General features: G+C 45.9%; 6 protein-coding genes across 6 annotated transcripts in view; 3 read left to right on the plus strand and 3 right to left on the minus strand.

The window, feature by feature from the left end:
* The window catches only part of LOC126544604 (prestin-like), a 62,549-nt gene extending 53,640 nt beyond the window's left edge, over positions 1 to 8,909 (minus strand). The window contains exon 1 of the mRNA XM_055077766.2: positions 8,496 to 8,909. Coding sequence (XP_054933741.1) covers positions 8,496 to 8,526 — 31 coding nt within the window. The 5' untranslated portion in view covers positions 8,527 to 8,909. The remainder of the gene's footprint in view (positions 1 to 8,495) is intronic.
* A 6,110-nt stretch (positions 8,910 to 15,019) lies between these two features.
* Positions 15,020 to 28,284, minus strand: LOC126544605 (uncharacterized). Its single transcript, XM_050192030.3, has 9 exons — positions 28,135 to 28,284; positions 26,337 to 26,423; positions 25,514 to 25,623; positions 21,985 to 22,017; positions 21,153 to 21,191; positions 20,089 to 20,397; positions 19,106 to 19,281; positions 17,988 to 18,184; positions 15,020 to 16,214 (listed from the first exon to the last, which is right to left on the minus strand). The coding sequence occupies exons 2-9, from the start codon at positions 26,404 to 26,406 to the stop codon at positions 15,862 to 15,864; spliced, it is 1,287 nt and encodes a 428-aa protein (XP_050047987.1). The 5' UTR covers positions 26,407 to 26,423; positions 28,135 to 28,284; the 3' UTR covers positions 15,020 to 15,861.
* Positions 28,285 to 42,212: 13,928 nt separating this feature from the next.
* Positions 42,213 to 73,262, plus strand: LOC126544606 (uncharacterized). Its single transcript, XM_050192031.3, has 9 exons — positions 42,213 to 42,567; positions 46,015 to 46,218; positions 47,629 to 47,817; positions 48,882 to 49,020; positions 56,175 to 56,484; positions 57,904 to 58,219; positions 61,287 to 61,713; positions 66,313 to 66,571; positions 72,679 to 73,262. The coding sequence occupies exons 1-9, from the start codon at positions 42,213 to 42,215 to the stop codon at positions 72,961 to 72,963; spliced, it is 2,484 nt and encodes an 827-aa protein (XP_050047988.2). The 3' UTR covers positions 72,964 to 73,262.
* Positions 73,263 to 77,923: 4,661 nt separating this feature from the next.
* Positions 77,924 to 89,683, plus strand: LOC126543596 (dehydrogenase/reductase SDR family member 9-like). Its single transcript, XM_050190704.3, has 6 exons — positions 77,924 to 78,909; positions 80,662 to 80,865; positions 82,990 to 83,172; positions 84,471 to 84,603; positions 87,256 to 87,438; positions 89,097 to 89,683. The coding sequence occupies exons 1-6, from the start codon at positions 78,690 to 78,692 to the stop codon at positions 89,290 to 89,292; spliced, it is 1,119 nt and encodes a 372-aa protein (XP_050046661.1). The 5' UTR covers positions 77,924 to 78,689; the 3' UTR covers positions 89,293 to 89,683.
* Positions 89,684 to 90,642: 959 nt separating this feature from the next.
* On the plus strand, positions 90,643 to 104,768 carry LOC126543597 (retinol dehydrogenase 5-like). Its single transcript, XM_050190706.3, has 6 exons — positions 90,643 to 90,835; positions 93,183 to 93,449; positions 96,898 to 97,101; positions 100,110 to 100,292; positions 101,579 to 101,711; positions 103,235 to 104,768. The coding sequence occupies exons 1-6, from the start codon at positions 90,814 to 90,816 to the stop codon at positions 103,713 to 103,715; spliced, it is 1,290 nt and encodes a 429-aa protein (XP_050046663.2). The 5' UTR covers positions 90,643 to 90,813; the 3' UTR covers positions 103,716 to 104,768.
* On the minus strand, positions 103,894 to 119,931 carry LOC126543598 (pancreatic triacylglycerol lipase-like). The gene is made up of 12 exons (XM_072284982.1): positions 119,437 to 119,931; positions 118,506 to 118,713; positions 115,096 to 115,388; positions 113,785 to 113,931; positions 112,464 to 112,572; positions 110,929 to 111,057; positions 110,322 to 110,538; positions 108,456 to 108,634; positions 107,498 to 107,618; positions 106,375 to 106,569; positions 104,792 to 104,947; positions 103,894 to 103,983 (listed from the first exon to the last, which is right to left on the minus strand). Exons 2-11 carry the CDS (start codon positions 118,603 to 118,605, stop codon positions 104,821 to 104,823), a joined length of 1,617 nt encoding a protein of 538 aa, XP_072141083.1. The 5' UTR covers positions 118,606 to 118,713; positions 119,437 to 119,931; the 3' UTR covers positions 103,894 to 103,983; positions 104,792 to 104,820.
* Positions 119,932 to 122,952: the final 3,021 nt, after the last annotated feature.

Below are 122,952 nucleotides of genomic sequence, written 5' to 3' on the forward strand. Positions count from 1 at the left end.
ACGAGTAAGGCTCGGTGTGACGGTACCTTGGCTGTTTTCGCCACTGACACTGGTGGCTTCGATTCCCTCGCAAGGAAGGGCCGCTCTCGTAGTTGGTGGAACTAAAGCGTCAGAAGGAAAGCTAGTGCCACGCAATGCGGGCTGTGCGGCGACCATGGCTACTATATGGCGCCTGAGTAGCGCTTGTCGTCTGTATGGAAACAAAGCGCGCTACTCACAGCGTTTTCTTCCTAATATAAACCGTGTACCATTATAATCACAATACAAATTATGGACACGCGAAATGAATACGCGTTAGAGCTGCGCTTAAATTTCGTGTTAGGGAGTATCGTAATCGTCAGTCAATTTTTTATCAGCAATAAAACGATATCTATCAGAGCTTCCTGAAATTACTAGAGGAAACTCTGGCGCTGCGATCGTAGACCATTACCATAGACATGATGGTCGATTTTGATCTTCGTGCTTGTGGGCTGAAACGTTCTCGTAGCTTTTTTTTACTACGCTGTATCTGCCTTGATAAGCCAAGCTTTAAAAAATCCAACTGTCTTCTTCAAACAAGGTAGGCAATAAGACTCCGCCTACATGCATACCCACTGCTAGTTGTTGCGCTTGTAACGCAATATTTTGTATGAAATGAACAATTTTGGTCGGGTCCCCACGGGCAGGGTCCGCTTGTCTGGCCGAGATTTGTCTGTTTTGCTCTTGTAAACACTACCCGGCCAGGCTGAATCCGACTGCACGGTTTGGCTGACCCGTGTGAAGCGCACATACAGACCTGGATGGGTCGGGTCGGGTCGGGTCGGTGATTCATGGCCATAAGTGACCAACTGGAAACGTCTTATATCTGGCCTCGCTGCATACTTTAGCAGCAGTCTCAACCCGCCAGGTGCCAATTTATGTAAACGCTGTCGAATCGAGCTCGCTGAGTCCGACTCGACATCGATGTGCTCTTGTTGGGTTCGTATAAACGTACACCCTCTGGCACGCTTTCCTTGTTTGATAAGACAATCAACTTCCGCTTATCAGGATTACGTGCCGATCCACTAGACTCTTTTGCAGCAGCACGCGCAGCACTAAATGTTACACGATGGGAAACCATTTGATTGCGCACGACTGGAAAGCAAGACGACGAGAAAGAGCGGGTATGGCCAAGCCAATGCTAGCGGACAAGTTTAGCTGACGTCCCTCGTATATACAGGTGGACCAATCGATAACTTTTACCCTGGTGACGTCATGTGCGTGACACTGTTGGTGTCACGACGTGCAAGGGAAAATTATCTTGTGTGGTTTAGCATCCTTTCAAACAAATAATGCCCTGACGCGTGGTATAGTGCAAACGCTGTAAACGGGAGTACGGGATGTGCAAAGACAAGTCGAAAGTTGTAACACTAGAAAAGTCGCAAGCGCTACATATAAACATTTCCAATGTAGTTGCATAACCTTAAATATTCAGGCACACCAGTTATCATTATCGACTTTATAAAAAAAATAGCGTCAATACTTAAACATTGAAGAATGCGTTTCTACATGGCCTTCGCTTAGAAGTTTTCCTGTCCGAAGCTTGGGAAGGATGAGAGGAGACAATAATTCTCGTTTAAATTCTGGATTGTGCTTACTGTTTTCGGCCACGTGCATTGGAAAAGAGGCAAGTACAAGCATCAACAGGTCAAGCCATACGTAAAGTAAATACAAAAGCATGACGTCTCGAGGCCACGTGCTTGCCTAAACACCAACCTCTGCGAAGCTGTTGTCGCAGCGTCACACACACATTTCAGTTGTGCTAAGTCGAAACGTGTAGACTGCACACCGCGTTTTGACGTTCTACGAGGGCAAATCAGGTCACTGGTTACGAACACAACTCTGACACCAGAACGCAACGGAAGGAAGCCTTGCGTGCTACACATTCGCCAACATCTGTAACAATAACAATTTAGCATTGGCCGGCATGTATGTAAGACAGCGCCACATCTCGAGCCGAAACGGTGAGCTGGGGAGCTTGACGACAACGCGTGCGCGCATAACTGTATCATGGGTGAGCTCAAACACAGCCTGTTAGAAGGAGTTGCATCTGAGCTTGTTAAAAAACATTCAGATACAAGCATTCATATACAAAAAGTAAAAATACAGCCTCCTCCTCCCTCCCTGTCTTCTCTTTCTTTTAACACTTGTGCGAAAAGAAGCCGCGCAATTCTTGCTTGTTTCTGTTTGTGTGAGTGCGGGCTTGTATGTGAGTGCTTTCTTGCTCTTAAGCTGTTACCAAGTCTGCTGGGTTGCTTTGGAAAGTAGGGTTTGAGCATACTTTAAGGACGTGCGAACATTAAAAGCTTGGAATGCGAACAAAATAACAGCGATCCGAATCGAAGCATCCCAGAACAGTTTCATATACGATTTTAACTGAACCTACGGTGTTGGTGCGCGTGTCAGAGCGTGCCTGCCGTGGAAGAGGCACGGGACAACGACGAACCAGCCACTTAAAATGTATCTCGCAAGCGAAACTGCGGTGAAATTTACGTGGTGTTCCTTAAAACAGCGGAAACTAATCACGGTGCGTTGTTCGTCTCTGTGGGCAAGTTGGACACCTTGTTATTTATTGCAAGCTTACCAAAACCGAGTCGATGCAGCTCATTAAATCTTCCCTAGGGTAGCCACTAGAGAGGTGCATGCATCAAACCGAAATCGCTGTTCAGGCAGTGTAGCGGGCACAATTAATGTCATCGTGGAAATCAGCGCAAGAAAATGTCGTTTCCACGATGCAACTGCTCTAACATTCCCACCCGACCACTGTTGCAAACATGTATTTTAGGATACGGGAGCGCGAATCATTCGATGCCTTAAAACCATCATGACCATGCATGGATATTCAAGCACAACGCAAGAAACCATGCACCGCCGCTTTCTCTTCTAGTCTGATCAAACGATTCCTACGCGTTCTTGCGTTGTGAAGTCTGCACCAGCTAGGACATCCGCAAGTCCTACGTGCACAAAGCAATACACTTGTCTAGAACAAGCAAGCTTCATGATCGGGGACTGGGCGGGTGACATCAAACAATAACTGCTGATTAGAGGCCGGGTCGATGAATGAGCTGGCGTGGCTACAATTCCTAAATACCTCGGCTCCTTTACCTTTGCCGGTCTGCCGCACGCTTTGTCGGCGGCTTTCGCAGTCGGAAACGCTGTCAGTGACGCCGCGCCGCGAAACAAAAGCATCGATTACATCATTCGGCACACGTTATGAATGTTTCATGTACGTTAGGCTTGCAACTAGAGCTATGGCAGCTTGCTCGTTCTGTCAACGACTATGTACATACTTTGTACCCTGAGCCTAGGATTCCTGTGCAAGGCGAGGCAGTTAGTCTCTGGCGGCAACGGGGCCGTTCAGCATCACTTGTGTTGTCAAGAAATTATGAACTCAAATTGAATTATGGAGTTTTACGTGTCAAAACCACGATCTGATTATGAGGCGTGGGGGATTCCGGGAATTTGGACCACCTGGAGTTCTTTAACGTGCACGTAAATCTAAGTACACGGGTGCTTTCGCGTTTCACCCCCGTCGACGAACTCAAGTTAGTAAACATACAATGAATATGACCGATCGGTGTAGTTATATTTTTGTTAGTTTCCAAGCCCATGAAAGATTACTAGGACATGTCGAGTCAAGAGAGGGAGAGATAGAGAAACAGCTGAAACGCACCTAGACCAACGAAAAAAAGTACGACTTGGTACCCTGCGCGAGGAGAAACAAAATAAATTATAAGGTCTAGGAAGCGAATGACATGTGTGGCGAAACGAAATTATTAAATTTTGAGGTTTTATGTACCGGAACCAAGGTAACATTATGAGCTATACTCTACATAGTGGGGGACTCCGGACTAATTTGGACCACCTGACGTTCCTGAACGTGCACCCAATGCACGGTACACTGGCGTTTTGCATTTCACCCCCCATGGAAATGCGGCCGCCAGAGCCGGGATTTCGGCCCGTGCCTTCGGGCTTAGCCTTGCAGCGCCAAAGCCACTAAGACAGCACGGTGGAGTGCGGTGAAACGGAAATGAGCGCAAAGAAATTTGAGCCTGCACGTGTCGCTATCACAGCCTGTCTCGCAGATCCGCAGACAAGTGGGAAAAAAATTTCACTTTATCTGCATTCAGCCATATGTTTGCTGTGACCATTACTCCACCTTCTTTCTCAAAGTGACCAAATGCCCAGTGTGTCTAACATGGTGCACAACAACTGCCTCCCGGCACTGTAACCTGAACAAAAACACAGAAGGTACCAGACTGTTTCACCACGGCCCGAGGTGTGATGGGTATGCTTGAGTTCAAGTTCATTTCAAATTACCCCATGTGCACGAAACATTCAGTGCACGTGCCTTACATCATACAATCGCGTTTTTGTTTCGTAGCGCGGCTTCATAGACAACGTCGCTTACGGTTAAAGTAGCCAACAATGTATGTGGTGACCTCGAGTGGCGGCAGAAGACCAGGCATTTCGGAGCTGTAGCACGCACGCTCGCATCAGGCCTCGGCATTGCTGAATTCGTAATCTCGTCAGTTTTGATTGGCTCATAGAGCGGCTACGGCTTCTCCGATCGGCTAAAAACGACGTTACGGCGTAATCTGCTAACGTGGCCGAATTTGACAGTGCCTGAAATAGGACCCGCGGTTTCTAACTAGCTGGATTTGCTCGATTTTGCCAGCGCTGTCCCGAAAACGCAGGTTGCGTGTTCTAGAAAACATCGTCTCCTCTGTATACTCATTTCAGCTAATAAACGGAACATACTGAAGTCTGGCACACAGCATGGTACGTTGTCCATAATGATGCGCTGTGGCAGATATTAAAAGCAATTGAGGACAAACATGCAAAAACATACTACGAACAGCAATATAAACAAGGAAGTAAGTATAACGAATTTGCACTTGTTTCGTCGTCGCTCTCGTGTTCGTAAGTAACGCTGTTAAATAGGCTGGTTTGGTTGCAGGAGTCTTGACTGGCATAGCCAACAAAATAGAAACCGGGCACAGAGAGAAGACGCCGACATCAAGAACGCCGGTTGCGCCTGCACCTTCCAGCGTATCTGCGTCTTCTCTCGGACTTCCGTTTCTATCAAGCTGGCGATACGAGTCAAGAATGAATGTATAATCAACGTTATGAAAGGAAAACTGAGATCATGAGAATCAGCCTCGTCGTGAACACGTCGCGCTGCGCGCCGGGGAGATACGAACAAAAATATTCACCGATGATAACGATAAGAATTTGAAATAGACCTGTAATAGCGTGTGCGAGCGTCGAAAATCTGCCTGCGGGTCAAGCGCGTCGGCTTTTACACATTACTCGTCGACGCTTCCAGTGAAATCGCCGGCGCCACGTGGCTTCCGGAAAGTACTACACAATTTGCGTGGTACATGCAATCAGATTACAAAACAATCGCAAACCATCACAATCGAAACAAACGCGAACGAGACCATATCAAGCTAACCAAACAAGCGAGAGCGGACGCGAGCAGACGATAGCACGAAACGAGCGATCCGGCTCAGACCAGTTACGAGTACGCATCGAGCGCTTGGGCAGGTCCGCATGAAACCAGTTTCCCGTGCGCAAGTCACTGAAGGGACCGCGCTCATTGATCTACGCCGTTGGAGTCTCGCGTCTTTCATATCCCGCTCCGTGTTCACTTCTTTCATCTTTCCCTGTGCTCGTTCACTCGCTTACGCCCAAGAGCTGCGCTCTAAAAGAGAGCTGTGCTGTTCTTTCTCCTACCTGTCCTTTTTGCCCGCTTCTTTCTTTCTGTGCCTATAATGCACGCGACCGGAGAATAAAGGAAGAATCTGATGGGGCAATCACCTTAGCTGTCGAGCTCAGTTTCCGAAGCTGCGATAGACACAGTGAGTCAACGTCAAATTCAAATGAAATAGCTCTTGGCCTTGGGTGTGCCAGTAGGAATAAGATAAAAAGCATTCGGGAGGAAGGTGCAAGCAGAATACGGAACAGTATCTTTCTCTGCTTTTGTATTCACATCTGTTTCCGCTCGACATATAGCCGACTAGGCTCTTTGTCCCGTGCTGGCGTGTTCATTTTCATAAAGATGGGTGTACGATTCGTAGCACTCTCCCATAAGTTTAATGTGAATTACCAACGCACTCAAGTTCCCATCCAGTAAAGGGAGAGAATGATCGAGTTGTCTGGTCTGCGGCCAACTTATCGACAGCCCTTTCTCTCGATCAGCCTTTCTTTTTCTGCTATATTTTTTTCGCACAGAGCTGGCACACTTATATCTAAACCGCTGCACTTTTCATCACTGCACTTAAATCCTGCCGCAAACACCGGGAGGTAAGCTTTTGATCTGAACGATTGGTTCGTGCCTCTGGAATTGCACGCACACCACGAACAGGCGGACATGCCGTGGCATAACAGCGTGGTGGTCTTCATTCTTGATGGCAAGTTAGAGTCGCCCACAGTGGGAATCGGCAGCCGTCAGGAGGGCGACGTTTTATGTATACCTTTCGAATGTGGTCATCTGTAAGGAACGAGAGTATCTGTCATGCAAAGGGTTTTTACATTACGGTACCAACGGAATGCGGTCACGACGATTGGTAACAGAGCACGCAACGTTTAGTGCTTGACGGCACATTGATGCAGCCACTAAACTGCCACTGAAGGGGCCGCGCTCATTGGTCTACGCCGTTCGAGGCTCGCGTCTTTCATATCCCGCTCCGTGTTCGCTTCTTTCATCTTTCGCTGTGCTCGTTCGATCAGTCTTCGCAGACTTCGGACGGCCGACTTCGACGACAGACTTCGGAACAGGAAGAGAGTCGCAAAGTTCGACACTGTAATGTCAGTTGGCTTTAACCCCCGACAAAACAAGGAAAATAAGATCAACTCGTGTGTAACATCACCGGTCGAACAAACAAGGGTCTACCACCTGTCCGACGAATACTTTTTTTTTATGATGGCACTGCTGAAAGCGATAAAATTCGCGTTTGGTTTAGCGTCGGCAAAGTGCACACTGTAGGACTATTGCGGGTGCGCTGACGGAGTGTTCCAAATTATTTTCGACCACCTGGATTTTTTTTAACTCGCACCCAAAGCACGGCATGGGAATGTTTTTAGATTCCACCCCCCTCGTAACGCAGCCGCCGTGGTCGGAGATTGAACCCGCCACCTCGCGCTTCGCAGCACAACGCCACATCCAATCAGTCACCCCGGCGAGACTGTTAGAACCAAACCTCGTCATATTACGCAGCAAACCGATATAATGATGCAGCATTCAAAGCAATGTCATTTCGCTATTCCCATTTTCCTTTTCCGTGCTTACTAGTATATATCGCTTACAATTAAATATGAGCACTAAATTTAGCAGCAATTAAATACAATTGTTTTATACTGTGAGAAGCGATCCACAAGAAGCAGCGTAAAGAGGCAACGTCCGTGCAAACTTTTTGAAGCATCTTCATCGTCACCAAACCAATATTTCCAGAACATGAACGTCTGCTTTATGGCAGTGCACAGTTGAGATTAGATGCACCGTTCTGGAAGTGCACAAGGCAGTATCTGGTGTATGTTGCTGTCCGTCAACAAATGGTCATTTCCGCAGGACCAACCACAGGGAAACGACTTTCCCGGACGGAGAAGCTGATGTCTACGCTCAGTTTTGGGGTGCGCAAAGCGCAAGCAAACGTGTAAGCTGAACGTGTCTCACTGTTAACTACACGCTCTTTGAAAAATGCTTATCTATATTCTTTTTCTAAGGAATGTGTGCGCTTTCGATAAGAAATTTATTCTCAACTAAGCGCCTGTCGCTTGTGTGGCAAGCCTGATGACTGTCAAGTCCAGGCTTCCTTTTTTTGTTGTTTCACCATCCTTCTGCGCCAACAAAATCTGTTATCTTTTTAATTTTGTTTTGAGTGTCTGTTTGCCACACAAGGAAATCTTTGCTTTTTCTTTTAGTCCTTGCATACCTAGCAGGCTGTAAGTTCATTGCAAACACTGACCCCTAACTACTGGTAATTGAAGGAGTAAAACTAATTTTACCAGCGTGTCTCGGGAACACACTGAAACTTGTTCAAATCATAGGTAAATACATGTTGTGCTAGCGAACCATAAATTTTTGTCATTTCGGCCTTTATCACAAATATTTCACCTAGACTTGCCAGGTACACATCGTGGTGGCGCAATGACGATGTCGTTCTACAGCCGAGCTTGTGGCTGCGGGTTTGGTTACTGACCGCCGTCACCACATTTCCTAAGGGCGAAACCTCCAGGTAGTCTCCAGGTGGTCTCCAAATGGTCAAAATTAAATGAAGGCTCAACGCTTAGGCGTCCCATGAGACCACTGTTTAATTTTTAACTTTGCCAATAATTCGCCGCTCAGAGTTAACGAGTTCCCTTTGTTTCACTGGCACTGCGACGTTCCTTAACGATGTAAACAATGCATGTAATGCGAGAACGCTTGAAGACTGCAGGAAGGCCAGCACGCCAGTCTGGTAAACGCGACTCACGTTCGGGTTGCCCGTCATCAAAAGGCTTCATGGTGGGACAGCAGTGGCGTAACCCCTTGGCAGCTCGAGGCTCAGATGCACGGTCCGAACGAAAAGTTGTAGCACTCAAAGGGAGCCGCAAGTAAGGTGGCTGCCAACGGGTCGGCAGTGGGTCCTGCTTTAGTTCACACCCACGAGAGGGGTCAGAAGAGCGTGTCGTTACACGCGGTGGCGTCCGCTTTAGCACATCGGCGGGGACGTGAAGTCAGTCAGTCTGTCATCGAGTCAGTCACAGCGAACTGGGGCGCCGACTTCCGGCGAGCGCGCGTGTGGGCAGCGGGCGAGTGTTCGCGGCGGAGCATGCTCTGCTTGATCCGGTATTCTAAGCGGAGCTTTTGGACAGATGGCAGAGCGCCTACCGCGGCACATGCATCAGTCCCGGGAAAAGAAATACGCATGCGCGCTTATCGTGGCGGCTGTCCTGCTGTCTTTTTTTCTCCTTCTTTTTTTCTTTGTTTTCGTGTGCTGGGCATCGCTTGACACTGTAAGCATGCTTCGATGTGGAAAAGTGAGCTACGAACGTAATTGGGGGAGGGGGTCGGTAGATGCGCAGCAAAAGGAAATGCCGATGCATGTATACTGCGCGCAGTAGCTCTTTGTCTTGATTTAGAGCTAAATGTTTTGGCATTACCTCCCCCTTATCGTTCAGTCGTCATTGGACGGAACATGTGACGGGATATTTCCGCGAAGAAACTGCCGTAAAAGGGGCAATCAGTGAGGATTCTCAAGAAGACTAAACTTCTAGTCGAAAGCGATATTACAGACAGTAAAAAGTACAAAAATCAAGCAGGAACTCCTCTGATAGTTGCCTAAGCATGCGTGAGCCTTTTCCCACTTGCTCGTCTCCATGCAGCCCGGTGTGATTATCAATGTTATGGACAGACAGAGTTCATTACAGCCCTCGAACCCACGACTTTCGTTGTTAATTAACGTGAATTAGGGTTAATTTAGCGATGCCGTTGCAAAACCACCAATCCATTTGCTGAGGGGTGCCTGCAATGCTTTATTAATGGTTCGCATGCTTGTTTGAGCTTGTTCTTTATTGAAACGTATGCTGTTCTATGTGTTGTATGGGTGATTTCGATGAATGTATACATTGTTCGCTTCACTTTGCTTAGCGCTTGCAGCCTCTGCGTTAGATGGGTATGAGCCATTGCATTTTTCGCTTGCTTATTGGAGCACGCTTAAGGAGGTATCAGCCGTCCATTGTCTTACGTGATGGACAAACTTCTCGTTTGGTATGCGTAGAAATGCTTACGCATTTAAAAGAAGGAAACGGTGGCACTCTCTGAAGACTGTGGAATGGCGCTCCTTGTGACATTGGGTCTGATGTGTGCTGTACTACGGTCTTCCTATATGACAAAATGGGATCTTACGTGACAGTCGGTTTCGACACAGCTCTCACAGTCGCAGGTTACGAAGTTGTTTGGGACGTTCACTTTTTACAGCAGAGCTGTATATGGCGTACACAAAAACTATCATCATCAGTGATTCGTATCCACGTAAGCATTAATACCCCGTAAACAAGCAAAATAGAAATGGCTCATAGCGCCGTAAGGCAAAGACTCAAAGCACTCAGTAAAGTGAAACGAACAGTGCTTACATTCTTTCTCATCCCGCATACAACATACAGAACAGCATGAAGAAAGCTGTCATTAACATGGCTCATACCCCCGTAACCAAACAAAAGAATGCAATGGCTCAGGTCCCCGTAAGGTTCATTGCTACTCACTTTCAGTGGGTAAGTTTCGATGGAACTACCACTGTGGTCGTTGTCAGTGATTTAAGTTTGAATGTGTGGGGACTGAAGGAAGTGGTTTACGCATTTCTTGTTGCAGACATATCGCTTACGATGCCACAAAGATCCAGCCCAGCCGACCACCCAGCGGCGTATGTGCCTCGATTTGAGACTATCAAAGAATGTGTTAGCAGTTGTGAATGTGCCGATCACTGTATATCATAGCAACCACAAAGCCATCGTAACCGTCGTTACTAAGTGACAATGACTGATGCAATAAAGTCCTTACCACAAGTTCTTATACCACGGTGTTTACAACTCCGCTGGTCATCACCCTTCGCAGGGCGGAAGGTCCTGATTTTTTTGTTTGCTTTATTGGCCTAGAAGAAGCCAACTTCAATCATTGTAGTCAAGCTAATTTCCTCTAAGTATAAAAAAACTTTATTGATTTTCTGCAAATAAATGTATTGTTCACAGCGTATGTCGGGCAGTTGTTTGATTTGTCAAGTCAATCAAGCAATTAGAACAAAAAATTTTCATTTTGGAAACGCTTTTTTTTTTCAGAAGTGACTCTGGAGGTAAAGGGTTAAATAATTAACTAAAATTAAATAAATCTTGCTACAATAAAGAACATAATTTGCCTTGCTTCAGGGGCAACCTAAGGCGGTATACAAGAACATATTTTATGCTTTCACATCTACTTACCTACAAAGTGGACAAAATGCATGAGTCTTTGGTTTTACACAGCACTCATAATGCACAACTAAACAAAATGAAAATTAACTGGTAGCATGCAGAAACCAAGTTGAACGTTCCCTAATGCACGAGCAGTAGTTTCACGCCCAGGTGCCTCATGAAACAGTGTGCTGTGCCAACAGTCTTAGTCTAACAAGGCTGGTGTCTGCCTCGGGGAAATGCATGCAGTAGTACAGGAGCACTCTGCTGTAGCATTGAAAGGAGTTCACAATGAACACCGCAAGTTAGACTGCGAGGCCGGTCCCCTGCAACTTTTTGTCGGCATTTCAGAAAATAAATCTGTGCATTCTCACTGCACTGCAAGAATGCACAGACAACTGCGGCACACTTTGCACACGCACATCACGAGCTATGGCTAGCCCATGTGCAGTTTATGAGAACGAATACGTGTGCAGGGCATGGCTTTATAGGAATAGTATTGATTTATGGAACTAGTTTCGGGCGGCCGCACATCGCGGAGATATGACGAGCCACAGCGTGCCAACGAAGAAGCCAGCGGAGGAGAACGTCGTTACGCGTTTAAATACAGTGACTGCGGCCTGAGGTACATTCTTCTCATGGTAAGTGAAGCTTCGAGGAAGCAAAGTTCTGCTGTGGCGAGAAGTAAGCGCGTATGCGTGCCGCCAGCCCTTTGACCGGGCCTAAGTACGACCGTCAGCCGTTTGATGCGGTCGCCGGGCGTACGTTCTTCTGTCGAGTCTTGTTGACTCTTGCGCCGCATCCACTGACCGTCACTTCCCTGGGTACTCTCGAGGACACAAAAACGATATCTGCAGCAAGTAAGGTTCACAGCAGCCGCTTCTTTCCCATCCTGCCACGTGGCTGTTTTACGTGCCACAAATGTATCGTCTCCTGTTCAAAGCAGGAACACATCACTGGTGTCACTGACCTGCAAGGTGTTTATTGTACATACTCTGAAGCACAGTGGTTTTAGTCTGCGACGACACGTTAGCATGAATCCCCCGAAGACGAGAAATATATTACGAGATCGTCGTTCGTCCGGCGCGTGGTAAGTTGGGTACGGCGCTCCATACGCGCTCCTTCCACGCTTCTTACTTCTTCGAGTCCCACCTGGCCGCAACAACAGCCGGAAGAGCACGGTCTAGATGACATAGCGGAAGAGAACATGGAGACTAACGCAATCCTGCCCACACGACGCCTTTTACACGGTACGAGATCTACGGGACAGCTCACACATGAGCGCACACCACTATTACAAAACCGCGATTATGCCGCGACAACACGGCCGCCGCAGCGTAGAAACACCACGTGACTTTTTCCACACTTTTTTTCCTAGCGCGCGGAGGGGGTAGGGCCTCTCCTGAGTTCTTTTTTTTCTTTTCTGTATGGAGAAACTACAGAGCGTTTTCAGCAGCGGCGCAAGGGCGCAGCCATGTTTGCTCACGTGATCGCGCCGGCATGATTGGCCTTGGATCGAAGGACAACGAAGCGGCCGCATGGCTATAGGCACGTGCGACGGTGTGGCCAGCGCCGTTGTTTCGGGTCCATCAATAAACAGCGGCTAGATCGACGTCGCAAAGCGTTGGCTCATGGATCAACGAACCATTGTCATTTAAACGTTGTATGCGCTCGCGCTGGCACTTGATCCTCCTGCATGCGCGTCCCTACTTCCAGCCTAGTGATTCAATCGCATGAAGATGTCTTGTGCGCCGTTCATCCCGCCAGTATGCTCGTCGAGTACGTTGCCCTTCCACATCCGCATGACCGCGGCGCATTCTCCGGTCTTCATGATATGAACCATAACGCTAGGCAATGTAATTTTCTACCTGGGCGGAACTCCGCGCATTTTGCTCCAAACACATGAAAAGGAACTTACTAGTTCAAGCAGAAGCTGTCCGACCTTTTTGGCAATCCCTCTGGTCGACAGCTAGCCACCCAGAAGCTTCTCGCAGCCCGCCCCCAAAGTGCTACCGAGTCATACATCTCGATATTTAGGAGGTCCTCGCCCTTAGCCACAAAATTGGCACGTCCATGGTAGAGTCCGGTAAAAGTAGGACATGTTCTCAAAGACATTGCGGATGACGCACTTAATATCCTGTTCTTTAAGGACGTTTCTACTGTCGATGCCGTCATAAAGAAATGCCGCCGCTTCGAGCTAGCAAAGAACGGCCGTGTCACCCATCAAGTTTCCTGCCTGCCGAATACCGCCTCGACATCCTCTTGCGTAGACCTACACAGCCCGCCAAACTCAGGCAACAACGTGACTCGCATTGTGCGTCACGTACAGATGTGTTTCCCGCCTCGCTCCTGCAGACGTCTTCGGACAACTCCGACGCAACAATGTCCTTGACCCAGTCCGTGGTTAGCCAGAAAGTCGCTAACCTGGGCTTCCCCACCGCGTGCTCTGTTAATCACCCTGACACTGCAGTGTGACTCCTCCTATATGACCATGACCTACCGCAGTCGGCCTGTTATCGGAATCCATTTGAATGGCGCACACCGGACGAGAAGTCGATCGGTTTAAGCTGCGGCCGAATTGATCACGTGTCCCATCATTGCCGCAGTCGTTGGTCGCCTCCGCCCCAAAACACCTTTTGGTATCCCTCCACTTCGCCCCGAAGCTCTTCACCCCGCCGCTTCGTCCGCGCTTCCAACGCCTCTGGTGCTGACCAGCGCGTTACACTCGCTCGCCCTCGCGACAGCGTCGTCAGCCATGTCCGCCCCAACTTCGCCGCTCTACTTTGCCGACGTGCTCAGGACCCACCCTGCCGGACAACTAGATGATGCGGCAACTCAAGATGGTGCTCCACTCTCTGATATGCAACAAAATCCTCTCCTGACGCTATCAACAAGGCACAACCTGCTAGATGCTCAAGTAGATGGCACACCTGTCAGAGCAATCATCGATACCGGCGCACGCATATCCATCATGAGCGCTCGCGTTCGCCGTCCTCTAAAGAATGTTCTCACACCTGCAACCACTCGTGTCGCACGCACCGCCGGCGCAGAATGCTTGGCGTAGTGGGAATGTGTAATGCCCGCATAAGCATTGCTGGTCACCTAACAGCCGTCTTTTCCATCGTCCTCCTTTTTATTGTCGTTCGAGGAAGGAAGTTACACACTCCTATATATATATATATATATATATATATATATATATATATATATATATATATATATATATATATATATAAACAAGAAGAAAGGGGGTTAACCGAGGGGCCCAATTTTTTTTTATTAGTCATATCATAAGAAGACTTTGGTGTTAGTGTTTGTTGGCTTCTTATGATATGACTATATATATATATATATATATATATATATATATATATATATATATATATACATATATATATAGATATAGTTGCGTGTGTGTGTGTGTGTGTGTGTGTAACTTCCTTCCTATTAAAAACTGAGTTACCAGTCAATGCTCGTGTGCTAGCTTTGCCTTGTGCCTTGTTTCTTGAGCGCGCTGCGGTTTAGGATGAATATACTACTCGCTTATTACTAACTTAGCAATTAGTGAAAGTGAAATTTCTTGGTCGTTGACCTGGGGGGTCACCATGCAACCTCCCTCACGCCCCCCTCGCCCCACAATCAATTATAAAGTAATACAGGGAAATCATTGAAATATCTGCATTAAGAAAGAATTAAAAATACACGTGCATTCTGGTTACATGTCCCAGTGTTTCTCATGAAAGATATGTTTAACACGTGCGGAGTCGATAACTTAAAAACGCTTGCTTGAGTAGCCATGCGTGCGGAACCATTTTAGTAGGTATCGTGCAACTTTCGTGCTTGCATAAGTGCGCTACTTCATGGAGTGTTATGCAGTGATATCTGACCGTCGTTTTCAGTGTAGAATTACGACAGCAGGCAACGAGACAAGTGGCCAAGTTTCCGTACCGACAAATTTGTTCACAGAGTCATTAGGTCATCGCCGCCGATTATATAGACGCCAGCGATGTATTTTCGCAAGCACTAACATTTCCTGAAATCTGTGGTGGATGATGGCATTTATTTACACGAATCCACACGTCAACGTTTATTAGCCGTTCTGACAATCACAGACCAATGTTATAATTACATGACAGGATGCATCGCAAATTCGCTTGTACATACAAACATACATATTTGCTTCCGAGTGAATGGACATGGTGTTAGCGCTTTGCTGAACAAGTCTTTCACTGACGCTCCACAGCTACCAAACATTTCCTTTCTTAATGTCAAAAAAAAAGGAAAGCAGCACCTTAGAAACTCTTCCTCGTTTCATTGCACATATTTTACAAGCAATGTTACCGGCTTCAAACTAAATCTCTGCTACCAATCGCTTTATGACGTGTAAAATGTCAAGGCTGATAAGGGATGCCGAAGCAGCGTGCTATCCATCTGAATGGATATCTTTGATTTTGATCTTTATTTGTTATTTTACTTTTGTTGCATTTTGCCACATACAGCAGTACGCCAACGCCGCGGTGGGGAGTTATCCCTGTAATGCCCAAGTATAGTTCCACGTCCAGTAAAAGTAGAACACCTCATTGATGCCAATTTCTGGCCATCCAGAGCAAATTGACAAGAAAGAAAGCAATGAAAACAATTTTGTGTTATAAAACTAAAAAGCCAATCAGTATAGTAATTATTTATTTGTAGTTGGATTGCTCAAGTATCAGCAAATGAAAACTTGCTTCATTGTATGAAAAATACTGCTAAAGGGTAAGCGTGTGTTTTTGTCGTGCTGAAATCAGAATATTGCGCCATCACTCTTTCGCGTAGTATTGATGATACGTCATGCATCGCGGGGGTTGAAGGCGCAACTTCTCGTTCAACAGTATAACGCCATGGCCACAAGAATAAAACAATGCATGTTTGTCTTCACGGCTTTAGGTTGCAAATACCCGACAGGCAAGACGATTTGTTGCTGCCGGTGCGGGCGTTGAAGAGGTCAACGAGTCGCTTGGACACGGCGTCCACAGCCTTCACTTGCGCCCTGGCTATGGGAGCCCACGGGTTGACTGGGGACAGGTTGGCGACGGCCGATACGGGGCTGATAGGTGACAGTGGGTTCAGCGGATTCCACGGACTCAGTGGACTCACGGGCGACGGACTGAAGATGCCCGGGCCTCCGTTGAGCTTACTCCGTCGGCCGTAGGCGCGGAACGTATCGGGGATAATCGTGAAGATGTCCTTGATGTCAGCGAGGACCTTGGACGACGACTTGGGGGGTTCTGCGTGGAGAAGATGTGTTGGCAGCAAGCTCAGATTTGGATGTCGTGATTCAGTGTAAAAGCACCACGAATTGGCATAAAGCACCAGCGTGCCGTTGAGACGAGGTTAAGCTTCCAGCCTCAACATTTGGACATCGGCTGTAACGTATTTATTGCTCGAGCGTACCGCACGCAGTCATTGCGCTTACACATTTTCCGTTCTGTTAGAAGTATTACAAGAATTTAATGCGGGATCTTTACCAACGTTTAAAAATGACAGTGAGAAAATAGAGAAAACATGCTCAACTACATAGCTTATATATTGAAAGCTTTCCGTGGGGAAGTTGGCAGGCGTAGGTGGTGCAACGACACATGCAAGCCGGATGTCATGGCGATGCCGCATGCGAATCTGCTGAGGAGAAAGGCGTTTGACCTACACATCATAGGGCATCCTTTTTATCGGTTATACCACCGCGATTTTATATTGAAGATAAGGATGAAGAATAAGATTAACCACATTTCTGCATACAGCTGTACCTAGGTGGACCGACTTCAGTGATTGAATTTAGAAATAAATTCAATTAGGAAGGAACAGCGCCAACTAAGACGACCACGAGAGGGAGAACGACACAGGGCAAGCGCCAACTTCGTCTATCTTTATTCGCTGAAAAATCGGCAAATATAAGGAAAATCACAGACATGCGCGCAAGGACCATTATGCATCATCTGCCAAACCGTTCAGGATATGACATCTCGCTTTTAGAGGCGGTTACGGAAGGATCACTAACACAGATTTTGTTTTCTCTCTTATTTATATGGAATGCCTCCAAAACGTTACGTGCGCATCTTTCTCAACATTGCGCAACTTGCACTGCGTGTGATCGGGCGGCAGAACATTCGCCATGGAAACAATGCCTCCCCTGCAAGAAGTGCGAACCACGGTTCCGAGAGATAAATATTCTTGGCAGAAGCAAAGATACAAAGGCACGTGAGGTTTTGGAGGCATTCCATATAAAGAAGAGAAAGCAAACTGTGTTATTGATCCTTCCGTGACCCTCTTTAAAAGCGAAATGTCCTATCTTGAATGGTTTGGCAGATAATGCATTATGGTCCTTGCGCACATGTCTGTGATTTTCCTTATATTTGCTGATTTTTCGGTGAATAAATATAAATCAAGCTGGCACTTGTCCTGTGTCGTTCTCTCTCTCGTGGTTGTCATAGTTGGCGATGTTCCTTTCTAATTCAAGTATGCACCATCTAGCCCATATGGATGTTGTTCTGAACCATGTTTAGAAATGAATGGTGGCGCCAAACGCCAAAACTTGATAGAAGAAATGACAGAACAAGATGGTAGTCTAGCATATACCGTTTGCTTGTTCTCCCCGATGACAGAGCATTTTTTTTCTCAACTGCGTAAAAATACAACGCTGCGGAAAGGCTGGAAAGCGTAGTCACCAAAACGTCAGGTAAAATTCTAATCTATCTATTTGTCTTTCTGTCTGTCTGTCTGTCTGTCTGTCTGTCTGTCTGTCTGTCTGTCTGTCTGTCTGTCTGTCTGTCTGTCTGTCTGTCTGTCTGTCTGTCTGTCTGTATCTATCTATCTATCTATCTATCTATCTATCTATCTATCTATCTATCTATCTATCTATCTATCTATCTATCTATCTATCTATCTATCTATCTATCCATCTATCTATATATCTATCTATTCATCTATCTCTTGAACTATCTATCTATCTATCTATCTATCTATCTATCTATCTATCTATCTATCTATCTATCTATCTATCTCACCCGAGATAGATGCGGCAGCTCTCTTGCGGCCTACTAATCCCTCCGTCAGGTGGTTCTGCAGGCGTCCCGCGATGCTTTTGAGCGCGTCCAGTGTGCTCACAAGGGAGAGGGCGTTAGGAAGCTCTTGCGATGACGCGCCCGCGGATGTCAGGTAGTTGTGCAGCTCGTCCAAGGTCTGCATGTACTCGGGCTCCTGGCTGCGCAGACGTCAGAGGCGACGGGGAAGCAGCGCGTAAAAGACTCGAAAGATACGTCGCACGCACGCACGTTAGCCGTGAGAATCCGGTAGTGGAGAGGGATGGGAGGGGGGAGGGGGACAAGGGCTTCGCGTAACGTCAGTGTAGACTCAATGAAAAGAATTAAGGTTTCGTGCGCATATTTGTGCTCTGGAACATGAAAACTTGTGGCCCAACTCTCTCTCACTCCGGAAGGACAAACTTTACCACATGCAAGTTTATGAAGGGATAAAATGACGCATTTATTTATTTATAATACCCTCAAGGCCCGAATGCATTACAGAGGGGAGTGGGAAAACGAGAAGCATAACAATGAAATACTGAAAATAAACAATGTAGCGTATTAATAATTCCTAATTATACAATACTATGTAATCAATGAAAGTGAATTGAGTTGTCTTGAAACTTTAAAATCAATCAGGTAATCTATCGTCAATCAATCAATATAGCAGTAGAAATGACGATGTATAAAGCGATAATACCCCGAGAGACAGAGGGAGAGAGAGACGAAGGAAACTGGGAGACAGGAAGGATAACCGGAAAAAATAAAATCGGTTTGTTACCCTGCACTGGGGGAAGGGGAGGTCAGCGATAAGAAAACAGAGAGTGAAAAAAGTGAAAGAAAAAGAGCACGTCCACGGAATGAGAATGCAGGATCGCAATGACACCAACGAACTTTAGACGCGTTGGCTCAGGTTTCTTGTCCCCAACGAATTGCAGCAGTACCTTCATCGCTTTGAACTGCAATGGCTTACGTGGCTGGCACTCCAAAAGAGTTTGTTCTGGCAATGAAGCGTGGTGAGTGCGACATAGCGCAGCCGGGAGCGCTAACCGAGAAGGCTGCTTTGTGAAGTATGGCGTGAGCCGACAGTTGTCACTGACCTCTCCTCCTTGACCTCTTCGACCTTGTCGCGTGCGAGCGCGAATCTTGTGGGCAGGGTGCGAACCATGTGGAAGAGGCCACGGGCTCTGTCCGGGTACTCGCGCAGAACGCCACGCAGGTCTCCGTGCAGGATGCGCTGCATGTCGCTCATCACGCGCCTGAAGTCAAATATCACCTGCGGCAGCCAATGAGCAAACAAGTGTAAACCGCGTGTAAGGCCACCGTGTGATCAAAAGAGGCTGTAACTAGAAACTACATTCCAAACACCAGCTTGATCTAAGCAACCAAGACATGTGCACGCGTAAACATTCGCACTTTGCAAATAGTCGGGATATGACTACGCACAGGTCATACCGAATACAGTCTGTGCTCAACGCAAGTTCTGCTTGAAACTTGCCAGTTGCCTTGGCTTTCAAGTTACGTACACACTTGCGGCTCTCGTAAACGCATTCTAAACGCACTAGTCAACGTACCGCCATCCTCTACCGGTGCTACGTATGCTCTGCGTGGCCAGACAGCGCAGCTGAACGGGCAACCCCGGTCACCCGTGACGGGTGCTGCCTCAGAGAGGTTGATTGCTATTTTGATTGTTCGTGTCTCCGTAAGTTTTATTGTGCATTCGACCAAATTCTACCGCGGTCTGAATCTGTTTGCAGCAATGCAGGGGCATCTCAACGTTGTAGCTAGAGAATGCACGCCCAAACCGAACGTTGGGGAGCTGCTCCCAGAGCAAACGACGGAGTCAAGTTATCAATCTCGCTTGTCCTCTCAACTCCAACCTTCAAGCGCCTCCGATCGCTCTGAGATGGAGCGTGGGGCACTGCACGAACATTTGAAAGCGACCATTTGGATGTACCACAAGAATGCAAGAACTGGCACGGCTTCACACTAGTGAAGATAAAACTTTCGCTCCCAGGCTTTAGCTTGCTAGAATGAAAAACTCGACTTCCGTTACTATAGCATCTATGAACCGTCTTCTCACCTGAAGAATCTTCACCACTTCAGCAAGGACGGTGGGGTGTTTGTCAATGGGCTTGACGTTGGTAAACGCGTCTGTGATGCTCGTCAAGTCTGGAATCTGTGGGGCCTCAGGAATGTGAGGCTTGGATTCTGCCGGTGGTGGCGTTTCCTTCTTGCTCTCAGGTTCTGCAGGTTCTACAGGTCCCGCGGCCGCTTTTTCAGGGGGAGGTGGCACGTCGTCTTCCACTGGTTCTTCTTCGGAAGATTCCTCCGGTTCTGGGGCGCTGGGCTTCAGTTCATCCTGAAGCCTTCCCAGCTCCTTTCTGGCACACTAAAAGCAGAACATTCAATTCGCACAACAGCAGCCATTATTAGAAAAAAAGTTCTCGTCCAACTGAAGGTTGGAAAAATGAACATTTGGCTAATAACTGTCGAAGTTATGTGCGCAAAAGGTTAAGAAAGAAAAAAGGAAGCAGACAGAAAGAGACCCAATACTAACTTATGTGCCACTAGCTTCGACAGCCCTATACCAACAATCCTAACGTTGTACTTGGCTGCTAATCCTCGGCGTTTCATTTGCTAACTTTATAGAAGGCAGTTTACGAAGGTTTATTCCTGTAAGCAGTGCCTTTCATTGACATACCGCCTTCGCTAATGTGTTTTTTGTTGCATTGTTGGCCGAACCCTGTTCTTATGAACTGATATCTTATGTGAACATATGCAAATAGTGTGTTTGGACAGGGTGCTTAGCAATTAATTGTGTAGATTAAAGGCTTTAATGACCCTGTATTCACAGGGCAAGGGACCAGGAGAGTGGCGCCAAAAAAATCAAGGCATGGGCATTCTGCGCACCATGACATGTTGTGTTTCTGCCAAATCCTGATTGTCGTGAAGGAGCTAGAAATAATTAATAAAACACTGCGTTATATCCAGGCTTGTCTCATTCTCCTACTAAATTGCACTGGGCGAGACGTCGCTACAGTGGGATCAAAGATACATGTTTCATTTGAGTTTGATTACAAATATGAAATAGCGGTAACTGCCAAATAGAAATAATAAGACCACTGCTTGTCACGAACGGCTTACCTGCGTAAAGGCCTCGGCTGGAGCAACCAGGCCATGTTCCTGAATATTTGGAGAAGAGGGCATTGGTTACGATTACGTAGAAAGCACAAGTCAGCTGTCTTTGAACATAGTATTTGTTTGTTAATTGCACATTTAGTCGCATATTATATAGTTACAGCATCCACCTTCGTTTAAATAACAAGTAAGGGAATTTATTCCCTTCTTTCTTTCTAACATTATCAACGAAAGCTGTATTTCTGTTAAAACCTTGTTATCTACTTGTTGTACATAAGAAAGAAGAGGGTTGGAGGGAGTAGGGTAAGTGCTTCTGAACTAAATTTAATTTATCAGGGGCGTAGGGGCTCAATGCCTCAAAAATAAAAAAACTATATTTGTTTCTGGTGCAGTTAAAGCTTTACTCTGCAGGCATTCTTTCCATTTGATTAGTACTTCTCCCACAGTATAAACGAGTTTTCTTGTGCATAATGTTGAAATGCACCAGTGCCGTTTGCTTAAATGGCCTGATGTTATCACGCATAAATATGTGGCTTTCTGATTGAATGACATATCAAAATATGTATCATGGACGTCACCCAAATAAAACCAGTTTTGGTCCCTGTACGTCCTTGACAAAACCAATTCAAATGCATTTTTGTGGTACATCGCATAAAGATTTCACAAGAGAAGTTATCCCCCTTTATCAACTTTCCAAATTTGTGGATTGGAAGACTTTTATGATTGTTACGATAACAATTTATGCTCCCGAACTCTTTCTCTACGTTGCTGTTGGAAGGAACCAACGTGAGGTACAAGTCTACAGGTTGGCCCTATAGATTGACTTCGCAATACTTACGTTCTCGGTCACTCCTTCCTGGGACTTTAGGCACTGCATAAAACAGAGAAAATTATATGTTATGACAATGATAAACTTATGTCAAACGAAATTTAATCACCGAGAGAGAGTTTACTAGATTTATATTTGATGTTAGTTGTCTTGCAAATGTCGTGTAACGAACTTGAAGATATTTGAAGCCTCGCTGAGCATACATTTCGTCGGCTTGAGCACGAGGGTTCATACACATTTTTCCTTCAATATAAATGGTTTAGAGCGCGAGAAAGAGAAACAAAGAGGAAGTGTGGGGAGGCTACCCAAAGGCGCGCCTTTGTTGGCCACCATACACTTGGATTGGGGAAAGGGGGAAGAATGACATAGACATACGCAAAGTTTAGGGTTTCCTTTTCCATGAAGGCTTTAAATCCATCGAGCGACCTGGGGACTCTGGACCTCGCGCTTTGTTTCGATTAAGGCACTTACATGGGCTAGTTGCTTGCTGGCTTGCTGGAACATGGCTATAAACGGCAAGTTTTGAGGACGGGACACAGAAAGAATGCACAGAAGACAGTCACTGACTTTTTCCCAGACTACAAACAATACCTTGAAAGTCTATGGGTCACAAATAGAAGAACCGAAATTGTTAAAAAAATTTTCTAAATTTTAATGCAATTTTTTTTCTTCAAATTTAGTAGACCAGACCACAATTCTTTCAAGGAGGCAGAACTGTCTAGTATAAATATGAGGTAGTCTATATAACGCTTGTGCCGCCGCATAGGATCGTCCATACTGAATCTAGTGACAGCACCGCCATCAGTGGTCTTGTGTAGGAAAATGCCGATAATTTCGACGGCCGCAGACACAGCAGCGTTCTAGAGGCACCGCCGAATGGTCCACGGCTGCGCAGACGACATTCGACTGATTAAGTACAAAATACGAATTTACTACGAAATTTCTAATTTTAAGGCATGCACACTGTCGTATCGTGCTGGCATCATGGCATCGTTAGTATGCACTTCCCGGCCTACCTTCGGGCTTGTTGAGGGGAGGCATGGCAACTGCTGTACCCAAGACGGTAGTCTGTTCTTAGATGAGTGGTGGACATTTGGCGTTAAAATAAAAGCCATTTTGTCTCACTCTATCTCTCTCTCTATTATTTAGCAAAGACATTGTGTTCAGATCTGCGCACTTGCTCAAGACTGCGTCCTGTGTGTGTTTCCTGTCCAGCTTTTTCTCGAGCCGCTCGCACAGCTGCACGACGGAGCAGCTACAGTTCGAAGCTTCATGGCACGCGATAATGCATGGCCCTTGCGGAAGTCAACGAGTCCCAAGAACAGTGGCCTCCATTTCCTGGCTCCTTACTAACCTAGCTCTAACCTAGCACCCGGGCTATACCCAGTTGTGAAGAAACTTCCCTGTACTAGCTGCTTGCTTAGTATCGCGTTTACTAAGGCACTGTTCGTTCATATTTGGATGGGCCAACAGCCGCATACCTGCGACACTTGTGGCTACGAAGGAAACATGTCAGGCCTTCCGGCCATTCGCCCGTGTCACAGCACGGCGAGGAAGGTGCTGTGTGCCATGGTAGAGACACTGAACACAGCCGGTCACTGTCCGAGCAAAACATACTGGGACTGTAGTGACTACGGACGTGCGCTAGATTCAGCCGGAGAGCAACAGTTCACTTCCTGCAGTCTACGTTTTGTTTTAAAATTATGTTTTGCAGTTCACGGTGCTCATTGACTCATGAAATAGGTTGTGATAGCGACTTGTGCCGTTTAATGTTTAGCGCCTATTCCTGTTTACGGGCTCGCCCTTTCTTCATTTCCATCTTTTTAAATCGGCTTTCCTTTTGTCCCCGTGCAGGTATAACAAACCGGACTTTTTCAGCCCCACTGCTTTTTCAGTTGCCTCTCTCTCTCTCTCTCTCTCTCTCTGTTTGAGCTGGCAGAGCACTTGTGCCGTTATGATCCCATCAGTAATATTCGCCTTAATTGCGAATATTTGGCAATTTTCATAGGCTACACCATGAATGTACAGCACAGGGGATTTGTGGAGTTTGGAGCATCAAACTAGGCGTCAATAATAAGCCCATAATGATGAGTACCAGAATATTATTTTTCGCTCCGTGCGCTTTTATGTCTCGTGTAACTGGGAAGAAATTATGTTTTGCAGTTCACTGTGCTCAGTGACTCATGATAGGCAGTTATGTGCAGGCTGGGACATATGCCAACTTGCACAAACGTAGCTGCACACAGTACTGAAGGCGAGCTCGGGGCTATACTTTAACTTATATCTGCAGCCAAGGACGTATCCGCAGTAATATGCATTTGTTATTTAATTCTTCGACATGGTTAGGTCGAAGAGATGATATATGCACAAATGCATTGAAAATTCAAACAAAGGTTGCGAAAGTAACGCCATAACGGTCCTATGCCTCGCCCATGTTCCTGCAGTAACCTAGAAATAACGTTTCAAGGCGCGACACGACCCGTGTGCCGTGTTTAAACTCATTTTCCTGAGTGTTTTCCAAACCGAACTGCTGGATTAGCTGGATTGATGATACAGCGAACATTCGCACATACAGACCGCTCCCTCAAACGCTTTTCAATGTTTCTCGAACTGGAAACTGTGCAAGTGCGTTTTCCTTAATTGGCCACATTCTTTTCTTTCTTTAACTGGCCAGTTTTTCTTAATAAGCAATAAACGCTCGTTTTCGGGCTGTGAGCTTCCAGTATGAATGCCGTGAGCATGGAGGCACTCACTCCGTATTTCGGCCTCACACGAGGCCAGCAGTGGACGCAGGACGAAGGCGATTAATAACGCCTTCTGGTTTGATTTGCACGAAAAGCTAGCAGCAAACCGTTTATAGACAGTGTAGCTTATTTTTGTTAGGGCTGTCTTTTGGTCTTCTCAAGGCACCTCACTGCATTGCGATAAATAACTGACGCGGAGAAAAACACGGGATAAACGAATATGAGTTTCCCAAATTGGTCAAATGTTTGCACGCTGAAGCATGCTCAGATTAGCTCTGCGTGCCAAACGCTTGGAGACTGTTGCTTAAGGTACACTAAGCGCCTTAGACAGTACTTGAATGGAATTTACGTATACATTAGTTCTTCGTCCCGCACTTCAGATAGCGAGTATCTTTGTTGTGAGTTCCATAAGCTTCCCGAAATCGTTACAGAAAGCTTAGGTATTTCGCAAAAAAGAATTTTGAGGAAAAGCGGCATGTGCTTTTCTTTCTTACTTCTTCCTCCATATTTCTCGCACAGAGAAACAGCGAGAAAATGGTGTCTCAGTAGTAAAAGTTTGTCCATACATTGTTACTGCCTTCCTTATTTGTGCAAAATGCTCTCAAGCTACGCTTTCATGTCGCGTTAGCAAATATTGCTTTATAACGAACTGCTGTGTTTGCAATATGTAAGTTTGTACAACCGTAATAATCCAAGCATGCAAGCAAGAAAGGCTTAGATAAAATAAAATCTATGAATATCCTAATGAACAAGGTTTCTGTGGGAAAATCCTAATGGCTTGTAACATGACTCACTTCAGGTATGGCGGACTGGCTGGGGACATCAGTTTTTACGAGCTCGTCGCTGTCTGGAAGCTTGATGCTGATGGGTATGTTGTCTACAAAATTGACGGCAGCAGGTGCTCCTGATGATGAAAGCAAACAGAAATTAGTTTTCGCCCAAATACGTGCAGATGAATTCCTTACAACAAGGGATTAAAGGGATGCAAGCCTGAAATTTAAAAAAAAGGCATTGCAAATTTTACACTTGCATCTTCCTTAGATATCAAAATAGCGCTCTCAATTCGTGCGCTTCCGGGCCATGTACTTCAATCTGTATACAAGCCTCACCCTCCCCCCCTCCCCTAAGCTACCCAACTTAGCTAAAGATAAGCCTAAAAGCTGAGTTGCATAGCGATGAAACTTACTGCCTTATTTTGGCAGGAACAACAGCATTTTCTGCACCTTTGCAGCAAAGCCAGCTCTGTACACATGTAGGTAACTTACTGATGCGATTTCTTGGGATAGAGGTAGCTTCCTGACACGTATTTCTCGACAAGGATGCAAAGCTTCATTTGCGCCGTGCACAAAAGCCAATAACGACGTCAGAACGCTACTTTTACTGTTCACAGAACTCTGGGCACAGTTTAACAAACACATCTTTCTAATGCCATGTGTTCCTTCAAATCTACCTGAACCTTTCAAGTCACATAACTAAATCGCCTGGCCAGTCATCTAGGCCCCCAAATGCATACATGACAACACATATTTCCATGCATTCTTGCCCCATTCACTGGACTTGCATGTAACATTGACATTTCGCAAGTTTACATCATTTATTGGCAATGCCTTTACTCACCTTGTAGAAATGGCACGGCCATCGCTGCAACTGCTATAAGCAGAAGCATTCTAGCCGTTCTGTCTACCATGGCTGATGTTTATAAACCTGCAACAAAACAATTCAAGTTACCTTCAGTGGCTGCACGTGTAGGTGCTACAAAATGTGGAAGTGGAAGCTTTCTAATAACTTTTAAATAGGCTTTTTGTGTTTATGATCACAATATTTAGTCTATAAAAAAAACTCAGTGCCTTTCCGCTCTGCGAAAAAGGATGACGAGTGAAGCCATGTATGTGGGCCCCTTAATGGCAAACTGCACCTACGCCGCGATCGGCCCGGCTTCGCACTACCTTCGTGATCGGTCCATGAATGAGGAGTGCTTAACGCCTGCTTCACCTCCGCAACGGATCGGCCTGATATTGCACTTTCGTTGGGATCGGCGCACGTATGGGGGAGTGTTTAACACCTGCTTCACTTCCGCCGCGGGTCGGCCCGGTATTGCACTATCTTCGGGATTTTTCTTTTTCTACAGGCGGACACAATAGTGGGGAAAGTAGGCCTTAACCGCTTCGCTGTAAAAGAAACTTCGTGTAAAGTCTGGTGGTGTTGTTCAGATGGTTACAGAACATCGTAAATCGCGGCATTTAGTACTGCTATCTCGATATTTTACATAGCACTGAGTGATCATTAAACTATAACTAAACATTTCCGAAGAATTTCGTGTGGTTCGCGAATAGCTTTCCTTTTGTTTACAGAAAAAAGTATGCCCTGGTGTACAATAGTGCCCATTTTTTCTTAAGTGAATTATGATAATGACTAGCCGTGTGTTCGAACCGGGTTAGGTAATTGCACGGTGGCAGTGAAAAAAATGCTTTTCCTTTCTCCATATAGTTTCTTGTTAAAGGCGTTTCATAACGGAACGGGCCTTTTGCCTGGCAAGTGTACAAGTCACAAGTAGATGTAATCATACGAGGAAAGTTGAGGCGCAAAAATACGACAACAACGGAGAGGATAGTCTACCTGGAAGTTCCTCGAAGACTACCTCATATTCGCAGCTAGAAAGCTGCGAATATGTTTTACTTGTTGCCTGATCCGCTCTCTTAAAAAAAAGTGGTGGCCTCTGCTATTTTTCTACGTCGCTATTTACCGCTGTGACCCACATATTTAGAGAAGTTATACTTTAGTACTATACGAGTATGTCTTGTAGTAGCAAGGCGTCCGAAATTATGCGGCGTCATTGGCCCCATGATTTACACGCGCCCTCTTCCCTCATTCAATAATTACTTGATGAATTTTTTTATATTGGTTTTTGAACAGGGACGTTTAGAAGATCGACGCTGCGTAATCACGCACTTATAACTTTTTATTACAGAATGATTGTAATAAGGGGGTAAGCCTGTTATAGGCGAAATAATATGTCATGTTGACTATGTGCAAAGACGCGCGCATGTAAAATGATGTTCTCAAGTAGTACCAGCAAGCGTTATGAAGATTCAGACTGGTGAAGCTCGGCGTTCCTTTGAGCTTACTGTTCTCACGATTGCTGTGTAGAGTTCAACTCGGCGAAGGCTCAATCCAGCATTCATAAATCAGCATTGCCAGCAGAACGCACATCGCAACTTCGACGATTACATTCACACTACACTTCGTGGTCACCTAGCGCTTCAGAAGTACGGGTGCCTTCTCTATTAAGATTTAGATTAATGCAAACCGTTTCGTTGCTGTGTACTATAGGCTTCAATAAAAGCAAGCGCAGCTCAAGTTCGACTCCTAGACTTTTTAGGCAAACCATAGACGAAGCCACAAGAGGTGTACTGACCTGATTATTCAGAACGATGCAAGTATCCCAACAGTTCACGAAGACCAATGTTGTGGACTGTTTACTCCCCGAAGTAACTCTGAGACATCGGCACTCGCCTGTTAAGAGACAGAGCCCACTGCCCGGTGACGTCAGCAACGCTAGCGACGCGAGTGCCGGTAACGCGTCGCCATTCGCCGCCGACGGTGAGAGGATTAACGCGAAGAAAAACTTTCCCCTTGTCGCCATGCCGCTAGGTCCACTCACTAACACACGCACAAGCAAACACATGCACGCTTACGCTCCCGAGAAGTCCCGGCCATAAAGACGGCGAGAAAATTAAGATACAAACACACACGCTATAGGTGTGCGCTCTCCCAGATCCCTCTTTTCTTTCTTTCTTCCTCCTCAGTCATTCTAATAGGCGCGCAGACGACGACTCGCCAAGGTCACGGACACGACGAGAACCCGGATAATGCGAAAGCGAGTCGCTATACAAGACACCGGCCTTCTTTTTTTCTCCCGCATTTACCGATGGCGTAACGCAGGCAGCCACTTTAAGCGGCGTGACGTATGGAGGTCCGCTGACTCATAGTGGTGCACGCGGACGAAAAAACCACTTTTCGGACGTGGTCGTTCGGGTGGTCGCGGCACTCGAGCTAGTTGATTTCCCGTCGCCACCCTGCCAAGAAATCCTGCGCTTTGCGTTTTGAAGTTGTTTTTCTTGTGGGTCCCACGCACTCTTCGTCACCGCGTAATCACTGCCGATGGTTGCTAATGCTCTTCCCGCCAACAGGAAGCTTTAGCTCCGCTGAAATTGCAGTGCTGTCAATAGGAGCACAGGCTTTGCAACACCCCCGACGATGTCACGCTGAATGACGCGTTTGGAGGCACCGATACCTGGCGCTCAGAATTTTGCAACGCGGGTTGCGGCTGCAAGGAGCAATCGCTATTACGAAGTTTATGAATTATTTTCTTCACTTTAGAGACGCATTTGTCATCAGTTCACTCCACAGACATCTCGGAATGTTGTGGGTACCACGGCTATGTTATTTGTGAAGTGATATGGTCCCTAACCACCAAAGTTCCTACTATTTTTTCCTTTGTAGGAGATTACATTGCTGTCGCAGCGAGAGTTCGATAATAAAGTTTTGGGATAAGACTCATTAGTTGCGATATTTCCTAGATTTCGTCCCTCAATGAGTGAGAACCTTTTTCAGCCGAAAGAAGTTGGCGTGAATTACACCTCTTCCTGGTGAGGCGCATTTGAAAAGAGCAATGGGACATCTTCGGGCAATCGTCGTTATTGTCCGGACCAAGCAAGCGAGGTTTCAAAAACGGGTGTGCATTCATCCATGCATGGTGTCTCGCTTCATCCTCTCAGGGTACGAGAGACACGAGGTGATCGGGGCTTGTGTAAGTGACGTGAACAGAGAGCGGAGCGCACAAAAAAAAGTGAAGCGACGAAGAGTCCTACCATTTGCTGTGAACGTGTTGTGCCCTAATGTTGCGGCAAATGACAGGGCGTATACTGACGCTAAGTGTTACGGGTGTCTGTCACCTGACTACGTAAAAGTGGCGAGGTCTGGGTGCAAATTGGAGGTGTGTTTCCGTCTCAGGGAAGCGCCATGCGCGTCATTATGCATGAGCACTCAAAACCGCAGATTCCCGGAATCTGAAGTCTCAGCGTCCCGGATGCCTAACGTATGGGTTCACCTGGCTACACGCAATTTCGGGATAGTAAAGCTTGTGAGGATCAAGGTCCTGGAGGTGGGGTATGGTACGTTGGGTCTTGATAAAAGAAAGCGGGATCGATTGCGCGAATTAGATAACGCAATAAGTAAGTTTCAGCGCACAAGCTGGTGGCTTGTTCACGACAATATCTTAAACAATTTGAAGTCAGGATGTGGGCATATTGGAAGCAGGTAAGCCGAGTGACTCGATTTTGCAGCGAAGCTGTCTGTGGTTAGGATCCCGGGATTTCTTTCGCGTCCGTCACGTCAACAGAAAACCCAATGAGCCGATCCTGGCGGCAGTACAGGGCCAGGAGCAGTGGCTCATACCCCCATAAAGCAGAGGCGTGCAGCGATACTAGATGCTCAAATAAAGAAAGCCGCCAATCCACATGATTGAGAACGAAGCGCGAGCACTTTCGTGTTCATCAACGTACGTTGCCGCCAGTCCCTCGTCGGTGGTCGTTGTCGGAGAGTCTTACGCAGACATCACAAAACCCGAAACAAAGCAGTGGCTCACCCACTTCGTGGAAGAGTTTGGCCACGGTTACGTCAGCGATCCGATTCAACCAACTACCATACACGGGTCATGCATCGATTTAACTTTGGCCAAGAAACATTTCTCAAATAACAATGGATAACATATTTGTGTATCATGGCGTACACAAAGCAGTTATAGCAGTAATTTCGAAGTAATAAATGAAATAAGGATTTTGGAAACTGAATATAAACGTGTGTTTGTGCCATATATCTCTTTGAAGAGTAATTTGCACACTGGGTGCCATGATGGGATCAGTATTTGACAAGTTGCCCTACATTGGGCGCAACATCGCTGACCAACCACTTCCACAGGAGTGAATTGGCCGTGATTGTTTTGATAATGACAGCCATTGTCTGTTGGCCTCACATCTTGTGGGAGACTTGAGCTTTTGATACAGAGGAAGTAGAAATCCAAGCTAAGTAAAGTTACAATCAAGTATGCGACCTAGAAACTGTTTGTGTTGGTTCTACCACGTCTGACCTCACAATATCATGCGCAATTTCAGATTCTGTTCTTGTACAACCATGTAGCCACCCACCCCCGTAACGTCCCTAAGGGCCCTGAGGGTAAATAAATGAATAAATAAATAAATAAATAAATAAATTATTTATTAATTACTTTGTCGATGTTAATTTGCTTGACTGGTAACGGCAATGTGACTGTGGAGCAAGAGCTTTGAAGATTAAGGAAATAACTTCAATACTTCTCGATACCGATATGCAGGGGTTCAGATGACCCACAAATAAGAGTGACCAGAATCCAGTTAGCGCATTAGGAAACTCTCGTAACGTTTATAGCCACTAAACGAATAGCAACTTGCTCTCTATGTCCATAGTACCATGCAGTCAACAAAATGTGCTAGTCAAAGTGTCGGGCAGAATTATTCGAAAACGGGGCTTAGGCAACACGCTCGTAAAAGAATGAGCTATCTGAAGTATATTATCTGAATTTGCACAATATTATGCTCTGAGGAGGCACCAGGAACCCGCAATCATCGATTCTACTCCTGCATCAAGGGCTCTTGCGTCAAGGCCGGGCCTGCAACTTGTTTCCTAAAATGCATTTGCAGGAGTCTAGTTTTCTACATCTAGGTGAGAAATGCCATTACCTTAAACATACTTCCATGACCTTCTCCACGTATAAAGAAAATTTATTTCTGACTGTGAATTTCATAGATATCGGGCCCCTAGCTATTCAATCACCATTAACTTCAAAAATGTAAACGATGGGAAAAAAAGAAAAAAAAACCTTTAGTGTGGGAGTTTACCTTGCTGCTTGTTTTTGACTGTTCGTGCATGTGTTTCATACTGGGATAATACCTGGTGACTGTTTATCGGGATTTCCCCAGACACAAGCGTGCTGACCGTGACCGAGTTGAGGCGAAGGAGCGTAAAGCGGGCAACGCCCGGTCTATCTAAACAAGGTCTACGAACGCCTGCCGCTGACGTCACATTTTCCATGTTGTCCCCGGAAAATCATTAGCTGCTCTTGTATCCTTTCCTGATAATTTTTCGCTTGTTTGTTGTTGTTCCTGGACCCAGATTCACGCAAAAGAAAGAAGCTCTTGGGCAAGAACTGGTGGTGAAAGAAAACTTCAGCCTAAACTCCTAATGTGGCCGCACAATTTTAAACCCGCGGACTGTGCGTACAGTTATTTTTACAGCGCTGCCTCACCGACCTCGAAAAATGATGACGTCACAGCTGCCGGCGCGTGCGAACCTGGAACGGGTTGCCGACGCTGTTTACGTGCCTTGAAGCGCCGCTTTTAAGGACGCAGGAAAAATATGAAAGCGTCACGCTGTTCGAAAGTAGAAAACGTGCCGAGCTGCGTTGGATGCACGTGCCGCCTGAGCAATTGATCTCCGCGTTCACACCTGCGAATACTGCGCGGAATGGTGGAAGCCGGGGCTTCCGTAACCTATAAGCGCACAAGGGGAATGCGGAGGATGGAATGGGGGGCAGGGTGTAGTGGGGAGGAATTGAGCTTGCCGAGCCCAGTTCGTGCTGGGTGGCTGAATATGCATGTCGTATGGCTGAGCATGTGGTCACGAGTTCGTTTCCCGACCACCACGACAGCGTTCCGATGCTGGCTCGTACAACGAGACGATTATTTGTCAAGGAGCCCCGAAATGTGAAAATTTATTCCAAGCCCTACCGCCGCCCCTCCTCCGCACTTTGCCTGTCTTGTAATAAAGAAAAGCTTTCTTTGCCTACTTTCCTACTTGCCCCTGCTTTTTTGTGACTGCCTGGCTGCTGGCGATTCAGTCGGTCGCCATTTCAGAGGATATATTCCAGTGGACAAAGGTCATATAAAAGTACCCGCGAAGTGGCTTATACAACACTTGTATGCTGACCGAGAATGCGCACCTCAATTCTGGATAACAAAAACATAACTTCCTTATTAAAACTTGAACGTGTAATGGCGGTTCACTGGTACCTCTAAAGCACACCTTTATGTTAATTGAAAGGTGCATTGTATTTCACGGATTCCTTGATTTACTTCATTTTCCCCAATTTAACCATTCGGTACGTGCCACTGCATGTGTGCCCGTTCTTGGTCAGTCCTCCAGAGTTGGTGCGTCCTACTGGGATACAAGAGGTACAGAAGCCCTAAATGTTGCTGGATACGTGCCGTGCTTTGCTTGTGCATTGACCTGTCATTACCGGTCTTCCCTCAGCAAGCATCATACATCGCCTTCGTCCTTGTGACATCACTGCGTACACGTCTCCCTTTATGCACTTACCTCATTTGGAGTTTGCATTTCTGCATAGCTTGTGAACGTTGCAGTGCATCAACGTAAAAATTGCATGGCAATGACGTTGTGACCTTTGTGGTGGATAAACAAAAACCATTCCAAGAGATTACACGTTGCATAGGGCGAAAGTAAGCAAAATTGTACGCATCGCGGTTAGTTCGAAGGCATTTACCGGACCGCTTTACATTGATCTTGGTCACTTCACATATATCCCAACATGTGCGCATGCGCGTTGCGTCTGCATATTTTTTTTCAAACACATTGCGGCTTTCGTGCGTGCGTGCGTGCGTGCGTGCGTGCGTGCGTGCGTGCGTTCGTGCGTTCGTGCGTTCGTGCGTTCGTTCGTGCGTTCGTGCGTTCGTTCGTTCGTGCGTTCGTGCGTTCGTTCGTTCGTTCGTTCGTTCGTTCGTTCGTTCGTTCGTTCGTTCGTTCGTTCGTTTGGTCGGTCGGTCGCTGGATCGTTCGTTCATACGTTGATACGTTCAATTCATTCATTCCTTAAATATCAGAACAAAGGCAGAACGCAACACAAATCATAAGATCGAACGACAGACCAGCGCGTGTGTTGCGCTTCTCATTTGTGCGCACGAGTAGAACATACCACGACAACAAGCCCACGGTTTTCGAAATGGAAGAACGGTTCACCCGTCGGTGCGTGGCTTCGAACCCGCAAAGCGTGCGCTCGAGCAACATAGGGATACACGATTCCGGCAGACTTCTCATTTCCATTGAATGCCATCCTATTCGAAGGGTGTATACGCACGCGTGAGCTTGTTTCCCCGCTCTGTCCAGGAAGCATGAAGTGGGCGATACGTTGAAATTATATTCCAAGGCCGCACGTGTGAGGCTTAAGGACGCACTTGCTGGAACCAGTGTCCACAGTTGCTGGGTCTCTTTTATGCATACATAGTGTGGAAATGTTCAATCTTCTCGAGCTTTTCAGTTGCCCGTATGCATTTTCTTTTCCTGGTGCCCTTTCACGAGTAACGAGCGACGACGCTTTCTATTTCCTTCAGCGTCTGAGATCGGTTCGAGCATAGCGAAGTCTGAGCACGCGATTCTTTAGAGGTGCGCTTAAGATAGCATTCGGGCTAAAATGTATATTGTTGATAAGAAAATGACGCAGGTTTCTGACGGTGGCGCCGTTTGTTCTTCCGTAACTCGTGCCAAAAAAAGGTTACGCGTTTGTTGCGAAACCGATGACGCAAGTAGACTAGGAGTGGTCTAGTTGGCCCTCTGCACATGTTTACAAATGGTGAAATGTTCCCAGCTGCTAGGGAGTAAACAAATTGCGTCACTATTGTCTCGCCTGGTTAGCGGCTTCTGTTTTGTAGGTGGGAGGTCAAATGGCAGCGATTGAAAAATATTTTGAGATGCAGTCTGAGTCCGATTATACATACTACAAGCCTGCTTTTCTTGCCTCGTTCCTGCCGTATTTCTGTGTTAGTGCTAAAATATAGAGTAAGACAAACAATAAAATATCGAAAATACGGATATTCTTGTATTTAAATATCCTGCACCCAATGTTTAGACCAGCGTGTTCCAGGACTATACTGTCTAATCAGGTGGCGTTCAGTTGAGACCAGTAGTGTGCGTCCCAGCTAGCAGGCAGAGCTGCTTCAAAAATAGGGCTACGAGACGCGACGATGGGTCCAGCAGTGTTTCGTTAGCATTATTATAACATTGAGCCCACCGGGGAATATTCTTGTTATCATTCATTAACTAATAAATCGAAAGTGATTTGCTAAATTTCTACTTTTTTGCCTAATTGTGCAAGCTCGATCGTCAAGTTGTGTATCGCATACGAAGACATCATATTTAAGTTTGCAGCTTGCTACATTGTCCTCAGCAGGCTTCTTTCTTTTCACGCGTTTCAAAGTTGAGGCAGTTGCGAAGCAAAACGCTAAACAAAAAAAAAATACTGCGATGTGAAGGCGAGGCCGCGCAAAGCGCGCGCGAGACAGCTGCGCTCTGAATGAGGTTTTCAAAGAATCAGCACTACACTCAATGGCGGATTTCGTGATTGAGGAAAAAGGACAAGGTGATGGCGCTGCAGGTGGCTGCTGCTACAAGCAAGCAGCCGCGTAACGCTGCTGACTAAAACATTGCGCCACGGCTTAAGGTAGCGACAACAAGTATACAACTGAAGTGAAGCAAAAAAGAAACAGGACAATAAATGAAAAAAGTGATACGTGATTTTTTTTTATTATGTGTGTGCCATGCCGCGACAGTATCCCGAGATGTCTGATTATGACGCCTTGGCACAACATACATGGATTGATGGATGGATGGAATAACTTTACTGAAAGGTCCTGCGAGCTACGGGGCGCAGGCCCCATAGAGCGGGCTACTTCCACGTTGGGACCGGGAGTTTTATCTCCCTGTCCGCATCGTGGGCTTGCTGGACGGCCCAGAGCTGCTTTGCCAACTCCGTGCTGCGTAATGCTTCTTGTAGCCTGGCGAAGTCTTATTCTTGTTTGCGTCGGTCCGACCGCATGGCCAGAGCAAGTGATATACGTCTAGTGTGCTAAGGCGATTTTCGCAATATGATGTTGTGTATAGCTCAGACATGTAGTGACGTAGTCTGTTCTGCGTGGGGTACGTGTTGGTTTGAAGCATTCTGAACGTGACGGCTTGAGGCAACAGAACCTGGCTGAACTCAGATGCGCAGCCGCCATTGTCACAGTGCAAGGCAATATGTGACTGACCATGACCATGTGTCGGTGACTCGTGCTCCCTTAATCGTACATTGACGCAAGGTCCCGTCTGTCGTATGTAAGCAGAGAAGTAAAATGCAGAAGGACGTCTTGGCCTTTGGAAACTCGTTCTAACGAAGAGCCAAGCAGACAAGCCCCCCCAGACATTGCGCCTAACCGAGGCTAAACGGTTTCATCGTGCCCGTGAGATGGCCAGCCATCCCGCCTGGTCGGTGGAGCAACGCCTCTCAGTATATCTGCCGCGGCGTGCCGTCGCTCAAATCTCCGTCACGGACGACATCACGGGGAGTTTTCCAACTGACGCTACAGCGGGGGCAGGCGATCCTGGCGCGTTTGGTTTCAGTATTGCCTGTATTGCGCGTTAAAACTAAATTACGAGTACTTCTAATTAGGTTCAATTTTTCGGGATTCGAAAGATGGGGTTGTTTTGAGTTGCGACTGCTCCAAACTTCGCCAAATAAACAGCTGCCCACAAGGCTGCAATATAAATTTGAAGAAACATATCTTTGTTAATCACTCGTGTCAAACGCAGTAAGCTATGTCCTCCTCGCCTCGCTGCTTCTCTGCAAAAATACCATGTGCACTACGCGCATAACCTCTTTGTATTAAGGGACATAACCCTGTATATTTTCCCCCCTTTTTTCTTTCTGGTTATGTTGTGCTATTCATGCTTTCGTATTCTGTACATGACCTATGCTTTGTGAAGAGACTTCATACATTTGTGCGCTTTATGCGCGTACGTGCGCCTGTGCGCGCACGTGTGTTCCGCGTTATTACCATTTTTCAAGTTTTTGTGTGTGACGTGTCCCGAGTGCGCCAGCATCAAGGACGCCGAGGTTGTTCCTCGGCCCTGTAATAAATCATGGTCGTCATCACCAACTGCAAACACAGCAAAAGGTTCAGACGCTTGCTGCCAATTGCACCCGGCTAAAGAACGCAACGCGCGCGGCCCTCAGAGAGGAGGTGACAGACGAGGCTCAGGAAAGAGAAACTGAAGAACACAAAGAGGGTGAAAGGACGACACAAGATGCGATGAAGTCGATGTGGCACAGAGCGTACATCTTCCCACAAAAATTACGACAGGGGGCGCGCTAGTGTCTATGGGAACAAGCAATGAGAATGATGGTTAGTACATGGATGTTTCCTAAAAACTTGTAGACACTGCAGAAGCTTGGACAACTTGGTGTAATATTCTCTTTCAACAGCGCAGAGGACAAGAATGGGACGAGTGCAGATACACAGCGCTCAGTATGTGCACTGCTCTCGTCCTTGTCCTTTGCGCTGTTGAAGAAGAAAGCCGAAAAACTTCGTACTTTCACGCTTCGAACTTCTTTGTGACTTTGCAAAACGGTGTTTTTTAACAAAATACTCCTTTTCTTATTAGACGGTGCTTAGGAGGTGTTGTCGCCTTTAATTAGCGCCGGCTACTCCTTTGTGTAATACATATGAAGATAAAAGAGCTGACTTAAAAGCATTAAAACTACAAATCAACTCTAAACCACAGTAACACAAAGTCCAGTCACAAAAAGACACTAATGCTACACTTTAATTGAAGGTAGACTCAAAAACACAGCAACACATAGTCCAGTCGCATAAGTGCACTAAAGTCAACACAAAGTCCGGTCACATAACTACACTAAACCAAGTCCCATAATAAAATACGGATTAGATTCGAAGGAAGGTACCTGAATTCAGGCACTGAATGGGCCAAGGTCGAGTGAAATTAATCGCATATAGTGAGCTTATCAAAGATGAACACGCCCCTCAATCGTTTCCAAAAATATTGCTCGTTTCTAAAAATCTCGGGACGGCAAATAACGCTCGTCTCTGCGATGAATAAGTTGGCCAAGGACCTATAAGGTCTTCCTGAGACTGAAGGGCCTGCGGTCCAATGCCGTTAAATCACGTGCTGAACGCCGTCTCTGTATGTCGTCCCGCGGACATTCTAACAGCAGATGCTGTATATCGTCATCCGCGCGTCCAGAAGGGCATTCCGGACTATCAGTTCTTAAAATTTCTAGAAGAATGTATTTTGTGTACGTGATACCAAGCCGCGGATGGTGAATGATCATTTCAAAGGCTCCGGTTGTAGCTATGTGGTTGTATGATGTGGTTGCGCGCAATGTATCACATCCAGTATTTTAAATTGAAGCGAAGGGTCAATGGGAAGTAAATCTTAAGATTTCAAGATCTGACCACACCATGTCGCTCTGCAACCGCGGGCTGAAATCTGTCTTAGTATGTACCGCCATACGCCTTGTGTTAGAGGGAGACCAAATGTGACGTTGTTAACATGTGCTTGTCCAGCTGCCTTGTCTGCTGCAACACTCTCAGGGATATTACAGTGGTCAGATACCCACTGGAACCTTACTAAGTGATTCTATTCACTTGCTTTTGTGAGTTCTTTTAGTGTTTCATAAACTAACGCCACGTTTTGCGGATTGCTGATGTCACCATGAAGTGACGACGAAGCTCCCGGCTAGTCACAAGCGATGAACCATTGTTTCCCTTTTCATATTGAATGTATGTACCGTAACAAACAATATATTAAGAGCCTCTGCTGTAGTTGATGATGCCGACTGAGACAGTTCAAATGTCTGTATTCGATTCCATTCTGGAATGACAAAGACAGCTGTAGAAGAATTTGTTTCAAGAACCGTTTCTGTACGCTTGGATATAACCAGGGTATCTAAAGTATGTTTGGTATAACGCCACTTGATGGGTTCCTGTCATAAACATGTCTCGTTTGCGAATAATTCCTTCATTTGAAAATTCAATTTTCGGGGCGACGATTTGTCATGCAGTAGGAGATATCCGAGATCCAAAATTCGTAATGTGGTAGCAAATTTTTGTGCCCTGATTCACACTATTGATGCAAGCCCCGTCTGTCTCAATAAGTGCAATTGCTATAGTAGGTGCCTTTTCTGTTGCAGTGAAACGCGATAGAACTGTCGACAGGTTTCAAGCGTCCTCATAATGGGCAATGGAGGATGACATGCCTCTGCAATTACTAAAGAAGTTGAGATCGCTCGAGGAACGCCTAAGCGTACTCTAAGGCTCCTGGATATTAATCGTTAAAGTCACTCCAGATGAACGGAAAATTCCGTGCAGAACAGTTGAAGAATGTGCTATCTTTTGCTCTATAAGTGCATTATGTACTTTTAGTAGTGACGAAACCGGCCCTCCCAATGACGTGCCTCCTACGCGGCGAAGAACAGTTATTATTGAGTTTATGTGTTCATCAAGGGCTTTAGTATGAGAATTCCAAGAATGTTGTTTACCTGGTATAACCTCCAGGAATTTCGCTTGTTTTACTGTGCCCAAAGGATGCCCTTCATGGCACAGCTCAAAATCCTTTGGATGCCTTCTGGTGAAGAGTACCACAGCCGTCTAACTGTTAGTTCCATTCCTCTTTCCTTTAAGAATTTGTCCACATTGCTTAAGCTTTCTTGCAAAGTAGATGGAACATTGTAAATCCCACAATATGGAATAATTATACATGTGTGCAATGTGTTGCTGCCTTCAACGTTTAGTGAAGCAGGATTTTTTCGAAATTTAAGGGTTCAAACGCAGATAAGGCGTAGTAAACGAAACCACAGGAACGTCCGAAGCCGCAAACAAGAAGATCAGACAAATTCACGTACTACTCATTATTCCCATTGCAGCTGAGCGACCGAAGCGCTAGAGCTCTCTCCAGATATTATTGTAGGAAACCTTATTACACGAGCATGGCCTCAAAGATTGGGCGTGTGCCGCCAGATATCGGAGGCAATGGCACGAAGCACAGTTACACAAATACCGCTGCTCATCGATTTCAGTCGGAAAGACAAGCATTATCTATCGCATTGCGACGACTGGACGATCCGCCGTTGTCCGTGCAGGTGCTACTTGAAAACCATCACCAACGCTCGTCTGCCCACAAAGATGTGAAAGTACTTTTTCTTGAGGGCGACTGGCCTATGTGAACGCCTTTTAATCGCTCACACCCTCCGCGTGCATGGGCGAGCTCTCCGCGGCTTTCCTCCTTCCCCTCCCTCTCTTTATCTCATATTTCTAATCCCTCTTTTCCAGCCAACAAAACGCATTTCTGGTTAACATCCTTGCCTTCTCTCTTTATTTCCTCCTCCTCCTCATGTCAGACAGTGCTGAAAGTCACGCGTGAAATATTTTCATGGCGGGAGTTTTTCACGTCAGCTTGTGTAGCTTACAGTGTTCTCAGGCGTGTTCATGACATACATTTGCCAGACGCGCCCTTTCTAATCGTGGAAAGGAAAACAAACGCGCCAAGCCGCTATGACTCATAACAGAGCAATATATAGAGGCCGGTGAACGAGAGGAAATGTGCGCACCTGTGCTTTGACGCAAAGCAAACACAAAGCAGAACACTGTATTCATGTGCTTTGTGGTACTATGTTGTATTTTCCTGTGCCCGCAAGCACTTCCTGCCGACAGCGACGCTTTTCAACCCCGCCGTACACTTATCATCTGCTCAGGCTCATGAAAGGGGCAATAAAGAAGGAAACGATTTCACCTGTAACAGTAAATTACCGTTGCCCCATACGAAAAAAACGTCGCTCTTACCATGATAGCCGAATTGCTAAACCATAAAAGCAGAATACGAAGAGTTGGTGGCGATGGTGTTTTGAAGTTCCCGTACTAGCACGCTGTGACGTCATAGATTTTGACGGCATCTGTTATGGCCTAGTTAATCGTTTATCCATAAAAAAAGGCTTCATTGCATTCTAAGGGAGGCAAAACATTGCACTTAGAAAGTTTCGCGGTGTTCCTGAGCCAACAAGGTCCAAATAAGATAAAATACGTTGAAATCCGTGACGTCACACTCGCTGACGTACCGGTGCTGGAGTTTCAGCGCTAAATAAATACGGAAAATATACTTTCACATTCATTTCCTGTTATAATGTTCCACCCATTCTCGCGAAATGTACGACAGTGTAGTCTTAAATGAGTATTTTGTGAGTTTGAACTGTTTCAGTGTATCTCTTCAGTGTCAATTCAAAGAGTCAAACATCGCGTGCTAAACGATGCGCTAAATGTCTAGGGATGGTAAAGGCTACATGCACTACTACATGCACCCAGTGCCCCAAGTTCGCGTCAAAGTGGCTCACTGAAGAGCGATACATAGCTAGTGTCCCTTACCCAGTGATCCAAGTTAGTATGACGGTTTTTTTTTCGAACTCGATTATCTCAGCAAAGCAGCCCGATGCTTACGCATAAGACAGCTGTGCCAGTCTACTGCACAGACATAGGCTGGCGGTGAGGTTTACGCCCCTAATGCGACGCTCCGAGTTTTCAGACTGTGAGCCGTGCAATGTGAAGGAGACTATATGTCATGTGCTGTGTGACTGCCCTCAGCACATAAAAAAGGGACATAAGTTCAGCAATGATCTTATGCACCTTGACCGCCCACCGTTGTCAGAGGGCGTTACTTTAGGTCGTTGGGTAGACGTTAATTCTAAATTTCATATCAACCAGGCCTTGCTTGACTTTCGGAAATTTACGGGTCTGGAATGTAGGCTTTGAGTAGACATAATTGCTTGTTAAATCTTTTACATTCTCCTTCTGTCGTCATCATCACGCGTCATGCTCTTGTTTTTTCACTCTTTCTTTTCCTCTTCCCCTTCCCCACCAGCCCAGAGTAGCTGTCTAGAGGAATGCACCTCAGGGCGACCTCTCTGCATTTCGTATAATTAGAGCTTTCTCTCTTTCCCATGTATTAGCCATCGACCCAAGTTGGCACGAATTATCATCAGCATCATCATCATAGGTTAGATAGGTTCTTGATAGATCAGATCCCAACAGATAAAAGAGCATACCGCAAATTGGTTAAAGACCCCAAACAATGCTCATCGCATCAAAATGTATCTCAGTTCATGCACGACTACATTGTTGCTGAGTTGTTCAGGCTGAGATGTCAATCCTTTTTTACGCCGTATAAACACACATTTGGTTCTGGTTTTTTTTTTCTTCTTTTGTTGCGGACCTATAAAATATTTGCCTATTCTTTCCTCAAATATTCATGTTGCGTTTTTTTCTAAACAATGGTAGCGCTTAACGTTGGGTAAGACAGAACAAATTCATTGCTTAATACTTCCTCTGCGTATCTTGGCTGATCCGCCATCATGCCCACGTCCCATATTTAAATGGCAAAAACAACAGCTACTACTACAATATAAAAAGAGAAGCCAATACTGATGAAGATAAGCAGAAGGCGGCGCTGCTTACAAACCAATTTTTTATTCACCGTCTTATAGGTTTAGATGTTCCTATTCTGGGAAGTTATTATAAACGCGTAGAACCACATGATTCATGGCACATCCCCCAATGTGGGTTCATGCCATGTTTTGAAGGCTTATCATCATTATCATTACCGTCATCTTCATCCTCACGTGAGCACGAGCGCATTTCGTTCCTCAGCCCACCAACGCCCATCAAGGGTGGCCTCGAAAGTGCAACCTCCTGTCACGCGTACCATCACTGCAGAATGCACGTCATCAAGTTGTACTTCATCGTGGCCCCGTGCCTCTTTTTCGCTTTCCAGGCGACGTCGCTGCTCTCGCCTTTGCTGGAGCAGGTCGGCATTGTCACAGCCACGCTGGTCCTGGGATGGTGGCTGAGCCTCGCCATCAAGAGGCTGCGGAAGTCCAAGCCCAAGCCGCAGCAGCGTAGACTCGCCGTCATCGTCGCAAGTACTAAGCTCTTTTTGTGGACTTACTCCCTTTGTCGTGACGCGTCAAAGCTTTGCCGAGTGCTCCAACACTGCCGCTGCAATCGTTGGTTCGCGTAGGGTACTGCCCACGCATGCGCGGCCAGCACTTCAATGGTTAGGTCTGTATAGTGGTGCGAATGGCGCGCAGTTAGTTTGCCTGCAAAAACTACGAAACCAAGTGGACGTACCATCAGGCTCCGCTAAACTGGCTCTGCGATTAGGGCAGCATTCCGCATTCCGCTGCTGTTGCATTGCGCTCCTGGCACGAGCGTCGTGCCGACATACGCTTGCGTTCCTGCATGCACACACTGGTCTGAGAAAAACAGACAGTCAAGGTAAAACAAGCGTATATGTTTTCGTTGGGAGCCAGTAAACGCCAACGGTTTCACGTCGGACTCACTTGGCGCATGCATGGACTCCGAGATCGCACGCGCATATTCTTGGGCACGCGACACGATCTCGGAGGCTGCGCATGCACAATCGATGCGCGAAGCCTGGCCGCTGGCGGCGTTCCTCATTACGCCAGCGTAGGCAGCCTTCGCACACACACCTTCAGCATTTGTGTGTGTGAAAGCTCATCCCCCTATACGCCAGCGCCGTGAGACGCCTGGTAGCTGCTTGCTTCGCAGAAGCAGTCGTCTCGTGTGTGGTGCCGCACCGTGCCAAGTCTTGCCCGCGCGTTGTTAGAACTACGTGTCAGAAGAGCTAGCACGAAACGATACGGTGACGGTAAATAGTAACGCTACACCTCGCTGTCGCTATCAATCGTTAGCATTCATTGGGAAACTGCCAATTTTATTGGAAAGGCCCAAAGTGAGGCGCTACCGGAACCTATCTATATATACATATATTAAGAAGGTTCCGCGTTAAGAGGAAGCTTAGCTCGGGGCCCATGGCGGTATGCAATGGCCGTGCTCGAGACGCCGAGGAGCTTGCACACAGGCTAACCTCTCCGATGTTTCACAGCAGTGAAGAACCTATAGATGCAGTATACCTACTCTGGAAGTTCCCTGCAACTGATGGCATCAGAAGATATTTTCCTCCACCGCAGTTCTCTCATAGTTCTTCGGACGACCTCCGAGCACGGCTCATTATGACTTCTTCCACTTCTACGTCACGGAGTTTGTCCTGGGTTCTATGTTGTGAGAGAGGGAGCCGAAAGTGCGCCCCGAAGGCAATATTTGAATGAGGACGTTTTAATGGGCCCTGAAACACTTTTCCAACATAGGGTAAAAGAAAATACGTCCCTGATGTGCTGGCGTGGCTCCTGGGAACATGCGAGCCAAATATTATTGCACTGCATCCAGCAAGCAATATACAATATCGCGTCAAAAGCAGTGAGCGGACCCGTGCTATCGCATCCGCAATGTCGTCAACGAAAGCTGGTCGAACGCATTTGCCTGGCCAACGCTATTGACTGATTTCGTGATCCCGAGAACATGCTCATCTTGTATTGCGCGTAGCTGCGTCCGCTGTGCGTGTCCTCCGAGATGGCAATGGTGTGCTGCGTCAGAGCTAATATGTGCTGCGTAGCGAAGTCTACCGCGGTCTCCACGAGGTTCCGCGACGAGCCTTTTTGCCGTATTTCGCAGCCGCGACACTCAACTTATGGCCGAGGCTTTGCCCTATTCTCCGCTGTGTAGCTTCCAGCGCGCTAGCTGAGACGAATTGAGAGATAAAATCATGTATCGTTGCGATAATTCCACTTGTAGTTCAAGGATTCAAAAAAAAAATATGGGGGGGCATGAGATTCATGTGACGTACATTATTAGTTAGGCCATTATATGATCTGTTAACAAATATTTTTCAGGGACTCTTTAACACCACCGCCTATTCAGATATATTTAAACGCAGAAACGCTTCTGTCGCCTAGGGTGCATTTGAACGAAATGGGTTGCATTTGAGAAAGAAAGTCAAATTTTAGAAGTTGCAGCAAGCACAATTTTGATTTTCAACCTGAAATTTCCACTACAATTGCCGAAAATTAGAACTCTCTACAGGCTATGGAAGCACAACAGTTACAAGTCGTTTAACTTTGCAAGGGAAACATATTGTATTTCTCGAAGCTGCATATACTGAAGCATCTTAATTGGACAAATTTAATATATGAATCTGGATTACGCGAATTTGCTGCAATATTTGTGTGCGTTTTGCAAGACATTTACCCACACCTTAGTGTTATGTTTGAGAGGAATCTGTAATACGTCAATCTTATGTGCTTTCTATTTATTAATAAGCGCAGTTTACCAAGCTGTGATATCGTTATATATTATTTAGTTGCACAGCTGTAAGAGTAGCTCTTTATTGCTTATTCTATTTACTATTATTATTACTATGACTATTACTATTTTACTATTTGCTATTTATTAAGATTAATTCTAGATAAGAGTTGCACTTAGCTCTTCTTTTATATTGTGCAACTTTCACGAACTGTTCTAAACATATTTATGGTATAAATTAAAAGCTAGCTTCAAATAGTTATTATATTACATTTTTTTTCTTTTCGAATCCCCAAAACTTCATCAAGATCGGTACAGCAGGCAAGAAAAGAGGTTTCTCCGTTTCCATGTAATTTTAATCTACATCCTGAGCTATAGGTTCCTTTTAAAATCAAGCAGCTAGTGACTCAGCCGATACGGTCGCTTGTCGACCAAAGCAATTATTGGGACCAACTTCGTCGCAGGACATTCTTTATGTACTCGGGCTCTCAAAAGATATCGATAGCGATCTGCAGAAAAGAATGGGTAATATTGCCACCTACCGGGGAAGTTTTCTAGTGGAAATGAAGTCCCTAAGAAGAAGCCGGACAATCACCACCGTATAGGACAGGCATGATAAAACATTACCTGGGAAAAGTGATTTCCTTACACTTCCCACGACTATCACATGTTTGACTTTGTCATACCGATACTTGTCGACGTGCATCTTTGCTTTACCGGTTTTTGGTCGAAGCCTGAACGTCCTGGAAAATTGCATAGAACGCAACGTCATCCATACAATAGTCAGCCGAAGAAAATACTTTCGTCAGGAACAACTAGCTTTTATTTTGTAATTTGTCAAGCATTTACATTAAGAGAACCAAAGCACTTGATATGTATGCGGACATAACCCAACAATGCTGCTTCCGAGGATATGTAGCGGCCAGCACTGGCTTCACCTCTGCTGATAAAACGTTGCGGGCGCTTCTACTCGAGCAAATTTTCCTTAACTATCCTTACCACCAACACTATAGAAGTGGGCCTCCGAAGCTCCAGTGAGAAAACGTAATTACATGGTAATTACAGAAAGGAGAGGCCAGTCCGCAGAAGCGAGCAGAGATCAAATTAGGCGTAGATACACGTCAATGGACATAGACACACGTAGCATGTGTTTTGAGGAGGCATGAGAAGTGAACGTTGTGCTCCCGCCCTTCTCGTCCGCTGCGCAGCCTGCGACACAGAGCACGGATTTCTGACGGCGTCCAAGCTGTCTGGCGACGGCTATTACGTGCTGTGCGGCACCCAGGACATGGGCGGCGAGATGGCCAAGGGCATAAGACGGTTCAATGTCGATGTCATTGATTTGCACCTGACCAGCGAGAGCTTGATGAACGACGCCTACCAGGAGATCTGCGAGCAACTCTTCAAGAAGAGTGAGCCCGCGGTCACTAACCGGTCTTTCCACGGACCATCGCGTGACCATAGACATGTACTGTCGTTGAGCGGAAATACGGGTGAAAAAAACGGAGTGGACAGGACAGGCGCTGTGATTATGCTTGAGGTTCGTATCAGCTTTTTGAATGCGCATGTGCTGCCCTCGGCTCCCTGGAAAATCTTTCATTAAACTTCAGTTGTAAGTGAGCGTATGTCCTGTCTGCTCCGTTTCTTCCCAGCCGTATTTCCGCTCAATGACACTACATGATGCACCAATTGGCCCCAACAGTCTACGCTTCTGGGCAATAGACAGAATACCGCGACGCGTCCTTACCGACACAATCAGGGTGAATATAGCTATCGCGGCGAAGCGGCTTGCCGCTCCGCCGGCCAGGCTCGGATTCGCTGTGCTGCAAAACGCAAGGCGGAACACCAAAAGTTGGCGCTCGGATTTCCTAGAAACCAAATTACACAAACCTTCTGAGATGGGAGAGTGACGTGAAGAGTTCCTTGGGGGTGCGCTCGCACGTGTAAATGTAATAAAATGACACAGATAGTGTGTGTCCTTGCATATTCATTTAATAGACACGTTTATACTCAAGTTCTCAACATTCGTCTTACGTTGATTCCAGCTACCGCGTCGGATCTGCCAAATTCTTTATCGCGAATAGATTTCTTGGCTCTTTCGCCCGTCTTGGTGGTTGGGAGCCAGACTTTCTCTCTTCGCGAAGAGGCACCGATGCGAAAGCGCCGATGCAAAAGGCACGCGCCCTCGCTCAAACAAGTTGCCCGGGCTTCACACCAACTTCTAACTCTTGGAGACGCCAGTGCTGTCGCCCGAGAGACCTTTGTCATGTCTGAAGGCTTAGACTCCCTGTTTGGTGGTGACGCAGTTCTCTGTCACTGGGAATAACAGATGCCAGGCGCGATCGTCGCGGAAGTCCGATCCACATCCCTGGTCTCAGGAGTCCAATGCGTGTCCCTCGTCACGGTAGTTCGATGTACGTCCTTCGTCGAGATACACCGTTTCGCTTTGCTGGCTAACCGCAGCTTCGCTTAGACGGACTCTTACAGCGTTATATCGGCGTGATCATAGTCGGAGAAATATCATGGCCTCCGTGGAGTAAACGAGCGGGGAAGAAAGCGCACGTGCACTGTCGTCGTAATGCCATCGTGTTCCCGCTCTGTCGTCATTCCGTTGTCGTCGTCACACTTTCACGCTTTCACCATGATTTGTGCTGCCATCATCGAACGCCATTGTCGGCGTCAGCAGTATACTGCGCAAGCCTTGCTGCAGTCTGATTGTTAGACTTCTGTAGGGTGCATATGCTTTTGGCCGTACTATGACAACCATCTCGGATGGTTTCTGCCACATTTCTGTTTCTTTTTCCTCTCTTTCTCTCTCTCAGACACGCCACTTCACGCGCTCGTCTGCAACGTTGGCACCACCGACCTCGGAGAGCTGGAGTGGATCAACGAGCGTAACCTTCTGCACGCCTTCGAGCATACTGTAGTGTCCACAGCGAGGCTGGTCAACCACTTCTTGCCCATGCTACGTGAGACTCGCGGAAGGGTTGTCGTCTGCGCTGGATCTTCCGGTATTTACAACAGAGCATAACCTGTGTACCTCTAGCTAATATCACCCCGAGGCTATTGGGCACGACATCATATAACGTATTCACGCCGCTCGGGCATAATCAACGCACCTTCTTTCACGCCCGCGTCTGCGTATAATTATTATTTAATTGTATGGAGACTCCAGGCCGCATATATTTATGTGAATGTATGCTGTGTTCTTAATTATGCCATATATGTGAGACAGATATACTATTGAACCACCAAATCTGTGCGAAGCAGGTTTTGTGTTCTTACGTAATGATGCTTCGAAATTTTTGAAAATTGCAGCGAGCAAACAAAATTTGAGACATTTGATCAACAGCGAGTGCAGTTTATATTAAATCCCCTTCTCAGAAAAATAATCTTACGAAACAAGTATGCATTTAAGCGAGGTGCTGCCCATATAATGAAAAAGATGGTGTAGAATCAGCGAGAGGAATAAAGGGATCGGATGTGCTCGCTTTTCTTTTTTCTAGAAACAACCGTGCGAAGAAACAGACGATCGCGCTTCAGAAATCATAGGGGAACTTATTTATAACGTTTAGTTATAAATAACGGGAAATGTAAATATTAAAGTAACGGGAAATGAAAATCGGCGACAAGATAGCTTACCACGAGTGAGAGCCGAACGCGCACATTCCTCATTACGCATGAGGTACTTTATAAATTCAGGTACACGGGATGGCCGTACTCTGTCGTCCACTTTCTCGGATATCTATGTAGGCGTACTAGATGTAGCCTTGGGAGTGTTAGCCAGCGCCACCCACGGCAGAGGCGGCCGATATGAGAGACCCTTTTAACCGAAGGCCTCACGTAGTACTTCGCTTTCTTTTTTCTATGTGTGAAAGCTATAGGAAAAAATTCACGGTCACGCAGATGAAAGAGACTATAGCTAACGGTTTGACCAGTCTGTTTTCCTATGCAATCGAAGCGTTTAGTTGGCGTTATTTATAAGCTCGGTCGCTCCCGAATGCACGATGTCCTGATACGTTCTCTGTTGCGTTCGAACCCATCCGGGCCATCCTCACTCGTCACACCCTTGCAGGACGAGTCGCAATCCCTGGAGCGGGAGTCCACAGCATCGTCAACGCCGCGCTCATATCTTTCGCCGACTGCCTCCGTCGAGAAATGGCAAAGTTCAGAGTTCAAGTCATCCTCGTCGAACCCGTATGGCTGAACTACAGGTACGCCTCGGTCGAGGTTGCCACTAAAAGTAGCATATATCTGAACGCGCAAAAGTTTCACATTGTCGCTACAGCCTCTCAATACGAAGCAACGTGCGCGTGCCGATATAACCCGTTCAGTCGCAGTGAGCTCATTTATGTATACCTGACTTGTTTTCATGCGATGAGCGTTCTTTGAGAACTTCACTTTGTTTGCGGTATGTATGTTTCTCCGTATTTAACCTTTTTCGCGCCCACTTGGGTTACTGCGCATTTGCCTCTAGGTATTTGCCGATCGTTAGAGAGAGAAAAAAAAGAGTCCTTTACAATTTATTCGGGACTGGGCAGAACCTAACCCGCGCCACACGGGCTCATCAGGCTATAGGCGCGGCATGTCGAGAGTGGAGAAGGTGGGAGGATTAACTGGCTAGCAGTGAATATTAGCGAGAGACGATTAGAGTATTCGTGGATGAGTATTCACTAAATCAATGGTTAATTATTCCGTCATTATGAGTACACAATAGTAAGTTCACCAGAGATCATCCTGCCACCTTCGATACCTTTCAGTTAGGTCTGCAGTGGATAGGAATAAGGTTATGCAAATTTGAAACGTTCATTGGTAGTGCGTCATAATTCACGACCGATATGGGTGACAAAGATATAGTACATGTAAATACGGCGGTAGTGCCTGTGTGAGCCATCAATGCTGGTTTTGTCGTAGCTTATTCAGTACTTGGATTTACCTAAATTTCAAGTTATTAACAAATTGAGGCTAAACCCCATGAGAGCGATTTTGCGCGCGACGGCGACGAGCGACGGCTTCGAGCGACAAAATGGGCCGTCGCTTGAACAGATCGCTCGGTCTTGTCGCTCGGTCGCTCGGTTCTGCAAATCTATAATTTGTCGCTCGTCACCCGGAAGTGCTATGAGCAACTAGGCAATAACGCGAAACCGGAACTGGATGTACATCCATCAAACACTATCGATTGTCGCACGGAACGAGCATACGATTGAATTTTTAAATGTGCAAGGACAAGAACCTACTGCAAGACTCTCATAAATATTTTATGCTGATTTTACAGTAAAATCCGTCAACTTAAATTAATAAAGCACGCATCACGCTAGTTTCGGCTCGCATATTGCTGCCCTTATGCCGGAAATACCGGAGAGACGTCGCTCAATATCGTCGCTCGCATGGGGTACGACTTGTAGGTGACGAGCGAACGCGACAGCCATCTCCAACGCATCGCTTGTCGCTGTCGCGCACAAGATCGCTTGCATGGGGTTTATGTTTTACCCGTGAGCCTGGTCAAATAAACATTCTTTAAGGGCAACTGCAATGAAATCTTTCACCGCGTAAAAATCCCAGTTTCAGATAACTTAGACATGCAGTAGCCCTAGTGCAAGATCTTACGCTTGAAATATAGGTCAACGCGTGACAAATAGCTCGCAAAAATCGGTGTTTTTTAATACCAAAACTAAAAAAAAAACGCCGCCATTACGGCCCGCCGGAAGTGACGTACAGTGAAGAATGTGGAGAACCCGCTCCCGTGCTGTGTGCTTTCGTTGCTTGTATTCCGTTCTGCAGCGTCAGCGAACAGGTCCCGCACGTCTACTAGCCACAGAGTTAGTATACGTTGTTAGCTGCTTCGTGCGCTGTGACAACGCTGTTGCGTGCCTGCGATGTCCTTTTAATGCGACGTATTCTCCGAGTCCAGCCGGTCTTCTCTAACTGGTTGCCTACGTTCAACAGCAGGGCCCCGGTGCGTTCTGCTTCCACTAGGAGAAGAGCGCATTGGGGCGGCCAAGCTCAAGCTGCGGTATAGTACGGCTTAACCTGGACGCGATCCATGGGTGGCGCACTTAAGCTACGTCGCCGAAAATTGGACGTTCTACAGTCCAGTGTGGCTGGCGCGGTAATATAACATGTGCTATCGCACTCCGGAACAGCTGGATCAGGGTGCATCGCGCGCTAGCTTAGCTAGCCAGCAACATGCTGTTGGCGTTCACTGAAGCGAGCGTGTTGCGTTTGCGCCTTCGACAAAGGATCACTCACTCGCCGCGCCTTCGCCCGCTAGCGCTGCGGCGCAACAACTGATCGCCGCGCTGCTGCGGGTCACGTTTAAAGAGAAGGGTAAAATTTTAGCGATCTTAGCGCCTCCGGCATGACGTATCTGACTCCATCGGGCGCTGCCTCGCACGCCCGATGCGCCGGACTCATCAACCGACCAGACAACTACCGCCATCTGCAGTAAAGGATCATAAGTAGCTGAGGCTTCGCATGGCCAGGCTAGAGGGGCTCGTTGCCGAGTGTGCGTAAACTCGCTGCCAGACAGGCAGGATTGCGGCCGTCATTAGCCCCCAGAGAACAACCTACAGGGGCGCTGCGAGCGCCGCTCGCGTGACGCCATGATGCGGATTCGCGCTTGCCGTCTGCTGCAGTTTGGGCGGGGTCCCGGCGACCTCCTGCAGTGTTTCCGTTTGTTCGCTCTCGCACCCTATGCTTGTACGCTTATGACGGTCGTCTCAAACATACTTTTACGACATCTTCGTTCGCGAAAATTTATTCAATGAGCATATTTCCTTGACGACAATATATTTGTCAAAGCTGAAGGAGCTCAGACCAGCCACTGCGGGTTTTTAATGCGCGGATCTGCACTTCGTAGCTGTAGCTCACGTGAATAATAAAATCATAAGCGCAAAAATCTAGGCACATAAGAATCCAGTTAGGATATCATACCGGACGTGATGCAACAAGCCTCTCAGAAACGCTGGCTATCTATGACTTATACAACATTTACCTTGATTTTAACCCGCTAAAACGTGTTTGCTCACGACGTTCATGGTATAATAGCGAATGTTTGAATTTCTTCACGGTATCGCTCGACAGTAATAAGAGGACTTATCACGATGTTTCTTTAACTGCTTTTCAATATTTGGCCGTTCTTCACCGGGTAATTTTAAGTGGCGGCAATTTGAAATAAAGGTAATTGAGGCTTACAGCTGCTTACAGCACACGGAAAAAAATGTAACAATATTTATTCCCTTTTCCGTGCAATACGTTCAACTCGTTTGAGCTGTTTACGGGTGCTTGTTGCTTGAGGAACCGACATGACGAATCTGTTTGGCGAACTGACACAGGCTGCTCGGCTCAAATGTTTAGCGAAATATGCCTTTTGGACCGCATGGCTACAGGCAGAAAGAAGCCGAAGCTTCATTTATAAGTAGTATGGGACATTATTCCGTGATGGAGGTAAAACAATTGAATTCACGTGAGGCTTGTGGTGTCTTCCTTATGAGGCCGGTATGCAAGGTTCTTTTTGATGTATTGACGAAGCGAATAGTTCTCAGTTTGAATAATTAAACAACGCAAGTTCGAGACATGGTGAGGCAGAAAGTATATGTGTAAATTTTCATTTTCAAGGCAACCTATGGTATGTTGTAGTGCTTCGAGTATACATTTGGCATTGCAGTTGGCGCTGTAAAAACTACGCCACGGTTTCAATTCAAAGTTATAGTGAACTGATGTTGTTTCGTGAACCATGCGTGCCTTGCCATATAACGACAGTCGCTTGCTTCCATTGCGTGAGGGGTATGCCATATTGTCGATAAAGGTCTCTGAGAGCCACTATGAAGGTCACTATGATGCGATATACAAGCGCCAATTCATTGGCTCTCGATCTTAATCACGAAACTTTTCTTTCAGGTGATTGCTGCTCTGGTATTCGTGAAGCGTTTACATGACCCGCCGTCGTGTTAACCGCCATGAGCAATGGGTTTCTGGGTGCCTGTTTCAGAGAATGGTGAAAGTATAGTAGCAACCTTTTTAATATAAAACGCGCCTAAGTCTTCCTTTTACGCATTAATAAAGCGGCCATATTTGACTAGAACATCTCAGCAGACTAATAAGAATCATGATGAGAGCTTCGCTGGGCAGTGTTTTGTTAACACAGATTTATAATGTCGACACGAAATACAAAGATTTTTCTTCCATGAAAAATGCAATGTCCCTCATATCTAAGTACTAAGGGAATGTTAAGTGTTTAGCCGAGCACCATACACAACTTCGCGCGTTGAATTTGAAGATATTCTTTTTACGTAACATTATTGGGCAGGCACGGCGCATATATGCATCTGAAAACCACTATAGACCTCTTCAACGCTACCTAGCTTGCGATATCCAAGTCGCAAGTTTTCCCGACTCAGCGGTTTTGAAGATGAAACTTCAGTTCAGGCATGGGAGCCGAAAGAAGCTGACATGTCCTTGAATAGGTACGGCTGCAGCCGCCGATACACTCTAAGAACAGTTTACACCCTTTGGCGTGCCCCTTCTGCCACACAACAATAATCGTCATCTGCCTAGATGCGTTTCCTTTCTTTAACGCTGCGAGCCCGGAACTTTCCAGTAACGAAAGGCACGCGCGTTATCAGAAGGGGCACTCCAAAGGGTGTAAACTGTTCTATGCTGATAACGCGCGTGCCGTTCGTTACTGGAAAGTTCCGGGCTCGCAGCGTTAAAGAAAGGAAACGCATCAAGGCAGATGACGATTATCGTTGTGTGGCAGAAGGGGCACGCGAAAGGGTGTAAACTGTTCTTAGAGTGTACCCCAGGCACGCACGAAGGGAACGAGCGCACGCGGCAGCCGAGCGAGCCGGAGTGAGCGGCGTCCCTGCCGTGACGTCACTCGCGAGAGGTCGCCACTCCAACATCGCGCCGTTAACAAAGCTTCACCCATTTTGCTTTGGCGCCATTGCCTTGCTGCATGGCTTGCCGCCGCCTCTACACCATGGCCGCCACGTCTCGTTTTCCTTCGCGACAAATGCAGCATGCGGTTCCTGCTCGTTTCTGGCGCTGTGTCGGAAAGGATTTCGTTCGTCTACTTCGACGCGTCCGATGTAGAGACGCACGAAACATATTGAAGATGATGCACTGCTGGGAATGATCGCTCGAATCTATCGCCCTTGAATACAATTTAACTTTGAACGTTACCTTTGGTTTTCGTTCGCCATCGCGGCATATAGTACTGATTGTCACCCTCAGAAAGCATTTGCCGAGCAAATCTTGATGGGCCAGTGCTTGCTGAGCGTAATTTATAGTAACATCTCTACTGAAACGTTCCTCATTCAATCGAATGATTGTTCAGATATTCCGTGCGCTTCTTGTGGAAATTACATGAAATTAATGTAAAATCAACATAGACACGTGAGACGTATACGGAAAGGTAGGTGCGAGTAGCGAGTGCCTGAGCGATCGGCGGCCGCCACCTTTTATTCCTTTAGGAACGGGGCAGCCTGGGGCTAGGCAGAAAGAAAATTCAGTCTTCTTCATCATATTAAGAATAGACGCCAGAATGGCAGGACGAACTGAAAAAACTGGCAGTGGCTTAGCTCGGCTATGCCAGGATATACGTAGCGAAAGCTAAGGCATTGCATGGTTAGCCTTAGTTAATCTTCATTGCAAGTCCAGGTTAGTCTGGTTGTCTAGTTATGTTGCGACGTTTAGCCAGTCGTTCGGCGCGCTGTTCGTCTGTCGCCTAGGCGATTCGTTTCCTCTTCATCTCGTTCCGATGTCGATTCCAGGCATCCTCCTGCTTATCAGAATTGTCGCCGTCCATACTGCCGCCTCAACTGTGGTTGCAGCGCGCGCGAGCTCTCCTTTCCAATCCTCCGACATGTTATCAGGCATCCGAAGCAGCTGGCGAAGCGGGCAGAGGCGAGCGCAACGACGAGGAACTTGGTGTGACGTCATACCAAACGGCGGCGGCGGTGGGCGCGGCGCTGCGCAGCGGCGGAACACCTGTGGCTCGGTGCTACTAGTGGCGCATGCGCAGTAGTGACTAGGGAGCGAGAGAGAGAGAGAGAGAAATATCCGCGGCGAGGCACGCGTTGTGACATCATGTGCCTCCTCGGAGCACCGCCACGGCGAAATCGCAAGTTCGCGGTCAGTAAAGCTTTTGCTTTAAAACTGCTGCCGCGCGAGTGATTGAGCGCTTCTAAAAGGTGTGGTAGACGGCGTTGTAGCGATAGGAAAGGGCGGGCCTCTTCTTTTCCCGTCACCCTCTCCCACTGTGACGGCTGCATGGAAGGTCTCCGACGCCGCTAGAGATAACAATTCTTGGCCTTAAACTGAATTATTCGAAGAGGCGGACATTACTAATACGAGACATCTAAACTGATATTGAATTAATTAACACAAGCTCACTAATTACCTTCCTAATTAAATACTTTACGGCACTTATTGCAATTCAAGAATTGTAGCCGGACCGCTTGCAAGACATATCCACTTGAAATGCCTTTCCAGGATGACACCAGTTTCGAGATATATAGACGAAATACATGGGCGTTCCAGTTACTTTTCTGCTTCCATCTATAAAAGAGCGCTTTCTTGAAAAAGTAAGTGTAACAACAGTGCAGTTATGCGGGAAGTATGATGGTGCGAATTTCCAAACTGGCGTCAATCTGGAAATTTATTACTAGTGAATACGCCTTTCAAGCTCTTCGGATATACACTTCGTAAATTGCAATATGTGCCGTAAGGTAATTAAGTCAAAAGATAATCAGTAATTGTTGTTTATTAGATTAGTATTTGTTTCGATTTATTAAGAAAGTGATGTCCGCCTCTCTAATAATCCAGCTCAAGGACTAGAATTATGTTATCTGCAACAGGCGATTTTTAAAAATTCCGCAAAATTTAAAAATGATCACCCTGTATGCTCGTTAACGGCCGTCTTGTACGGAATTGCCCAGTAAAACAACAATCGCTATCGAAACATCCTAAGGGTAGCAAATATACGCCTTCAAGCGCGTCGTTAATTTTAACACAGTGAATAGTGCCAAGAAAACATTCTCAAAATATAACTCAATCACCATAGGTGCATTTGGGCGGTTTAGTTTGGCCCATTGGTCAACTGCTGTTCAAAACTCGTTGTAAAGCGTTCGTTCTTAATGCTACATTAGCTCTTTGTACTTTGCTTTCTTTTTTTATATTTGAATCATCGTCGAATGTGCTGCCTTGAACTGCTATTTCTACGTTCTGTGTTTTGTGATAGAGCCACGACTAGCTTTCGAGTAAGGATCTTGCTTTTCTTTTTCGCTTTAACACTAGCAGCAACGCGTTCAATTCGAATCGGTCAAGCTTGCTCTCACAAAAGACCTGACGCACGTGTGGCCTGCAGGACTCCCCTGAGCCAGCTCCACTCGGCGGGCATCGCCGTCAAGGAGACGGTGAGCTGCGTGAGCCGCGACGTGTTCGACGACTACTCGCTGGGCTACGTGAACGCGTTCCGCACCCTGTGGAACTGCTACACCACCCGCTGGTACGCGGGACCGCCCGACGAGCTGGCGAACTGCACCTGCCTCGCCGTCGCCGACGTCAGGCCTCAGTGCGTCTATTCGTGCGGCTACCCCGCGGAGCGGGCCCTCAACGCCGTGCTCACCTACCTGCCTGCGCAGTTTGCCGACCTGGTGCAGTGCTTCCTGTACCAGGCGAGTAAGCGGCACCATCCTCGGGTGGCTGGATGGTTGCATAGACGGATACATGGGCGGGTTGATGAACCGACGGATGGATTGTATGGGCCGTGGGATGAGTTACGCTTGAAGCATAGCGCGGACAGGACAAGCGCGAAACAAAGACTAGACAGGACAAGCGTTTGTCCGGTCTAGTCTTTGTTTCGCGCTTGTCCTGTCTAGTCTTTGTCGCTCGTCCATTCCGCGCTATGCTTCCACTGTAACTATGTATTACCAACCAGCCTAAGCCTATACTCTTCGGGGATGGGATTGGATGTCGTCAAACCTCTCAATTTTAGCTTTCTTCAGGACCCTGTTGGCATTTTTCTCTGTTTTTCCGCGGTTTTTCCTGTTCCCCTGAAGTGCTGAAAACGGCTAAGTTATGTAAGTTCCAGCTATACAGTTTGATTGGCATTGTCCAAAATACCAATTCCGGAGCACACCCGGAGTCTGAAATCATGTTTCGAAGCAGAGCAACAGCAACGCAGTAGCAACTGTGATTGATTCGAACCTACGCGAGATCACCAGCGCATCACTACAAGGCTGTACGATAGTCGAGGCTGAAGAAGCGGCCATCGCTCTAGCGGCAGCGGAGGGATATCGGTCTAAACGGTCTCTAACAATCCTTACAGACTCACAAACGGCTACGGAGCGCTCCGCATACTGCGCTCCGGAGACCACATAACACAACGACAACCAAAAGAAGAACCAATTAGGCATACGATAGTATGCACGCCGGGACACACGGGCGTGGCAGGGAACCAAGAGGCGGACAGGATGGCTCGAGGGTACACTTATTACCGAGCATCCAACGCAGGCGACCTCGAGAGGACCGAACCTATACCCCAAGACTATTCGGCGATACTAAATTACTACAAGGGCTGCAGAAAGCGGTATCCACCACCGCACAACTGCCTTAGCAGAGAGGACTCTGTCGCGTGGAGGCAGCTATACAAACGGGCTCGTACCCGAACCTAAACGTACTCAGCAAAATGTATCCCACACAATACAATGACAAATGCCCCTGGTGCCACGAAACACCCACGCTGTATCACATAACGTGGGCATGCCAGAAGATAGCCGTGGTACCCGTTATACCAAACCCGAGTGCTGAGCAATGGGAGGGAGTGCTCTCCAGCGATCGCCAGGTCGACCAAGAAGGTCTGATTCGGCGAGCCCAACTGGCAGCAGCATCCAGCGGAGCCCTGGACTAAGGGCAACCGACCGTTGTGCTAGAAGATGGACGAAGCCATCAGAAGACCGCAGAAGACCAGCGAATCTAGAGCTAATAAAGTTTTTCACTCACTCACTCACTCGAAGCATATGTGGCACTATTGAAGAAACCCGTATGTGCATCGTCCAGTAACATGTGCGCCCACACTTTCTCTTTTCTTCCAGCCGTTCGTCAAGCTCCGGCTGGGGTCCGAATCGGACGTGTCCCCCGGTTCATCCGGGGCCCGGCGTCAGATCTCGAGTCCCGGAGTCGTGCAGAAGTTCCTGCACGCTTCCCTGACCCCGATGCCCATATCGTTCCAAGAGTCGCATATGTCGACGCCGGCGCGCGAGTTGGAGGACGTGAGGGCCGACTACTTCCCGTCGGTGAACTGCACCGTGGACGCGACTCCGCCGCCCAAGACGCCGCCGCCCGTTGTGCAGGTCAGCGGGGAGCGCTTCAAGCCGCAGCGGTCGCTCGCCGTCGACCAACAGCGTCCCGGTAAAGCCACGAAAGAGTTGCGCGTTTCTTCGTCTAGTAGGGAGCTTTGGCTTGTCTATAAACGCACCGCCCTTTTCGGAGGACCGGTTTACAGGAAACGCAAACGTTAAATGATGGTGATACTAATGATGCTGGTGATGTTTATATAAATCATAATCATCATCATCATCATTATTGGCGTCCATTTCAATATGGGGCAGCGACGGCGACATAGCTTACTTCAGGTAACCGATAGGGGGGAGGGGGGATTATACTAACTATGGTGATGATGATGATTGTAGAAACCATCGTAATCATCATCATCATTGGCATTCACTTCGAAACGGGGTGGTGACAATGACATAGCTTGCTCAAGGTAACCGTTAGGGGGCCTGCGAATATTCGAAACTTCAGAATAACGAATCGAACAGTGTCCTATTCGATTCTGTCTTCGAATCGAATAATCACTATTCGTAAATGCGAATATATTTACAAATATTTCTCGAATGTTGCAAAACGTCAACTGCGCCCAATTAAGCAAAGAATTGGAGCAAGAGTGCGGTAGGTTTTCACCCATCCCCCCCCCCTGCGCGTAGTATAAGCATAAATTAGAACTTGCATAGTGGAGCAGGCAACGCCGCTTAGGTAGCCATAATTTATTCATTGCACAGTGATCATTAGCACTCTCTGAAGAGTCCTAGATGGGGGGGGGGGGTTATTCAGTGAGAGACACCACCTAGTGGACTGTCCATTCCGGCCGCTGCTGATTGGCTGGGGCCGCTCGTCTCCTCCTCACTCGTACAGCTGCATCCAATCAGCAACGGCCGAAATGGACAGCTCACTGTGGACTCTTACAGAATACCTACCCCCACCCCCGTGCAAGCGAAGAAGCTACTCCTTTGCTCCTCATGTTTCATTTTGGAATACCAGGATGCGAACAACGTTTTACATTAATTATGATAACGATTGTTCATTATTCGAAAGCTGTTCAATATTCGATTCAATTCGCTTTTTGGCACTACTCGATTCGTATTTGATTGGTTCTCGAAAATCACTATTTGTACGCCCCTAGTAATCGGCACTAATGCCTTGGCGCTTTGTACCACTTGTTTTTATGAATAAAGGTATTATTATTATTATTATTACTATTATTATTATTATTATTATTATTATTATTATTAATACAATAATAATACCCACTTAATATTATTATTGTTATTATTATTATTATTATTATTATTATTATTATTATTATTATTATTATTATTATTATTATTATTATTTATGCATACATAACAGTCTAGCATTTTTGCCCATCTCTTTTTGCTCTTTTCTCTCCATTAAAACCTGTCTCTCTATACTGTACTGTTAGTTGTATGCATGCAACGACTCTGGTTCTATCAATCTTTTCCCTGCTCTTTTCACCAATAATCTAAACGTACCTTCCTTATCTCGACTGCTGACCAGTTATTGCTTCCATCCGCTTTGGATTCCGGCGCTTCTAGAAGGTCAACATTCCCTGTTACCCTTATTGGAATATTTTGCCATCCGATACGGCGCACCAAGGTGTTTGCGGACTATTTGCTGCAGTGGTCACTTGTCTCATCTCGCGGTGAATGATTGCTCCGGTATGTTTTTGTCCGAAGGCTCCCAGGTCGGGCCTCACATAACCAGGCATTGCCCTTTGTGACATCGTACAGATTTTCGCACCTGGTTGCTCTTCTGCCGTATTTATAGCATTCATAGGCGTTTTCTTGCTTTCATCCGCTTGCATCCAATTTACCGTCTCTGTTTCTTCATTACTCCGGCTTCTCCATTTACACTTACCCTGTACTTGGCTGCCACCTTTCTTGACTGCTTCTTCCATTTCGCCTCCAATTTCTTGAGAGACCGATATTTGTGTGCTTTAGTCACCCACTTATTTTCATCCATGTTCATGAGTCTTTCTTAAAAACTAAATTTTGGTCTTAGCTTGTCTGACTTCATGAGAGGTCCAACCCATTTCAGCCTACGCTGTTTCCCTTATGGTTTTACTATGGGCCTCCAATTCCAATTACAAGGCGGCTGATTTTAAGCACAAAAGTGCATTTGTGAACCTTAGCACTGGCACCATTACTCCTCTCAAAATTGTTTTCGCAGCACATCACATACAGGGTGTTTCACTAACTTGAACCAAGAATTTTAATAAAAAAGGGTGGTTAGCCGCAGTTCAGTGAAACCAACGGCATATGGTTCGCCGTCATGTGGCACTCCTTAGAGTATTTTTTTTTATATTCCGTTTAATTAGTTAATTGTCTACGATCAATTATGCAAAATATTAGTACTTACTTTAGGGCCAAGTGCGTTTCGTTGTGTTGTACAGGGAGTTCAGAAACGACTGATCCAGTTTTTTGTGGCGATGTACATGCTGCGCGGCGATTTTTTTCGCCGTGTAAAGAATGCTCGCGAAATATTAAATAGCCAACCGGTCACGTCCACGGTTAACCTCCCTACCTTTCCCCCTTCGTTTCTCTCTCTCTCTCTGTCTATGTTGTCGTAAGCTCCCTAATATCTAGAAATATCGATAAAGGTATATTCTGAGTAGTTAATATAGCAAGCGTCTGTATCGTCGTCGGGGCTAGCAGTATTTCAAATAAATAAATACATTAAAAACTGTGGAAGTTAAGTGGTAAATCCTTCAGCTATGTATGTATGACGGCTTGGTGTATCCTAAATAGATACAAATATATAACTATACGGACAGACGGAATACCGATCGAACGAACGGCAGATAAAATATTTCAAATAGATAGATAGATAGATAGATAGATAGATAGATAGATAGATAGATAGATAGATAGATAGATAGATAGATAGATAGATAGATAGATAGATAGATAGATAGATAGATAGATAGATAGATAGATAGATAGATAGATAGATAGATAGATAGATAGATAGATAGATAGATAGATAGATAGCCGCCGGAATGTACAGTATTGGCGATACTTGTCCTGCCCCAAACACAAAGAAGGGGAAGCGACTGTCCCTCCGTGCACCCGTCCGTACGTTTGTCTACATAACTTCTGACCGGTGTTTCTTCTTCAAGCGCCGGCTAAAGCTCCAGTCCCCGGCAGCGTACCACCAGAGCAGCTCCTCGCCCACGGGAGCAACGCTGCCGCTGCTGCTGCTGAGGTGAAACAACGACAACAGCCGGAGCCCCAGCAGCGACCGCCGGCGGACAACGCGAGCCGCGAGGCCTCGTCCACTTCCGATCCGACCCCCTCGCCCGATGTGTCGTCCGGAGTTTCGCAGGGGCGGCCTTCGCAACCGACGTCCCCGCAGCCCCCGTTCACCGCGAACCCCGATGGCGAAGGCGCCGGCTGCTCTGGCAAGCCGCCGACTCACATCGAAGACGACGGCTCCCTTGTGCTTTCCTTGATCGACAACGTGCAGTGCGAACTCCTCGCCGCCATGTTCGCTCCCGCGCAGTCCACGGCGCGGAATCGTGCACAGACGCCGTACCCGGACAGAAGGTATGTGCGTACAGTCGGCGTCGTGTAGGGGGGTGTCCAAAAAGTAACTGTTCAGTCAGGAAAATGAAACGACGTTATGAGGGTAACTTTGAATGACATCGCAGTTTCTATTGCTGTATGACAACGCGAGACACGTGGTGCGTCTGCCAACTTCTGCGGTGTGCATTCAAAGAGTGCATGAGAACGACAAACTGCCGATGCCGCAGACAGCTTGCACACTGCATACTGCTCAAGTATACCCAGCAACCCTCCACCGAGTCTTCATTAATATGCAGCGTCGTGTGGAGGCATGTCTTCAAACAGGCATGCTTCGAGAGATTTTCAGCGTCTTCTGTAGTGATCACCGCACAGCCGTAAGTATAACCTTTAAATTTAACACCACCATTTCCATTGCACATTTACTTTTCGGACACCCTGCATTTATACCGAATGCGCCTTAACCGGCCTCAGAACCGAAAGAAACACAAGAGTGTAATCCCTCTTGAAGTCTGTTCTTATTACCGGCGTTTGCGTTGCGGAGTGAAATGAAAAGCCAATTCATTTCACTATGACAGCTAGTGGTTGAAAGCCGCATCTGTCTGTCTGTCTGTCTGTCTGTCTGTCTGTCTGTCTGTCTGTCTGTCTGTCTGTCTGTCTGTCTGTCTGTCTGTCTGTCTGTCTGCCGTCTGTCTGCCTGTCTGTCTGTCTGTCTGTCTGTCTGTCTGTCTGTCTGTCTGTCTGTCTGCCGTCTGTCTGTCTGTCTGTCTGTCTGTCTGTCTGTCTGTCTGTCTGTCTGTCTGTCTGTCTGTCTGTCTGTCGTCTGTCTGTCTGTCTGTCTGTCTGTCTGTCTGTCTGTCTGCCGTCTGTCTGTCTGTCTGTCTGTCTGTCTGTCTGTCTGTCTGTCTGTCTGTCTGTCTGTCCGCGTTTGTTTGTTTTAGTTTGTAACCCTTTTCTTGCAAACATCGGTCACTAGATAGTGCATTGTCAAATGAGTGGTGCACCGGCTAGCTATGTTGAGGAAACAGGGTTCGAAGCCAACCGTTAGACCACCTTGTGCTTCTACATACCCATACCTTGGGTATGGGTATGTAGCAGTTCACAGAGATAAGCGCTAAAGTGCTTTATTATTACTGACTGGGATGCTATGAACGTGAGAAACTTTTCTTTATTACCATATCAATTATATCGACACTCCAGGCGCATTTCTACTGTCGGTGTCGCCATCGCCGTTGCCGTGAGCTTCCTATAAAGTCTAAGGGCGATAAAATCGTCGCCGCGCGGCCTATTCGTACGTGCGAGTGAAAGCGTTCGACAGTGAGCCGGCGAACGCGACTCAATATCGCGTGTGCCAGGGAGGAAGGCGGGCCGGAAGCGTGCCCTCTCCAGTCGCGCAGGAGGCACGGAGGTGAGGCAATTAAGGGGCGGCGTTCTTCTCCGGCGGCTGCTGCTTACGGCACGGCCGTGGGGGCGCCGTATCTAGAAAGTGACCTGCGGCGTGGCCAAGGTGCGCGTTCACGCGGTCCCCATCTTCAAAGCTATCTGCGATGTTTGCAGAGTGCGCATGGTCCCGGTAGCTTTGTTTGCGCTGCGCTTTCGACGTTTCGTCGGCGTTGAAGCGAGAGATACACGATCGATCGCTACTGCTGCCGTTATTCCTCGCTCCACCATTTCGGCAGCGAGTTTTCGCGCTCGTCAAGAGGGACGTCTTCATGTTTACCTGTGTGCGCATGACTTCATGCTTGCTAACTTAGCTAAAACACGTTGACGGGCTAGTTGGTTTGAATCCATGATAGAATGCGTAAGCGCAACTGAACAATGACGTAGAAAGAAGCAGACACACAAGGACAGCGCTGTCTCTGCGTGTCTGCTTCTTTGTACGTCCTCGTTCAATCGCGCTTACACGTTATACCATTCTTAATTTAGTGTGTCAGCGAATGTTTACAAGTTTGTATGACCAGTTAGATGCGCAAGTCATCAACGCCATGCAAAAAAAAATGAACCGTCAAGGTCATTTCATGTTTCTTGAAACAAGCTAGTAACATGCGCCATCGTGTGGAAGGTCGGCTCGTTGATGGTGCGTGCGAGATTTTGGAGTCAGTTCGCGGTATTTGAAATGCACCTCACTGGCGCTTTTTGGTCGTACGAAATGACACAGCTCTGTATATCAACTTCTTGTCGATTTTCATGTAACATGATGGCAAGAACACGCTGAAGAGGAAGATTTAGCTCGTACCCAACTCAGACATTGCCTATTCAAATACATGTAAAGTGCATAAATGCTTTTCTGATATAAGCCATGGACCGATTTCAGTGAAGGTTGTTGCATTTGAGAAAGAAAGTTAAATTCTAGCGTCTGTTGGAAGGGAACTTTCAATTCAGGACCTGGTTATATTAAAAGCAATTTTCAAGAATTGATAACTTCAAAAAATTACAAGCATGAGGTTTACAAATTCGTAGCTGCTCACCAAGGATTGATGTTACAGTTCCGTGAATGCGCCCACTAGATCATCCAAAACGGACAAATCTGATATGTCAATTTATATCTTTCGTGCATTTGGTACGTTGTTTATAATGGTCTTGCAAAAGTTTACTCACGTAATATTGGTTTACTTGAGAGCCATGTATAGTATATCAATTTTGTCCGCTTTAGATGCACTATTAGGTGAAATTTACAGAATTCTAATATCGTCTTTTTATTGCTAAGTTAAAGTTGCAAACTTGATAGTTTTGTCTTCTGAGGATTCGCGTCTTTTGCCAATTTTTAATTAAAAAAAATTGACGGCATAAATAAAGAATGTGCAACCAACAGCCACTAGCTTTTAAATTTTTATTTGAAATGCAACAAGCCTCATCAAATGTGGTGCAGTGGTTGCCGAGAAAAAGAATGTCTCCTTTCCCATGTATTTATATAGGAGCCCCCGAGCTAAAGCTTCCTCTAAAATCGCATCCATACACTTTCACAAGGATCCAGCTTTATATCCCATATTAATATCTTGCTTAATTGTTTGCAAGATAATTTTGAGGAGGCCTGAAGGCAATAATTATTATAGCGCACGAAGAGCCTGCAAGAGGATATACTGGAAAAACGTTTCCATTGCCGGGCTTCGATGAAGAGGCGGTAGTTCCTCAAAGTTTCCGACAAAAATTGGTAGAGGGTACTCGGGTGCTAGGTGTCTACGAGAACTGAACACGTGATTGATATGGCGTGAGAATGAGGGGTAGTACATGTATATGTCTAAACGTAGTCCATCTCGCTTCGAGTGGCCTTGCGACTTCGCGAATTGATCGTTTCGAACAATGGCATCATCTCCATCACAACCTATTTATGTCCACTGCAGGACGAAGGCTTCTTCCAGCGACCTCCTATTACGCCTGTCTTGTGCCAGCTGACAACACAAATGCAACGATAAGCAGTGACTGCGCATGCGTGCAGAGAAGAATTAGATCATGCAAATTGAGAAAGACAGAGCGTAATGCAACACGTCACCAGACTGTTTGAAGCCAGAAGCACAAAAACATTAGACAAATTAATGTACTAATCATCATTTCAGCGGTAGCAGAACGATCACAGCGCTAGAGTTCCTTCTTTCTAGGAAACTCCAAGGATAATCCCGTACAGTCTAGTTTTACGATGCATGCCCTCTCGCTACGCAATACATAGAAGCCAGTGGTTCACTTTACCAGTCATATTATACTTGTTCTTGCTGGAGCAGAGACAACTTCCACTGAGTACAGCTTCCACCACGCGTGCATGCTTGAAGCCTGCTCCTCCGCGCTTCAGTTTTCGCATGACGTGTGTTGAGATACAGTTGAGGTCATAACCAGGTGCCTTAAAATGCGATTAACTACTGGAAAATGGCACCCCCTCCGTAACCCCTGGTTTTGGCGTCACTGGGGTGGCACTGAAATATCGCAGGACGTTATGCCTAATCCACGTATTCATTTCATCCATCCCCAGCGCTTTAAAGAAGTAGGGAAAAAATTCGCCTAGGATTACGATACTCCCTAATGCGAAATATGAGCGAAGGCACGTTTTGGTGCGGCACGTTGCAAACGGAGTTAAGTGTGGCGCGACTGCCTCGCTAATCGGGAGATTGCGAGAGGCAGCACGTAGGTGACGCGTGGGCACTGTTCCCAGCAGCCGCCGCAGACAGACTTCCGCTCATGCAGCGCTTCGTTTCCATACAGACGAAGCGCTACACTGGCGCCATCTCGTAGCCATCGTCGCCGCAAAGCCTATCTAGCGCGGCACTGCACTTTTCTTCTCACGCTTTCGGCATACCCTTCTCCTCCGCTTTCCTCGCCCCGCTCTCGTCGCTATCGCAGTCTCTCATCAACCGCCGCGCTCCTCGTTTTCTTTCATCTTTCGCCGTGCTCGTTCGCTCTATTACAAGGGACAGCGCCGACGTCGACGCACACCGCAGAAACGGGCGCCTAAGAATTGGTGCTCTAAAATTAAGAGGAAAGACGAACGGGCAGGCGTTCTACCTGTCCTTTCGCCCTCCCTCTTCTCTTACTTTTTCCTATTTCTTTAAAGCGCTGGAAACGCTCGAAATGCCGATATTCCAATTAGCCCAGCTGTCCGTTTTAAGTTAACCACTTGCTCATGCACGTGTGCAGTATGGTCCGGCTCATGCAACCACGAGCACAGGCCTTGGCACTCGAGTACAAATCTCCGCCGGCAGGGACGCAGCAGCTGCAGTTCCAGCCACGGGGTGGTGAACCATTGTCTCCACGGTCACCCTATCAGACGGGAATCAGCGCGTTGCCGCGAAATGTCATGGACCTGATCTCCCCGCCGGACGATGAAGCCACAGTCGCCATGACACCGACTGGCGAGCACAGCCGCAGTCCCATCGACTCGGCGACGCAAATGGAGGTGGAGACCGTTTCGTTTCGTTTCACTTTGTAGACGGCGCAGGTGTTAGTACAAAGCCTTAGCTTGTCAGTACGCGTGCTACCGTTTGCGGAAACCCGGGTTACCGGAAAAGTGTACGGCAGCAGCAACGCCAATAGTTACATTACTTTAAATAAATTTTAGCAAGAGAGCGCAAAAAAAGCTAATACCACAGTGACCTATCATATTTTACTTCATTGCTAGTGTAAACTGTCGGTAGAGACATGGTCGTTAACGTGCACTCATATTTATAATTTTCCTTCGACGAGAACATTCACACGCATATTATTGTAGTTAGGCAAAGCGTCATGAGATGTCGGTACCAGCTCAGCTACGGCTGCCTAAGACTTCGGTAACCCGGCCATCCGCAAATGGTAATAAGAAGTTCGTGGACCAGCTAAATCTCTAACGAAACCAGCGGCCGAACTAACAAAGCTTTTCCATTCGTAAGTAGTGTTCGCCATTGGCCAGCACCTTCGTTAATGATACGCGCAGCTGCTCGAGTAACTATAATTTGCTTTTGCCAACAATTCTAGCGTAAGAGCTTTTTTTTTTGTGAATACGGCCCGGCATGACAGCGTCTGGCTGGTTAGTTAGACATTAGGAACGATAAAGCAAAATGAAATACGTAAACTGGGGTACGTACGGTCGCACGCAGTGGAGAATTTTAGCTTGTCAGTCAGCTTTAATATTAGACAGTTTTACCTGGTCTATGTACTTCTCACCGTTTGTGGATTACCGGGTTACCGAAGCGGTGCGAGGCTGTAGAAACCGTAGAAAAGCTGGTACCAACATCTAGTGAAGCTTCGTCCAAATAGAATGCGTGTGAAACACATTTGTGTTGGGCTAGTGTTCCCGTCGAAAGAAAACAGTAAAAGAACGGCTCGTTAACAATGCCTTCGCTACCAACGCTTTACACGAGCAGTTAAAGGCCAACCCCAAAGGAATGGCACTTGTGCTGCACTGGCTATAAATGCATCGCATATACTACCAACGTAATCGTGGCAAAGTCGCTGGGCTGGTGATTGTCTAATTTTCTTATTAGTAGCCGTTAAACGACGCCTAAGCAGACGACGCGAGCACACGGCAATGAGCGGTAGTTGTGCAATCATGGCGACATTCCCAGAACCGTAGACGACTGCTGATCTTTCAGTTTCGCCTAGGAATCCAGGCGAATCGCTCGCTCAGCATTAGTCGGTTGATGGGTTTCTCTCCCAGTGTTATTTTCCTTGGTGTAATATTCCGTTGGCTTCGTGCGGTTGTAACTAAAGTAACTCGAGCCCTTTGGTTTCGCTTGTCTTTCGGTATGCTTATATTGCCTATTTTGAGATAATAACTGCTGATTTATTTATCATTGCTCGTATCTTTGTAATCCGCCAGTTGTACCGCTATAAATTATGTGTGCGATTGAAAAACAGGGTTATGAGACAAGGAGAAGCGAAATATGAACGGTGACCTTGAGGTGACCCAAGTGTCCTTGAAATATTATAGCTACTCTTTCGTGCAGCCCCGCAAACTATATTACTTGGTGTTTCTACCGCCCCTGCGAGCAGACAGTAACTTTACTGACAAGCTCAACTGCATCCTAAACGTACTAATGAAAAAAATGCATTAACGCTCAGATTTTGCCCTTCGGAGACTTTATTTTCCCTAATATCAATTGGGATAGCTATCCAACGTCGTCACATACTAGAACCAAAAATGATTTCCTCGAAGTCTGCTTTAATTTCAACTTACATCCTTCCTACTCAGGAAGGATGTCGGGGAAACGGTTGATCTTGAGAAACTCGGTTAAAGTTATACAGTATGGCAAGTTCCGGTACTGACACCTACCTACTTCCACAATCCTTCGAGAACTACATCGCAAAACAATTCCTCAAGTCTTTTAAATGCTTTCACCTTAATGTGAGATCAGTTAACAGAAAGGAATCGGACTTAAGCTTGTTTTGGAAGAGATTAGCTTCATTACTGAATTATAAGACCTCCCCAAATGCGATCCAGAAACTGATTATAAATGGTACCGAACTAACGGGGAAACCACTTGCAGATGCGTTTAGTAAATATTTTGTTAATCTTAAGGTAGAATATACCGTCCCAACAGTCTAGAAAACCTTCGATGGAATGGATAAACAATTTTTCTCAACCAAACAAGCGAAGCTGAAGTATTCACAACAATAGCTAGCCTAAATAACAGTAATACCAAAGATGCCGATGGTTTTAAAACTAAACCTCTTAAGTATATCGCTGGTCTCCTTGCACCAGTTATAAAACATATCTTTAATCTTGGTCTTAGTCAAGGTGTCTTTCCACATAACATGCAGCTTGCACGGGTAACAGTTCTTTTATAAAAAGGGAAACAAAAATGAGATGAACAATTACAGACCTACTCTATTCTACCTATTCTATCTAAAGCATTCGAGTAAGTTATATTAAGCCTATTTAACAAATTTCAACCAAAACACAAGATAATAACTAATTCTCAATATGGCTTTCGGCGAGGGCTAAGTACAGAATTTGCCCTTCTAACACTAAAGAAACATATTTTAACGCATTTCGAGCAAGCTAATTTCGTACTTCATTTATCTCTGGACTTTTCCAAAGCGTTGGATCTCATTAGTCATGACATATTGTTTCAAAAATTTGAGCGGTATGGTTATCGTGGCAAAGCCTTAAGTTTAATCAAGTCTTACTTGGAACATAGGAAACAAATTGTTAAAATAGCTGACTATCTCCGAACAATTACGGGTTTCTAGCGGCGTACCTCAGGGCAGTATTTTAGGCCCATTTCTCTTCAATATGTATATAAAGGATATTACAAACATTTCTCCTATAGCACAATTTATTATATACGCCGACGACACGAGCAATTTCCTAACAGGAAAAGATATTGAGGAATACTTAACTTCGCAGAATCCGCACTGCTTGCTTTAGAATAATGGACTGAGAAAAACCGGCTGATGATCAATGTGTCCATGACGAAATGCATATTATTCAGGTCAAAAGCAAGAAATATAACTGTAAATAGAAATATAACCTTACACTCTACTCCGATCGAAATTGTTTCTACATTTAAAGGGTTATTAGTAATTTTTCAGCAAACTTTATCATGGGATCATCATATTAACCATCTAGCAACAAAACTATATCAAGTCATAGGCCTCACATACCGCAACCGTAGTATTCTGACACGGAAGGTTATGCTGGTCATCTATAACACCCTGTTTTCCTCAAGGTTAAACTACTGTCAATCAGTGTGGTCGTCTACAACGACGGGAAATATACACAAGCTCCATATACTTCAAAAAAGGTTTCTTCGTGCAGTAGAAAATGTGCACAGTCGTTTTCACACACACGAAACATTTCCAAAATACAACGTTATGCCTATTATGAAGATATACAATTACCGACTAAGTAAGCTTTATAAACAGGAAATAAGAAATGGCAGCACGTTCTTAAAACAGTTAGCGAACCTACATACTGACGCCCCTTGCCATATGTCACCCGTCACAACGAATACTGGAATGTAAACACATAACGCACGACCTATGGTCTTCAAACAATGGAAAATCAGTTACCGAGATTATTAAATAAACTGAATAGAGAAAATATACAGCTGGAAATATGTGCATTTAAAGAAATCCGGAAATAGTGTATGTCCGAATGATCAGTTCTTTGACTGTCACTGAAAATCTGCAATTACGCTACTCTCTTTTTTATCCTTATTCCGTTATCCTTATTCTAAACATACTTATGTTTTAATGAAGTCCTTTCTTCTTATTCTAAGTGACCATGTTTTCTTTACCGACTTTTATTATGTATGCGTCGATGTTATTTCCACCTGATGAGTGAATTGTATTTATGACTTGTATTTATGACTTGTATTTATGACTTGTATTTATGACTTGTATTTTTGAATTGTATTTTTAAATTGTAGGGAATTGTGTTTTCTTACCTTAGAAAGCTATACCTTCGTATGATTTCTTTTCTTTTTTAATTGCTTCAAGGCATTTGTTCTGTCATTAATTTCTGCCTTATATCACGATCATTTTTGTTTCTGTTTCCGGAAAATGGACTTAATTTATCAAGGTGTATTGTGTACTGTACTGTGTATTGTGTGTGTGTTTTTTTTATTCTGTTTTTTTCTGGTGTAAGCAATGCGGCTATACCGCTGTCACGTACATGGGGGCCTGCTGCTTTGTCAAGCTGTCATTTGTGACAACTTTTACTGCTGGCCTCCAGTGTCGTGCACCCTACATGTGACACAAATAAAGGCATTATTATTATTATTATTATTATTATTATTATTATTATTATTATTATTATTATTATTATTATTATTATTATTATTATTATTATTATTATTATTATTATTATTAACCCAGCTAGTTTTGGAACCAACATGCCTAGTGAAAGATTCGGCCTGCATTTTAGATCTCATATTATCTACCAATCCATCTAGCCTATCTTCCATATCTTATCTCCGGGACATTAGCAGCCATAAAGTAATTCAGACTGTCTTTAATTTGACCTTTCCAAAACGAGAAAAACGAGAATCATGGAATAAAACAATACGCTTATACGACAAAGGCAACTACGAAGCCATTAATAACGAGCTCGTGTCCTATACCCCACTTTCAGTGCTTAATTCCACAACCGCGCACTTAAAGCAAATTGGTCGATCTTACCAAACATCACTGACCTTGCTTCTAACCACATTCCAGTTATTCCAGTACGGACTAAAAGCAATAAACCTCGGTTCACAAAAAAAATATCAACTCTTCTCGTTTGGCAAAGCAAAACAATGGTCATTTGGCCAGGGTCAAATATTACGAGGCAGAGACAGCTTATCTCTCAACGAAATCTTGAGTTTTGGCCATCTGGGGAGAGACTGTCAAACTCCGTCCTACGTGGCGTTAAGAAAATGTCACGCAGCACGACATCGAACCGCTGCCAACATGACGCGGAATGATAGTTTAGAGCGATTAAACTACACGGCGACGGCTTCCAACGCTTCCGCAGGGATACGCTCGGGTTTTTATAAATACCACGTGTATTTTCAAGACTGTGTTTCAAACATCGGTTTTGGGAACAGTGTTACGCCATGTGTAGACAGTCTAGATAGGCATCCATCAAAAGCTGAATCTCCCGACTGCATACGCTGTAGCGGCTGTTACGATAGCAGCCGTTGTTTTATCACAGCTAGCGTTTTTGTCTTGAAAATCGTGCACAAATTTTCGTCGTTTCTATAGGCTTCTATTGCTGTATCTTTAACCCCTCTGGGAACAAAATTCTAGCTTTCCACAGCGTGATCACTGCATTTGTCTCGTGTGGATTGTCATCTAGAACATGTCTGTCACCTGCCTTTTTCAATAATCGACCTGCAGCTTTATTTATTCGCGAAAAACCCGCTCGTTCCATTGAAAACGCGCTATAGCTTCGTGTCGTGGCCACTTGGCGCGCTAGTTGGCGCGTGTACAGAAGAGCTAGATAGTTCATGTGATGCAGCTTCGACATTGCCCGATCAGTATTTTGGGTTATGTGACTGTACCAATGCAGATTATTGCAAATATGAAGACCTAGACATTTGTCATGCTCGATGCGTGATAGTATGTTTTCATCCGGTATGCAGTCAAATAACAGGGCACGCGCCTTATTCGTTACAGACATGACAACACTTCTCTCGAAGTTTACTGGCATTTCCCATGTGTGGCACCGCTGAAACCGCCGATGACATTCTTTGCTCAGTTGAAGACGATGCTCAGTTGAGTTTATAACGAGAATATTTACGTGTTTATTTCGGCTCAGTACATAATTATGCCTGTGGTGCCGTGAACCCATGCAATGTGGGCAGCGGGCTCGTGAAGCTGTCGAATGGCAGCATTTATCTTTGTCTAGCTTTCCTTTGTCTGTTTGTGAACTAGACGAAATGCGAGATTGGTAAATTGATTGATCGATTGATTGATTGATTGATTGATTGATTGATTGATTGATTGATTGATTGATTGATTGATTGATTGATTGATTGATTGATTGATTGATTGATTGATTGATTGATTGATTGATTGATTGATTGATTGATATCTCTTCAGGTGGTGTCGGGGGGAGGCGCACCAGGAGACAGCGCACTCCCCGATGCGCCCGTGCTTCCCGAAGCCTCGGCGCCGCCTCCCAAGCACATGTCGGGACCGTATGCCGAGCACCTGGAGAGGCTCCGCAGCAGCGGCCAGCTGGAACCGGAAGCGGAAGACGACACCCCTTGTCGGAAGGACTCCTTTGAGCAGGAGCCGCTGACCTCCGCGGCCCCGACGCAGGAAGAGGGCATCAGGCGTCGCGCCGGGCGTGGCAAGCGCGATCAAGAGGATCGCCATGATTAAATAGAGAGCGTGTTGCGCGCGACTAAGAATGCATAATTTTAAATATTGGTATTAGGGGCTTGTTTTACTTCGTTCGGGGAAGAAAATTGCGGAGGCGGGTCCCGTATTTTTTTTTCGTAATTGTTTTATGTTATGTATAGACACTACCAATTTTAGTATTGCTTACGAGCGTTGTGATGCCTGTACTGGTGTTGTCAACCTGTGGGGAGTCCGAAGCCCTTGTCAAGCTGATTCGTGAGCTTTTAGTGCCGGCTCGTCGTATATTAAATATGTTATTATATGTATATATATATATATATATATATATATATATATATATATATATTAATAAATTGAACTGAATACAATACCTTCGCAGATGGGAACCGTACAAAACAGTTCCGATTTCTCAAATATCAAACGCGAGAAAAAAAATACGTTAGTGAACACATTACATATGTAAAAGAACCTATGGAATTAAACGTCAAAAATCCGACATTCTGTGTTACTCTTTGTTCGAAAAGATTGTTCCAGTCAGTTGTTCTTGAGAAATAGGAATACGTAAATCAGTTGTTACGTGGTGTTAGCTGGCGCAAAGCTACATGCTGTGCCAGTGTCTGGTAACGTAACCTGTCGTCAAAGTGAAGAGAGCCGAAGTGACAGTGGCACAATTAAAATTCACTACCTGGAAAAAAAATTCCAAAGGGGCGAATGCCATCTCGCTCCCTGTATTAGCCAGCACTCTGTAACGATATTAGGTTTCGTGACGTCACCGTAAACCTGTTCGTACTTGGACAACCGGTCATCGACATTGTCGCTCACCAGTGCCGGCTGAACATTGTCACGTTTCTGGGGCGCTGCGCAGTGGTACCAACGAAAGTGGTTGAAGCCGGCGAGGCCTGACCAGAGTCGCCGAGCATGATCAGTGATAGCTACTGCGCTGTTTCAGGGTCGGCGAACAACCAGCACCTCCACTGCAAAATAGTTTACCCGTTTAAAGTTTTACCCGTTTACGCGCGTAAATATTTTACCTTGCCCAAATAATGTTACGATGTTTATTGCAGCGTGCAAATGATGTCGCAGGTTTGGCTGAAAAGATTGTGTCCCAGATGCAGTCGCGCGAAACGTCGCTTTGAATCGGCTTGACTTAATAATAATAGGCTTGGTTTGCATCATTCTAGGGAATGCAAGATACAGGAGGCCGACCACTGACTGAAATTTTATTTTTCCTCTCAAAAGGAGATTGTGCACATCTGCGGGTGTTTGCTCCAACCAAAAACTTTCCTTTATCTGAAATAGTGTCCCGAAGCTGAATTCAGACCACCGCTTTATTATCAAGAGGGCCCAATAATGCATTACCTTATAGAGAAGAAGAAGTGCTTCCCTCGCACTCCTCACGTAAGTTGAAGGTGACAACAAGAACGAGTTTATGGTAGCTATTTTGCTAGTCATTCTCTTTGAGACCGCCAGATTTTTCACTCCCGTTTTTGAAGCCGAGCTTCTGGCAGTAATTTTAGCGATGCGGAACTCCCTGTGAATGCAATCATTGCGATTATTATAACAGATTCCTTTTCTGTCTGTACTACATCTACAGCTTCATCCAATTCACCAGCTTAGAAAACTTTTGTGACATTAGTGGCGCCGGACTTGAATTTTGTAAAACTATAATGGGTACCAGGACACTGTGGATTGCATTTAAACGAAACGGCATATTCATTAGCGCGACCATCCCTGAGTGGACAGATTAAATCGGTTTTTCCAGTAATGGCACACATAACCGCGATTACATATCGAAAATACTGAATTCGTAAAGATGAAAGCATATTTTACCAATACGCCCAACAAATGGCCGTTCGTAAAGATGTCAATAAATTGATGACATGGACAGACTTTCAGCACATTTAATTTCTATGGAAAATGCGGTGGTGTTTATCAAGACAATCGGAAGTAGTGATCACCAGATTACACTGCCATGTCTCCGCCTTAAACCTATATTTGCACAGGATTGGTCTGACGATATCGCCCCTGTGTCAATACTCCCAAGAAACAGAATCTCTAGATCACTATTTACTCTTATGTCACCGGTATAAATTATTAAGAAAAGGACTTCTGGAAATTCCGCTTACCAAACTAGGGTTACTTTTAATTAAATTATGAGGTTTTACGTGCCAGGACCACGATATGATTATGAGGCACGCCGTAGTGGAGGACTTCGAAAATTTGGGCCACCTGGGGTTCTTTGACCTGCACCTAAATATAAGTACATGGGTGTTTTCGAATTTCGACCCCATCGAGATGCGGCCGCCGTGGCTGAGATTCGGTCCCCCGACCTTGTGCTTAGCAGCCCAACATCATAGCCTAAGCAACCACACGGTGGGTGCGGTTAATTTTAACATCAGAAAAGATACTAACGTTCGCCGCGTCAGTACTGGGTTTTCGCCACAGGGACGTACTTGATGCCGTTCGTGGTTTCATACAATCAACGAAACGAATAAATCTTCGAATGTTCTTTTTAATTTATTTATTTTTAATCGCATTGGCAATACTTCAAAACATTAAGTAAAGGTTCAGAGACACAATTCTTGTCCAATCCCCAAGCGTGGGTAAGAGTCACAGTATGAGAACATCGTCATCATCATCATCGTCATCATCATCATCATTTAATTTAGCCACACAGGTCTTGCTGATTTGCATCTTTGTGTTACTCGTTTTATGATAAAACCGGAAATTCGCGGCAAATTTCACTGGACATCATGTCATCAATACTAAGTCGAACGTAGTACTTGTTTTTCGGGGACACCCACCAGATCTTATTTTCTAATTAGCCTGTAATATTTACATTGAGAGAGCAATATCACTTGATGTGTGAGCGGACTTCAGCGGTCAAAACTATTTCAGTCGTGAAGCACGGAAAAGCGCATTGCAACCGATGCCGCAGGAAATAGTGCCAGACTTACGGCGCATATTATTGCATCACTCCTTCGAATGATGACGATGATGATGATGATTATGATGATGATGATGATGGTCCTCTACAAATGGCACATACCCACCATGAGAGAACCACCAAGAATTTAAGGGCGAATCTGCTACTTTTCTGTGTCCACTACCAAAAACCAAATGAGACGCACTTCTGCGAATACCGAACCGAGGACCGAGGTCATTGACCATTGCAGCCTTGCAGCCATTGTCAGTGGCGTAATTCAATGTCGTAAACGTCTTTACTTGCGTGCTCCTCATCCAGTGGTATGACCCTAAGCATTGCTGAGAGTTTTGAGGTCTGATTACACAATCGTTCTTTAAGAAGGATATCTCCATAAAAAAAGAATGGGTCGGAGCGCATACAACCAAGTACGCACAAGTCAGGAACTGTAACTGGATAACATTACCGGTGAAAGCATCTTATCATTGCATTCTACCAAAAATAAAGTATGGACAAACTTGGAGAAAGAAAATTTAAAACTAAAAGGCCACGCAACGAGCGATACAAGGGGAAATGGTAAATAAGCTTTGCAGCAATCCACAAGCTGAAGGAAAATTTATGAAAGGGGATAGTTGTCGACCACCTGGTATTAGCACAGCACTTGAACGAGATCCATGCGGGTTTCTCAGAAACGGCGCTCTGTCCAATGTGATCGTACAGTTAACGCTGGAAAACGCAATGTTGCACCGAAAACATCTCCACTTGAGAGCGTTGCATATCAAGGGCCTTCAACACTTTCAGCGGCGATTCTGGTACGGTCATTTGTAGTTATCTCATTCCTAGGGTAAACCAATCAAAAATAGAGTTACCATACGTGGACAGCCCCTTACGGAGTACGCGCATGCCGATGACGAACACACGTGCAGCAACGCTGATGGCACCGCCGTGTGGCACCTAATGTAACCAAAGCACGTGCCATGCGAGACGGCACCGGCTCGCCTTGCAGATCTTGGAGGCCACACGTAGAACTATTATTGCAGTGTCAAGCATTATCCTACGTATCCTCATATTACCATACAGTGGTTCTGCTCCCATTTAGTTAGGCTAGGCTAACATGCCGTCAGTCAGGCAATGTGCTGTTGCTCCCTAAAACATCTTTCTCATCAACACCACGAGTCGTTAGCAATGCATGCCAGCCAGAAGACCATGTGACTACGGCTTCGTTTTGTTTCGTTTTACATCGATGATGGTGCATGCCCACTGCAGGGGATCGACCAAGATTAGGATGGTATCAGAAAATTGCAGTTCCTGCTAAAATTAGTTAATAATTGTCAAGAAGAAATTCATAAAAGCAACGTCTGAAGAACTTAAGAGAATCTCCCTGGAACAATTGAAAATTCCTGCATGGCTGAGCAAACACCTGTATGGCAGTTTTCAGGTGAGGAGACTCCAAGAGAAAGAATACACGGAATAAAAAAATTTAAAACAAATTCTCTAAAGCTTCATTCTAAAATGCTATTTCTTTTTCTTAAGAAGAAAAATCCGACAGAATAAAAAAATTATTATCTATAGTTTAATCTCCACAGATTGTGCCCATATGGGAGGGCGCCCGACCAGCCCTGTGATGATAAAAGTTTTGAGACTATCGGCAATGCTTTGGCTTCCGCTTCATTAGTGGCGTTTACATGAACGCGATAACTGGCGTATCCTACCGAATTCCTAACACATCACGTGGCGTGTGGTATTGAGGGGCTGCCGCTATGTAGTCTCCATCGTTCACTGGTGGAACGCACATCGCTGGAAACAGGTTCTCGCTTGTTTCGTACGAAGGAACGTGTGCCACGTGCAAACGCTGTCGCAAAGTAATTCACGTGAGGCGCCAACGAATGCGGCACTTACGCTACTGTCGCCTTCATGTAAACACGACTGCGATATCGAGCTAAAGCCTGTCAGCCAACCATCCCCATGCCGGGGGAATAGGCAGGAATTACGCGTCCCAAAATTAAAATACGTTTCATGAAACGCCAGTGACACAAGCACTATATCAGATTAGGAAGTTAAGAAAGGAAAGAACGAGATCGTAGAAAGTAAATAAATTATCAAATTAGGTAATAAATTATAACAAATAAATAAAGCCCCAACTAAAACTAAATTAGGCGAAACAAACACATCAAGGTCGTAATTTCGCAAACAAATGGCGCAGTACCCAAGAGGAAGTCCTGAGTGACAGTTCCTACGAGTCGAGGCATGGAAGCATAAACTTCGTAAAATAAATATCGTTGACAAGAGACGAAATAAGACAGTCATTTTAACAAAATGACTACTTACGAAACCAGATATATAGTTTATTCCGGTTCACTTATTCATTATAAGTAGAGATTTCGAAATTTATACCCGTAACACATATCCAAGCTCATCATCATCATCATCGTAATCATCTATCCTCAGGTGTTGTGTGAAATAAGATCATCATCAACAAATATATTTACTAGTCTCTATTTACAGGGTCTTTTGTTGTAATCCGCCACAGTCTTCTTGGACGCTCTTGACCGGGTTTAGCAGCGGTGGGGTCCTTTGTCCAGGGCTCCGACGGCCCTGGACAAATACGGCAGTAGTGAAAAAGCCCTATAGTGTGTTGTTGCTGTTGTCCTCCTCACCACTTGTCACTCACACCCACTACGGGGTATGAGCCAACATTCGGGGCAGATTTCACGATCACTGCGCCTCTTTGAAGGAAGAAGACGCCGGATGCGAGGAGGAGCCTCGCCTCCGTCCGCCTTAGAGCCACCCGTGGCGACTTTGGGGCGGACCACGCTGGCAAACCATGGATCAACCCGGCGGTGCCCGAGACCGCCTGCTAGGCATGGTCGTGCTCTCCAGCATCACTTTCCTCGTGCTGAGCATCACGCCTCCTCTGCGCTTCCTCGTCGGATTCGTCTCGAATGCCATCTTCGCCGGCATCGTGGGCTTCCAGCTGGCCGAGCTCATGGACCGGCGGTACCGCCAAGAGGTCCGGCTCAAGCATCCGACCGTCTTCGTCAGCGGTGAGATCCGAGCCGGAGTTCGGACCGGTTCCCCTTCCACCTCTAATGTCCGTTCTTTTTTTTTAGCGCCCTGTAGTGTTCTGTGTCTGTGGTGAAAAAAGAATGCAGACGAACGCGAAGACGTCGATGTTATCACGTGCTGCGTGTTTACGTAAATGAAATGTTCTTATTCGCTGGTTCGCTGTTGTTGGGGTCTTCTCATCTTTTCACCTCTGCTTCTTGTCCCTTAAATGTTCATGCGCAGTCACGAGCGAAATTTTGGAGACCGTGACGTCGGCAAAAAAAAATTACAAATGTTTCTAGCACAGCTCCGCAACGTGTCATTTCTTCAATCATGGTTTGATACATAGTTGGAGAGCTTTTCAGGGAGCAAAGGGTTCAAAAAGACGCGGACAAATATGAAGCTGAATAAACTCAGAAGTAAACGCCCGTCCTGTGGTATCTTTCTTTTTGTCCGCCTCTTCTTGTGCCGTTGATTTCCTGAAGTGTTGTTCAATACGTTGCATTGGTCGAACACAAGCACGTAGTCTGTACCACTTTATTTCAGTCGGCATACCGAGGTTACATAGGGAAAAATGTATTCCGCGTCAGCATTTGCGTTGAAACCTTTGCTCGAGAGTGTGCATAGCATTAATCGAAAGCCCCCCGACTGTTTGACTTTGAGGAGTTGCCCAGCGAGGAGTTACCCCAGTTGCTGAGCAACTATACGAGTATGCCGAGATCACATGCCACGCGAACGAGCTCCGTATGTGGACGTATAACACTGCTCACAATTCGAACGTGTCCTGTTAATGGCGAATTAGGAGGGGACTTACTGTACCTCCTGTAGAAAGTACCTCCTTGCCAACAATTGTCCCTGCCCTCCCACTTCGCGGAACACGCGGCACTTACGGCAGGCTTCAGCTCGAATGGCAGGACTGTCCGGTTCAGATAGCGTGACAGTCGTTCGCACTTCAGAGACAGAAACGGAGGCTTTGCAGCGTGCACGGTTCACACCGTGCCCAGACGGATGAGGACTTTCGCGGCAAGGATGCGTCAGAGAACAGCAACAGTGGGCATGTGGATACGAAGGATAAGGAGAGGTGGACTAAGACGATGTGATTAGCTGGGTAATGCATACATGTTCAGTTTCACGTGTACTTGCATTCATGACCTGTTGCTGACGGAACATTAAAGAGAAAAATAATTTGAGGTGTAATTGTAAATTACCCTTGTAAAAAACAAAAAAATAAAAGCACTCTTATCGTGAGACGAGGCTGGATATGCGACTAAAGACGCAAGAAAGAAAGGACGTGGTGAGGTCTTAGAAGTTTGCACGTAAGCTGTCCAGGTATTCAGAGATATTGACTGCATCTCTACGGGCCTATAATCAAATGTTTATCGACAAAGATGGCGTGCATTGTTTTCTAAAAGAGTCAAACACCGGATTTAGCAAGTTCTGTGAAATTGTATTGAGTCCACAACAGTCCAGTTTTTTTATATACTTTGGAAACCGTGACGTCCCATTTACGTACTGGCGTTGGTGCTTCGGCGTCAACATAAAAAATGAACTTTGACCTTCATTTTCTCTTTCACTAATCAACCTACTATCGCGATATTAACAAAAGGAAAGTTTTCAACACACTAACCCTCTACCAGTCTAAAGTGTTTCACGTGTTTAACTTAACATGTTTAACATGTTCAACAGTTAAATGTTGCCGACACGTGATTCGCCAAGCATGCTTCCGCGAGCTTTCACCCCGTAACTGCCAGGCTGCGACAGCGGGCTGGGTCTGCACACTGCCCGGCGTCTCCATGAGCACGGCTTCGAGGTGTACGCCGGCTGTCTGGACCCCGGCTCGGACGGGGCGACTGTCCTCAAGGAGATGCGGGTCAACGTGGTGGCCCTCGACTACATGGAGGAGGACAGCATCGTGCAGGCATACAAGACGGTGGCCGCACAGCTCGGCGATAAAGGTGGGTCGCAGCTGGCCAAGTAAGATAGCAGAAGGGAAAAAGCTCATGGCCTTCGAGATTACCTGCAAGCACGGCCCGATCTCGGAGGTTATGGGGATTTCTGATCCGCTGCTTAACGTGTGCTGAATAGTTATCATCCTATGGAAACAGTCATGAACTGTCTATATCTATATATATTCTATATCTATATATATATATATATATATATATATATATATATATATATATATATATATATATATATATATATATATATATATATATATATATATATATATAACATATCTATTTCATTCTTGGACGGACTTAATTAAATACAGCTTTCTTTCCTGGATAATAGAACTACGGTTTCGAATGCCAGACAACATCCAATCGCTGCCCGTACAGTAATTTTTGAGTCGCCTAGAATGTTCTCCTTTATTATCAATTTAAACTACGATATTTCCTCACGTGTTCATTTTACATGAGACTGGTTATCTTCTTTTTTTACCCTCAGTGCATTGTTTTCGTACATGTTTATTTCCTTTGCCATCGTTCATTTGTGCTGTCGGCCCATTCTTGTGTTGGAACTGCTAAAGAGATTTACTATGAAAACATAAATACATCAATAATTAAACTGAAGGACCTCGGAGATCTCCATCACCTGCCATCGGGTCTCCGAGATCATGGGAAGGCGCAGCGACTTTCATAGCGTTCCCATCTATTTACGATATTTGGACCGACCCATTGAATTTCCCGATACAAGAAGAATCTTTAAAATGAGTGGTTGATATTTTGACTGACTTGTCGATTAACGGACGGAAGACGTTTGACTGGTCCATTAATTAAAACACTGATTACTTGAGTGATCGTTAAAGTGATTAAGTGGTTGGTCCATAAAGTTACTTACTTTTGAGTGATCCTTTGATTGGTTGAATAATGGATTCACTGAATGAGCGATTGGGGGTGAAAAACAATGACGTGGAGCCACGCTCCTTGAACGGCTGTCAATAATTACGTTAACCATTGTCTTTCTCGCTCCAAACAACTCATTCGTTAATATATATCGCCTTCACGGATGAAGGGTGAGACGCTGGCTGATAACAGCTACCGAGTAGTCATAATAAATTGCGCCACTTTGAAATTAGCAAACTAAATCGTTGCATTTCATTATGCAGAAAATTGAGTATAGTTTTAGCGCGTTCGTCTTATTAAAACGTTGCATGACGTGCTATGAGATACCTAATAAAACTATTTGCATGACATCACCTATTACGCGTTTTTTTTTTTTTCTGCACACTGAAGAAAGCCCTAAAGATATGAAAATAATAATCATCATAAATGACCTGTCTCCTCACATCCGCGTCCAGGCTGCAGCGCTCTCAATTTTGTTTCGAAATGAATACAGCTTCTATAAAGCATTCCCTTAATTAAAGGAATGATGCACTTGTAGGACCATATATATATGTTATGATGAGAATATTCAGGTAGTGTTTCTTGTTGCACTGCATAAATCGAAGGGAACAAAGCCGGTGCACTTTTAGCGGTAGTATATTGACTATAAAGGGAATTCGATGTACGTGTGTTGCCTCCAGCAGCGCGAGCAGTGGCGCAGAAGGCGGTTGCCTTCTTCCATTCCCGCCGTCGCCACAAACAGTGCTCTCCCGCAGCCGCCAGAGGCCGGTGGCGTCTGTAGTGGAGGAGTGGAAAGTTCGCAATAGGAGGTCAGAAAATGGGGTTGGGTGAGTTCATAGTTGTTTTGTTTCTTCTTTACTTTTTTTTTAACTTGGGCAGGACATTAGGCAGTATAATAGCAAGACCTTGGTCGCGCAACCCACCGCCCCGTTCCAAAGGGGATGCTCATAACATCCATCCATCCATCAATCCATCCATCCATCCATCCATCCATCCATCCATCCATCCATGGAGGACGAGTGCTGTCACCAGCGCAATGGCGTTGCTCTCTCCAATGTACAAGATACTGCGTCCGAAAAAAGCGCTAACGGTAGCCAAAGTAAGATGCTCGCTCTAAAGCTATCACTTTGCCAAGTAATGGCCGCCGACTCGAACTTTCGCACCCACCGACGCGCGTCTGTTGGACGTCTCGTCGCAGCGCGCGTAACAAAGGGGTCGCTTGGACCGCAGAGCTGTGGGGCATCGTGGCCAACGCGGGCGTGACCAACTACGGCGAGCTGGAGTGGATGTCGTACGACGAGCTGCGCTGGCTTGTCGCCGTCAACGTCACCGGCACCATGCGCTTCGTCAAGGAGGGCATCGCGCTGCTCAGGAAGAGCAAAGGCCGCATCGTCATCATGTCCAGCGTGCATGGTAGGGCTAACAATTCCTGGACAAACACTTAATCTCCTAAAGCTCGCGTGGGCGCCAAGGCAATTATGTGCCAAACGTCGTTTATTGTGAAGAGAAAAAGCATAATTTCATGATGCTAACTAAACGTCTAACGTGCTTTCATCATGTACTAACCGCGTTTCCTACCCACCTTGTAAAACGCGATCCGGACGCCCTTCCAGTGAAGCAGACCTTCATTTTGCCTCCTGGGCTTCTTCTATTTCAGAAAGAAAAGCTGAACAAAAATAAAATGAAATAAGTTATTGTCTAGAACCCTGCTAAAACCGAGTGTGTGAGACAGCACTGGCGTGAGAAACTAAGAGGGGGGGGGGGGTGAAGGAGACTTAAAATAGAAAAGTGGTTGTCATGTCGGCTTCCTCTGCTCTCCTGTTTTCCTTATTAGAGTATTTTAGCTCAGCGTTGCCGTTCAAGAGTTACTTATTCTGCCTGAAACCGAGTGCGCATGCGCAATAAATGGGGGGGAGGGGGAGGGGGGAGCTGTACCGGGAATTGCAGCAGTATAACAGTCACGCAATGCTAAACTACTCTATTGTACCATTCTTTATTCTACCAGGACTCTACACCAGCTTACCTCCGTTTTAGAAGCGTTAAAAGGTCTTTGCAGTATGGTATAGGACGGGAGTAAATTTGGGAGATTTGGCTTTACCGAGTGACGTCCTTGAACTCATTGGGCTGTCTGTGACGTGGACGCATTTGCAAAGCCATCGAGCTTTAAGCATCTTCTCTTGCTTTTTTTGCTTTTTCGCATGAAACTTTGCTGAGTAGGTACCAATCAACGATGAAATTAAGGTAGCGCGATAAACTACAGGCTCTTTTAGTTTCCATTCTTCCTCGTATTTGTTGATCAAGTCACCCTCATTTCACCACAGATCTGTACCATCTCGCCACATGTTAACGATTACACATTATATTTCCAGCGTAGTGAATTCTCTTCAAGGTTATCTAGCTTCCTTGGCTTAGCCAGCAGTGATAACGCTACTCATCACCATAAGCGTTCGCAAGGTCCTGCTGGAGCTCTGCCTCCGCACAGCTCCAGCAAATCTACGAGCCTTCTCGGCCGTCTTTGGGACATTCCCGCAGGTTTAGTTTGGATCCTTTCTTCAGAATAGTGGCGGTGAGATACGGTTCTATACAAAGGTCGCCTTCGCGCTACGTGTGGCTCAAAAGGCGTCAAGGAGCATCAAAGCACTTGTGCTGTCTATTCTTCTTTGTGCTCGTGTTGACCGCGCGGCTGTCGTTTCACCCGGTCGTCGATGCAGGCCGTATGTCCATACCCGGATCTGTGGGAACGTCCGCCGCGGCCGCGGCGCTGTGCTCGCTCGCCGATGGTCTGCGGCGTGAGCTGTACAAGTGGCAAGTGAACGTGTCCACCGTGGAGCCCATGCTGTACAAGTGAGACGCTTTATCTCTGGCTCACGCTTCTCAAAGAACGTTGTGGAAAAAGCAATCATCGGTGTTAGGCATAAAAGTTATGGGGCGGTGACGAAAGCGACATCATATGTAGCCTCACTTCGAAGTTTTAAGCCAAGGCATCCTTATATTTGGCCCGAAATTCGAAGTACCAAGCCTGGGACACGTGCTCGGACCAATTGGATCTAGGAACAAAACTCCCCGTAACGCCAAGCTATATTCGCCATTCACTCTTTCGTCCTCCTATGTGCAGTGTTACGAAAGGGCATCTCCGGCTTTTCAACGCTTTATCTGCGCACCCTCCAGAACTTTGATTTCTTGCGAAACGGCTATCACTCAAGACAGCACTGATACGCCTGATCGGCTTATATTATATATCTGTACTATCCCTACAGTACTGCCGGTGACCGGTTCTAGTCTGTACGGAATAGGACAGTTACACAGCAAGTACCTAAATGTCTTCACTGAAACAAATACACGCATTCAAGCGCGTAATTTCCACGAATTCTACTTTGTTAAGGTTCAGCTTCCTGTGCGTTCTTTCCCGGGGTTCTGCGTGCCTGCTCAATTGTTTCCTCACCAACTGAATAGGGCCGATCCGGAAGGTAAAAATCGAGCCAGCAGGAGGTGTCTAAAAGCATGGCGGCCATGATTTGCTTCCTGCTCCGCAATGGCTTCCAGCGCATGCAATCTACGAAAAGGATAGCCTTCGAAATCGATTTCTTTTCTCTTAGAGCAAGCGTCTCTGGGACGTGGTTTCGGACACCGGCCATTCAAGCGACATTGTAATCGTGTAATGCACGGCCGCAAGGGGTCACGTAGGTCGCGTGGTGGGAGTGCCCGTGTCTTGCCTGGAAGGTGCGCTTTATGAACAGCTTAAATTATGATGAAATGGACACTTTCATAGAAGCAAAATAACCGCTTAACGCAAGCTTCGCTTCACATACAGATTCCAACATATGCGTTGGAGCAGCAACTTTTTTTCTACCGTATAAGGATAAGTGGTTTTTGAAATTGCATCAAACACCCTGTCACATTGTAAAACATTCTGAATTACAAAAAAAGCACAAAGTATCGAAATCGGAACTGAACAGGGTAGCGCGAAGAGACGCTTCGTGTGTTGACGCTCGAGCCTACCCTCCGTGAATAAGTAAAGCATCGGCATGACAACCTCCTTCGAATGCCGGCCGTAATGTAGATTCGCAAGCTCGGAAGTTGAACTATAAGAAATGTACGAAAATCAAACAAACCATTCTATATATCATGGGCTATTCCAATAAATGTTATGTCGTCTTTATTACTGTACGCCTCGCCTACAAGCAGAAGAATGGTCCTTGTAACGAAGAGCGTTTGCGCAAAACAACTGTTCTGCAAACACCCGGTCCTCAGTAATCATTGTCTGCCTGTAAGTGGTGACGTCAGCAGGCACAGCATGGTCAGTAAAAGAAATTCATTTGCTGGTACTAGTCGAGAGCATGTATGACAATATTTAAAATTTCACTTAAGCTAAGTAACAAGCGTACCGTTTGACACAGATGCTCAGTGCCAAAGAGAACACACGATAGAAATTTTGTTCCAGGTCCGCTAACGTCGAGAAATCACCAGTGTTGCCCCCTTTAAGAAACCATTACTAATAACTGTCTGACGAACTTTAAGTGTGGTACAGAACGTAGTACTAGAATGCATAGTGTGCAAACGGAAGAGTTTTTTAACCGAAACCAAGTTATGCATTACCCGTGTCCCCTTCTATATACATCACTAGGATACCAGATGGGCCACAGCCCATCTGGTATGCTTCGACTGTTGATCCTGAATAGAGTCTAACATCCCTGCTCTGGCAGCGCGTGCCACTTATGTTGTTAGATCTGATCCATGTGTGTATTACTAGCGGAAAACGTTCTTTGGCAAGGAAAGTACACATTGCCAAATTGTATCTGGGTCCGCTATAAACAGTTGGCACTTCGCGCTTCTCTGTATCCTTCCGGTTTTCTAGCTTCAAGCTCCTTACTTTGCGCCAAGAACCAAATGAACAGTAAACCTAAACACCAACTTGCCTAAGAACACGCTCCTTTGGAATGAAGGGAAACCTACGGATGCGAAGTGGGCACAAGTGAGACCGCTCCTGAAAAAATGTCCCACATTCTCATGCGTATTAGTTACAAGCTAGCTGGTAAAAGAAGACATCGGCGTATTTCTTAAAACAGCGAAATAGCACAAAATAGGTCACTCAGTCTTAAGTTTGGCTTATTAACCTACTCTTCTCTTCCGTGTTTGGGCGAAGGCGAAACCGTCACAAGTGGATGCTACGCTTATTCAATGTGTGTTCCATGAAACCAAAAGTGATGTTAAAGGCTACAGGTATATTTGGTGTCGGGACGCAGGTGCAAAAGCTCCGGCTCCGTAGCTTTCCCTTCGCTGCTATGGAAAGCTGTTCGCGAATGTACCAAACTTCATAGCCTTGAATCATGCTTTTCTAAGACTAACAACGGATGAACAATCAATATCTCAGTATGGAGGCAATGCTCAGACAGGGGCACTTGTCTTACGTTGGCTCTATTATGAGGCATCTCTTTTTCGACTGCTCTCTCGAGGTTAACGTCATCCAGTGAACCTTCCTGTTGTTTTGTTCTACAGGACTAGGATCACGGACCCTGAAAATGTGAAGATTGGCATCAACGAGGTCATCAACAGAATGAGCCCCACCATGAAGGAAGAGTACGGCCAACTGTACCTGGACACATTCAAGAACATGATTCCCAAACGCATCCAGAAGTACATGCACGTTAACCTCAACGACGTGTCCAAGGCAGTCCACTGGTGAGACTCCAATGAATGTTCTTTTTTTATTTAGGTGTAGAAACGCATGACGTTAGGCTATGTCAGAGCTGGCTTTCCCCAATTTTTTACTCAAGCAGCGATAAAAAAGGAAAAGAAGAAACTATCGATAAAACAGGCTTCACACACAAGCAGAAGCTCACAATGAATGTCTCTACGGGCACCATCACGGTCACCCAAGAACGGTCAAGAACGGTCACCCATTACGCAGGAGCGTAAGAATCTACACAAGACTCATCGTAGGTTCACAAGGAAACGCGGCCGCGAGACCGGCTCGTTAAACAAGAAACGCAATGTCGAAAAGACTAAACAGTGATGTCACTTATAGGCAGTGCATAAGATCGGCCTCCAATGAAAAATCGCGAAGTGCACTCACGGCACTCTGCTGCTTATCAGCGCACGCCCAAGACCCATGCACTTTGCTCACTAAAAGAGGCCGCCTCTCCAGTATGTTCAAGTGGTCACGCAAGTGAATCCCGACGAAAAGTACAGTTGTCGTTTCGACAACTGGTCTGCAAGGGGGACTGGTCCCACTGGAGGTAATAGAAGAAAAGGGGGGCGGGCGTAAACAGCCAAAAAGGTGGCATTGCAACTTATTATTTCGCATAAGAAGATGGTAGCTTAAATATGTTTTCAGCATGTTTCAACGGCCTTCGACATCTCTTATCGCGAGTTGTAGTTGGACGTATAGAACGGATAGGTCGCGTCACGTTTTGGTACTGGCATGGCAATACTTAACGCAAGAATAAAAAAAGGACGTAAGAACCAAATCCGCCGTGTACAGTGGCAACATGACAATAGCAGACTTTACCTCAGACTCATGAGTAGCTGCTTTGTATGACTGTTACCATCACGTGATACAATCTGTCCTATGTAGCTATCGTCATGAGGCTACAAATCAAAGGGTCACTGCGTAAGCAGCACCAATAAACGTCCCACACGGATTTCCCACTTTGTAATTTGTACTAAACAGAGTCAGACGCCATTAAACTTCGAATAATCCAGTCGAAAATACCGGCCCCATCCTGAGAACCACTAAAAACTTGAAATGAAGCGGTATTTTGAATAATGTTGCACTATGAATAAATCGATATTTAGTATCATGTGGTTTTCTTTGAAATGAAGGCTCAGTCTAGTGTAATGGTTGTTCAAAATGTGTATTTCAGCGAACGGAATAGAAAACAGGAAATAAAAACTGAGAGTAAGGCACAGAGAAGTTAAAAGTAGCCTTAACTTTGCTCTTTTGTTCTTATTCGTTTTCTTCTTGTTTTTCTTATTCTTATTCGTCCACCGGCATTACTTCTGCTCAGAAATATGTACCAACTCGCACAACAAGCAACCTTAGCTCTCGTATTCCGGAATACACCTTCCCTTGAAGACCGTGCTTGACTTTGTCAAACTGACGCCTATCGTGAACACACCGAGGGAAACGCAATGAGCACCTCGGCCACGTTCACTCGAGCCGTCAATTAGGTCAAGTCAAGCACAATTAAGATGCACTTCTTAATACGGGGAGGCAATGGTCGGGAGAGCAAGCATAATTGAGGAATCCGTGGCGAGATGGCAACGATCACCTCTCGCCACAAGATGAGCAACCTCCCAATGAATATGTATCCATCGAACCACGTAACTTCTTCCAGCGCCCTGACAGATCCGATTCCCAAGGCACGGTACCGGTGTGGCAGCACGGACTTAGCGTTGTGCAGCCTCTTCGAGCTGCTGCCCATCGAGATGCTCGACAGCGTGCTCATCAATGCGTTCCAGCCGAGGACCAAGGCGCGGGGACAGTTGATGGTGCCCCCTAAACCAAGCGTGGACTTGTCCAAGACACAGTGAACGCACCACGGACGCACCACGGACGCACCACCACGTGTTTGAAGTGGCGAGAATAAATTATCCGCTCGTGGCACTCGCGGCCGTGGGACTTCAGAGCGGGACGTGGGGCGGTTCCAAATAAAACAGGCCACAGCCACGACCCGTGGGCCCGCTTTGGGACTTGCAGACGAACAAAAGCGAAGGGGTTCCTTTTAGAAAATCATTTCTCCACCCTAGCTTTCAAGTTTTTAGCCTGAAACCGGTGATCAAATTGAGACACGGTAAAGACAAAAGAATGCCTCAACCTGCGGCCACCCGAGGAGCGCAGGCTTCGACGAGGTCGTTGTAGAAGTAGAGCCCTAGATGTTAGTAGCACATACCCACTCTGGGGGATTGGCCAAGAACCGAGTAGTTCAACATAACAAGAAAAGAGTTATGAAGTAAAGAAAATTTGGGAATAGGTATGTGGGCAATAATAGCTAGATTCTAGGGTATGATTTTAATAGAATGAAGGAATAAATAAAAAAGTACAAAAGTGGGACTACAGAGTCGTCGATCTCAATTCTGAAAATTCAGCGAAAACCTTGCATGTAATCATCATCATAATAATCATCAAATCCTTATAATTTAAACGCAAGTTGTTTCATCCCCATCTGACTGCTCAATACCGCCGTACCTACTTTTCTACTTTATGTAAGGTGTTAAGTTTTGAAAGTCTATTGTAATAATGCACCATGCCTGCGCCTCGATATTCCTTGTCAATCCCTCTTAGAGCACAATGCGTTGGTGGGCTAGTTTGTGCGAATCCATGAAGACTTCGTTTAGCGCAAAACAACAGACACAAGAAAGATGACCAGGACAAGGCGCTACTCTCAACTGACATCATTTTATTGCGTCACTCCTTTATAGACAGCTCAAACTAGAGGAACATGCGCAGTGAGCACCATGCGGTGGAGCCACCAACATCCGATCCCAAGAGCGCACTCATGCGACAGAATCCAAAAAACCAAATTCAGCGCTGTACAAGGTTAAGGAAGGCACAATAATGCACTGTGACCCCAATGACTGAATGAAAAACGCTTCCGATAACTCTCGGGCGGTGGTGTCACGGCTCTTTTTCTAAATCGTGGTACCACGAAACATGGATTTGCACTTGCATATTTTACAATGCTGAGCCAAATGGGAACCTGTGCCTGTTGGTATGGATCGCTCATGTTCTCTAAGGCGCTCGTTAACACAGCGGCCTGACTGCCCTACATACACTTTGCCACATGACAAGGGAATCTTATAAACCACACCGACGCTGCAATCTACAAACTTCGCGTGGTTCTTTTCTCAATCTGGTTTTTTACTTGCTTTAGAAATACGTAGAGGGTACGAGCGACAATATTTGACGTCATTATGATCACCATCAGTATGCGATATGTGGGCAGCGGTCGAGGACTGACCAATCCGCCGATGCTCTAGACCTGCAAGAAGACCGCGGCGAGCGCGACACAGGTCGCAGCCTTCGCAAGCGCTCGATGTGACCACTATGACGTCATGAGCAGGACTGACTCAATGGGTGAGTGTCCATTGCATTCGAGGAAGTCCCGAAGGTAATCACAGTATCAAGAACGCAGGACATTTTGTCGGGCATTGATGAAATCGCTGGTGTCGACTGAGAGAGGCAAGTTTCATGCTTTCGTGAACGCTTTATTCGGACTTATCCCAATTCCATCGCCGCGGAGAAAACTCGTGTGAGTCTATTGTTTCGAAAACAAAACAGAGCGAAATTACTTCAATGGTAGCATGTCCCGTGGAACTTTTATTCCCGGCGTCCATTCAGTGACGTTCGCGGTTTGTTATCGCTGTTTACCGCTTCATCGATCAATTATTGTTAATGATATTTATCTTAAACGGCACCATGGGGAGTCGGGCGTATCTTAGCAAGAAAGCCACGAATTGTTTTTTTTTTTTTTTGTCTTTTTTGTCGTCATTACTACTTACCAGTGTTTGAAAATTTTTGTAAAGCGCAATGGCATCGGTAAACCAGATTTTTGCCAGCAGCAGTCGCTAGAAGTTAACTTTGTTTCTTAAATACCACAAACGTACATTCAAACTAATTTAGTGATTTCTGTGTTTTATATAGCTAAATAGAGATGCTGGAGTGTGCCCCAAACTCTCAAAATGATATAGTAAGAAGTTCACTACGTCAGCTACTTGCTCATTTTCCACAGAAGCATGGACTTTACGTTAATAAAGGCTAGTTGTCTCATCAGACCCATCGTCTATATAGTGGAGGTCTTAATGCAACATTTTGATGGACTATGATGAATTGCACAGTTACGTGTTGCCCCGGGTGGGGCGCGCATATGTGTAGACAGAGCATCATAAAAATTTGGATTTATCAGTTTGTTTATATTTAGCTTGTAAGCCTAATGCTTCTTTAACGGCAAAGCTTCACTTCAGGGCCAACCCCAAATATTTCTATTCAAATGCATGTGAAACGCAGAAGTGATTTTATTAGACAAACGCTGTACCAATTTAAATTTAAGTTCTCGTAGTTAAGAGAGATAGCTGAAAGCTACGAATTTTTTTAACATAATCTTAAGTTAGGGTCTTACAGGTTACACAGTAATCAATGCCTTAAACATATGTTTCAGCAAAAGATTGAAGCACAAAGGTCGCTGATTCATCATTTCGTTCTATTCTGCAAAGTCCTACTCCCAAAGTAGTGGTATCTTTCAGGGTAGCGTATATTGAATCAGTGTTGTCTGTTATAGATGTTCCGATAGCTCTAGTTTACGTCATTCTGATGCTTTCAGTTACTTCTGAGTTACAAAGCTGTAAGATAAATGCTTTGTTTTTTTATTATTGGAAATATTTCAACATATATTTGCCTAAAAATTCATTGGCTAATTAAAAATCAACACTGCGCTCATGAAAGCTTGAAGATGTGGACTTTTCTTTCTTTTAAATCCAACAAACAAACATCGTTAAATTCGGTGGAGTGAATGCCGAACAAAACATTTTTTTACGTTTCCTCGAATTCAGATAGGAGTTACTGTGGCAAAGAAAGCTTCCAAAAATAAAACAAAGGAACGGAGAAATTGTTTTTCTCTGTAACCACTGCAGGGATTCTGATTAGGCTTGTTGAATTTACAAGGACACGTTAATATCTAGCAAACGGCCGCAAGGGCTTTTTTTTTCAATTTATGCCACAAATCTTTTAGAAAACTTCTTGAAAGTTACAACATTTTAAAAACCTCACATATTAAATTTTTGCACTGTAGCTCGCAATCAAAAACGATGTCTGAATTTCTTATGGCGCACCTAATAATACATCTAGTGCTGACAAAATCGATGTTAATAGGCTTCTCCGAAATGTGCCACTAGTTTGTCAGTTGAAGTTTTGCAAAAAAAGTGCTCGTAAACGTTCTAAAATCGTCACATAAGGAATAACACCGTTTATCACATTTGACCGCTTAGGATGTTGTAAGAGGTGCAGCTTTTACAGAATGAGGATATTTGTTGCCATGGTTGTAGCGTTACAGATTTGTTAATTTCATCTTTTAGGCTTTTCGTTACCTCGCCGATTTCCGACAATCTTTTGTTTTAAATATATTCGAAGCCCTGAATGAAAACTGCGCTTCCTACAGTTGCTAGAATTTCAAACTGGGACAGCGCAACATAGAAAGGAAGAGACAAGCCGAGCCGGCCAGGGGAAGGAACAGAGCGCTGGTACAAGAAATGAAGTTCACTGGGGTTGAGTATTGGGACACAGTTCATTCAAATCGGTCGAGCCTTTTTCTCAGAAAACGATTTCTACGCTTTACATGGTCTTTTCTTTTATTTGAGCAGGGGGATCAGAGTTGGCGGTGAGCTGAGGTTTTTCTTCTTAAGCCTAACTCCGCGATCCCCATGCGCAGCCCTCTCTGGGCGTCCTTCTTCACTGACTGCCGATGTTGCCGTGGAGACGACGCGGAGGCGCCAGGCCAACGCTCCCTTGCTGGTTTTCGCGGGACTGTCCCTGTGCACCTTCGTGGTGACGGCCGTCACTCCGCCGCTGGCCTACGCCGTGTCCCTGGTCGGCCACCTCGCCTTCGCCATCGCGATCGGCTTCTGCCTCAAACGCCACCTGACGGCCAGCTTCGGCGGCAGGCTACCGGTGACCGGCAGGGCGGTCTTCGTCACAGGTATGGTTGCGGCGTGCACGACTTCAGTGAAACTGTTTTGTTGTTGGCTAGTGTCTTAAACTTCTGACACACTTTTAGCACGCACTCCGAAGACCTTTGCACTGCAGGGGAAATGGGCAAATCTAGCGGAACGGCGTTCATGCTGAGTGACACACGACAAAGGTGTATCTCCTATTTGTTGCGGGTCCCTCGGGAAAAGGGGAGATATCTGAGGTTATTTGTGGAACTAAAGGAGCAACCTGGCCTGCACGTCGTCAGCAACCCATAGCTTGACGAAATCACAAAGGTGCCTTATTATTAATGTGGGCGCTTACAAAAAACGGTTTTACACGCAGCAATGACGCAATTTTACCAGATACGCTTTTTTGCGCTTTGTCAGTGTTAGTCTAAAGAAGGAGCCCCAAGTGCTTTGCTGCGTTCCTTGTACTGAAAGCATATAAATGAGGCCGCGTCGTACCGTGTGTCAGAAAAGAAATACCTTTTTAGTAAGGGGCCCTTCAGCGTAAAAAGCAAGGCGTTTTTTCCAAGGATTTTAGTTCGTACGTGCGTCAAGCGTATTAGGCATACTTGTTATGGAAAGTAGCGAAATGTATATAGAATTGGCGCTTAACTCTCAATGTTTATTGACCGGCATGAGCCAGTCACTATGAAAGGTATAGATTAATCAAAAATGTACGCGCGCGAAACAGGGCTATAACAACGATTGTGTCTACATTGCGCATTAAGAAACGCTTTCTGTCTTTCAGAAAGGTTGTCAAACAAATCGCTGACACAAGCACTTCAACTTGATATTCAGAATTGGTCCGATGTAAGTCGTTCGTTTGTTTGGATTCCTACTTGCACTGAGAACCATTATTTCGCCTGTCTTTATCTCTCACGAAATTTTAGCACTTGTTTTTGTGCCTTCTTCCGTGACTGCGTTTATCTTGAGATGCTTTCCGTTACAATTATGAATTAAGTGCTTGCGGCCGCACAGTTTCTTGCGATGCTATACCAAGAGGCGAATCTGGGGACATCGTCTATTTGAGCGTCTTCGAAGGGTAGCAAAGAGGAGTATGAGTTTCAGCTGTATTGGCAAACTACACATCTGACATACCGAAATAAATTTGCAGACAAGTGTTTTCGAGAGCGGCCGCTCGGTGAGCTACAAAAACGCAGGAATGATGGACACGGGACGCCACCACCTTGAAGGTGTCGCAGGTCTACCTCACGGATATTAGCAGCACTTTTTGAGTAGTCGTTGCGTGTTGATGAGCAAGGGGACAAAATATTTTAAAAAAATTATTAAGTTCTACGCTCCAAAACCACGATTTGATTAGGAGGCATATCATAGTGATGTACTCCGGGATAATTTTGACCACGTGGGGTTCTTTAACGTGCTCGCAATGCACGGTATGCGGGTGTTTTCGTTTTTTTTTTTTTTTGCATTTCACCCCCATACAAATGCAGCCGCCTTGGCCAATATACGACCCCACGCCCTCGAGCTTACTAGCGGAATGCCACAGCCACTACGCCACCACGGCAGTGGTGGCGTAATGGCTGTGACGTTCGATATCGGTGCATTGGATATCGCTGTACTGGATATCACGGCGTTGGATATCGCTGTAAGCAAGGATAACGCTGTATTCCAACCGAACCAATGAATCACTCTATAGTGCGTTTTAAGAGTGCTTTCTGCACAATGCAAGCACAATAGAACTTTGGAATTCCCTGCGCGGTAACGTTCTTTCCTTACCAATGAACGAGTTTTTAGGTGCCACTGGCGAACACCTCGCTAACATGTAAATTGCTACGTCTGCATTATTGTCCTTTCCGTGCGTGTAATTGCATTCATTGAAACTTGGTTCAATTATTTCTTTGTATTTGCTTTGTTGTGTACACTGATTATTGTGTAACGTTTCCTATTCCTGCTATTATCCTAAAGTAGGGCTGCAGTAGATAAAAATAAAAAAGTTAATAAAAATGCTCGGGTCAATACTGTGGTCAATGTATGCTTGCTTTGCTGCTGTTTTATAATACTAGCCGCAAGATACCGCCTGCGTTTTCTTTTTAAAGTGAAGCCAGGCGTACAAGTGTCTTTATCTTCATGCTTACGCTTACGTTCTTGCAGCGCACGCGTCACAATTTAGTGTCATGCAATGTCCAGACTTCTCGCACTACAGCGCTCAAAAGCTATGTACGATGGAAACCGCCGATCCAGACGAGCCAAGTCGAATCCAGGTGGATGCGCAATGAGATACGTCAGCACAGCGACGTCACGAGAACGAAGGAAATGTTGGATGTTTCTCGAAGAATAATGATGAGAGGTGCATGCACAGCGAAGTAGGACACGAATGTCCCACTTATGTGTCACGCGGGACACATACATCGTACATATATATGGCACATGTCGCACTCTCATATATACCCGCCGTGTCACAGTAGCACAAACCCAGTCTCCTGGATTGATCAAAATCGGATGCATGCACAGTTGCAAATACGCAGTGTCCCAAGAACGGGGCATGCCAAATATAAGAAATTCAAGGATGTGGACTGCCTAGACGACAAGAATAATCAGAGGACTGGGGCCACACATCTTTCAACTTGAGATGAAATAAAACTCAATAGATCGTTAAAATGATTCCTGCTTAAGTCTGGAAAATATGACAGTGAAGATGTCTTGCATGCATTTCGGACTCCCCAACATGCATTTACAGCAAGTCGCACAGAAACAGAGTTGCGTTCATCGAGAAAAAGAAAAAGAAGTAGCAGCTTCATTTACGCAAACAGCAGTTGTTTTTCAAAGCAAATAGCCTTGCCTTGCTTCGTTCTCCCGTTTTCGTAAATCATCGGACTTTCACCGCCCACACAAAGGCGCCGATGCAAATGGCAGCTGCTCTCGCACCGCCGATTTACTTGGCGCGTTCGTCGCCGAAGCTTTTTGGAGGAGCACGTGCTATCGCTCCAGAACTGTCGGGGATTCTGAAGTTTTCGATGCTGCGGTGGAACGCTCCGGAAGGACAACCCTCCTCTTCTCCCGCCACCCTCTCCACCCCTCCCCATGAGGCGGCTGCGGGAGAGGAGGATGGCATCCGCCTTTCACGCTGGCGCTCCCACCGCTTGGCGCTGAGCCATGCTCCCGCAAGGGTTGCAGATGATAGTGCCAGCCATTCCTCCTTTCCCCCTGAAGAACCGCTTCTCTCTCTCCCACCGCTGAAGACAGCACGCACATGACAAAACTAGCCCTTACTACCACTAAACATAGGCTGGTTAACGGCTCTGCTCTCTACGGAAATATACAATGAAAAACAACAAACGCTACTTAATGGCCTCACTGCAACGAAAAATGCATTATCGAGAGCATGATTCTTTTTACAAAGTGGATAGCTTTCCATGAAGCGTCTGTGAATTCGCTTACGTTGACCATCATCGGCGATGTTTATGCACGTTTTGTCTCTCTTCATCACAGGATGCGACACGGGTCTCGGGCAGGTGATCGCACTGGGACTGCAGCAGAAGGGCTTCGTTGTGTTCGCCGGGTGCTTGGACCTCACCTCGGAAGGCTCGCGCAACCTCATGTCCCACTCCATCACCGTACTCCACGTGGACTACCTCAAGCACAACACTTTAGTCAGAGCCTACGAAGACGTCAAGGAACGCCTCAACGGGAAATGTGAGCTTTCGACGCGGAATTTGGTAGACGTCATATAGTCATGATCCTTCGTTTCCAGGTTTTATCTTTGTTTTAAATTCGCAGGGTGAAATGTTGCTGCAGTTTTCAAGGAAGAAAACTGGCGAGAAATTGGGGTTTGTTTTTTTCTTCTGTCTCGCAGGAGAACCGTAGAGACAGAGTTTTGTTCTTTAGTCGCCCAAATATAAAGTTCTTCCTGGTAACATTTACAAATTGTTAACACAAGCAATTGTCTGCATTTCGACACAAATGTTCTGTTTAAACAATGACACCATTCAAAGAACATGTAACGGTAAAATCATGTGACGCAAACCAGGTGACGAACTCATCTCTACAAATCCTCGTTATCGGGAATCATGATTAAATTTAACAGAGATCACTTTAACAGATACAACAAATACATGCAAATTTGGCGATCCCTTCTTTATTTTGCAATTTCGCACTTTTTTAGAAACAAAACAAACTACAACAGGTAGTGTACACGGGCATGTTTCGCAGGAGTTGTATACGAAGCCCTTGACGTACATTATCATATTCATTGTGAGCGTGTAGATGCCTATCCTAGAATCTGTCGGGATTTCCCTCCTCCTCTATTGTCACCCTTTCTTACGAGTGCCCAAATATGCGCTTTTCCAACAAAATTAATGACATACGAACTAGACAACTAAGCCACACTTCTTTGAACGTAAAGTAGTTGGGTAAACATCGTCTCAACATCACAGCTGACATTCGCAATGTACAGCAGCGTCAGTACTGCGTTAGTTCGCTTCCCTAATCGTTATTGTCTCTGTTTACATGTGTATGACGTAAAGGAAAATGCGATGCAACGTACCACTGTCGTGTTCATGTAAACACCGCTACCAAAAAAGACGCGTCCGTTCACTCAACACCGGCTGGTGCTAGACATACGAGCATTATGGTATATATATACGCCGGTTTTCTCTTGAGTGCTAGCAGAAAAAAAGTCATTTACCATATCAACATGATAACAATGTTGATAATATTGTAAATTTTGATCACTTTCTCATAAAAAACGGGCAGCATTCATTTGTTTTGTGACACCTGCACTTATTTTTGTTCTTTACAAGAGAGTAAACTTCGGATAGAAATCGGGTTTAACCTGATTTCTATTAATTTCTTTTGAAGTGCGAGAAATTGGACACCGTCCGATTTCACCCGACAATGGAGGAAGCTACATATACTGTAGAGTGCGCTGCCAAGTTGTGCGATGCAGTCCATTGTTAACCCTGTAACTCGACATGTTCACGAAAGGGGTAACTGTCATCCACTTGACCGTAGCACAAAGCTACAAAAGAAACCCACATGGGTGTTTTTTTGAGATACTGTTATAGGTCTCCCTTATAGCTTCATGCTATAGTCCAGTGGACGACAACTTTCTCCACCATAAACCTTCCTTCACCTTGCAGGCTCCCGCAGAACTATAATTTGCCGTAGGGTATATATGTTACCTTGTCCTGATACCTCCAATTTCTTATATAAGCACGAAACATATAAATCATAACCTCTGGTAGCACTTTCGTTGTTTTTGAAATGCTGCAGAGAGTTTTCGGTTGTGCATACTTCAGCAAACCGATTACTAATTGATTAAAGTATAATTACTACTTAAGTTATAAATCTAATAACATTTCATGACGTTTTTTGTGCAAGTGTACTCTGCATGGGCAGAAATAAAGCAGAGCAAGTTGCTTTATTGTTTTGTCCACGTATAACTGCGTTTGGGCATCACAGGGCTAAACGGACACCAAAGAGAAGCACTAAATACTAGCGGCGTGCGATTATTTGAACTTTCGGATCCGAATCAAATAGGCTTTGCTATTCGATTTGTATTCGAGTGGAAAGACATGCGTCACAGACAGTCTTCGAAGGCGGCACCACTCCTTCAACGGGACACAGGCTTAGAACTGTGGCACGTTTGGGCCCATGGCAAAACACCACCTGCGAGTCACGTGCCTCGAAAGCACTGCTGAAGTTCTTCCGGGCCACAAACTTTGTCGAAGCTTTTTATACAGCTCTGCAGTGCATATGTGTGTGTTGTTTGTAACGTTTGTAAGTGTTTGTAGCTGTAGATATCAAAACATTACCCCGCACCTGAAGTAGCATGTCAGCCGAACCGCCTCGATAACATCTCCAGCACATCGCTAAAGCTTGTATCGCTCTGTATATTCGAAATTGTCGAATATTCGATTTTTTCACTAATATATAAAAAATAGAACCAGTCGTTACAGTCTCGAAGGGGCTGAAAAATTGATGTTCTGCTGCAGGATATATCCGGTTGTTGCGATGAGAGGGACCAGTTCCTGAGAGAATGCGCAGGGTAGATGATTTCTGCCTCAACGATGTCCAGTCACTCAAAAACAGTGACTCCAGTTTAGATAACCCACATACGAACTTGTTGCGATTCATTATTTTACCAGTGTCACGGTGTTCGCGTCTCTTTAAAACTATGTGGGGTACTGTAGTACAACACTCCTCTCCTCCAGCGAACACAATGTTCACTGCACGTATAACATGCATTTCTCTTGTTTCAGATACTTCTGATGATTCAAAGCAGATTTTTCTAATTACTACTGCGTACTAAGCTCGGATGTAATTAAGCATGTGAGCAAATGTTTGGGTATAGCGAAAGAATTGCACCGGATATAATGGAGCAAGCTGCAATATCTTGGCCAGATTTCGGGCAAGGACGATCGACAGCCCTAGGACATTCGAAAGGTTTGAAAACTGCCTTACACAGATTCACTGCCTTTGATGTGCAAGTCTGTCACATTTGCATACTTGAGCAAAATATTTGTGTACTATCTCTACATGATCAACCCTGGTAATAGTAGGGTTTTCTCAGGCCGAGCTCGTTTCTTCGCTTTACCAGCCAGCATAATTAGCCTCTGTCGCTCGTAATGTCAGTGACCAGCACTACTTCACCAGTAATCAGTTCAGGCTTCCCGATTCCATCTCTCTTTTTTTCATCATAGCTCTTTGGGGTGTCGTGGCGAATGCCGGCGTGGCGTGCTACGGCGAAATGGAGTGGATACCTTTCAAAGAAATGCAGCGGGTCATCGACATCAACATCCTCGGCACGCTGAAGTTCGTCATGCTCGGCCTACCGCAAATCAAGAAGAGCAACGGCCGCATTGTTTTCGTTACTGGGTTGCAAGGTGGGCAGCTCTTGTTTTTATATTTTGTTTGACTTTCCTGTGCTAGCTGTGCTTAGCGTACCCGCGAATGGGCTGTTGAGCTAGTTGGTTTGACATCGTGATGTTCTCCAATGCGAAAGGCGGGGCAACCGAATAAACAAGACAAAACAGTGGACTTAACCAAATAGACGAGACAGAGCGGTATGCCTTTCCATGTCTATTTAGGGTATGTTTTGGCTTGCCAGCATTGAAGGGAAGTCTGCTTTGACTGTTAAGAAGGCAATTTTAAGCCCAATAGAACGCACTTGGGTGACGTCTCTGGGGCTTTGACGCCATGTTGCCTCAGGGACGGCGTCAGGATTGCGACAGCAGGGGTACACCTCGCAGAGGGCACCACCCACCTCCTCCCACCATTCAGTTTCAAGCGTGCTCCTGCACTCAAAACGAAAATGAAGACTCATGCTGTTCCCCCCATTCAAAGAGCCTGTCCCCGCCCCTCCCTAGTGCTAAGAAAAAAAAATCTAAAGAAATCACACCAGGTCACTGTACGCGTAGATTAGGCGCAGAGGAAAGCGTTACTGCGTTTTCTTGTGCGCTGGCGACCTTCCCGTCGAGTGTTAAAGTATTCTGCTCAATCGCCTTCTTGATTGGACAGGAAAGGAGCCAGCATCATCCATCTTATTTGGATGCTGCCTTCACTAAGCTGTCTTTTTGGCAACTTCAGAAGTTATCCGTCGTCATCAGGGCTCTGAGGAATACGAGCCTCTTCGCGGAAGCTTTGACACCTGACCTAGGCTTCGCTTGTTCACCCACTGTTCATGAAGTGTAGACAGATTTCTCGCACAAGCGTTGCTGCAGCAAACACTAAGGCGCGTTGTTGGTGCGCTGCGTTTTGTATGCGGATGTGTTGCTTGTGTCTGTGTAGCTCTTTGAGCAACCGTTAAATAAATATAAAATTCCAGCACTGATCTGAACACAACGCAAGCATGAACTAATTTATTCTTCTTCCGCTTATCCGTACATACCCACGATATCAGTTGTTTGTCTAATTTGGCTCACTGTTCTAAACAGCAACCAAAGAGCCACAACCACCACACTCGGGAACTCTTGACAGGATGTGGTCCTGGCGGTGACCGATTGATCGTCATATAAACTCAACGTACAACGCATGTATTGCAATTACACATCTTGCTTCGAGCAAATAGTAAATGGATTGCTATCATGATCATCCGCCTACTTCAGGTCCACTACGCGACACAAAATAAAATATCCAATTCGAACATAACGTTATTTCTTCCCCGACGTAGGCAGGGTCGCTATTCCTGGAATGGTGATCGGATCAGCAACTACAGCTGCCCTGTGCCACTACGCAGACGGCCTACGTCGAGAAATGGCCAAATTCAACGTCCAAGTGTGCACTATTGAACCGGCATTTTACAAGTACGTGTACGCCAGCAGATCTTTTCATTCAGATAACTTCTACCCTACGACAGTTCTAACGCATACAACAGGGGTGGCCTAAGTTTCAGATTCAGTGAGTCACGCAAAAGTTCGTCGAGGTAATCAAACGCCATAGCGAAACACAAGTGGCGCGGACCTTACTGCCACTACACGAATTTCCGAAAACGGCTGACGCATGTTTGTCAGCACAGCCTGGTTCCGTAAAAGCTTGCACCATGCTGCGGGTGTTCAGAGACAGCTGGTGTTTAACACGGAACCTTCCATACGAAGGAAGATGTGTATCAACCCTGTGGGGATGATACACACCGATGAAAAATACGAATATTTCGAGGTAGATTTCGCTTTATTTTTGAACCGACCCGCAGCCACTACTCGACTCAATAGCCGGCCAGCAAATAGGAAGAGTTGGCCAGGAAGAGCAACAGTGTCACCGCTCATTGGGACAGTCGCTAGTCATGCGATCACCTTTTTCATTTTAAAAGCGAAGCTTTTTTCGTGAACCTCGCTGGGTTTTAATGACCGTGGGTGCTGCGGCAGGGCTGTTCTCTAGTTGAATAAGCCAGCCAATCACAGCGGAGGGCGCGCGCGCCCGACGTTTCGGTGCTGAGTTCATCGCACCACCCCCAGATGGCGCTCGCTCCCTTGCATCCGAGGCAGCGGTTGCAGTGGTCGTGCGGGCGAATGAAAAAAACAAGAACCAGAAAAACGCCAGGCCTTCTTGCGATTGGTATGAAGCGGAGTATTGCGTTTCACGGCCTGCTTAATGGGCTGTTTGCTCGCGCCGTCTGCTCTGTCGGTGGGGGCGCTGATCACCAAGACAGATGTTAACGTGCTTGCCGCTCTAGACAATGGGAACACAGAAACTCATGTTTCGACTATTTATGCACTCCCAAAAAGCTTCACTGTGAATTCCAAGTCGTTTAATCTGCTGCATTTTTTATTTTTTCTCACTGCAATGTTCCCTCTGCGCCGACAGCCGCCACAATACACAGTGCGCGTCACCTGGTAGGGCCGTGTACACAACTAACCGTAACAGAAGTCAGATTGTATCATATAACCGGTGCGATAGCGACGATACACTGACTATGCAGCTCGACTACATTCGCTACAACAAATGGCGAGCTGGCCACTATTTCTGAGGAAGTACGTACCTGTCTTCAATGCTTAACTTCTCTTTCGAGAGCTGTCCTACTTCCCCAAGGAAGAGTACTCAGCTAAAGTTCATTCGAGTAAGACCTTAAACAAGACATTGCTACTAGCCCAATGTCGCTGTGAACGTTCGTTTCTTTGGATAAGTTATTCGGGTGATGTTGGATCAAACGGTACTTCGCTGCACATTCTCCGCGCGTCAAAGCAGCATGATGTCCCAACCACCTGCCCCGCTCATCGACTCTGTTCTGCGTGGTTCTGAGTGGCCCCAATGTTCGCGCTCCAAAAAAGCCGCCGGTCAAGTCACGCTAATTTTTTTTTCTTTTTTGACAGCCCGTGTCGCTCTCTCGCAGGACTCAGATGACAGACCCAACGGAGGTCACGCAGGCTCTCAACGAAGTCACTCGTCGGCTGCCCAACGTGGTCCAGGAGGAGTACGGAGCCGCCTACCTGGACAGCTTCAAGTTCACCTTCGCCAAGAGGCTGAGGCGGTTCTCGCGTCAGAACTTCCAGGAGGTGTCCACCGCCGTCGCCCATGCGTTGCTGAGCAGCGAGACGAACGTGCGCTACTGCTGTAGCGGGATGCGCCAGTCGCTCACCTGGGCCGTCCTCGAGTTCCTGCCGCTCAAGATTTGTGACTTCTTCCTCATCCTGCAGTTCGCGCCCCGGGTCGCGCTCGCGGGCAACATCCGGGTGAGAAACGTCATAGTCCAGCCGCTGCCCACCGACGACACTGCCCTGACGGGCAGCGATAACAAACCGCAGGACCACATGGAGACCGTTCAGCCCACCTTGCAGACGCCGCCGATCTTCAAGCCGAACTACCATTTGTAGAAGGACGCTCGGAGAAGCGCGCACTCCTTTGGACAAGCCTTCACAGCTTTGGCGCGCGGCTACTTCTCGATTCGTATTCTTGGATGACGCTGAACGCCTCGATCACGCGCACGGTGCATGAAAGTTAGTGTCCATCGTACGTCTGAACCTCCAGGAGCATGGTACGTGATGGAAAATGTGACACGCTGGGGTCTAACAAAAAGTCCCTGCGTGTTGTTCTTGGTGCAAATGTGGCTTTACCATTGGATGCACTGCGTGTGGCTAGAGCCTGGAAATGATAAAGAAAAAGTTAACATGAAGCAAGCCTCAGCAGGTCTCACTCATAATTTCTCGTTAATTATTTTTTTATTTCCCGTACAATAAGCGCGAGATCTTAAAATAAACGTGCACGCGGGGTTCTTTTCTTTTTCTTTAACTTGGTGCTCGTGCGATCAGGAGCAGATTTTGCGTACGTTAACAGAAAGCAAGATCACAGAACTCGGGTCAAGATATTCCAGCGGCTCTGCTTCTCAACATATGTAGATATTCCATCTAAGTGGTGCAACTTCCCAGTCATACCGTTGCGCTGCGTAGGCGATGGCAAGGCTACACACCTGAATCTTAACGGCACTGCCTTGGCGAGGGGCTTGTTATACCGTCAAGGAACAGCCCTTGTGCAACAAGGTAAGTATCCTCCAAAGCATTTAGAAAGAGACACACAAAAAAAAGCCTTTCAAAGACCTCCTTTTCCATTACGTTCACCTTCTGTTCGCCCAAGTAGCCACAGCAGCAGGGCCACTGTGGTGCCATTGGGGTCAATGTCCGGCCAATGTGACCTCGAGCTGTCTCTTAAGTGACCCAGCATTCAGTGCCTCTAGAGTCACTTTCTATAACGCGCAACAGATTTTCAGTAACTCCTGTGGAGTGTCAATGAGAGGGAAACAATGCGATTCGCCAAGGCATACGAATTCCGACCAGAACCAGCTCGCCTCGGCTGACCTAAACGGCAGCCAGCGTATAATGCAACTGCCAAATCTTAGCATCAAGAGAAATTCACGTGAATTGCGTTAGAAGAGACGGTAATATAAACGAGTCACCGTGATTAACGGTCACTTTGACGGGTCCCTCAAAGCTCCACTTCGTCGTCGTCGTCTCCGCATTGCTCCTGAGGCTCGAGAACGAGCTCTCCGGGGACGAGCGGTATTCCTTTGACGCCACTCCTGCAGAACCTCCACGTCTCGGTTCGCCTGGTCCTGCAGATTCACAACGTCCGTTCAGTGGCGTTTAAAACTGGCATTTCGAACTGCCATATCGCAAGCGCGTCTCCCCTCCGAGCTCTTCATTTATTAAAGAGACACTAAAGAAAAGATATGTCATGGTAGATCAATAAATTCTACGCATAGAAGTCTATCATTGTTTTCTGTATGCCAATATACCAGTTTGTTCCGCATAAGATGGCCGCCGAAGGTACCGCCCCTGCTTCGTAATTTGAGCCGCCCACTCCAGAACTGACGAGTTCACGTGATGTGCACGTGATGTGCACGTGACTTCCATCTGTGCCGCTCTCCGTGCATCAGCCCGTGATTACTTCACATTTTAGGTACCATAGTTGAGAACAGGTGGCACCTCAGCGATTGTTCATTTTCGTCATTTTCCCGAGCATAAAAAGCTATGGTCATACTACGAATGACGACTTCGTTGTAGAAGAGCTCAATTTTTTTAATTTAGCTCGAGTTAGTATTTCCTCTTGGTGCCCCATTAAGCCGAGTGAAGCCTGGAATGTCACCGGTGTATAAAGCCCTCGATGGATGAATAATATGAGCATCCCCTTTAGAACAGCATGGATAGTAGCAAGTGTAATTAAGCTTCCTATTGCTGTGTATCGATATAAGGGAAGCACAGCCCTTCCGCCTGAGGTAGTTTCTATGGTTCAGCACTTCTGGCGAAAAGACGTGCCGCCCTTCGCGTTATGTAAATACTGCGCTTCAGTAATAATGGCCTTTGAAGCTTGATCCCTTCGGCCATGCGTAATTTCAGAGGTAACACTCGGCGACTTGTGAGCCCCCTTCCCCTCCGCCGAACACTTTTTCCTTCTTGTTTTTTATTCATGAGAAATGAGTACTGCAGAATCCCGCAAGCTGGAGGGAAGTACATGAAAGAGAAAGCAATTGACATCCACCCGAATTGTAGCACGATGCTACAAAGACTGCAAAATTATTACTCAAACACCAAACTGTAACATTCTTGACCTCACGGCATACTATTGCACTAAATAGGTTATCTTCAAACACGGCGGGTATGACGTGTTTCTGGCTCTGCAATTAATTGCTTCTGGTACATCCGAATCGCAAAAGGCATTGCCTTCGGTATTTGTGCCCGTTACTCCAAGGAAGCATTCCCTTGGTGCTGCATTTGGACATCACCTATTCTTCGTGCGCAGATGTCGCAGTTTCTGTCTTGCGCACAGGCGTCACGCTCTGCCCACGCAACAGGGAATGCGTGAGTCTGTGTGGTACAACGCGATGTGGGACAAGGGCTGCGCCTCACAGCCCCAGGGAAAAACCAACCAGCCCAAACCATTAGCCTTCTAAGGAATGCATCTCACGTCATCTCACTGTGAATCGAAGCGCGTTGGTCTCGTCAGAAAGAAGACAAAACCAAAAGGGTTCGCGCATCTCGCCTTTTCGAAAGAACGTGCATGTCTAGCGGCCGAATTTTGAAGTACAGGATACGTGGTACGGGCCCCAGGCTCTCGCTGTCCGCCCGTCGACCCACGAGTGATTTCCAGTGGAACGTCACGTTGTGCACGTCGAAGAGCCTCTTCTTTGTGGTGAGAAGTGAGGTGTACTTCACACCGGGCTTCATGCTATGTGGACTGCAAGAGATGAAAAAGAAATGTTTCATGGAACTCAACCCGTTCTGTAAATACACATGCAGCAGTTGGTGGTAGTAGTCGCTCGTATCTGTGGCTAATCATCTAGTGGGGCGAATTAGCCCAGAATCGGCTGGCACTATAATATAAGCAATTAGAGAATTTGTAAATGTAAAATTACTATATGTAAAAATAAGTCTCAAAGATTGAGTTAAGGGTGGTTAGAATAAAATTAGGAAATTCTCGGAGAGTACAGATTAATTAAATAAATAAAATTAATCACAGTCTATGAAAAATTAGAAGGAACTTATGAGGGAATAGCTTAATGGTCGCCAAACGCAAAGTGTAAGGAAAATACGAACAACATACAAGAATAAAGCTCGGAAATGAACGAAAGAAAACATCTTCGTCCACAAGAAGAGAACAAAAAATATTCTACACGATAAGGCTTATGCCTCTTTCTTCATCTGTAAGAAAGGGTTATATAGGAGAGCAAATATACGCTATACCAAGTCACTAGCTACGAAGATTTACGTCGCAGTGGGACAGCTCATGTTGGACCGCTTGCTGGGGTGTGTGTGGCCAAATCTAGCCATTTCTGGTCACCTAAACGTAGAATTTAATTGTCAGCTTAAAAAGGTTACCGAGCCATCGTTGATGAACTTAATCCTCACAAAAAAACGAGAATGCTCTTATTATAAATTTATTTCTTTTCTTTCAGTTTGTTAACATAGCATGTCGCTAAAACCACATTGCCTATGTAAAAAAACGCTTGTATTTACAAGAATGTCACAGACGCTTTAATTTTTTATTTTTTTCTCATCAATCAACAACCAGTCGAGAATAATAATTTCAATATATTCCTGCACATGGCAACACCTGAGCGAAAAGCAAGGCACGAATAGTAACATTGTGGATCAATCTGTGGTACCTTTTGTGCATCCGGATAGCAATTTTTTGGTCCACTCCTGGGAGCGTCAACTGGACGTCGCCAAAGAGATCCCACAGTGGCACAGATTTTGTGGTCTTCACGATTATTTGGTACTGAAACACTTCCAACAACATAAAACAGACCTGTTCAGAAGATAAAAAGACCCAGCAGCCATGAGTTGGTCTGCTTAATTTCTGCTTTCTTTTTTCCTTTAGTTAGAAATAAGACTGCATCATTGCGATAAATCCAATACCATGCACTTTGGCGTCTTAGTTACTACTCTGACCTCACATGCAAGGCTTCCATACTGAGTTACCACATAGTTAGAGATATCCCCGCCTTACCCAGCTACAACTAGTCATCCCTTTAGATAAATTATTTTGCTCTCACTCGACATATTTCCAAGTGTACATGGTACAGTATCTTTGCTTAGATTATGACAACGAATGTTACTGCGGTAGTTGAGTCTATCTTTTATACATAAAATAAAACCTCTTTTTGGATTTGATCAAGTTCTGGGTCCTACGCAACTTCCCTTTACCCACAGTGACATCTGAGTATAAATTCACTCGCTTACCCATTTCCAGAACTTATAACACTTGCTGGTTATTATCCAGTTTATGTTCATTTTTCTTGCATGCTCGTTTCTCGAATTTTTTTTCTTATTAGGCACTGTTGTTCACACGCCAGCATTTGTCCCGAGGTAGCGTTCACTTTCTTTAGAACCGTGTCCCAGCACCACTAGCTCATGGCAAAGACAGAAGTCGACCTCATAAAAAATAAGGACTGATGGGCCCAGGACAACTAAATTCAATAATCCCATATTACATATGGGAACATACGGGTCCTTATATACAATCACATACGTTTCATATGAGATTATTGGACATGGTGGTTATGGGACTTATCAGTTTTACTGTTTATATATAGGGAGGCTCCTCCGACGTGCATCACTCACGGCAGTACGGTGGGTCCGGGTCCGTCTTTAGATAAAGCTTGGCGCTATTTCCCCGAGTACGATCACCGCTCCTTCGAGGCAGCCTCCGCACTTTGTCGGCAAGAAAGCCCATGACGGCACAACGACCCCGACCCGAGGCACAGCCACCGCAGCGTCCAGCCGTGAATTCTTCCCAAGACCTGCATCGCGCCAGAGGACTCACCTCGTGTAGGATTGAAAACCCCGCCTGGTCGTTCACAGTTGAGCTTCCAAAGCGACCAACTTATGATACTCTAGGGCATTGGATCACTGGTCTTGAAGAACTTTGACAGAAACGTCATTTTACAAAATTTATATTGCCTCAATTGTAGCGGCCATCCCGGTTGCAATGCCAAATAGCTGATGAAAATCCGTAAATATGCGCACCGAGCACAAGCAGTCGGTGGAGTTCGATTAACTTGGTTACTAAAAGAAAACAAGAAACAGAAACTAAGTGGTTCAACTTTCTAGCTCTACCGCGATCCATATATGGGAAGCAATTGACAGGCACTCAGAAAATCAGCCCGCGTTTATTAGACAATCGGTTTTTTCATGTGAGTCAAAGATGAAAGAAACGCCCATAAAACGACACTATTCGTTACACCTACTGCGAGTGTGAGCTTTAAGGAGAGAGTGCGTGTGCTTGGTACTCTCTTTAATAAATTCCTCTTGTCTGCACTCATGTTAACATCTGCTTTCCTTCGAACCTCATGGTTTCACTGGTCGGCATTTGCTAAACAACTCTCTGCATAAATCAGAAAGCTCCCGACGGAAATGCGCCTGACAACTTTGCACAAATGGGCGCATCTGATCCAAAAACTTTCGCACCTCAAGGCACATTATGGACTTGCTTCTTCTCAAGTTTCTGCCGGAAACCAGCCTGGTGGTGCAGTTTTTTATTTCCCTCACTTATATGCCATATACTGGTACTGGTTCAAAGAAAGCTAACATTGACTTGCATGTCCTGTCATAGCTCTGTAAACGTTCTCACTTATGTATTTTCCACAGGCTTCATCACCTGCTTGAACTTTGAATGATAAACTCCTGCTTAAACTGAACGATATTTCAAATCGTAGTTATCATCAATTCAAATTGAGTGTTACCACATGTCACATTACGTATATATTGATTAACTTATTCCCGGGACCAGCAAGGAATGAAACCACCTTCCTTCTTCCACTGCTACCATAAGTCACTGCATATCATATTGACCGCAAATAAAGATGGTGACAGCGGAAGACAACACAAAAACGACACGGGCGGTACCGCCGGTGTCGTTTGTGTGTTCTCTTCTGCTGTCCCCGTCTTTATTTGCGGTCAATATGATATGCAGTAAACACCAACTAGACCAAACTGAAGTTCTTCTGTACCAAAAGTCACACCGCCTTCAAAAATGTCATCACTGGTATATTGTAACTCCGCTGCTCTTTGTAATGCCTTCACGTCCCGAGAGCATGAAAATAAACAAATAAATAATGCCAACAACTTCCACAGCAGACAAAAACAATCGAGAGGAATGGCAGTATTGTGCCACTCAAATAAATTTTCCCACTACGCCATACAAAAATGCAAACCTTCTTCTCAAGAGCAACTGATTGTACAATGCACAGAAGGCTAGGGTTCCTGTCAACCAATCAGTAACGAGAACCGACTCCATGTTCCAGAAAAGGGAAGAGGGCTTGCAGACTCTGTCCTGCTAATTCTTTCGCGATGCTTCAATTCATTCAGCGCCTCACGGAGGGCGATCAAAGGCGGACGTTGAAGGACCCCTTATTCTTGTCCTCTTTTCTGAATGGCCGACGCAACCCATAGCCTTCGCTGCACTGTACAGACTTGGTGAGCTTTCACCTGCAGGCCACACCGACGGGCAGGCATAGCCTCCTGTTGATAGTGGCGATGAAGTAGTCCACCGATCTCTGGTGGTCGCAGGCTGCGAGGCGTCGAACGCTCTCCAGCATGCCTTCCAGGAGCAGGCTGTTGATGTGCTGCATGCGACAGCCTGGCTGCCGGTTGCCATTGTTCGGGTAGAAATCCACATGACCGACCAACTGATCGATCCCGAAGCCTGTGTAGCAAGTGCAACATGCGCGCACGCCACGTGAACGTGGGGTCGTCCAGATTGGCGATGCTCCACTTTGTGCTGCTCATTTTTTTATCCGCTACTTTTTTATGCATACAAGAACTGCAACGTTGTACATAACAAGAATTAGAAGGGAACAATGAGCAAAGTTCTTTATCTGGGCACAGGAACACTCTCTCTGGGAGGTTACAAGCTGGATTAAAGGACACGTGCCTATATACAGAACTTATGCATGTATTACATGCATAAAGGTATGTGCCTAATGCATTTGAGAGCACTGGCGCTGGGGGAGGGGGGGTGATGAATATAGTGAGCGAAGCCTTTTCTCCTTCGCCATGTCACAAGCAAGACACTCGCCTTTATCGTTGAAGAAACCGAGGTTCGCGACGATGCTGAACGGCAGGCTTGCGTCGGAGTGGATCACGTCGACAAAGGCTGCGTCGGTGGGATCTAGCCGCACGGCGGGCGGCATGTGGAAGAAGTACGGCCCGGCGGGGTCCAATCCTGGGAACGTTTCAGAATGGAAAGCTCGGCAGAGAAAACACAGGCGGTTCGGCATTCTGCAAAAACAAAAAGAGTGCTGAAATCTCCTTCATTCATTTGGCTCCATGTTCAATAGTTACCTTACCCGCCCATAATGGATATGTCTACTCTGCTCGTTCTCAATCACCACGAACGTATTTGATTGGTGGGTTCGAAAAGTTTAAAAGCGGTTTGAAAAACTTACACAAACTGACGTTTTCCCGCATCCGGTCGCCCACTGCTTTGACAAGCAGCTGTACGTTCTGCTCGAGCATTCTTTCTCTGGTTCTGATGCAGAATGTGCTTCACATCATAGCAACCCGAGTCGGTGCATACAGTAACCAGCCAAATGTACCACTTGATATAAAACAAATACTTACTTTCCCCTTCCACACAAGAAGTTAAACAGAGCGCAGGCATTGACCCTCAGATTATTGCAAACAGGTTCATATCCCAGCCCGGCTTTATTCCACAAAATTTATCCCGACACCTATGCCACTAGTTCTTGCAGGCACTGCAATGACATCGCTAGCCTAGACCATATGCTCTGGCGTTGCCCCTCGTTACGAGGCACAGAACAAATCAATGAAGACAAGTGGCTCTCCGCTATCATGAGCCCCGATGCCGGGGCGCAACTATGGGCTGTCCAGAGGGCCCACGATGCGGCGGTCGGGCAAGGCCTGACTGTCCCAACGTGGGAACAGCCCGCAGCGCGCTGAGTCGCGTACCTCAGGACCTTATTAAAGTTTTGCATCCATCCATCCATCCATCCCACGCGAGTAACTTGACAGAAATGTCTGAGTTTTTAGAGTGCTATACTGTATTAAAACTGGCAGTGCAGACCAGACCACGTAATAGTTGAAAGCAGGAACTCGCAGAAAGGTGGCATATTCTGGTATCTTTGGCGCTTAATCCTAGATATGATATGCTTAATGCGATTTCTCAACGGCAAAGTGTACAGTGCAACCCTCTGTTAAAAGGAACACCGAACCGCTAAAAATGCATATCAGCACCAATATTTAGCCAAATGACATAAAAAACTGGCTGGCATGAGATGTAAGGAATACATACATGCGTAAAAAATAATATAATATTGCATATCTGCTGCCGCATTTCATAGCATCATATTAGGTGTTTCTGTTAAGAGTGAATCATTTTGTACATTTCCGGCACACCAGTCTGATTAAAATAAGCATGTACACTGCTCATGGTGAATTGCAGTGATTTATGGCGTAAAAGCTCATACTGCCGAAAATCTTCAACGCTACGTTGTCCTGGTAATTACAATAAGGCTGGATGTACGTTGTACTTCTTGTATGTATGAAACTATTGTCTTTATTTTTTTCCCGCCGCCTTTGCTAATTTTGACACAATAAAATGCCCTTCACCAGTAATCCTTCCAATCTTGTCGATGCGCTCGCCGGCGTACCCAGCTATCTGTGCACCGAGGCTGTGGCCAATGATGTGGAAGTCCGCTGGAGAGGCATCGGTCGCATTCTGAAATAGAAATTCAAAACTAAGCACTGTCTTCAATTCATACTAAAACAGGAAGGCACCACTGATTACACGGCACAGAAACAAACTAACGTAAAACGTTCGCTCATATGTCCCGTTTCTCAAAACCGAAGCGCCAGGTACCATGGAAGACCCGGCATGAGGCAAGCAACCCTCAATTACATTGGACGCAGAATGCGGCAGGTTTCCGCTGCCATAAAGTGAGCATTTATTGTAAGCTATAAGCGAGTGCTTGATCTGTTCATACTAATTTATCAACGTTTCTTAATAGGAATAATTTTCCTATCTGGTTAATTGCCAAGCACACAAGCCATACGGCATATACCTTTCACTTTTAATAATCTGCATTCATTATTCTAAGAAGTCTGTACGATCAAAATTATTTAAATTCTCAAATTTTACATCCTAAAAATCACGATCTGATTCTGATACACGTCATAGTGGGAGTCTCTGAGTTCATTTCCACAACCTCAGATTCTTTAACGTGCACGAGTGTTCTTGCATTTCGCCCTGATCGAAATGCGGCCGCCTAGGCCGGTATTCAACGCGAGACCTCGGGCTCAGACCGAGCTTCTAAGATTCGAGTTTCTTGGTCACCAGTCCGTGATCGTGCGTTTCTAAGATCCAACATCAAATTGAAACCAAGATTTCTTGTGAAGTTTTGATATTCTTTAGCAGCCATGCAGGACACTGAACATTACTCCCCGCGGTCGCTCAGTTGCTATTGCATTGAGCTGCGAGACACGACGTCGTGGGTTCGACCAGACCATGGCCATGCAGCCACACTCCAGTGCAGGAGGAATGCAAGAACGCTTGTGTACCGTGCATCGAGTGCGTTTTACAAAAAAAAAAAAAACCTACAGTGACAAAATCAATCTGGAGCCTCCCACTACAGCATGCCTCATAATAAGATCGGGTGTTCACATCTAATACCAAATAATTTAAAACACTAGATATTCAAAATTACAACGAGTTGTAATACGCGCATAAAGAAATGCGTTTTTGATATTTCACCTCACCATGACCTTGCTGCATTTTGCCTGCCGTGTTTTTCCTAAACAACCTAAAAATTGTCCTCCGCTTTCCGTTTGGCGCCCAATAATTCTGCCTGCTTCATATCATTTCGAGCCCCGAAGCAATGAGTCAAAATAACCGATTATTCGCTTTGTGAATTCAAAAAGCTTTGTCTCTTACCTGCAGGGTTGATATGAGCAGCGCGAGCTCGGCCCCCACCACTCTTGTGTTGGCCGTCGCCTTTGTGTACGGGGGCCCGTTGCCTCGGCTCCAGTCGACCACGATCACGTTGTAGTCATCATGCTTCAGAAACTCGTCCTTCATGATCTGAGGTCAGTGACGAAACGGTTTCAGGCACTGTTCTTTTCAGCCCGTCAGAATACTGAAAGAGCAACACCTGATAGAAAAAAACGATAGTTTGTAAAAAAAATTGTCTTTGGGCAAGTTGAAGTAAAGGTTTGCTGTCAGGCCTTCCTGTAAATTTTTGCAAGGTCTTTTAAGCACAGTTTGAACAGCGTCAAAAAACAGACTGGTCTACTTTCTTTTTTACTATTTCTTTAAGGTCTCTCAAGCCACGCCTAACGACATAAGGCACAGCGAAGAAAATGTCGCTAAGGAATGCTTGCACTATATTCGTCAATAGCTTACCCTTATGGTTTCTGTATTATTGAACAAATTAGATATCCTTAACGTGGAAGCAAGCAACATTTGTGAATGAATGAATGAATGCTACTAATGCTCGTTATCCTGAAATCATCAGTTCGCCGTAAGCCAAACAGTTGCTAAATTTCAGACTTTCTTTTCTGCAACGACTACCTTGACGCGTTTCAAATTTAGTGGCAAGGAAAGAAAACATGCAGTTCTACGAAGGCATCAAGTTAACGTCTTGCTGAACATACAAGTAATAGAACATAATTCGGTCCCTTTGACTCGCCCTCTACTTCGCAAACTGGTTCCAGTCAGTTCAGCGCCAGTTCCTTGCTGGTGAAGACGACCCGTCACCTGCTGCCTCAAGCCTGCACTACCCTTGTCTGCATATGCAGGGAATACCGCGTACTCGTCCTGCACGGAATCTGCACCACAGTGAGGGTCCGCACGGGTGCGAGAATTGGCCCGCACACTTTGAAATGAATAGTTCGGTGCAGTTTTTAGAATAACTAAGTGCTGAACCTAGGTCACATACTCGATAGACGTAACACTTCGGTAGTGGAGGAGTGACTGACGGACTACTGCCCAGAAAGCAAGAAGGCACTGCTAAGGCACTTTAGACTTCTATAGGCCTGGCTTGATCACTAGACCTACCTTTTCTTCGCGCATCCGGACGGGTGTTTCGCGTTTGATACTGTTTCTTTCTCTCTTTCTCTCTTTAGCTGTGCTATGAAGTGCAGGAAAAAGGAAGGGGCCTTATATTAGAATGTACAAGCAAGTGACTGAGCACGGGAGCGAAAGCTTAGGTGTGCCGGCGTTTCAACACGTCGAAATGACACTCACGACCATCCACTTGCCAACCTCCTGCGAGTCCATGAAACCATGCACGATGACCTTGGTCTTGAGCGAGCCGTTGAAGAAGGAGTCCTCAACGGGCCCCACCATGCCGTCGGCACTCAGCAGCTCCGGTTCGTTCGGGTTGCGCTTGGTGAACAGCAGGAACCGGGTGCTGATGCGCTCGCGGTCATCGGGCAGCACGTTGATGGGCCGGTGGATCACGTGGTAGAAGATGTCGTCGTTCTCGAAGCACCCGAGGCCACGCATGCACTTGCTCGACACGGAGGGCGTCCCGCCCACTGCCGAGTCGGAGACAGGGAAACAGCCAAACCGTGACCATATTAGGAAGCCACAAAGCCGGCCACAAAACTGTAGAACTGAGACGAGTAAGGTCACGGTACAAGCGACAACTGTTTTCGTTCATTGCGTCAAGTTTAGGAAGCACACGCGATTTACCCACAACGCTGGGTGGCCGTAAAGTGTATGAAGGGTGAGAGACGGGAAAGGAAAAGAAAGAAAAATAGAAAAGATGGGATTTATTTATTTTTATTTTTGGAAATGCTGAGAAGTGCTGTACTAAAACGATAAGATACCGAGATTAAACAAAGATTAAATAGCAAATGTAGTAGTATTAGATAAGACAAACAAATCAAAGCATGTGTAGTTTAAATATGAAAAAATAGTTTCATACTTTATGCTTGGTAGAGATACGTGGCTTTATTTGTTAGGCTAACCATACATTGAATTTGTCATACATTTTGAACGTGCACGTTGTGTTTTAGATAACCGGCAATAGCCAAGAGACTTTTTTACATGAATTCAAATGGGCTGCGTATGCAGTGAACTGAAGTTGACGAAACCATAAATAGTTATGGAGAAGACAGCGATGGGTTTAGCGATAAAGAAGTAGGAATCAGACCGACCTAGGTGACGTTCTATTCTCGGTGACCAGCTATGAACTTAGTAGAGGTTCCACCTAAAAATGCACACTACCAGAGCACTCTGGGCCTCCACCATCTCGAACATCGTTCCCGAGAGGCGCCGATATTGAAAGTCCGTCTCAGCCGCAGCGTAGATAAGCAGACATAAATCAAGCATAAATGAGCAGAAGTAATTGGATGGCACATTTTTACGTATTATCTTCGAGTTGGACAGCGGTCAATTTGCCACTGCGTTCTCACGTCGTCACCGACTGCAGCAGAGATTGATCCTTCTGGTCCGAATTTTTTAATGAAGTAAAAGTGCATCTGTACGACCAACAAACACACAAGATATAAAGAAAAAAGAGTTTTGGGGAGTTTTTGAGAATAATCGAAGGTTTTTCTCAAACAGCCAGAAACTCAATCTGTTGTGAGCCGCACGTAGTTCCTCAGACTTCTGTATTCGCGATCGTAACGGGGTTAAATAGGGCCACAGATCACATGACGACCATTTTTTCACCACCCAGGGCTGGTCAAATCACCCCCCAAGACAGCAGGCTTCAAGTCCTCGGAATTGAAGTCTAACCTCAGCATGATGCTAGACATGGACCTTATATATATATATATATATATATATATGCAGTGCAGAGTCAAACCTCACAATTTTTGAAATCGCTTTGTTCCAACTGGTTTTCTTGATGTCGGATTTATGAGTCCCACAGAAATTATTGCACCATCGAAAATTGACGCTACCCAAAGCTCTAGCTGGAGAACTCCAACCTGCCCTGAAACTGATCTGACAACCTGAGCCTACGAGAACTTCTTTGTGATTGTTTTCAGCACTCATGTTAGCGCACTGAAGAGTATCCCAAAAGAGAGAATTGAGGTTGAGTGAACAATGTACTTCATAGGACTGACAACTGGTAGACCACACTGATCTCACACGGGCACTTTCAAATACCATTGAAACCAAATATACATTTAAATCCGCGAGCCCCGATAGCTGCCTTCGGCGGACTCACACAAAGGGGTCAATGACGCTCGCAGGATTTCAATAGTCCGTGGTCTCAATGGCCATTGAAAGCGAGTGTATAAAAGACGTATAAGAGAATATGTGTCAAAGGATGAGATACAAATACTCCATGGTTGCAGGGAACTAGATGACGAGCTGAAATATGAAAATATGCCCTCACACGATGGGTTTTGTCGACATCGAACAGTAGTAATTGAAGGTCTCTCGCCCAGACATTTGTATGGCAGCTGAAATTGTTAGGAGAGTGATTATAATGAAGATCAACTATTGAGTAAAGTTAATGCCAATGGGTCGGTCAGGAATATTCAGAAAAGCATGACCTATATCTGCCATAAAAAGTAAAATATAAAGCTTTAGAAAGGATTACAGTTTGCTTTTTCGGAGCGAGCAAGGTCTTTTTTTTTCTGAGCTGCGACTTACCCTGTTCCTAAGTCACAACTCAGTTCACTTATATTGTGTAGCATACTCCCTTGACTTACTCTGCTGAACCCCTGAACTGACAACTTGAGCGGTCGGTAAGTGAATTTTGGCCCTCTAATTACAAGTTATCAATAATGTTTACTCCGTTTTACTACAGCAGTGCTTCGCAGACCTGTCTGCTAGGAAGGCAGCCCAAAAAGATTAATAAAAAAGGCAGAACTGGCGTATTCAGGCAATCAATTTTCGGCTACACAGCAGCGTGCTACAGTAAGGTTGATGACATTTCATTTTCTATCTTATTGCTCATCCCGTATACGACACGAAACATGAAAGAACAAGCGAAAGGCAAGGCTCAGCCCACAGGAACAGCGTTTCGACGAGACGTCTCGTCTCTCATACCAAAGCAAAGCTCACTCAAAAACACTGATAGCGTACTTAGATGTCCCGATCCCTCGTTTTACTCTCAAATCCTTACAAGTCATCACTTTCCCTAACCCCACTTCAGAGCGGCGTAATGTAGAAATTGTTGAACTGTTTTACACCACTGTTATTTCTGAACGTTGCTCATCCTTGGATTTCATGAAATTTGCTAAAGCGTCTAACACACGGAATTTTCCTCATCTAAATATAACACCTCCGTACGCCCGCATTGAACAAATTAAAATATAGTTTTTTTCCCCGATCCATTTAATTCTGGAACCAACTTCCCCCTAACATACGAAAATTGACATTTGATAATTTTTTCAAGGAAATTTACTGGTTGATGCCCCTCATTCCTAGGACCATTTATTATTCACTATGTTTATGTGCATATAAGTATGTACTGAAAGACCACTTTTCTTATCTTTTCTTTTTCGGCATATTTCTTACACTAGTGCTTTGTTTTGTAACTTTGATTTGTCTAGCCCCTTTTGCTGTGTGTATGACACCCTTGATTTTGTACCCACTCCTGCGAAAACCCTCTTAGGGTTGCAGTATGTATAAATAAATAAAAATAAATTAATAAATCTACACTTTGGAGAGCGCTTCGTCTGAAAACTCACGCGTTCGACGCAGCAGCTTGGTGGCGTGCTCCGTGATTCCGGCTCCGACCAGGTTGCACAGGAAAACGACCGCACCTATGCGCACGGGTAAGGCCACCATTGTTTCGTGGTCGCCCCGACTTTGGCGCTCAGGAGGTGCCGGTTGCTGAACGGTGACGCCGACGACGTTGATGCCGCGCTGGGTCCCTGGTTGCGCTGGTTTCGCTTTCTGCGAACGTCGGAGAGCATACAGGGCTGAGCCGAAACGTCGTTACCCTTCTCCCTCACCTTCTCTCTCTCTCCGCCTACTACTGCTGGCAATTCTATTATTTTGCTCGCTTTTGACATAGAAAAGAAAGAGCGCTCGGTTATACCGAATCACCCGAGCCCGACGGAAACTGTCGTCGGCCGTGTGCGCGTTTTTTTTTCCCAGGCGGTCGTTTTGAATTGCCGAGTACAATGACTGCTGCCGCATACTTCCGGGCGCAGCTATGCTATTTTTTTTTTTGCTCACTTACTCATTTCCCTCTAAAGAACTATTTGAACTTTACAGTTTCGCCTGCCCACTACACAGCCGGGACATGCATACTGTTAGTGTGCGATAAACATTCGTTCGAGCGTGACTGTGAGCGACAACATCACACTAGAGGAGGGGGTTGGGAGGCCCAAAAGAGTATCTGCATGCGTTTTTTGTCAGTTTATCGTTAGGGCCGTCCCATAGTGAGAAAATACATAAATGAAGCCATCACCGCTATCAAAAATGCGAAATGTAACACCGGAGACACTGCTCTAGATAAATTGCGAAATTAATATGGGTTGCACAATAGTAGCTTTCACGTTCAAAACACAATGGATGCCTTCACGTTCAACACATGGGGAAAGCATGTACCGATGCTAAGCAGAGCGCCAAAAGCAAGAAGCGTCAACAAAACTGCAACGAACGACAACGTACCAGTGTCCTAATTTTTCGACGCCCCTCCGTTTCGACCACGTCAGGACCCAACGAGGCGCCCGACGACGATGCCGTCTACCTCCGAACGCCGCGGAATCGACGGCCGAAGCGGCGTTCCTCGTCAATCCTGCGGCAACTGCTCCACGCACTCCCTAGCAGCAGAAGCGCACGCCTCCTGCCTCCGATGCTCATGGCTCCTCGGAAGACGAGCGTGGTCTTCCGCTGCCGCGACCGCCGACACGCTCCAGCGTCATCCGTACGATACACGATGAGCGCACTCCAGGCATGGAAGGAAGAAGGGAGGAAGAAACAGGTTGTCGCGTGACGGACCGCTTCTCCCTTCGACTGCGGAGCAACCAGGGCGCCCTCCCGTACAGCCAGGCCGGAATAAGAAGAGCAAGAAGCCGGAGTATTAGCAATAGCACTCCTCGACCACGGCGCCCGCCGACCCGAAAAAGGGGGGCCGGGCTGATTCCGGCGGTCGACCGGAAAGAGTAACAGCATGACCTGCCCCCCCCCCCCTTCTCGCCCGTTCTTGCCATCCCCCCTCTCGCAAACTCAACATACCACCACCCAACTTCGCTATGGAGTGGGGGGAGGGGAGGGATGAATCGGCTCCCAAAATCAAGCGGCCTCATTTTGCCTCTTTGTCTTGTTTTTCAATAATATTTTCCCTCTTAAAGTGGCTCAGCCGCTGGGTCATTTTCCGAACCAGCTGCTGGCATAAGCGAGGACCCCCGACAACAGCGTGCATGAATTGTTCGTTAGTGCACTACATGCAACGTGCGTGGGAAGAGAGTCCTCTCTGCGCAAGCAGATGCAAATAGGCCAGCTCTGCGGAGCGCGTGGCGTAATAGATGTCATGGGGTATGGAGGGCGCCATAAAATAAGAAGCTCGTGTTCCTGGGGCACTCGGCAGGCGTGGCACGTAGCATCCGCTTATACTCTTCATCTATGCGTGATTGTACGTGGAATCTTTGTTCTTTTGCATGGCGGCATTGTTTTCCGTTTCTTTTATTTTGTTTATTTGCATCTCAACATTTCTTGTTTGTTCGTTTTGTCTGTTCGTCTGTCTGGAAATATTACGATTCATAATATTGACTAATGCAGATGGTTGTCGTCTATTTAATGTATGTTAAATCAGATGGAAAAGCCAGGCCTCTTCAGAGGCCGGCTATGCCAGATGCACTGGTAAGTCAAGAATAAAGAAGGCAATGAAAACACGAAGAGGATATCAACCAGCACTACACAAACGAGCACAAGCATTGCTGCGATGCTTTCCATATGAACGAGTACATTGCTGCATGCGGAAGTAGCTAATAAGCGGTACGAGGCATAGGAAGATATATTTCCAAACAACGTGCTATTACGTAACAGCACGCCCCCTTCCGTGTCACGCCATTTGTGACTCCTGGTGCAGCCCGCAGGAAGTCCTGAGGGCTTCCTCCTGCAGTTCCTAAATTGAATCAAAAATAGCAACGATGCAGAGTAGGAATGGGCACCTACACAACAGCGCTTTGTTCTAGACCGATCCATCTGCAGAGCGCAGGAGGAGCCATTTGGGAGCTAAGCGTCCGCCTCGGTCTTACCGGGATCTGCGGAGGCAGACTTCTTTTCCTTCATCAATATGCGCTTGTTTTCAGCTTTGCGCGGCTTTAAGCGCTTTGCTGCCCTCTACCACACGCAGTGGATTGTCTTCCCGGCTGAAAACCCCACCCTCCTCTACAACCATCACCGTCGTTTTTTTTTGTTTTTTTTTTGCGCCTTATATAGCAGGAGTCTGGTTCTAAATTTCACTTTGGGCAAGGATGCATTAAATAGCGGTTTTTCAAGCTGATCGAAACTTTCCACAGATGGACACTAAATCAGTTGAAGTTACAGTTTGGACAAAAAGCCGCGTCATTAACTTTGGGAAGGCATGGCAAGGGAATAAAGTGGGTGCGCATGTATTCGGCAGGGACAGCTGGGAATAGCCATAGCACGCGCAAAGCTACGAGGCGTTCGTGGCAATAAAGATTAACTGTACATCTGTAATGAAACATGCTGTTTTAATTAGGAAGCATTCGTCAGCCATTGGACGCAGGTAGCCCAATCCATCATTTATTTATTTATTTATTTATTTATTTATTTATTTATTTATATACCTGGGATATGACGGGCACCACAATAAAGAACTGCAATTTAATTTTGACCACTGGCATGAAGTTCTTTCTACCGCTTCAAAATCTATGAAAGTGCACGTTTACTGCATTCAGCCCCCCTCAAAGAGCAGCCATCGCGTCTAGGAGTCGGACCTGCAACCTGGAAGACAAGGAGCGGAATTTCATAACAACTAAACCATTGCCGCTGTTCAGCCAGCTTCTAATTCGTTTGGCGCAGGCACAACGCCACGGACGTAAAGGGCCCGTTATACAACATAGAGCGCTATGTACTGTGTCATGTGCCTTCTATGCCCGTGTCGAGGTCCATGCTCTATACTCGTATTTCGTACAAGAAATTAGAAGACTACCTATCAACACGCCCATATGGCCACTCCGTCTGACTGAACCAGCAAAATTTGTGTTCTAGCAAAACCAGCAGAGCAAGCCAGAAAATCTGGCTAGTGATCAGCGTATACCTAAGACTTCAGTATATGGAGGCTAAGCATGCGTCGGAACGAGGGGCACCATACACGGATTTGTCTAACATTCTACTGGGAACATCTCTCGTACGTGTTTGCTTGTATCTTTTATGCATATAAAGAATTTCTACCTCAGTACTTCTTATGATTCTTTCTTTTTTTTCGATTTCTTGCGTTAAAAACATTACTGGGGTTCCAAGTGCCGAAATCGGGAACTCATTACGAGGTACGCGGTAGCGGGGTTTCGTATTTATTTTGGTGACTTGGGCGTTCTTCAGCGTACAATTAAATGTAAGTACTCGAGTGGTTTTACATACTGGCCCCATCAAAATGCGACCGCGCCGTCGGCTATCGAACCCGCGACCTCCAGCTCAGCAGCAAAACGCCATTGTCAGTGGCCTCCAGCTTTCCGCACTTTCGGTGATGAGTGTTACCGTCCATTATAATACGGAGGGTAATACATAGACTGCATAAATGTCAATTTTTCTAAAGTTTTCGATCGTGTGGCTCACTGCCGTTTAATTACCGAACTGATTATTTAACTATTATCTTTGATTTTAACTTTAACTATTAACTATTACTCTCACACAAGCTGTTTACTTGAGCTAAAAACACTTCATCTCTGTTATCCGACTTTACTTCTGGTGTTCCTCGAAACAGCGTCCAGAGTTCTTTATTATTTCTCATCTACATAAATGACCTCCCATCTCAATAACATCTAGCATCCGTTTGTTTGCCGACGATCGCATAATATACCGTAAAATTGTGACTCACGCAGATAATCTGGTACTACAACAGGATCTTGCCAAAATCACATTCCGGTGCCCGCAGTGGCAAAGGACAGTTAACACCGACAAATGCAAACTAATGACGTTCGACCGAAAGCAGTCAAACAC

The sequence above is a fragment of the Dermacentor andersoni genome, chromosome 10, assembly GCF_023375885.2.
Source record: "Dermacentor andersoni chromosome 10, qqDerAnde1_hic_scaffold, whole genome shotgun sequence".
In the NCBI taxonomy this organism is placed as follows: domain Eukaryota; kingdom Metazoa; phylum Arthropoda; class Arachnida; order Ixodida; family Ixodidae; genus Dermacentor; species Dermacentor andersoni.

Excerpts from the sequence above, each read along its gene's own strand:
- LOC126544605 (XM_050192030.3), bottom strand. The coding sequence starts at position 26,406 with ATGGTAGACAGAACGGCTAGAATGCTTCTGCTTATAGCAGTTGCAGCG. Across the intron at positions 21,192-21,984 it reads AGGAAGGAGTGACCGAGAAC|GAACATGGCCTGGTTGCTCC; the intron begins GTAAGTATTGCG and ends CCAAATATTCAG. Across the intron at positions 16,215-17,987 it reads AGCTGCCGCATCTATCTCGG|AACCCCCCAAGTCGTCGTCC; the intron begins GTGAGATAGATA and ends TTCTCCACGCAG.
- LOC126544606 (XM_050192031.3), top strand. The coding sequence starts at position 42,213 with ATGCCATGTTTTGAAGGCTTATCATCATTATCATTACCGTCATCTTCA. Across the intron at positions 47,818-48,881 it reads CGTCTGCGCTGGATCTTCCG|GACGAGTCGCAATCCCTGGA; the intron begins GTATTTACAACA and ends ACACCCTTGCAG. Across the intron at positions 49,021-56,174 it reads CCCGTATGGCTGAACTACAG|GACTCCCCTGAGCCAGCTCC; the intron begins GTACGCCTCGGT and ends TGTGGCCTGCAG.
- LOC126543596 (XM_050190704.3), top strand. The coding sequence starts at position 78,690 with ATGGATCAACCCGGCGGTGCCCGAGACCGCCTGCTAGGCATGGTCGTG. Across the intron at positions 78,910-80,661 it reads TCCGACCGTCTTCGTCAGCG|GCTGCGACAGCGGGCTGGGT; the intron begins GTGAGATCCGAG and ends CGTAACTGCCAG. Across the intron at positions 87,439-89,096 it reads GTGTCCAAGGCAGTCCACTG|CGCCCTGACAGATCCGATTC; the intron begins GTGAGACTCCAA and ends AACTTCTTCCAG.
- LOC126543597 (XM_050190706.3), top strand. The coding sequence starts at position 90,814 with ATGAGCAGGACTGACTCAATGG. Across the intron at positions 90,836-93,182 it reads GAGCAGGACTGACTCAATGG|CCCTCTCTGGGCGTCCTTCT; the intron begins GTGAGTGTCCAT and ends CCCCATGCGCAG. Across the intron at positions 100,293-101,578 it reads TTTCGTTACTGGGTTGCAAG|GCAGGGTCGCTATTCCTGGA; the intron begins GTGGGCAGCTCT and ends TCCCCGACGTAG.
- LOC126543598 (XM_072284982.1), bottom strand. The coding sequence starts at position 118,605 with ATGGTGGCCTTACCCGTGCGCATAGGTGCGGTCGTTTTCCTGTGCAAC. Across the intron at positions 108,635-110,321 it reads CCCGTCGGTGTGGCCTGCAG|GTCTTGGGAAGAATTCACGG; the intron begins GTGAAAGCTCAC and ends GGCGCGATGCAG. Across the intron at positions 106,570-107,497 it reads GCTATCCGGATGCACAAAAG|TCCACATAGCATGAAGCCCG; the intron begins GTACCACAGATT and ends CATCTCTTGCAG.